This window comes from Mangifera indica, chromosome 20 (genome assembly GCF_011075055.1).
Source record: "Mangifera indica cultivar Alphonso chromosome 20, CATAS_Mindica_2.1, whole genome shotgun sequence".
Classification (NCBI taxonomy): Eukaryota; Viridiplantae; Streptophyta; class Magnoliopsida; order Sapindales; family Anacardiaceae; genus Mangifera; species Mangifera indica.
Genome location: NC_058156.1, coordinates 9,528,141 through 9,633,392, shown reverse-complemented (window position 1 = coordinate 9,633,392; position 105,252 = coordinate 9,528,141). Strand labels below are relative to the sequence as shown.

General features: G+C 30.2%; 11 protein-coding genes across 24 annotated transcripts; 4 read left to right on the top strand and 7 right to left on the bottom strand.

Moving 5' to 3' along the window:
- The first annotated feature begins 2,560 nt into the window (after window positions 1-2,560).
- Window positions 2,561-4,547, top strand: LOC123204118. Its single transcript, XM_044620677.1, has 2 exons — window positions 2,561-2,818; window positions 3,184-4,547. Exon 2 carries the CDS (start codon window positions 3,226-3,228, stop codon window positions 4,168-4,170), a length of 945 nt encoding a protein of 314 aa, XP_044476612.1. The 5' UTR covers window positions 2,561-2,818; window positions 3,184-3,225; the 3' UTR covers window positions 4,171-4,547.
- Window positions 4,548-15,066: 10,519 nt separating this feature from the next.
- LOC123203910 (dof zinc finger protein DOF5.4-like) lies at window positions 15,067-16,456 on the top strand. Its single transcript, XM_044620393.1, has one exon. It carries the CDS (start codon window positions 15,306-15,308, stop codon window positions 16,221-16,223), a length of 918 nt encoding a protein of 305 aa, XP_044476328.1. The 5' UTR covers window positions 15,067-15,305; the 3' UTR covers window positions 16,224-16,456.
- A 2,847-nt stretch (window positions 16,457-19,303) lies between these two features.
- Window positions 19,304-22,068, bottom strand: LOC123204728. Of its 2 annotated transcripts, none has more exons than XM_044621532.1 (4): window positions 21,923-22,068; window positions 20,870-21,550; window positions 19,612-19,946; window positions 19,304-19,524 (listed from the first exon to the last, which is right to left on the bottom strand). In XM_044621532.1, the coding sequence occupies exons 2-4, from the start codon at window positions 21,428-21,430 to the stop codon at window positions 19,416-19,418; spliced, it is 1,005 nt and encodes a 334-aa protein (XP_044477467.1). In that variant the 5' UTR covers window positions 21,431-21,550; window positions 21,923-22,068; the 3' UTR covers window positions 19,304-19,415. The 2 variants fall into 2 exon arrangements, with proteins under 2 accessions (XP_044477467.1, XP_044477466.1); XM_044621531.1 differs by having other exon boundaries at window positions 20,870-21,440.
- Window positions 22,069-28,683: 6,615 nt separating this feature from the next.
- LOC123203858 (protein MICROTUBULE BINDING PROTEIN 2C-like) lies at window positions 28,684-32,037 on the top strand. Its single transcript, XM_044620315.1, has 5 exons — window positions 28,684-29,034; window positions 29,116-29,199; window positions 30,579-30,932; window positions 31,050-31,271; window positions 31,635-32,037. Exons 1-5 carry the CDS (start codon window positions 28,834-28,836, stop codon window positions 31,842-31,844), a joined length of 1,071 nt encoding a protein of 356 aa, XP_044476250.1. The 5' UTR covers window positions 28,684-28,833; the 3' UTR covers window positions 31,845-32,037.
- A 1,017-nt stretch (window positions 32,038-33,054) lies between these two features.
- On the bottom strand, window positions 33,055-34,448 carry LOC123204312 (protein BREAKING OF ASYMMETRY IN THE STOMATAL LINEAGE-like). The gene is made up of 4 exons (XM_044620921.1): window positions 34,361-34,448; window positions 33,930-34,279; window positions 33,643-33,833; window positions 33,055-33,163 (listed from the first exon to the last, which is right to left on the bottom strand). Exons 1-4 carry the CDS (start codon window positions 34,446-34,448, stop codon window positions 33,055-33,057), a joined length of 738 nt encoding a protein of 245 aa, XP_044476856.1.
- Window positions 34,449-35,314: 866 nt separating this feature from the next.
- On the bottom strand, window positions 35,315-38,853 carry LOC123204311 (dirigent protein 1-like). Its single transcript, XM_044620920.1, has 2 exons — window positions 38,776-38,853; window positions 35,315-35,896 (listed from the first exon to the last, which is right to left on the bottom strand). Exons 1-2 carry the CDS (start codon window positions 38,851-38,853, stop codon window positions 35,315-35,317), a joined length of 660 nt encoding a protein of 219 aa, XP_044476855.1.
- Window positions 38,854-39,353: 500 nt separating this feature from the next.
- LOC123204836 (hexosyltransferase GAUT11-like) lies at window positions 39,354-45,750 on the bottom strand. The gene is made up of 2 exons (XM_044621640.1): window positions 45,176-45,750; window positions 39,354-41,090 (listed from the first exon to the last, which is right to left on the bottom strand). Exons 1-2 carry the CDS (start codon window positions 45,326-45,328, stop codon window positions 39,636-39,638), a joined length of 1,608 nt encoding a protein of 535 aa, XP_044477575.1. The 5' UTR covers window positions 45,329-45,750; the 3' UTR covers window positions 39,354-39,635.
- A 129-nt stretch (window positions 45,751-45,879) lies between these two features.
- LOC123204622 lies at window positions 45,880-50,301 on the top strand. Of its 11 annotated transcripts, XR_006499586.1 has the most exons (5): window positions 45,880-46,223; window positions 46,481-46,546; window positions 47,641-47,806; window positions 49,074-49,446; window positions 49,709-50,301. XR_006499586.1 is itself a non-coding variant. In XM_044621383.1 (4 exons), the coding sequence occupies exons 1-4, from the start codon at window positions 46,133-46,135 to the stop codon at window positions 49,144-49,146; spliced, it is 396 nt and encodes a 131-aa protein (XP_044477318.1). In that variant the 5' UTR covers window positions 45,880-46,132; the 3' UTR covers window positions 49,147-50,301. The 11 variants fall into 11 exon arrangements, 5 of the variants coding, with proteins under 5 accessions (XP_044477318.1, XP_044477320.1, XP_044477319.1 ...); XM_044621383.1 differs by having other exon boundaries at window positions 49,074-50,301; XR_006499591.1 differs by having other exon boundaries at window positions 46,481-46,512; window positions 47,656-47,806; window positions 49,074-50,301.
- Window positions 50,302-50,635: 334 nt separating this feature from the next.
- LOC123204209 lies at window positions 50,636-52,806 on the bottom strand. Its single transcript, XM_044620802.1, has 3 exons — window positions 52,173-52,806; window positions 51,821-51,906; window positions 50,636-51,121 (listed from the first exon to the last, which is right to left on the bottom strand). Exons 1-3 carry the CDS (start codon window positions 52,540-52,542, stop codon window positions 50,837-50,839), a joined length of 741 nt encoding a protein of 246 aa, XP_044476737.1. The 5' UTR covers window positions 52,543-52,806; the 3' UTR covers window positions 50,636-50,836.
- Window positions 52,807-55,054: 2,248 nt separating this feature from the next.
- Window positions 55,055-66,318, bottom strand: LOC123204547 (truncated transcription factor CAULIFLOWER A-like). Of its 2 annotated transcripts, none has more exons than XM_044621270.1 (8): window positions 65,939-66,318; window positions 56,797-56,872; window positions 56,486-56,553; window positions 56,301-56,400; window positions 55,997-56,038; window positions 55,890-55,931; window positions 55,695-55,804; window positions 55,055-55,364 (listed from the first exon to the last, which is right to left on the bottom strand). In XM_044621270.1, exons 1-8 carry the CDS (start codon window positions 66,121-66,123, stop codon window positions 55,262-55,264), a joined length of 726 nt encoding a protein of 241 aa, XP_044477205.1. In that variant the 5' UTR covers window positions 66,124-66,318; the 3' UTR covers window positions 55,055-55,261. The 2 variants fall into 2 exon arrangements, with proteins under 2 accessions (XP_044477205.1, XP_044477206.1); XM_044621271.1 differs by having other exon boundaries at window positions 55,695-55,798; window positions 65,939-66,316.
- A 7,248-nt stretch (window positions 66,319-73,566) lies between these two features.
- Window positions 73,567-78,844, bottom strand: LOC123204606 (agamous-like MADS-box protein MADS2). 2 transcript variants are annotated; one of them, XM_044621363.1, is made up of 8 exons: window positions 78,497-78,844; window positions 76,025-76,103; window positions 75,776-75,837; window positions 75,139-75,238; window positions 74,595-74,636; window positions 74,447-74,488; window positions 74,002-74,144; window positions 73,567-73,923 (listed from the first exon to the last, which is right to left on the bottom strand). In XM_044621363.1, exons 1-8 carry the CDS (start codon window positions 78,679-78,681, stop codon window positions 73,815-73,817), a joined length of 762 nt encoding a protein of 253 aa, XP_044477298.1. In that variant the 5' UTR covers window positions 78,682-78,844; the 3' UTR covers window positions 73,567-73,814. The 2 variants fall into 2 exon arrangements, with proteins under 2 accessions (XP_044477298.1, XP_044477297.1); XM_044621362.1 differs by having other exon boundaries at window positions 75,776-75,840; window positions 78,497-78,842.
- Between the last annotated feature and the right edge of the window lie 26,408 nt (window positions 78,845-105,252).

The window sequence follows — 105,252 nt, the reverse complement described above, 5'->3', positions numbered from 1 at the left end:
TAAGGGGAAAATGCAGTTTTTGAAAACTTGGGTTAGGGGGAAATTGTTAGTTTTTAGGGTTTATGGGGGAAAATAAAATCAAATTTAAGTTTATTTTTAATATTTTAGATAAAATGATGATTTTTCCCTTGAAATCATTAAGTTTAATAGTCTACGAGTGGATAAATGAGATTTTCAAAGTTAATTAGAAAAAACTTGAAAAATCAGCATACTTTGGGCGGGAAATAGTCCTTTGGCCAAAAATTTATATTAAAGGCGCGTCAGCCCATAAAAGCAATCAATCAATCAATTTAGAGTCTACAAAGACACGATTCAAAGGTCTTGAACTGTATCATTGGGTCTTTTATGTTTGTGCACTGACTTGACTTGTAAACTCCATTAATTAATGACTTAAACACGATATGATATGATTCGCAGATGTGAAGGATTATATCAAATTTGATTCTATAAAACTTATTGTCGTGCTATTTGTGTTTGCTATTCTAATTAAAATGGGCATTTTTAAAGGGTAATAAAATTATGTACATAATTTTATACATAAACAATGATATATTTTTATATAATTAAGTGTTATTTTATATTTAATTTTTAATTATCTAATTAAATAATGATATATTATTATTTTACATAAAATTGTATACATAATACGACTAATACAAAAATAATCCCTAACCATATAGATTTCTAAATTAAAAAAGAAAATTGCTCTTGCGCTCGACATTTCAACAAAACTCTAATTTAGAAAAAAAAAACTCCATGGCAACAAAACCCTAATTTAATTACTCCTCCTATGTGTGATGTATACCTATTATTAAAAATAAAATTATGTATATAAATAATATATACAATTTTATACATAAATAATGATATATTATTATACGATTGAGTGATTTTAAATCAGTAATAAAATAACTCACAATTACATATCATTATTATTAATGTATGGTAAATTCTTAACTATATTCTATGTTGCACACACCTATAATTCTCGCATATAACCATAATTTCGAATCCTACATTAATAAAAATACGAGAGAGATATTAGATTTGTGTATGCATATCTCAAAGGTAAATGATGTTAAGATGAAACTAGTTAAATAATATATGAGTGCTTTAAATTATTAATATATTTTTAGTTTATAAAATTTAAAAATAAAATTATAAAATACTATTTATTTAAAATAAATAATATCTTTACAGTAAACCAACCTATTAAACTATGACTATCACATACAACTCCAAGGTTGAGATTATTTTCGCAACCCCCCTAAAAAGCAATTACTTTAATTAATAATTCATATTTTAATATAGGGATTAGGGATAGGATAAGCCACGAATTGAGATTACATTATAAAGGCCAAAAGACTTATTCTAACGCAAGGTATGGTGAAATCTCAAACTCTCACTCTCAATTTTTCTCAAAATTAAGTTAGGGTTACGCTTAAAATCATCATTTAATAATCGTATTTAAAGTTTATATTATTTTACCCCCTTAATTTAAAAAACTAACAATTTTCTCTAAAATTAAGTTTTGAAAAGTGACATTTTCCCCCCACCCTTCGTTGACAAATTTTTGGCCAACGATGGTCGATCTCTCTTCTTCCTAGTGTTGTCTCTCCCTTCGGTGCTCAATATTAGATTGATAATGTTTGGATTCGATAGAATCCATATGAAATTCAGACAAAGAGTCGAAACTCTTCGTTTGAATTTCGTCAAATTCAAACATTGTTGGTCTGATATTGAGCATCAGAATGAGAGACGACACTGGGTGAAAGAGAGATCGGCCATCGTTGGTTGGAAATTCACTGCGAAATTAGAGTCCAGATTTGAACCAATATTCTTTATGCTCGATTCAAATACGCTTAAAATTAGCTCAAATATAATTTTTAGAGTTAGATACTCTTGAGTTTGAGTTTAAGCTTTTGAGAGGTGTTTGATCTATCAAATTCGTGAGTATGAAAAAATCTAATATGAATAAATTAAAATAGTGTTGTTTAAATCAATATATATCAATATTATATCGTTTTAGTTATTTTTACTCTATTAAAGTAAAAAACAGAGTTCGAAGCTTAGCTCGACTCAACATTATAACGTAGCACTAACTGAACTCAAATAATTTTAAAAGGAATTCAATAAATTTGAGCCCAATTTAACTTGAATTTAACCTTACTTCTAAACTCAAGAACAACCACTTTAATTTTATTTATATATATGTAATTTTAAAATGTTTATAAAAATAAATATTTAATTATTTAAAGAGGGAGGGAATTTGACTATAGAAGAATCTTATCCAAAAAGTTCAAATTAAGAATTTTGCGCTCACTGTCTCCAAGAAAGCAAGTGGCTGCCACACTCTTTTTCTGCCCACCAAACCAAACAACTTTTATAATTCTCTACACTCATCCCTATTCATCTAATCACACGTGTCCATCTGTGCCGTACCGAAGCGCCACGTAGTCACTTCGAATAATCATTATCTTTATCTGAAGGGCGTTTTAGTAATTCCACTTTCTCTTCTCATTATAATCTAAAGCTTTAGCTTTTGCTTTTGCTTGAGCTTGCACTTGAACTTCCACACAGTCTCTCAGTCAGACAAACAGCAAAGCTTTTCTGTAGCTCTAAATCTTTTTCTATTTTCTTGTTTTTGTTTTTTGTTGTTTTTCATTGACACTCTGTTTGACTATAAAAGGAAAGCAAGCAAAACATGGCCTCCTGTCTATCTTTTGGTTGTTTAAAAGAGCCCACTTTGGCAATCAGCTACATTCTAGTTTGAGAAACATGCACAACTTCAAACTTTGCTCTGCTACTGTCTCACAAGGTTATTTTCTTCACTTTCTTTTTTCACTCTTTATTTAATAAATGGCTCGTGCGATTTTTTTGTTCGTTTTTTTACTGAACTTTTAGTAATTTGGTTTATTTTATGTGGGAATTGTTGTGGTTTCCATTGTTGATTTTTTGGACTGGTACTGAGATTTAATTAGCAGGTTTTTAAGGTTCTTTTCTGTAGGATTTTTGCTCTTGCTTTTTTGTTTATAGTTTTTTTTTTAATTTTTGTTTTTGAGGGGTTTAATCTTGGGAAAACTGATTGTTTGTGGGAGTATGTTCACTTGTTTTTTTTTTTTTAATATTGAAGTTAATTTCCATGTTCAATACAAGGTTTAATTTATGGGTTTGTGTTTCTAGGGTTTGGTTCCGTTTTGATTTATAAGCGAGTGGTCGTGTAAAATGTTGGTTCTAAGGATGAATTCAAAAAGACAAAGGCGCCCAAATGTTAGGTTAGGGGAAATTGGAGATGTTTCTGCAGCTTTTGCATGTGGATTTTCGCAAGGATCAAATGAGAATTTGGGGCAGAAGAGATGGAAAAATGATTTTGTGAACCCAACTGGGATTGACCCTAATTCCATTTTCGATTTTTCGAACCAAAAATCTCCTGAGTTCACATTTATGGACTTTGGCGTATCTCATGGGATTACAGCTGATTTCCAACAGAACATTGAGAATAATAACCCGAATTCTTCAAAATTAGCTCTTGAACGTGTTTTGGATAAAACTGATATAACAAAGTCTGTGGTGGATTTTGGCACTGTTACCCGGAAGAGCAGGATCATGAGGCGGAGGAGTCAGAACACAAAAGGAAAAAATAATGCTTTTGGTGGTGCTTGGAATTCTAAAATTATCGCCGAGTTTAGTAGTGAAGATGGGAAAGGGGGTGAAGAGGAGTATGTTGGATTCACATCAAATACCTGTGATGATTATTACCCTGAGAATGGTATCAAAGACTTTTCAGATTGTGAAACACCAGCTACTAGCAAAGAGGACTCTGAATTTGACATGAATGAAACAACTCACAATGCATGGCAACCAGGCAATTCTGTTGACTTTGGGAGAGAGGATACCTTTTATAAAGGGAATGGTGCATTCATTAAAAATGGTGTTGAATGGAATGGAATGAGATATGGAAGTAATAATGTATGTACTGTTCGGAGATGGTTAGAGGAGCTTGGATTTGGTAAATATGCAGGTGTATTTGAAATACATGGGGTGGATAAAGAAATCTTGCCATTTCTTACTCTTGAAGATCTCAAAGAGATTGGTGTTTTTGCTGTTGGGCCTAGAAGGAAGTTGTATAATGCAATACAGCAACTTAGAGGAGAAGTTGTTTCTACTTAATAACTTCCTCAACCTAGGCACTATGGGTAACTTTTTGTTGTTTGTTCTCACTAGCTCTTTTGTGCAGGAAAAAAGTCACCATGTATGTAACTTTTTGAACCCCTAACATATTTTCATCTTTCTTTGTTTGCTAGTTTGGTTAACTAGATAAGATTAATGCTTTAATGCTTCATCACTTTCGTTTCTGTAACATATTCCTTCTGCGCATTTTGTCCCTCACCTTCATCAGCCTGTGTAAGTTAGGTCATAGCACTACCAACTGGACAAATAATTTTTGTTGGAACTTGTTTCTATGAAACTTGTGTGTGAAGTGTAAGGTATTGGTGACATTTAGTTTGTCCTTTCAAAGTGTATATGATTTTATTACCTTTTCTCAATTGATATGTCATTAAACATCTGTTACTTTTGTGATTTTAGCATGGGGCAGTTTCTTGTAACAATCTGATGATATTATTTGTCAAGTTGTGAAGGCAACTACATCAACAAGATTTTGCTCTTCTTTCTCTGTTGCCGTGACGGGCAATGCATCTGGTGTATACATTATCATGTTACTTTGGTTCACACCTGTTTGTATGTTCAAGATTTAACTCTTTTTCTCTATGCACATTCTTTTTTTATGCCTAATTAACACTGAGACATATCCCTTCCCTTAGAATTTAGTGGAGGGACAGTGCTGAAACGTATTGGTCTACAAGGTGTTGTCTTCACATTTCCTTGTTTGATAAACAATGGTAATTCTGAGAGTGGCACATGTATTAATTATTGAAGGTAGACAACGCCTATTTGCTTAAGAAATTTATAGTATCTTGTGAAGCCTATTTTCAGATCTTATCAGATGGTATATAGTTTAGTATATCTTTTATTAGTGGCAGTCCATTAGTACCTTTTTCCAAAATGCTAAGATTGATAGTTATAGCATAATCTAGCACCATAGTTAGAAACTTCAGTATTTCTTGTTTAACATCTCTCTTTCTGTCTAGTTTTCATTTGAAGTATTCTATTATAGTCATGGCAGTTCTTGACAATCCTGAAACAAATGTTAAATCATTACCTAAACTTGTATGCTTAAGGAAGAAAGTCAAAGTCTCTGAGAAGGTAAGTAAATCTCATGTTTTAGGTCTGTGAAAGCAAATGCACCACTTAAAAGGGTTAGTGAGGCATTTATGGCTTTCAAGTAGGGTTGGATTCGAACCGAATTGAGCTCGAGCTTGGCAAGCTCCCCTCAAAGTTGGTCACACTTGGTTCAATATTGTAGTCGAGCAAAAAATGATTAAAACGATGTTTTTTCTGTTAAAACGATGTTGTTTTGAGGGTATTGGGTGAAATAACATTGTTTTTGTATAAAATTTTTTAAATTTGATGAGATTGGCGAGCTGAATATTCCTAAAATTTGAATTTGAAAATATTAAACTCTCATACTCAAGTTTAGGGTTTAGAGTTTGTTTGAGTCAAGCTCGTTTCAGGTTTGTTCAAACAAGTTTTATTTGAATTCAACTCTTCTTTCAAGAAACTGCTCTTATATTCAAGTGAAGTTACAATTCATATTATCTCGTCTGTGGCGATGCTCTGTTTTCTGACTCTAAGGGTTCTCATTAACCTCTTTATTAGTATCTAATTCCATTGTTCTCTGGATCTCAATTGGAGGAATGACAAGCTTCTGGGAATCCTCTGTTTGTAAATACAAAATAAGTATGAACTATCTGACAAATTTGAATTGGGACTGAATAAGTTGCTTAAATCATAAGAAGAATCTGAGTGCTTATAATGAAGCATGTGATTCATCAAAGATTAATATTGTTTCTCTTACTAGTCTATTTGTTGACATTAATTGATGGGTTTATTATATGAAGTGTTTTAGTGGGTTGCTTGTCTGTTTGGAACCCTTGTAATATTATGATATAAATCTTCGAGGAATCACTCTTTAAAAATTAACTGTTAAAATTAGAGAGTCCAAAATTATATAAATTTCACATTAAAAGTTTCTATTTTTCAATATGAGATCTAAAACCTATACCTTGTATTTGATGTCTTAACATTTTGTTACGCTTCATACTTTCATGTTTATCTAGGCTAATTGTGTTTTAGTTTTGTGCTAGTCTTCGGCTAACACTATAATATCAGCGTCACCATTTGTGCTACACAATTGTAATTGAAAGATATGATGATATTTTTAATACCAAATGATACGAATCTTAGAAAATTACACCTTAAAAACTAATTGTTGAAATTAAAGTCTAAAACTATATAAACTTTATATTAGAAATTTATTTTATTGTGGGATATAATCTTATGTTTTGTACTTTAGATCCTGGCGTATTTCCACTACTATTATGAGTGCAGATGCAGAAGTAATGAAATGAAATGATGATGGCATGCATGCTTGTGTTGTACCTACAACTTTCCACTCCCAACAAACTCATGCATTATTTTAAGATTGTATAGTACATCTATACCATCAACTTTGTTAATTATTTTCAAATACTACTAAAACATTTTATCATTCCATAATTAAGCTTACTTAGCTGAGGCTAACACATGATTTTGTTAATAATTATATAGAAATAAATCACTTCCACATGTATATAAATCATACCACAATTAAGCTTTTGAATGATGTTAATCATAGAAAGAAAGATTCTAGCTTCAACTTCAGTATTTTCTGGTGGGTCCTTGAAAGAAAGGGTAATAAATAATCATCAGTTAGTGATTGAACTTTCATTAATCAAGATTAGAACATTTTTGTCTTCATCATTTTCACATATAGTGGTCAAACCTATATATATATATATATAAAATTGAAGACATGAGATGGTTTTGTTTGAATGGGTTGGACCCTAATGTGGAAGACCTTTTGATAATTTGGATTTTGAAAATTGAAAATGGGTTGGGTGGACTTATTAGCTTAGACTGCCTGTAATTAAATTATGATTTTGATGGGTAAAATTTGTTTCCATTTGTCAACATTTCACCAAAATGATTTTAAATGAGCTTCCACCTAAATCAACGGCTTCCATTTTAGATTAATTTGGGCAGAATATTAATATTTATTAAGAAATAAACAAAATTTCAAAATTGCTATTTTAAAATAAGTTAACACCTAGGAAGCAATGGAAGAAAATGGGCGAAGAGAAGAGGCCAAAGAAAGAAAGAGAGAAAGAAAGATACATCTTGACATGATGGGTGGGGTGGCGTTGGTGGGACTAAACCGAGAGGGTGTTAAGATCTATCAATTGGTGGGCCTTGTTGGTGGCGTCGGTTTCTGTGTTTTTGTGAATTGATTCGATATTATATAAATAATAAAATTATATATATAATTTTATAAATAAATAATAATATATTATATAGTTTTATTATTAATTTTTAATTATTTAATCACATGATAACACGTTATTATTTATGCACATGATACTACTTTTATATAAATATATATTTATTTTTTTAATTTTAATTATTTTTTCATGAGATGGTCTATAGGTCAAGCCTTAAGGTCTTTGACATGACTTGCAAAGCCCATGACTTCGACACAACTTGCAATTTTACAGATTGTGCTCCCACGAACTGTGCCAAAATTGAGGAGCCAATTCGACCTCTTTGATATGTCTAACTAAGTCCAAAGTTGGTAGCTTTACGAAAACGACATCCATTAAAAACCTACAATCAACAACACACCACCACATAATTTACTAACGAGTGATTTACGTGTATTTATAATAAAATATTAATTTAGGTGTAAATAATGATATATTATCATATAAATGAATCTTATTTTATAATTAATTTTAAATCTTTTAATCATATAACAATATATTATTATCAATACTTATTATAATAAGTGTATATTGTTTTATTATTTATCAATCTTATGTATAGTGATACATGCCTCGTATCAATATCTCGTCATTTTATTGAGAAAATAAAAGTGTTTTATAATAGGACATAAAAACATATTATAAATTCTAGGGGGGTCAAACGGTATTTTTCCTTTAAAATTTGATAAAATGATAAATTTTCACCTTTTTAAGTTTCAAAATATTTATTTTTAGTCATCATCTAATTACATTAATAAGTTACGTAAGTCTTTTAACTATTGAAGTGATAAAAATCCAAAAATATCCTTCAATGATTAATAAAAAGTCTAAAACAACCCTCTTTCTTTCCCTCTCTTTATTACTTATCTAGTTTAACCACTCACCAAAACTTTATGATCTTTGTGATAAGATTTCCCGACTTTCCTAGTTTCCATAACCATTTAAAAAACTTATGCCAATCCTTTCCACAAGAAACCTCGACAACCCAAAGCGATATTCATTTTTTGCCATACCAACATTACAAATTTCTATCCCTAAGGGATAGTTTGAGTGAAAAAAAAAAAGAAGGTTTTAAATAAAAGAGAATATGAATTCAAGTTTCTCTTGACGATATATTAAAATCAAATTCTTGATTTATTTGGTTATTACAAAATTGTTTTCAGTAAAAACAAGTTGTTAGGTTCCATTTTGCCTTAACTCTAACCAACTTTCAAAGAGCATTTCAACCAGTTTGGGGACTCTTGTTTAGTTCCACAATAATGGGAGAAAGAAATTGAAAAGGTAGAAGAGATTGATACAGGGCAAACATAAATGAGATTATGATATCGTTCAGTAGGACAATTAAAAGTTAATATAGTTTAACAAACGAAAGGATAAATGGACTCGTAAAATTATTAGGAAAACTAATATTAATAAAAGAGTAAGTTGAACTAAGAAACTAACTTTAAATTAATGACTCAATAACAATAGAAAAATTAAATTCTCTACAACTAGAAAATATACTTTCTTGTGCCACTTAGCACGCCACATCACTTAGTTGAATGAAGTTTGGTTTAAATCATGTAAACAAATTATGTGTAATCGTGTGACTCAGTGTTTTGAATCGTGCCACTTAGCACGCTACATCACTCAGTTGAATGAAGTTTGGTTTAAATCATAGAACAAACGATTATTTCCCGCCCAACCTCTATTGAATTCTCAAAGTTCCCCCCATTAATTATGAAAATATCGTTTACCCACCTATGAGCAGTTAAAAATAACGGTAGTAAGGGTAAAATCGTCATTTTATATTTAATATTAAAAATAAACTTAAATATGATTTCATTTCCCCCCTCCAAAATTTAAAAACTAACTTTTCTCTCCTAAGCCAAGTTTGAAAAGATCGCATTTCCCCCCTAGGGTTTAGTTTTCAAACCCCTTCACTTTCTCCGGTGCCATCGCTGACCGTCTCTCCCTCCCGACGATTTCTCTTTCACAGATGGCCCCCCTCAACTACACCCCAACCCATCCGACACCGAGAAACGACGTCTTGGAAGAGAAATCATCTTCCCAGATGAAGACGACTCGTCTTCCCAGAGGATGACGAGTCGTCTTCGTCTGGGAAGAGGACGTCTGGGAAGATGATTCCTCTTCCCAGACGTCGTCTCTCGATGTCGGATGGATTGTGGTAGAGTTGAGGGGGGCCGTCGGTGGAAGAGAAACCGTTGGGAGAGAGAGACGGTCAACGATAGCGCCAAAGAAAGTGAAGGGGTTTGGAAACTAAACCCTGAGGGGAAATACGATTTTTTCAAACTTAGTTTAGGGAAAAAATGTTAGTTTTTAAACTTTTAGAGGGAAAAATGAGATTAAATTTTCATGGGTTAGAGTTCCATTAAATTTAACCTGTCATGGGTGGGTAAACGGTATTTCCATAGTTAATGAGGGGGAACTTTGAGAATTCAGCATAGGTTGAGTGGGAAATAGTCGTTTGGCCTAAATCATATAAACAAATTATGTGACTGAGTGTTTTGAATTAATAATAAAGAAATATTCAATTATATAATGACACATCATCTATATACTTATGAAAATATGTGTATATAGCATTGTTCTTTATATACTCTAAAAATTATTTTTTAAACTAAGGAATTTCAAGTGCTTGTTAAATTACTATACTACCCTTGAAGTTTAATTAACAAATCTGATTAATAAATGTAAAAACAAAATTTTAAACTTTTTCTTTAATGTACGAAAAATTTATCGTTCTTTTGAAACTAAACCAATCATATTAAATAATTAAAACTCTGGATCTAATAATCCGTTTTATAATTATTATATTAAATAAGTTAAAATTTTAATATTCATATATCATTGACAGATTTCAAACTTATATTCTTATGTTTAGACATCCTTTATCATTATCACTCAAGATATCTTTTGTGGGCAGATTTTTCAACTTAGGCGGTAAGAAAGTGAAGTGTCATCAAAGCTGGGGTGGGAAGTTGGGGCTACGGGTGGAACCGTGGGGGTGAGCAGACGAAACAGAAGTGAAAGGGAGATGATATGGACAGATACCAGAAGAATAAAATGCAGTACAGCAAGTCCCCCACAGTCCCATGTGCATGTGGACATGTCGCCATCAGCAGGTAAATCATATCATCAAGCTTTCAAATTTTCACAGTTCAAGTGGTGTGTGATTGTCGTGATCCACTCCCAGTCAACAAAATATGCCTGCTCCACTCTCTTACCAGCCCCACTTCTACAATTATTACTCTGCTTTGCTGCTAAATGAACTGAAAATTGTTTCTGGCTAGTCGGGGCGCAAATTGGGTCGGGTCAGGTCAGACTGATTGTAACACAGTTTATCGAGTCTATAGGTCGAGCTTGGCTTAAGAGTCGCACAATAATTGTCTTATGAATCAGGTTGACACGATAAAAGAATACGAACTATAACTCAACTTTATATACATATGTATAGGTTTAACGTTATAGTAACGAATCAGATCAGTTAACTTTTTAAAAATTATATTTTTTTTAAAGTATCAATAGTAATGAATTATATTGTGCTAGGCCTATTGCCTAGGCCCACTGCTCGGCCTGTTGTAGTAGCGTATCGAGCTCTTTCATGTTGGACTTTTACGACCTAATTGAATTGATATCTCTACACGCTAGTATGAGCAGTAAAATATATATAATTTTTAAGTAATAAAGATTTGAGTTTCAAACTTGGTAATGTTATATCAAAATTAGACTTTTGATTTACATAATATAACGATTATGAAGTCAATCATTAAATTTAAAATTTTATCCATTTAAACTAATTGATTTAACTCTGAAATAATAATTCAATTTAGGTAGAATTCGTATTTATTTTTAAAAACTGAAAATTAATTATTGTATTTTCAACTCCTATCCCGTGAGAGTGAGATAAAGTACTTAAATCGTATATCGTATTATATATCATAATTTTAATTTTTATATCATATATTATATTTTAAGATATACATTTTAAAAAATAAAATAATAAAAAATTTAAATTAATATATTATTATTCTAAAAATTGTCATAAATATTAATAAAAATTTAAAATTATATATATTTATCTTATTATTATTTTAAAAAATTATTGATTTATACTAATAATAATTATTTTTTATTTATTTTATATTATAATTATATCTTACATTACAGCTTTGCCTGTCCTGGGTACATTGTCGTTCCATCTCTGATCTTATTATTCGTACTGTCCCACATCCTTCCCTAACTTCAACTTCAAGCTACTTATATACCCCCACCCCTATTGCACGGCTCTATTTTTGTGACAAGTATGGGCTCCACCTGACCTTTACTTCTGCTGATCAACGGCCAGTTTTGCACTGCACGTGTGCAGTATGCAGATATTTTCCGAATATTATACATATTTGGAAACACAAATTAAAAAAAAAAAAACGCACACCTCATAAATTTAAGTAAAATAAATAATAGATAAATATATAAATAAAATTTTAATATAAATTAATTAATTTTATATAAAATAAAATTTAATTTTTATATTTATAAATATAATATAAATTTCTGATAATATATATAAATTTTTAAATATATAATTAAATATATAAACAATATATTATTGTATAATTTTATATTAGATGTAATTATGAATATTTAGTAAATATTTGTGATTCTTTAATGGAATTTCAAATAGTTGTTTACAAAAGTAAATATAGAAGGTTTGAAATGTAAAGTTCCGAATCATTATAAATTCTAAGCACACTCTTACTTTATTTCTCTTTAATTTTTACATATGTTTGTTGTGATTGATGCCATTATTTGTTAATCATAATTTATGGATTAAAATTTGATAAAACAGCTTCAGTAGGGCTAAATTTAAGTTAAACCAAACTCGAGTTTGACTTAGTTTGCATGAAACCAACCCTAGGCTTGTCGAGCTCACTTCAAAGGCGTTTGAGTTCTAGCTTGAATCAAGTTTTTAGCTTAACTTGTTATTAAAATGATGTTATTTAAATGTATATTGATTAAAATGATATCGTTTTGTATAAAAAATTATAAACTCACGAGCTTAATGAGCTTAGCACTATAAAATTCGAGTTTGAAAATATTGAACTTTCAAACTTAAACTCACTTACGTTGAGTTTGTTTCCACTGTTTTTTTATAATCACTGTTTTTTTATTATAAATTTTTTTTTACTGTAATATAAAAGTTATCGTCTTTGATTATCTTTAAAAATTAATAATTATAAAAAAAAAAAAAACATTTGATAGACTAATCTAGAAAGCATATGGGACAACACATAAAAACAACCCACAAAGGTATAACCTAAGAGGCTATAAATTGTGTTTCAAACTTTAGTTTTACAACAGATTTTAACACAATATATCCCGTGACATAATGAAACATGTCAAATTAGACACAATGAAACATGTCAAATTAGACACGACTCATCAATCATTACATCTAAATATATTTTTTCTAAGAAATTTATAATTTAAAATTACTTAATTATATAATACAATATTATTATTATTTTTATATAAAATTATATATATTATTTATTTATATGATATTAATAATAATTATTAATGAAGTTTGCTCATGAAAACATAAAATAATTAAAACAATAATGAGATGTTGATTTGTGCCACCAACTTCTCTTGGTCACATCATTTGAAAAATTGAGTGATGCTCCTTTCATCCAAATCCAACCATTTCTCACTGCTTTTAATGCTGTATATAAAATATCATTTTCCAGAGTGGAATATATTTATTTTTAGGAAATCAATTAAAATATCTTATTTTTAATGTTTTTAAATAGATATAGTAGTGGATCATTTCAGACTGGTTTCAATATGACCTACCGTGTTTATAAGTTATATCGGATACAATGCTTACATAGTTGTAAACTTCTATATTAGACTAACACGTAAAAATATATAGACTTACAACACGACTTGTATTACATCAAATCATATTGTATTATATCAAACTTTTAACAAGCCTACTTTTAGGTTTTTGATGGACCGATTGTTAATTGTATATATATTTTATTTTTTTAATTATTTTTTGTTATACCTTTTGAAATTTTCATACTAATTTTTTAGTTTTGCTCATAAGAAAAATAACAAATAATTAATAAATTTTGATCCTCTATATTCACTTTTGGTTTTTTCATAAAATTAATAATAAATTTATTTATTTTTTTGCACTTTTTCATAACATTAATAAATACTTTTAGATTTTACATATAAGTTACTTGGATTTTTTATATAATAAATAAATTTTAAAAATAATTAATAAGTTTTTAAAACAATTGTGTACAGTGTCATACTAAGCTAGGCTGGCCTACCGAATGATTTGCTATGGCTCATGTTAGACCCCACAGGCTCGACTCGATTCTCTTGACTTATCTATATCTAAATAATTTTAACTAGATTTTTTATAAATTATATGAAAATAACAACTACTCTAATTTAATATCCGTTCTACTTTTTAATTTTTAAAATCTTAATCTCTCAAATTAATTTATTATTTAATTAAATAATTAAAAATTATAATTATATATATTGCTAATTTTATTTATTTTATAATTAAATGGATTAAAATCGCATTAAATTACTATTTTAATTAAATATTTATATTTAATATAATTCAAAATGAAAATTATATTTGGCCAAATGACTATTTCCCACCTAAACTATATTGAATTCTCAAAATTTTTCCTATTAATTATGGAAATACCGTTTACCCACCCATGAGTAATTAAAATTAACGGTGGTAAATGTAAAATCATCTCCCAAGGCTTCTCTGATGCTAATTGAACGTCCAAATGAGAGGAAAGAGATCGCCGGAAGGAGAGAATGCTTTGAGAGGGAGAGGCAATAGAGTTGGATATGTCGTCGAAGATTTCAAAACGAAACCCTAGGGTGAAACTGTTATTTTTTAAAACTTAGGCTAGGAAAAACTTTTAGTTTTTAAAGTTTAAGGGGGTAAAAATAGATAAAATTTTCAGGTGTTAGGGTTCTGTTAAATTTAACTGACCATGGGTGCGTAAACTGTATTTTTATAGTTAAGAGGGAAAACTTTTAGATTTCAACATAGTTTGGGTGGCACATAGAACTTTGGCCATTATATTTATGTGTATTTATTTAAATAAGAAAAAAGAACAACAAAAAATCAGGATTTTGGTAACAGTGAGGATCTGATTTATTTGAAATTAAGAGTTCTGAATAGCGTCAGATACATGGTACAGTAACCTGCACTGTTAAAAAATCATTTTTGACAGATCACCAATTACATCACACCACGTGGCCATTCGTCAACCAGTTGTACTGACACCGAGATAGCACAGCAGATAAACCGGGGTGGCCGACAAGTAGACTGCCTGATTTTGTGGACATCATCTCTCTCCTCTTCTCGTCCGTCCACGTGCCCTACATCCAGCCCTTCTGATTTCTCTACGCTCCTCTTTTATCCAACCACACCAGCTCAATTACAATTCAACCCCACATTCATCCCCACTATAACCCATCCTAGTAGGGGTGTTTTTGTATTTTTAACTTCCGAGGATTTGAGGAGTAAATAATGTAAACTTTGTGGGTACATTGGTGATTGGATGTTACTAGGAGATATGTAGAGGATATTTGTCAGAATTTCAGATCATCTTTCATCTTCAGTTCTGTTCTTAGTTCTTCACTAAGAATAAAAGTATATTTGATTCTGCATAAACTAATGGGAAGAAGGAATTTTCTGTAATCTTCAGGGCAATCGTTAAAAAGGTTTTTGAATTTTGCACCAAATAGTGAGCTTGAGCCGCAGTTTGATAGTACGGAATGCAAGAAATCCATTCAATCGGAGCGAGGCTGTACGGTAGCGGCGGAGACAGGCGGCTACGCCCTCACAACCACCAGAACCACCAGGCACTCAAGTGTCCTCGCTGCGACTCATTCAATACCAAATTCTGTTACTACAACAACTACAATCTCTCTCAGCCTCGCCACTTCTGCAAGAGCTGCCGACGCTACTGGACCAAAGGCGGCGTCCTCCGTAACGTGCCGGTTGGCGGTGGCTGTCGCAAGACCAAACGTAACTCCAAGCCTAAAACCTCTTCAGACTCCTCTGCACAACAAACACAAACACAAACACAAATTCAAGCACCAGCATCAGAACAAGAGCGCGTTAAAAGCAATTCTCATAACTCCAGTAGCGAAAGCTCCAGCCTTACTGTGACGACGAATAACACAAATGTTGAAGCGGTGTCCGTACATTCTTCCAGTTCAGCGTCGAACGTCTTGAGTATGAATAATGATAATAATAACAACAACGGCGGTGGTTTAGACGGTGCAACGACGACGGCTACTTTGCTGGAACAAGGTACGGATTGCGGTGGGATATTTTCAGAGATTGGGAGCTTAACGAGCCTGATAACGTCATCGAGCGAAACGCTGTCGTTTGGGTTCAGCAACTTAATGAATTCTCAACAAGGTTTAGAGAGTCATCATCATCAGTGGCAGCAGCAACAGGAACATCAGCCGAAGATGGTGAGCGGTCAAGATCATCAGACTGGGTTCCTCGATCAGACGGTGCAGGTTGAGTTATCAGCACTGCATGATAAATTGGGGAACGGGGGATTTGGATCGTTGGATTGGCAGGGAAGTGGTGATCTAAGCTTGTTAGATCTTCCTAACGCCGTTGATCATGCACCTTACTGGACTCAAGGCACTCCCCAGTGGACTGATTATCTCCCGTAAATTTCTCACCATTTTAACTTAAAAAAAACTTTTTTAATTAGAAAAACTCTCATAAATATCAAACAAATTAAATTAGAGAGTTCTGAAAATTGGAAATTATGTAAATTTTCTGTTCTGGTTGATTTTCTGTTAGTTTTTTTTTCTAATTTTTTTTTTTGGGTTTTTTCTTCTAATGTATCTGGAATTAAATTAATCAGTAAGAAAATATAGAGCGATTATAGTGTTTTGATTTATTTTATTGATTAATTGTGTGATTTGCATTGGCTAATCCTGTGATTAGTGCATAACATGACTCTGAAAATGCGCCACGTTGTCGTTTCGCAACTTTAAAGGCGATAATTATTACACGTTGGGATGTAACTGTACGGAGAAGTAGTGTTGGGAGTGTACCAGTCGGCAAGGGAGAGGCGGGTGGTGGGACCCCACGTGGTGGCGACAGACAAGTGACAAGTCGCATGCGTGATTATGATTCCACGTGGCGGTGATAATGGGCGGGTTTTCCTTAATGGTAGTAGGGCCACTGTGGGTTTACCTTATAGGCGGGCAGGTGACTGAGAGGATGGTTAGAAGAATCGAGGCGGAACATTTTTTAGTTTGAATTTAATTTGAATAAAAAAATAATTTAAATTGAGTTTATCAAACTAAAATTAATAACAGGTTAAATTTCATTTGAATAGAAATGGTTTGGTTTAAATATGTCAAGTTTATAATTTGAATCATGCTTTGGATTTTTGATTTGGATTTATGATTTGATTTAATGGTTTATTGATAGATTGATAATATCTTAGGTATAATAGATAAAATGATATTGTTTTAATAATTATTTAATATAATTTAAATCGAGTCATGAATCAAAATTAAATCAAATTGAATCATATATTTAGATGAGTTGAATTTTCTCTTGTTTAAGTTTAATTTGTCTTCAAAATAATTTGAATTTCTTGATTGGCTTGATTCAAGTTTGAGTTAGTTTGATTCGAAGTTGGTTAAATTTGAATTGGATTAAATTAGCTTTCGAGCTAAAGTTAGGTGGATTCAGATATGACCTAGTTTGTCCAGCGTGAAAGAAATTTAACAGTTGAAGAGGGTGACAGTGAGAGTGATAAAGAGATGTGTAAGTGTAGGGAAATGAAATCGGAAAATGGCGAGGAAAAGAAGACGAACAAGAAGAAGGATGACAGGGAAAATTGAAGGGCCTAGATTAGGTGGGTCGGTGGCTATTTTTGAAACAGGTGAATGTGGGGGCGAAGGGCCAACGGCAGGCATGTGCAGAGATGTGGTCTGCCTGGGTGATGCCATTGGTGCGTATGTGTATGTTTTCATTCATGATCCCCACCATGTTTTATTGGCTTCTTTTGGCATCAGCAACAGATAAATTGCAACTAACTTTCCCATAACTCCCTATTGTTTTCGGCATCGGAATGGCTTTTCCCCATGCCACTCCCCATTGTCCTTTTCACTTAAATTTTGGGGTTACTGCTGGATTCTGATTTCGGAGTCTTTATTTTCTTCACCCTACCGTTGGTTTGACGTTTGAAGTGGCAAGTGGTCCTTCTGGGCTGTTTTCCGTTGGTGGAGGACTGAAAGACTTGACTTTGAGTCAGATCTCTGCTGGGTCAACCTCGATTTGTGTATAAATTTCAGTCAGAAGACTTTTGGGTTTAAAAAAATAAAAAATTGAAATGAACCCAAATGCTGTTTTCACCTAAACATTTCAGCGATTTTGGAAAACAGATGAGTACTGTCCTGGTGGCTCTCAAATTCTAGGATGCTCACATGGGGGCAAAAAGTATATTAGGGTATTGATTAGAGATGATAATTTGATTTATAAAATTGGGTACTTAGTTTGTCTCTCCCCAATAAAAATAAAAGAGGGATGAAATTTTTCTTACTAGTGTAAGAAATTTTCTTTATAAAAATGAAAAGAGGGAGGGAAAAATTTTTTTTCTTGTGAAAAGAGGACGAGATTCCTCTTTTTAGGGATAAGATGTAAACGAAAAAAAGTTTTTCTTACGAAGACCAAAATAGAGATTAATATTTTCAACCCTTACCTAGTCCATTGCCATTCCTAGTATTGATTGGCTATCTAAGAAAAAATATTTTATTGAAGTTGCAGGGGCAGATAGATGGCGAAGTTTCAAAGATTAGAGAAGATGGGGTAGGCTCATTTGAAATTGTTGGTTAATTGGCAGGATCTGATCTAATAATTCAATGATCCATCCCCTATAATGTTCTACTTTTAAGAAAGAAATGAACCCATTTGGAAGATAAAACCGATGGGATTTGCTTACAAAAGCATTAAACATAACCAAAGACTTTGATGATATGTGACACATGAAGAGTCTAATTTAACATTTTTATTGCCTAAATAGACAATATAAGGATTAATTAGAATTAACTGGCACTGGACCAGTGTGTTATAGAATTGCCTTGACACTGCAGGCATCGATTGAGACTAGAGATTAGTGCCTCAAAAGTTAGGCACATGGTGGTGGTCCTCGGCTTGGCCTTGGCTATTGGGCATCATGATGGCCTTTGTTGTTCCACCAAAAACTTTATATCACACCTCAAGTGGTAATTTGACTGACAAAAGTTGTGAAATCTTCATACAAAAACTCAGAAAAGGCATGGTTTGAGAATGTTATTATTAAGATAAGATGAAAATTTCAAATTACTCAATTAAATGGTTGTAAGATCAAATATTAAATCTGAGTTATACTTGTCCGGTCGACTTTGGGGGGGGGGGGTGTTCCTTGTCGTAAAAAAAAACATTTGAGATCTAAGTGGAGCCATAAAAATAAGTCATGTTGATGCTATGGATGAGCAAAATTTGATGAATGGTTTGGCTTGAAATGTTTCCCAATCCCAAAATGATTGATAAAGATTTCCAGGGACAAATTGGTTTTCAGTACCCGAAATGGTATATTTTATTGGGCAAATTTTGTACCATTAAGCAGAAATAAAGCCCCGCCCTGCCCAGTCCCACAGCTTTGCTTTTTATCATGGCGGCGGTGGCCATTGGAGAGAAAGGGTGGTGGGACTTGGTCTTCTATGGAACGATGGACCAAGCCTAGTGGTTCTTTTAAGGAAACAATTTCGCAAGCATGCTTTATTGTTGGGCAAGTCAAAAGATTAATTATAAAATATTGTCAAAGGGATTTAGCCTTTTTGTTAGGGGCAACACCTTTGCATTTAGAATTTACAACACATAATAAAAGTCTTCCACCTTCCTTGTTTTCTCAATTGTCTTCTTTCAGCTTTCACCATTCTTACCGGGCTGCCATTCCATTCTGAGGGTAATCTGTTCAAAGCCAAAACTGAAGAGGTAAGAAACCTAAGACATCGGCTTATTGAGAGAACGGTGAAGAATTTGTAAACATGAACTTACATGGGAAACACAAAAGAATTTGCACTTGCATTGCTTCTATTTGACTGACTAGATATGCTTCCCGAATGTAGTGTTTTTCCAGATAAAGCAGTTGGGCATGCAGGAGGACCAGATGGAAAGGCTTTGGATTCTGCAGCTAGATCATGTTGTTGAAAAGAATCTTGATTTGAACTTGTTTCTGAGATGCCCTCTTGAGCCTTCAATGATTGCAACGCAGCAATCAAATGCTGATAAAATGCCCATTGTTGAGAGCCGCTGGTGGTTTTTGCAGGTGAATCAGAAGACTCACTTTCAGAAGAGTCGTTGCTTGCCAAGTCTGCATCCATACTAGCAACCTACACAATTTGAAGAGATCAAAATGTTAAACAGTCACATAGGAATACTAGTGATCTTAAAATCATGGCAATGTGATGGCAAAACATAATTAAATAAAGATATGCGGTCACAAGTACTACCATAATTTTTTTGTTGCCATTTGCCATGATTCTCTCAGTTATTTGACTTCCTTCTTTAACGAATTGACTTAGTTTTTTATCCTAGTATTACCATGAATGTGCGAATATACGTGAATTAATGCTCTTATACCAATTGACAGAACTCCAGGAACTAAAATGGATTTTGAGATGAACTATTTTTGTGTATTCTATCGGTAATAATAAAATGGTAGAATTTCAAACGTTGTGTCTTAACAAAATATTGGTAAAATGCCCCCAAGGTGTAGCTTGAATGACTAAGTGTGAAATATCTAAATAGTCTGAAGAGGGTTTAAGTTTAAGATCTACAAGCGTTATATCAAAATCAAATTCTTAAATTATTCAGTCAGTGATTGTAAGACTGAATTTAGGGTTTTACCTATTCAGTATAGTTAGTTCAATCTTTAAGAGATGGTTCGATTTGAATGGAGTTTCTTATTATCAAATATATGAAAAACTAGATAACCTTTCCCCTATACACAACACAATGTAGATAGATAACTTCCTAATTTAACAAAGAACTCTTATTAGCTTTAGCTTCCATTCTAATGGATAATCCCTTGGCTTATCTGCATAGTCTTTTCACTTTCTTACCTTCAACACCTGACCTTCTATAGTAGACTGCGATAATCTGGGGCCTAAAAAAGTTTCAAATTTTCACAACATCATGGCTTCCAGGTAAATTCATGTTACCAGCAAGAAGATAAATTTGATTAACTATGAAGAAACATTGATAAAGATAAAGCCACATCAGCAAATAGTTAGTAAGGGGCATCTTTTCTTACCTTCTTAATCAGCTGCAATTCATGTACAATCTTCTCTGCAGAACAATCAAGGAATCTTACATCCCTTGCATCTGTATTTTCTTCATCTTCCATCTTTAAGTTCTTGGATTCACATCTATCGAAAACATCCTCATTTGAGCCATTTTTGATTTTATGTTTTGACTCAATTGACAAGGATGCTTTCATCTCTAGAGTTCCCTTGGTTGATTCAGTCTTATTGCCCACATCAGAATCAAGCATTTTCTGGTCCATCTCATAATTTTCCACCAAGCCCTTATTGTGCTTCCGGAAAAATGTTCCAAGCTCTATTGTGCCTGCGTCCTCTACTATCCTTTTCTTATTTCTTTCTTTACTTCCTTCTGTTCTACTTGGACTTGCAGCCCTCAGCGCTGTCTGCAATTCATCCCGATCCCTCAAAGCCAAGAATTTGTTAACTTGAGGTACATTCTTGACAACTCCATCGTTGTTCTGTCTCTCAATTTCCGAAATTCTCAATGCTTTTATCTCCTGATAGTTCTCACTGAATTTGAAAGCCTTGCAATCTGACTTATTGTTCACCATTGAACATTCCCTGCATATATTTCAGAAATATCAACTGCTCAATCTGATTGTTACTGGATTTTTTATGTCAAAGTCCTGTAGTTTTTCTCTCAACCATCTCATCATCTTGGCAAACAATTTCTGTTTAAACAGAAAATATAATGGTAAACCCAAATTTTCCGGACGACTGTGACAATACAAGCTGAGATTTCATTAAGAAATTAAATCAAACAAATATGAGACAATGTTTGATCTAACAAAATTATTCTCTGTTCTGATGAACTGATCTTTCAATTGTCAATTCATAAGAAAAAAATTCTACCAAAAACAGTTTACTTTCCAAGAAGTTCTGCAAACCTTTCCAGATCAAACCTCCTATGCTTGAAATCAAATAAAAACACAGATGAACCAAAGAAAAATTTGACAAAAAATTGTAAAACCTGATATTAATCCAAACAATTTAGCTGAAATAAGTATGAATAAAACCTGGGTAGAATGACAAAATCAATTTACCTCTAGACTACAAAACTCATAGAGACAATAAACAGATGCATGAAAATGTTGAGGTGTTGAAAGTGAAAAGTGAAAACTAAGAAATTATAGGAAGGGATTGTCAAGAAGAGGATTTAGACATTAAAATTGGGTACCATAAATGGATAGATAGTACTTGATATCTTACCATTAACATATGAAACTGATGCTCAATTACCATCTATGTAGCACGGAAACAGAAACATGGAAATAAAAACATTTAAAAATATTTTCTAAAAAATATAAGAATCAGAAATGTGGAAAAATATATAAATATTAAAAATATAGGTTTTTTTTTTTTTTTTATAAATACCAAATTTTTAAAAAAATACAATGACATGCATTTCTTTAAAAAAAAAATATCACAATTTTTTAACAACAATAAAGTGTACACTCAACCAATTTGATTTATCAATCAATAATCAAATAAATAGTATATATCAAATCTGATTAAACCCCAATTTTTAGAGTTCATTAATAATTAGAGAAGTCAAAAATAGAGAAGAAACAAACTTCAAATACGGAAGAGGAAAGACAAAATTAAAGTTAGAGTTCAAAATTAAAAAAAGAGTGATATATAAAATTACTTTTAAATCGTTTTTCTTTTCCCAAAATGTACTTTAAGTTTTTTTTTTTTTTATATTTTTGAAATGTTTCGTATAAGTTTCAGGGTGTTTCATAAATATAAACGTTTTCGAAACAAAGAAATGCACTATAGGGTCAGTTTTATCAACACAAAATCCTTCTCCTCCATCACATTTAAAGTCTTTCCGCCAATTATGTTTTTGCTTGCAACTAAACAATTCTGCCGGCAAATTTTCATTCTAATTTAGAAACTGTTATAAATATAATGAAATAAATGGTAAAGTGATTAAATTGCCAAAAGAAAATTATGATTTTATTAAGGCAAAACCACGGTAAAATGGAAGAAAGAATCAAGAAGAGCAAGAAGAAAGCAAAGAAGTGAATGAATTTCATGAGGAGAGGAGGGGGTATTTATAGAAAATTTGCCGCCTCTCCAGCCAATAAAAATGGTTTCTTCCATGGTAAGTTTCTAAGGCATTTAATGCCTTCGCTTCTCTTTTGGCCAAAGTAAAAAATATGGGGTGGAAAAATCCACCATGCATAATACTCCCCCTTGGATTTTCATCACTTACAGATAATTATATTAACCTTATTAAGGAAAAACCCAGTGAGATAAAAAACCAAAGCAAAGGAACATAATTATTAAATGTCTTGTAAGTTAGCGTTGGACGTGTTTAAACTGTCTCATTAAAAACCTTACTAGGAAAACCCAGTGGGACAAAACCTAGTAAAGGAAAAAAAGAGTACAGGGCACCTTTTGTCCAATATTGGATAAACTTCCAAATTTTGCCTGATGAATGCTCTCCCTGATGAACGGTCCCCCTCTTTGTAGTAGGATTAACTTGGTTGCTTGTTGAGCCACCGCATACCGATGTTATACACTAACTTCTCAAATGTTGATGTCGGTAATGTCTTAGTGAACAAATCTGTAAGATTCTCACTGGATCTGATTTGCTTGACATCAATCTTTTTACTTTGCTGGAGCTCATGAGTGTAAAAGAACTTCAGTGAGATATGTTTGGTTATGTCTCCTTTGATGTACCCACCTCTAATTTGGGCTATACATGTTGTATTGTCTTCATATAATATGGAAGGAGTGTCTGTTGTAGAAGGAAGACTGCATGCATTCTGAATATGATGGATGACAGATCGTAACCATATACATTCTCTGCTGGCTTCATGGAGAGCTAAAATTTCTGAATGATTTGAAGAAGTTGTAACCAAAATCTGCTTGGTGGAGCGCTATGATATAACTGTGTCATTATAAGTGAAAATATATCCCGTCTGAGAACGGGCCTTATGGGGGTCAGAAAGATAATCAACATCTGCATATCCAACCAAACTAGGATTTTTAGGTGATTTGACAGAATCGAATAATCTCAAATTTCTAGTTCCATATAGGTAACGAAGTATATGTTTGATTCCGTTCCAGTGGCGACGGGTTGGTGCAGAGCTAAATCGGGCTAATAAATTAACTGTGAAGGATATATCCAGTCTCGTGCATTGGGCCAAATATAATAAGGCTCCGATAACATTAAGATACGGTACTTCAGGACCAAGTATCTTTTCATCTTCTTCTTTAAGATGAAATGAGTCTTTTTTTGGATCAAGAGACCGAACAACCATTGGGGTGCTCAAAGGATAAGCCTTATCCATATTAAAGCGTTTTAATAATTTTTCAATATACGTTGATTGATGGATAAGTATTCCATTTGAATTGTGCTCGATCTGTAGGCCGAGACAATATTTTTGTTTTCCCTAAATCCTTCATTTCAAATTCTTTTTTCAGATATTCAGTAGTTTTTGAGAGCACTTCAGGAGTTCCAATTAAATTCATGTCATTAACATAAACTGCTATAATAGTAAATCCCGATTCTGACATTTTGATAAATACACATACGCATATAGGGTCATTCACGTAGCCTTCTTTTTTCAAATATTTACTGAGGCGATTGTACCACATACGTCCGGATTGTTTTAATCCATATAATGATCGTTGTAATTTAATTGAGTACAAGCCTCTTGAATTGACCCCTTTTGCTTCATATAATTTGTATCCTTCAGGGAGTTTCATATAAATTTTAACGTCTAAATTTCTATACAAATAAGCAGTAACTACGTTCATTAGACGCATATTCAGTCCTTCAGAGACTGTTAAACTGATTAAATATCTGAATGTGATTATATCCATCACAGGTGCATATGTTTCATCAAAGTCTATACCAGGCCTTTGGGAAAAGCCTTGGGCTACAAGCCTGACTTTATATCTAGCAATTTCATTTTTCTCATTTCTTTTTCTCACTCACAAATACCCATTTATATCCAACGGATTGAACGTCTTGAGGTGTTGGAACTATAAGCCCAAACACTTGACGTTTTGCTAAAAAAGTTAATTCTGCTTGAATTGTTTCTTCCCATTTAGGCTAATCATGTCTTTGTTTGCACTCAGCCACAGTACGTGGTTCAAAATCATCATCATTCAGAATTTCAATAGCTACTGCAAATGAGAATATATCATCAACTATAATTGTTTCACGATTCTACATTTCTTGTGTATGAACATAATTTAAAGATATTTCAATATTCTCATTTTCCTGTTCTTCAGGATTTTGTACCACTTCAGGGGCTTGAGTCTCTTCAGGGACTATAACCTCTTCTAGAGGAATATTTGTTTGATTATTTGCCTTTCTTTTTTGAGGAACAGTGTCCTTTGATCCAACAGGTCTACCACGCTTCTGGCTCGAATAGATTGTTCAGTAGTCACATTGATTCTTGCTGGTGCATTAGTAGCTGGAACATGTGATCTAGTCACTTTTGCCATATCTACAAAAGCATCAGACATTTGGTTGGCAATAATTTGTAATCACACTATCCTTTGCACTTCAGTTTCACTTTGGGATGTGCGAGGATCTAAATAAGAGATGGTAGGTACATACTAAGTAAGTTCATACCTAACTTCAGGAGGCATTTTCTTTTCCCCTAAAAATGGGAAAGTTGTCTCATCAAAGTGACAATCTGTAAATCGTGCAATAAAAAGATCACCTGTTAATGATTTCAGGTACCTGATAATGGATGGTGAATTATATCCAATATATATTCCCAAACGACGTTGGGGTCCCATTTTTGTGCATTGACGGGATGCAATAGGGACATATACAGTACAACCAAATATTCTCAAATGAGATTCATTAGATTGGTTACCAAAGACCAATTGTAGGGGAGAATATTGATGATAAGAAGAAGGTCGCAAGCGAATTAACATTGCAACATGTAATATAGCATGTCCCTACATAGAAGTAGGTAATTGACTTTTCAGTAATAAAGTTCGTGCAATTATCTCGAGTCGTTTGATAAAAGACTCAGCTAATCCATTCTGTGTATGGACATACGAAACTGGATGTTCAACCTCAATCCCCATAGACATGCAATAATCATCAAATGTTTTGGATATAAATTCACTAGCATTATCTAGCCGTATTGACTTTATCGAATAATCTGTGAAATGTGCTTTTAATTTGATAATTTGTGCTAACAGTTTAACAAATACAACATTTCAAGTAGGCAATAAACAAACATGAGACCATCGTGCATATGCATCAATTAAGACCATAAAATAACGAAATGGCCCACTTGGTGGATGAATAGGTCCACATATATTCCCTTGAATTCTTTGCAGGAATGATGGAGATTCACCTCTAATTTTGGAGGGGGATGCTCTTATTACTAATTTACCTTGAGAACAAACGGTGCAGAATTGTACATTGGACAATAAAATTGTATGATTCTGTAATGTATGTCCATGTGAATTTTCAATAATCCTACACATCATTATAGATCCTGGGTGGCCTAAATGATCATGCCAAAGCGTAAATGCTTTTGGATTAACGAACTTCTGGTTCGATACTGCGTAGGTTTCAATTGCCTTTATGATTGTATAATATAATTCAGATGATAAAACAGACAATTTTTCTAGTATAAACCTTCTTCCGGACGCATTACTAGTTATACAGATGAATTTTGTACCATTTTCACTCATAGTTTCAAGATGATAACCATTTTTTCTTATATCTTTAAAACTTAGTAGATTTTTTCTGGATCTACTCGAATATAATGCATCATTGATGCTTAATTTGGTCCCATTGTTTAACATAATGATGGCTCTTCCGGAGTCTTCAATCAAATTGATTGATCCTGATATGATATTTACTTTAGCTTCAATTAATGCTAAAGTTAAGAAAAATTTCTTTTCCTTGAGAATGGTGTATGTTGTTGCACTATCCACCAAACACATGTCTCCCACATCAGCTTTTGAAGTCAACGCTTCAATTTTGGAGTCCATTTCCTTTCATTTAAAAATTACGTTAGTTATAACGTATACAAAATATTGAAAGGAAGAAAACATGATATTGAAAGATAAAATAATATTTATGACTCCAAAATAAATATATATGATGGACTTATAACAATCTTGGGCATCTTTGTCACTATACTAATGAATTTATTATTATATCCATATTTCGACTTGCAATCCTACAGGGATATGACGCCGAAGAATAATAGTCTTGTATTTGTCCTTCAGGGACATTTTATTAGTTAGCTCATAAATTCTTTATGTGAAGATTCATGTAAAAAGCCCATTTAATATTATCCATCCAATTTTAAGAACTTCAGGTTCAATTATTGTCATATTTACAAAACTTCTGGTTTTGTAGACAACATATGTGAGTTAATCTTTGAAACTTCAGGTTTAAATATTATCTCATATTTAAAATAGCTGATTTTTGTAGGAGAAATATTGAGACTAATTTTGGAAGCTTCAGGTTCATATATTATCCTATATTTACAAAACTTCTGGTTTTGTAATTAGTATTTATAATAGTATTTTGATTATATTTTGGACTTCAAGTCCATATTTTTCACACTATATGCAAACTTCAGGTTGCAAAGGTGATATTATTATTTTAAAATAAAGACTTTGATGAAACTTGAGACTTCTGGTCTATATATATGTATTCTCATGATTTTACAAACTTCAAGTTGTAAATCGTAAAACTTGGGACTTCTGGCTCATATATATATTTTCACGATTTTACAAGCTTCGGGTTGTAAATCGGATATAAATATCATAATAAAAATTCAGATAAATAAATATTGAAATAACTAAAGATGCGAATAAATAAATATTCAAATAAATTGAATACAATAAAAATAAATATTTAAATAATATCATGACTTCTGGTCCATATTCTTGATTTTTGTAAACTTTAGGTTACAAATGATATTTATGACTTCAGGTCTAAATTTATGATTTCGTAAACTTTGGGTTACGAATAATATTCAGGATTTCAGATCCAGATTCATGATATTCAGGACTGCAGGTCCAGATTCATAATTTTGTAAACTTCAAGTTACAAATAGGATTCAAAACTTCGGGTCTAGATTTATGATATTTCAGACTTCAGGTCTAAATTCATAATTTTGTAAACTTCGGGTTATAAATAATATTTAGAATTTCGGGTCCAGATTTATGATATTCCAGACTTTAGGTCTAGATTCATGGGTTTCAGGACTTCAGGTCCAGATTTATAATTTTACAAACTTTGAGTTGCAACTATTAAAAAGAAAAATTAAATAGAGACATAACAAAAATTAAAAGATAATTGAGATATCACAACTGGGATATCCGTGTTTAAAATATTTAAGCAGCATAACGACATAATAGAAAGATATAATATACCTGAGCTGATCGTATTGATAACATGTTATAAATATAATGAAATAAATGGTAAAGTGATTAAATTGTCAAAAGAAAATTATGATTTTATTAAGGCAAGGCAATGGTAAAATGGAAGAAAGAATCAAGAAGAAGCAAGAATAAAGCAAAGAAGTGAATGAATTTCATGAGGAGAGGAGGGGGTATTTATAGAAAATTTGCGACCCCTCCAACCAAAAAAAATGGTTTCTTCCAAGGTAAGTTTCTAAGGCATTTAATGCCCTCTCTTCTCTTTTGGCCAAAGTAAAAAATATGGGGTGGAAAATTCCACCATGCATAACAGAAACTAATTTATTGCATTTTTTTTTACCAAATTTTAAAAGAAAAGGCATAGGGGTATTTTAGTAAATCTACTTCTATTCCGATAGCCGCTGAAGATCCCACGTCCAAAAAGAGAAAAAACAGTAAATTATTCAAAACAAAGTCTCTCTTGACAGAGAAGAATAGGCCTGGCTCCCCACTCCAATTTCACTCAAAATTTCAATTTATTTTCTAATTATTAAGCTAAATTTCTCAAAATCACAAGTTAAAGAGAATGTTCGAGCCACAGCACTTTCTAGATTTGCAGGATAATTCGACGTCGTTTGGGGACCCAAAATCCTGGCTCATCGGAGACGACAACTCTTCCCCATCTCAGCATCGAACTCAGCCCTCTCTCGGAACAGCTAACAGTAACGTGGATCGCGTCCTTTTCAAGGACCTCGTCGAGATTGTGCCTCTCGTCCAGTCCCTCATCGTAAGTAATTATTGTAAAAATGAAATTTTGTTTGGATTTTTTCTAGTAAAAATGAAAATTTGTTTGGATATTTTTTTTTAGGATCGGAAAGCGAACAGTTCATTTACTCGCCGTGGTTCTGTGTATTACACCAAGACGCCCTCAAGAGAATCCTTATCCAAAAAAGTAGGATTTTTTATATTAATTTTTAATTTAATAATATATATTTTTATCTATATTTGGGTTAATTATGTTAACCAGAGTTGTTGAGGCAATTGGTGTGTTCTCTGAGAGGACGCCAAGTAGTGCATTAGGCACCAAAATATTTGGGGGTTTTAATTAATTTACTGGTTTTTTATGGAGTGTTAAGCGAAATTAAGTGATAATTTTTGGGTATTTTAACGGCCTGAGAAATGCTTCTTGTATAAATGGATTTTTTTTTTGCTATCGGTGAGGTTTTTTTCTAATGTGTCAATGCACTTAAAGTTGTATCAAACTTCTGTCTTTGAGTCTTCTTTATTATATGCCTCGTCAGTAAATTTTAAAGTAGTCCTAATAAGTAAACAATGGCAGAAGAACTGGAAATGTTATAATTTCAATGTTTGATTACATATTATTAAGTTAGAGTGGTTGATTTATTATTTTCTTTTTCTAGCTACAAACATTATGATGCACATCAAAATAGTGGGTTAAATTATTTGTCATTCTGTATAGTCTTATCTCGAGTATCATGATTTGGAAGTGGGATCGCCAGGATATAATCGATGGTTGAATTGTGTTTTACTGGCTGGATGTTTATGATTTTCGGTGATTTGTTTAGCTGTATTTTCTTAAATAATAAAAATTACTGAAGGAGATAGTAGTTAGGAAATTTCTACGAGTTAGACTTTTGTAGCTCATTCAGCTGTGTCTTACTATTTTATAGGAGTGGTTTGTCAGTGCTAGAATCAGCTGGTTGAGTAAATTTCTTGTATCTTGTTGGTCCATGTGGTATACGGAAAAATTTCATCTAAATTGTTTGAATACTGAACTAGAGTTTGGCTTTTCTTGCATATATTTCCATTATCGTTATTCATGTGGCTATTAATTCTTTGCTAAACCACTACAATTCTTGGTGGCAGTTTGAGTACATTGGTTCAAGATTATCGTTACTGCAAGTATAAGTGATGTCCATGGCATCCTAACTGCCGCTGTTAGCTATAATTAGGGGCAGGCATAATCATTTTACTCTGTTTTGGATTATATTTGTCACAGATGAAAAGGATATACAAGTAAAGGTTATTTGTATTTCTGTAGAATTTAGGTACCATGCACAATTTGTTTATAACATTCTGGAGTGTATATATCAAATTTCCATTACCATTGTACTGCTGCTTCCTTTTTCAAGTTTTCATTTTGATAAATTCTTCATTTTTCAGTTTGCATTTATATTTGACTGTGTAACTATGCATCTTGTTTCTAAGAGAGCTTTGTCTCTTTCAAATCATGGTCAGATAGAGCATCATTATTTGCTACCATTGTATTGTCAAATTCACACTGATTGTTCTCTTCTTATCCATGTTAAGGTAGATCCAAAAGGTAGGAATGTGGCTCAGTCCCTTCCCCCAAAGAAGAAGAAGGACCATGGAGATAAAGAGCTAGGTAAGAATGCTAACAGTAACCAAGATGCCGATAGTTTTTCAATATTTTCTTCCAGGGCTTTGGGATCTGAAAAAGAAAATAAAGAGTTGGTTGCATTGAGAGAAGAAGTAGAGGATCTGCGGAGAAAGTTATTGGAGAAGGATGAACTACTGAAATCAGCAGAGAGTTCGATAAGTGAGATGAATGCTGTACATGTGAAACTTGATGAACTGAAACTTCAGGTTGCAGAGAAGGACTCTTTAGTTAAGTCGACACAGTTACAACTTTCTGATGCTAAGGTACCTAGAGTGCCAACTGCTTTATTGATGTATAATTAATTTCTCAATGCTTAGTTGTTGCAAAATGCATATTTGTTAACAATCTAAAGCTATCATATAAATACCTTTTTTTCACAGATAAAGCTTGCAGATAAGCAAGCCATGCTGGAGAGGATACAATGGGAAGCAATGATGGCAAATAAGAAAGTGGAGAAGCTCCAGGAAGAACTAGATTCCATGCAAGGAGAGATCACATCGATTATGCAGTTATTCAAAGGCATTATTAAGAAAGATTCTACTATTGATGCTGATGATGATTATGATGTTGCACCATATTATCGTGATCGTCTTTCTGATACTGTAAGTTCTTCTGTTTTGATTTTTTTCTCCCACTTTTCTGGTGTTCATTGCACACTGAATGGTACTGAACTGCTCTCTTATGAAACAAACATTCCTGAGAGAGGGATGTTGACTAAATTGCATGTGTATTCTGCATCTTATATTTATGCTACTAATTTTTGAAGCATTGGATGTCTTGGATAAGTGTCAAGTGGGTTAGGTGAGGTGACGAAGTATAAAATCACTTTTTAACTTTGTAAAATATCCATATATAAATGTAGCCAATTAGTTGTTGAGAAGTAATTCAGATCTCTATTGATTTATAAATTTCGTGCTTTGGGTTTCTCCTATTAGACATTGTAATGTTGATGTTTCATTGTTCAGGATGATGTAGATGACACGGAGACACAGAAAATTGAAGAAGCTAGGGAGGCGTACATCGCTGCTGTTGCCGCTGCAAAGAATAAACAAGATGAAGAATCTATTGCAGCTGCAGCCAGCGCAAGATTGTATCTTCAATCAATTGTCTTCAAATCCAACAACTTCTCCATCTTTAGGACTTCAGAAGCTCCTTCGAAAGCCTTTGCATGCTAGCTCATTCACGATCTGGTATCAAATGTTTGTAAAGGTCACACTTACCTTCCTTCAACTTTTATGGCTTCTCTAGTCGGAACTGTGACTTGTTAGTAATGTAAGGTTCATTCATGTTGTTAATAGCTTCTGATGAGAACACATGTATGGAATTTTTTTGTCAATATGGGCAGTTTGAAAAATGTTGATAATAACATATTGAGGGTGGGTTTGGTTCGAGGCAAAGAAAGATTATTTTGATAATTTATTTTTTATTATTGATATTTATTTTGTTTGATTTATTAAGTAATAAAAGATTCAATAATCTTCTATCACTAATGATAACATAACTGGTAATATAAGAGGTAATTTGATTAACATATTCATCATAGGTATTAAAAGATTATCAGGTAATCTTTATTGTGTTACTATTTTATACTTTTAATTTTTTAAGGAAAAAAATTATTACAAAGATAGATTGCGTAGAATATTATTGAGTATAAAATATTATTATATTTAATAAAATTTAGTAATTATAAATAATTATTGTGTTTGGTTGAATGTAATACAAAATATTACTATATATATATTATATTTTTAAATGTCTTAGGTATAATTATTTTAAAATATTTTTTATATAACTTTTTATAGTAATAAGTAAAGATAAAAAAATAACAAAATCAAAGATTATCTTGCTAATTTTTAAACTTAAAATAAAGTAATAAGATCACATCTTATATTATTAATCATATCATCATCATCAGTAATAGAAGATTATTAAAATATTTTATTACTTATCAATTATACATTAAGAATAATAATATTATAATATTTTTTTATAATATCCAATCAAATATGATAATTTTGTATATTTAATAATTTTTTCTAATTTTTATTAAACACAACAAAAAATGTAAAAGTATTCTATCTTTATAATAATATTTTATTTTTGATAATAAAATATTATTAAAATTAAATGCACCCTAAATGAAAAAACAAATTGTATTAACTCTTTGAATGATGGAGTAAACTTAAGGAAGTATTGAGATAAATATGAAACATGTGCCAATTTAATCACCAATTTGGCAAGGAAGTTTAATTTCTTCTAGCTAATAATATATCATAATTTAAAAGTAGCCATTAAATCACAGGTATAATATAAATAAATGAATGATATGCGTTGTCTCCTTTTAGGCATATAAAACTGAGAAGAGAAAAGATGAACATGTATAATTCAGAATCTACAACACTGAAACTTCATAGAAACTGTCTTGTGTTTCCTCAAATGTAGCCCTTCTGATCTTGGCATCTGTGCTGGACTCCCTATCCACTCCCACCCTAATCTGCATTATGATATTAATTTTAATTTTCTCCGATTATTTGGAATATCAAAACTTGCCATTTGCATAGAGATGGCAACTGATAAGCAAGGGCTAAATAACTTAATCTCAGAAAATAGGAATGACAAAGAATTTTCGTCTCTTCCCTGTGAGAAAATTTTCCTTTCCCTTTCCTACCATCCCCGCAAAGAAAATTCCCTACAATTTTCTTTTCTCTTTTTGTCCCCGTTAAAAAATATAATGAAATATTTATTAAATATTATAGTATTTTCATCATAATTCAAAATTATTATGAGTAATTTAATATATAAAAATTTAGAAAATATGTTAGAAATAAGATGAAACAAGAAAGAAACTATCCATATCTCTGATGATGAGGATTTGTATCTATCTATATTGGGAATCTCCTTTCCATTTGAAAGAGGGGACCTTGGATTGCCATCTCTATATGTGCATAAACAAATTAGTTAATATAAACTTACACAGGAAAGGCAAAAGAGCCCGAGCTGTTGTCCGATTGATTAGAGTCAGTTGATCCAACTGAGACCATTCCCTGATTCTCCATCTCCTCCTCATTCTGGTCCTCTGCATCTACATATATAATCTCTTCCTTGTCAACCTCAGTGACTGGGATTTTGATAACTTCCTCACTCATTGGGTCTTCTTCAAATTTCTGTTCCACAAAGAAATCAGTATTGTTTCTACGTCTTAACGAAAATCAACAACTGGGTTGCCATTTTCTCAGAGAATAATGAAACTTTTTGCTGACCTTTTGATTTGGAGGCAATGAACTTCTTCTACTTTCACATGGCGTTTCCGATTTGCAGTAATCCTTTACAACGTCAAATGCTCCATCTTCTCTAAAGCAGAAGACGATATAGTCTTCATCGGTGAAATGAGACCAACTCGAGTCATTAGAACTGCTGGTAATTTCTGTTGAAACAAGATTTTCATTGTTCCTCGCCGCCATTGATGTACTGAGGTTTATTCTTGTACTGCATACATTATCACTGTTATTTTTACTTGATCGCTTTCTACAAAACAACTTTTTACCAATCCTTTTGGCTTTTCTCTTGTCATCTTTCGATGATGACGATCGATATGTCACCGTTTCATCGTCTGCCAAAAAAAAAAAAACTCTGATCATATTATAATTTTTATATGCAGACGAAAGAAGCTAAAATCTCTTTGATTATTTACCTAAAGGGAATCTGCAAGCAGTGAAACATGAAGCCCAGTCCTTCACTCGCCATCTCATGAGTCTTGTGAGTGACCATTGAATCCACATCTTTGAAGTCTTCTTGTTGTTTTGATCTTTCTGGGTTTTCTGTGACAGATTGAGAGAGAGTGAAAGAAGAGTTAATGAATGAGATGAAGGAGAAGAGAGGGAATAAAGCGTTTGAATTTGAAAAGGTGAAAGAATGAATTAGAGAAGTTACTGTTCGTCAACCCATGATGATTAGTAAGACAGTTATGATTCTAAACATGGTAAAAAGAAGAGAAATTTGTGGGAGATTTAGTCTCCTTCAACCACACATCACTATGCATAAAGATGGCAACTGGGAGACAGGTATGGAATACTTTAATCTTCCTTTCAGTCTCTGCAAAGGAAAACTTTTCCGTCTTTGATATGAGAATGACGGAAATCCCCGTCCCCTCATGTGAAAAAATATCCCATCCTGTCCCTAATACGGGAATTGAGGGCCATCCTCATTCCCTCCCCGCAGAACAAATTTCTCTCCTCTTTCCCTTTCATCCATGCAAAAAAATTTTCCGCACTTTATTTTTTTTATCTCTGATATAAAAATAATAAAATATTTATAATCTATTAAGATATAATTGTAATAATTTAAATTTTTTTTAAATAATTTAACATAGAAAAATTTAAGAAATTTATATGATGAACGATGAACCGAGAGAAGAGAGAACAAGTTAAAGATATATATATATATATATATATGTATGCATTCTTGTCCCTGGCAATAAAAATTTTAGTCTTTTATGAGAAAATCTTCTTTCAATTCTAGAAAAAATGGACCGAATATCTAATTTTGCTAATCGAATCCCCCGAGAAAAAAAAAACTGAATTATAAATCATATGTCTTATTACTCCCATGAATAAATTGTTAAATCATAAAATAATATAAAACTAGTTTAGTTGAGTATGAATGTGACATTATATCCGACAATGGCCTCAATATTATTCATAGAGAAGGTTCTGGCTAAGCAATATCCTCGAGCAAGCCGGAAGATTCCAGTACCGCCGACTATCGGCATTTCTCTTTCTTCCTGCATCACCGGATCCCGGCCGACGACACTGAAAGAGCTGCCGTTAAAATGTCCACTAATGAACACATAAGTCAGAGTCATCAGAAGACTAAGCTCATTATGATGAGACGCCATCGCATAGATCCCTTGGGCACGTCCCAGAACCGTCGAGTTCCGGTCGGGTGAGACTGTAAGCGGTTTGTCGATGACAAAAAAGGATCCAAAATTAGCTGCAACTTGATAGGAGTTTGTGAAGTTGGATCTGCCTGCAACCCGGGCAGCTGTCAGGTTTGGTCCGCCGACAATGTCGTGCATGTGGGATTCTATGTGGGCGACATTGAATTTGTGGGCTGCTGTTGTGTAAAAACGCGTAAGAAGTAAAATGAGAAGCAGAAATTTGCTTGTGGAAGCCACTGATGAAAAACAATGAGCTCTCTGTGACGATGAGATTTTAGGGAAGAGATTTCTCTATATAAGAAAAAGAAAATTTGCTGCATGTTTAACACGCCAAAGAGTTTGAAATTCTGTATTGAATGATTGGAGATTTGGAGTGGTTGAAAAATTTGGCCAATAATTTCTCTTAAGCCAAAAATGGTGGGCATGCACGTAACGTAGGAGAAGGGACAAGACCTGGAGGTAAGTTCAGAAGGAATAAGTAAAAATTTATTGCCCAAAACCACCCAATTTTTAATGAAATGCAATTCGAAGGTTCAGAAAGTCATATTCTCGCTAAACTCTTTAGCAACATCAATAATATGTCCCATGAAAATTGGCAAGTGAGGTTTGTGTATATATTTTGGAAAAAAAATAAAGTTATTGATTGAATATCTAAATTTGTTTTAGATTCTTCTAATGAGTTTACATTTTATTAGGATCCACTAACAGGATTGGATAAATCTTTTTGATAAAAAATATTGAAGCTTTAAATATAAATTAACATTTATATTTCTTGTTTGCTTTTAGGTCTTTGATCCCGATTTTGTATAAAAAAAAAGTCATATTTTCATCCGTCATCTATTTTTGTTAATGAATTTTGTTAAGTTAATGGCCAAAAGACTATTTTCCACCCAAGGTTTATTAAAATGACAAATTCCAATCATTTTCAAAAAGTCATATTCTCACTTGTCATCCACTTTCGTTAATAAATTCCAATAACTGAAAGGTAATCTTTCTTTTTATTTTCTTTTATTTTGCTTTATTTTTTCTATTTTCCATTTTCAAAAGTTTGGTGAAGATTTGTAATTTTTGAAATGTTTAGGGTGTTAATAAAATTTTTAAAGGGTTTTGAAATTTTGAAAAAAGTTTAGAGGTGTTTTTTGAATATATTTTAAAATTTCAATGTGCCCCTTGAGAGTTTCAAAAATGATAAGTACGCCTCTAAAGAAATGACCTGAATGCAATATTTTAAAGATAATTACAGTTTTGATAGTTTTAAAAAATTTAAGTGATAAAATTTGTAAATAGTAAGTATATATTGATAATTTGATATTCATAATTTGATATTCATAATTAATGTCAACTTTGTAATTTTATTAAAAGGTTAAAATAGTTATTTATAATTAAATCAAACAAAAACACTGATAGATTTAAATGATAAGTAAAAATTTGATTTTTTGAAATAATTTGATATTAAGTGTTAATGATTATTTTATAGTTTCAATAAAAGGATAAATAATTTTATATATATATATATATATATATATATATATATATATATATATATATATATATATATATATATATATATATATATATATATATATATGTAAGAAGACCAAATAAATGCATTAGCAAAAATTGATACGGGTGAGAATTTGACTTTTTGAAACTTAAAAGTGAGGATCTACCATTTTATCAAACCTTGGGTGGGAACTAGTCGTTTTGCCAAATTTAATTGGTTTGTTAATGTCTTATAAATATGAAATTCAAATATCAGAATTTAATTTAGGTAATATAATTATAAGTTTGAAATTCTTCCTAATCGAGGGTATTTAAGGTAATATTTGAATTAAATGAGTGGTTTGAGAAATCAATATTTTCTGACCCAAGATTTGCTAAAAACACCAGTTTCACTTTTAAATTTTAAAAAAGTTAAATTTTCACTCATTAGTCATTTCTGTTAGTAAATTCCGTTAGTGGAAACATAGAAAAATCACATTGCATAGATTTTTCAATTTTCATTATTTTCTTTTTTTTTTTTAATTTTTTAGAGTTATACCGATCTGAGTGGTTATGAAATTTTATTGATGTTGGGTAAAAAGTGACCCATCAGGTCGTTATACCAAATATTAGATAAATCAAAAGTTTAATATTAAAATATTATTAAAGAATATTTAAACTCATATCTTCTTATGTATGAAACCGATCTATGACTGTTTTTTTCTATTTGACAAGATTTCTCCTTAGCCTAGTTTTGCTCCTATGATTTGCCCAACAATAAAACTATATACACATACTTTTGACACATAATTTGAATATACAGATAATGTGTTTTTATCTAATTGGATTATTTTAAATTAAAGATAAAATAATTTTTAATCAAATAATAATATATTATCTGTATATCTAAATTATGTATTAAAAGCGTATACATATATCATTGCACTTTGCCCAAATATTGTTATGTTCTCTTGGGTACAACTTCACCCTGAAAATAAGCTTTCACTGAAGGAGGATTACTCTCCTAGGCTCACTCTTCCAAGATATTTAATGCATTGAAGAAATGAGAAATTTCCTTTAAATCTAATCTGTGGGATGCTGCTAAACTGTCCATGAAATTATAAATCGCCAACTTATTTATCTGTTTGTTTCAGGCAGGCTCTTATATGCTGTCAGTTTTAAGTTTTAGTTCACAGCTCTCATTTCTCATCATTGGATAACAATTACCTGTTAAGTATTAGGAAATAGTAAATGCGATTGGTTTTTTAGGAGAGAAAGATGAGAGAACTCAGTAATAGAGAGAGCAAGGGGTGAATGTTGAATCACTTCAAGGGCATTATTTAAAGGGGAAATATTCCTATGTGTGCCACAAACCCATGAAAGAAAGAAGCAATTAGGGGTGGATACGAACGGGACTGTGCCCAAACACCCTCTTACTCAAGTTTGGTTCAGATTCATTGAGTCAAAGTTAAAGGTGATTTGAATTTAATTCGAATTTATAGCTCATTTTGATTCGAATTGATGATTTTGTTTAAATAACATCATTTTATTAATAAGTTATAAACTCAAACTATAAATTTAAGCCAAACCAGATCATGAATCAGTTCAAATTGAACTCAAATCAAACTGAACTGAATCATTCGAACTTAACTCAAGACACTCTTAATTTTGATTCGATAAACTCAAACTGAACTCAAGCCAAGGAACATTTGAGCTTGCCCTAGTTCATATCCACCCCAACTTGCAGGACCCTTTTGAAAGCACATTTCGGGGTACTGCAAAGCAGAGTTTGGAAGGTCCTGAAGCCTGTACTTATCTGGAAATATGAATACATAAAGAGGGATAATTTGTACTATGCAAAAGTGAAACCACTGCAGAAGTAGAAAATAAAGCTTTCTTTTAGCAAGGTGAGGTTGGAGATTTTAAGAATCATCAAACAGTTGAAGATGATTGAACAACTTAATTGAATTACTAAGAAAACATTGGTTGATTCTGGTTAAATATTCTACACTGCCAAATAAGGCTTTTACCATCTAACTTATGAAAACCACTCAAATTCTCAGAGTTTCCATACAAACAAACTTTAAGTAAATGTTCTCCACCTGAGGAAATTCTTTATAAGAAGGAAGACTTCAAATGAATCAATTTTAAATATTATCTCACATCGACACAAATAATGACCAGGTAATCTGGATGCTGTTTAGGTTACAAAAGCAAGAAGAAGAAGAAGAAGAAGAAGAAAAGATATTTCAGGTCAACTACATTATAATCTGAAAGAGCAGAGAATTTATTTCAAGAATTGCTAAAGAACAAATAATTCTACAGCTAGCAAAAGGAAAAAAGAAAAAAACCCATCAGCCAAAAATGAATCCCCCAGAACTCTTCGCCTACTACATTTGTTTTCTTTCACTAGTATGGTTAAAAAAAGAATGAAAAAGCTACTAAGTCAAAAATTTCTACATCTGACTCTACATCGATGCGATCACTGGTTGAGGGTGTAAAACATTGAAGATCACATAGATTACTGATGATCAAGAACTAGCATAATTTAACTTGTGACACAATCATCAACATATGGGTGGCTTTGATTTATATACTTTTCCCAAAGAGGCTTATACCTGCTAATGGCCAATTTCAGCCATGGCTTCATGTTCCCATTGAAGTGAATAACAGCTGCACTCTCAATAAGACGATTGTCGATGTTCATATCATAACCCAATCCTAAAACATGCCATCTCCTATCAAGTGGTTCTGTGAGTCCATAAAAGGCTAGAAGAGCAGGAGGAAGAGTTCCCAGCTTCCACAGTGTCCGATCAACATTCTGCTCCTGCCAGTAATGATACCGTGCAGTCACATTTGCTTTCCTCCAGGCAATCAGATCAAAAATGTTCATACCAAAAGCCCATCCACATGCATGAGGGTCAAACTTTGAGCCAATTATTGGATTTGAGAAATTGAGATACTTGTAATAACGATGATATCCCTCAAGACAAGTTTCTACTGCACCATTCACATTTCCATGTAAATCCAATGAGAAGAGTGGTGTCAGATCCTTCTGAACAACAACATCATCATCGAGAAAAACTATTTTTTCAAGCTGAGGATAGATTTCGGGAATGTAAAAGCGAAGGTGATTTAGCAAAGAAATGTGCTTTGGATTCTGCAATTTTGGCTCAACCATTGTCTCTTGGTACTCACCAAAATAATAGGCCCGTGATTCATTATCAAAGAGTTGTTTCACAATGGGAGCATATGAAGTGTTCAACCATGAGAATTCTTCTACATTTTGCACTTCTATAGTTGATCCTTTGAAGTCATTACTGAGGAGCCAAGCCTGCATAGCTCCATAGGAGACTCCATTGGTGACAATGTGGAACACTATCTGTGTCGGATGATCAGCATTGATGACAGTAGAATTGATAACTACAGATGTAGCCAGCACATTATCTGAAAAAATACAAAAATGATAGAGATTATTGTCCACAAGTCGCACAGAGTTCCTACTCTCAACAGCAAGATCTTGGAGGGGCATGCTTTTATGCCAATCAACTGTGAGCTTGACTTTTAGGCAGTGGAGGCTCTTCGGTACTGATTCAGCCACCAATTGCCCAAACAATGTACTCTGAACTGTTATTGCATTTGCCCGCTCTTCAAGGGCTTGAATATAAGATCTCATTGTCATTATTGTAGTTGCAATGTCATAATGGACATCTTGCGCTTTAAAGATGAGGGCTGATAAGCTAGTAAGTATTGGCTCTGCTTCGTCTAGTGTGATAGGCTCTCCTCTCATGGCAGCTTTGGAAAGCAAAAGCTGGGAACTTCTTATCTTCTTGCTGAGCTCCCAAGCAAGGTGAAGGTTATTGTGCTCTTTGGCGATGATAACATAGGCCTTGGCAAGTGTTATTTGATCTGCTAATTGCCGAGGAAATGAGGTAGCAATCAATATTTCTTCGGTAAAATTTAAACCCTCAAGGGCAACCTTCTCTGTTCTTGAACTTTTTTCCTGGCAAAGATACAAAGGGAAGAGTAAGCACTCAAACAATTAATCCAGAAACCAGTGAGCAACAACATATAAATAATGCAAAACAATTAATTAATATTCAACCACTCTCTGGAATTATTTTCAAAGAATAATTTACTGAAAAGGATGATGTTGCAAGACGAGCAAAGAGGTCTATTAGGATTAGATAATAATTATAATAATAATAATATAATTAACTAAGAAAATATTTGATTATAATAAAATATTTGAGATTAAGAAAAGATATATGAGATTAGGATAGTATATTTGATTAAGATAATATTTGAATTTGAAAGATTGGATATTGGTTGAATAAATAGAGGCGATTGGATTGCAGAGGGGAGGAGAAGATTATTTTTGAGTATTTTGGGCAGCCGATAGGGAGGCCGGCCATTGGAAGGAGCTATCGGCATTGTTTTCTTTTAATATTAATAAAATTTGTGCTAGGTCCCCATTAAAGTCCAAAATGGCAGAAAATATAATTGACTGCAAGAATAACAACTGAAAAATTGACTTAGATGATTTAACAACAATTTTATTTTCTAGTTAACCATTTCACTCTTCTAAATAATATTTAAATTAAAAAAAGAATAAACCTGTGTGCAGAAGGATTCATTAGTGTCCCTCTAACACAACCAGAAGCCTAAAAATAAGCATCACAACAATCACAAAATTCCAAAAAATGTTGAGTTTGGTTAAAGGAATTAAGATTTCTTATTGGGATAGCACCAAGAATATAAAACCTAGATTATCTAGACAAATTGTTAAGATTGGTGGTAACTGGATTTAGGAAGTGATGAAAATCAGCATCAGTAGAAGTTATGCTGTGTTCAGACTGATACCCACTAGGAGGTGCACACGGCTGCCCTGATAGTGAAAGCTACAGAAATTCAGATAGACAGTGAGAGGTCACCAAGAAGTGGCATGATGATTCTATGGTAGTGGCACAAGTAAGAGTGATGCAGGTACCTAAATGGCTGCAGTGGTCAAAGTGGTAATGGATTAAATGAACCTTCTTTTCGTATGGTTTTTCTCTTATGCATCCTTAACATTAAAAATTGCCACAAAAACTGGAAATGACAGTCCGATATCAATTTAAACACGGATTAATACCAATTAAAAATGAGTGAAACAGAAACATAATTCTCTACCCCGAATTCCCAAAACGTTTAAAAAAATAAATATTAAAATTTAAAACCTTCTTAAATGGCTTGATGTTTGTGTCTTTTTCAACCTAAGCAATGGTTTGGAGGCCAATTAATAAGGAACACCAATCACTACCTTAGAGATGACAGCGTGTAAGGTCTGGGATAGGTATGTTGAGTCCAAGACCTTATCCCCAACCCAAATACATTAAAAAAATATAAGTCAACCTGTCATAATTTATCTTATTTATCCAAACCTGTCTCATTGGGTATTGTACTAGAAAATTCACAAGTTTACGGGCCAGATGAATTTTTTTATTTATATTATATAAGAAAAACAATATTTCTTTGGCAGGCCTAGCTCTTGGAAGAGTTTCCCTTGATTTAACCCAAACCCTCCAAAAAGAATAAAAGACCTAGTCCCACCCAAACTTGTGACAAGTCTTTGTCCCAGAGCAGTCCCTTCAGAGTCTAGGTTGTCCAAATTGCCATCCCTAACTACCTTAACATCTTAGCCAACTGCATGACCAAGTTAAGACGATATCACAACTTCATGAAGGGAGAATACGAAAAAGATAATATCATAACTACATTTCCTTATGATGAAACCAGGTGATGAAAACATTCATAAATCAGCTGTTATAAGTAGACACTCTTGAAAATTCTTCATCCTTTCTTCATAGAATGATAAAAGACAAATTAAGAAATTTTGAGATTTAAATAGAATGAATGTTTTGAAAAAGCAATATGGATCACATCATCTACAGCTTCCTAGGTGCTGAATAAGATTCAAGAATTCACAACTTTACAGCACTAAGACATTTAGAATATTCTTAAGGTTGTCACAAGGGTAAGTGCTCAAATTAAAGCAGGGAAGGGCAAAAAAGATGTGATATTTGAAGGAAAAACAGTGCATTTGGCCCAAACTTAGGGAAACATCTCTACCATCCATAATTTGTTTAATAATGTGTTTTAGAGTAAAAGAAAGCAACATAAGACAATAAAACATCTCATCCTAAGTTAAATATGCTTGATTTATGGCATATAACAAAACTGGGAAATGTTAACATTCAAAAAATTAGAGCAATGCCATGTGCACACACTTTTGAGTACACAATTGGGTACATAAATGATATGTTATCATGTGATTGGATGTTATTTCATCCTTAATTTAAAATCACATTTTTTACTCAAAATAGTTTTTTTGAAAAAATCATCACAAGTAATACTACCAAATATTTGCATAAGCAGGATGCCAAATCCTATGTACTTCATGAGCCTAAGATTTGAGATTAACATCATTCTGTGATTTGAGTTTACGGTCAAATGATACAGCTAAATCCTAAATGGTTGATTTATTTCTTCGAAAAACACATTAGCATGGTATGAAGAGAAAATATGTTGACTCTGAAAGATTCCACTCCTTCAGAAGGAAACTCTCACTTTTCAGAAAATTGTTTTTTAAAATCTGAGCAATGCATGTAAGAAAATTTTGAAATATTTCTTAACAGATGTTATGAAGGCCACAATAAGAAATGACATTTAAAATATCAAGAATTCAGTAGGTATTAAAAAGAACAGTAAGAGAAAAAAAGAGATCGAAACAACACAATCCTAACAATAAACGCAATTCTTTTTAGATTTTAAGAGAAGGTGGAGTATACTTTTTGATAATGAAAATTTAATCACCAAATACAGGAAAAAGAGCCCATTTATGAATCTGGTAAGAGACTGATTAAACCTAAGCTAAAGTTAACATGATTCCCTAATTCGGATGCTATTCATACATCCATCCTTTTTTTAACTCAAAACGAAAGGAAATCTCACATCCCCCTTTCATGCTTTGCTACAAATTATAACCAAAATGTAACATCTTTTGTATCTCAATGATATTACCCCTTCAAATTCTCAATGCATCCCTTCTGTGAAGGTTTAGAAACAAGAGTACAATAAATGACATCATCAACAAGCACAGTTATTAAAGAAGAATATGTTCACCATTGAACTAGTGAGCAGCAAGAAAATAGAATAATTCATTCGTCTCAAGGATTGCAAGAAACACTTGCTGTCAGTTGAGTTACTATCTCTAATATCTAAAACCTTTCAACAACACTGCTGAAGCGCTTATCATAGCTCAAACAGTCAAGAATTTCAATTATAAATATCTAACCTATAAAGATTATTATAATACAGAAATTCCAATTTCCAAAAATTAATATAGGTGAACTGATAATAGGTTTTTCATCAAATCTTGTTAGAAAGGAAAAAGAAATTTTGAGAATAAAAAATCGAAAGCTCATCGATAAATAGTATTAGATTGATACCCAAACACTCTTACACATAAAATTATCTTTATTTTGGAGACCTGCAACAAAATCAATATAGTAGTGGTCAAAGGATTTTAATGATAGAGTACAAAATCACAGGTATCACTGGAAGCTTTCTTAGGGAAACACAAATTGACAGAGACATCCAGTCTTCTGATACAAAGACAACAAAATGGATAATGAAATGTAACCAATTTAGACATGCATATGTCTGGAAAAAAATACTAGCAAGTCAACAAACTAAAAATTCAGGACGCACCTCAACTCAGAAATGGGAACTCTATCATGTTTACATATGAATACTGATAAAATTTCATGATCGGGAGACATTAAATCAACACACACAAGGATACATATGAAATTCAAAACCACTGAAACTCAATCATTATTCATTTCTCATATCATCATTAATATAGCATCAAAACTCCAAAACCAATTCACACACAAATTAACTTCCCAAGCTGTAAGATCAAACGGGCAACTCCAAAATCTACCCAACATATAGAAACTAAACAACTTGATATCATGAAACGAGAACAGAACATAAGATCAGAATTATACAAAAACAAAACAAGAGTTCTCAAACCATAATTACCTGCACTATCTTGTCAACCCGATCTTCATGATGATTATGGTGAAGAACAAACAAAACCAATCCCACAAACAAAAACAAGCAAAGAAGAACCCAGATCCAAACAGAAAGCCTCCTTCGAACCGGGCGCCGATAGTCGGCAGCCCGCCTCCGCATCTTTCACTGATCCTCTCCACAATTCAACAGGAAATCAAGAATCGAAACCGACCCATGTAACAGATTTGGTCACAAAATAAAGGGGCATAAACAAAGAACAATGTTTCAGCATCAGAATCCAGAACAAGAAAAAGTTGAGTCACCCTTTGGGGTTTATATAATAAAAAACACATAAAAAGAGTTTGGAGAAAGAAAAACGAGTGCAGTGAGATTTTGATTTGACAGGAAGAGTGAAAAAGATTTATAACCAAAGGAGACTTTGTTTCCTTTCTTCGTTGGTTTCTGAAATCGATGAGCTGAGTTATGCTCATATATGATTGTGAAAATGTCTGTCAGTTTGTTCGAGCCTTGAGGGGAGGGAAAGAACACAGCCGCCTCAACACATGTGAAGTCTTCTAACTTAAATCTAAATCATTTGCCCTCTCTCTCTTCGTTTCAAATGTTTTATTTTTAATTTAAAATTATTTATATTTACGTAATAATATATATTTATTTATTTAAATTATATATAAATATATATACATATAAAATTATTATTTATTTTTTCCCTGTTATTGTTTGGAGGCTTGGAATATACGACGAACTTTCGTCGAAGTTTCGCATATATGTTAGACTTCGATTTCCAACTCAAAAATCGACTTGATTACTCAAAACCCATTCAATTCTATCTAATCAACTCAGAACATGCACCGAATTCCATGGATCTCGAACAAATTCACAACATTTTCCCGATTTTTATTTTGAATTATGATTGGAAACTTTAGAAAACATGTTTAATGGTGGCAATAAAGGGAAACATCAGCGATGAAGTGCAATGACGGAGGGAATACAATTGAGAAGGCAAATGAACTGGATAGGAAACTCGCGCGGTTGGTTGGGAGGGTGAATTTGTTAGGTTTGTTGTTGGATTTTTTGCCAGAAAGTTGACCTAAAACTGGGTTGAAATTTAAAAAATGGTGAATTGGATTAAAAGTTTGATGTACATGTGTAGTTATTATTATCATTTTTGCAATTATGTTGGTTATAATAGTTTAGTCCTTGAATTCTTGGTTACTTTGGTATACCCTAACCAGGGAAGAACATTCAATTTTGCATATTTGTTAGTAAATTAATATAATTACCAATTTTGTATCTTTATATTCGAATGTTCAGGAAAGATCCTCAGCCTGGCCAAGAATCTTCAAGTATCTGTCGATTCGCTCTCTCTGTCGAATACTTGTTAGCTTCACCTCTCATTATTTTGTCTTTATGTTATTGCATTATATTCTCTCAATTATCTTCTTTAGTTATTTTTAGCCTGTTTATTTGATTAGATTTTATATCTGAAGGATGTTTGATTTTTTTTAATTGCCCAGATGAAAGGAAAAATTGATTCATCGGTTCTTCTTTTGTTTTTGACATTGATATATGATAGAATATGCTTAGCTGAGCTTAATGCCGTAATATTTAGCCTTTTTTCTTTTGGGTATTTTGTGGTTTCTGAATGCGAAGAGAATTATTATCATAGGTTTTTTGTTCTGTTTGGTATGCTTGAAAAGGATTAAATATACGAAATACGCCAGCAATGTGTATCGTGTCCGATATCTTAACAGGCTATGTTGAGACCATATGCATGTGGCAAAGACTAGGGGTTAGTTGAGAGGTCAGGGTCAGTGGTTTGTGTTTATTACACATGAGAAATTCTTCATGCCTGCCAACCTTGTGAAAAAGCCATGAATTTCTTACTTCCCTAATGTTATAAGGTTTGACAGGAGCTCAAGTTTGTTAAGCAGATTTCAGGGATATATCAAGTTCCCTATAAGATTTCTCTATCATGGATTTGACATCCCTAAAAGGCTACTTGCTAGCTTTGCTTTTATCCTTTTTGCAATTCTGCATCATCAAGTCTACGTTGGAATTTGGCTGATAAGTGATTTATGCATAAGCAAATATTTCATTAGGTTGAATGAGTTCTTCAATTTCTAGATATTGTAGTTTTAATGATGTGTAATATAAATTAATTTTAGTACTGTGATGTAAAGCCTTCCATTATGACTATAATTTTTAGTGATGCACTATCTAATTCACAATGATATGAGTTTTCAAGCTAGATATGGATGTGCTTTGTCAGGGCAAAACTCTTGCTAAAATTATAACAGTAGAATTTATAAAGGTTATTTGAACTTTGGTTGGCTCACTTGCTTGCACTGAATTAAGAATCTTATTTCATCTTTTGTTTCTGCTTTTGGCCATGGTCATTTGATGCTTGAGTTTCTTTTAGTTTTGATCTTTATGAAATTTGCATCATATTGCTTGTTTTTGTATTGTAACAGTTGTTACAACTGCAGGAGACAAAGAGTTTCAAATGGAAGCAGCTAAACCCCCTGAGAGATTTTCTGCAGATTTTGTTATGGGAGGGGTGGCTGCAATAATGGCAGAGAGTTTGTTACTTTCTGGAGAAGTAACCAGGGCAATGTCATATGATACTTCCCTACGCAGGTATATGATTTCTCCTTTTATATCTTCCTTTATTTGATCCTATTTTTCTTAAGGGAGTTTGTTATCTCCATTGTATTCTCAACATTTGATTTGAAATATTGTCCCCTTTTCACTTGAGATGGGTGATGAGAAACTAGGTGATTAAATTTCTTACTGGATGGTCTTTGTTTCTTGAGCAGCATGTGTTTCTTGTCTTCATAGAAAAACCTCTGGATGTTCTGTCCTTCTTATGAGAATATGTAGTTGGGTCCAAATTTTAAATGCATGTTGTTAACGGAACAATGATTTTGTTAGAAGCTCAACATAGGAGCCTGATCTTGGTCCCTAATTCTTTTTTCTCTTAAGCATTTTCCATTCTCTTTAATTTTATTGTTCTCATAAATGTCTATAAAGTGGCATTGTGTATGAAAAGTCATATCTAGTCAATATTAGATTGTTTGGACTGAAGGTATTCATTTAAGATGATGTAATTTGATTCAGTGTTCAAAACTATATTTTCCTTATGACATCCATTGATTATTTCACCCATAAGTTGATGGAACATTATTAAACCTTTGCTTGTTGCAACTGTGTGGTGTTTTCAGCATCAGTAAAGTAGGTCATTGATTTTCCTCAAATAAATTCAGATATCAGATATACATCAGTTTTATCTATATTTGTATGCGATAATTTGTGTCAGAATGTAACTTTTTTTGTGTTACTGTTCAAAGGGCTTTTGTTTACTGATGCTATTTCACTTTATCCTGTTTTCAGAAGACCTGCTAAATCAAATTAAACAGGTTATAAACTAGCAAAAAAATGTCTATCTGTTATATGTGAAATTTCTGTGTTGCGTTTATTGGTTGCCTTTTATATGCTCCCCTGTATTTGCACCAGTAATTATTGTTTTCGACTTTATGAACTTTCCTTAACTTTGGTATCAACAGAAAAAACCGGTGATGTTGTGTTAATTTCCTCCAACCTGTCTATTATGCGATGCTTGGTAGATTGGTTATTTAATTTTCAATTTGGAGTGAAGCACTTTAAACATTCTGAAACCGATTCTCTTAAGATCAATCACATGACTCTTGTTAAATATGATCAGCTAAATTTTGGTCAAAGTGAACAAATGAGGAGATCTGGAAATATGGATTGCATGAGTTAATATCTTCTGCACCTTCTTATTAGAACTTTGATTTTCAGTTCAGTATTGGTTGATTGCATCTCTTTTATACATATTTGGTTCTTCCAAAATTTTGTCACTGAACAGATACCTGTTTGTCAATAGGCTTTCAATTTTGCACTCAAAGGTTAATTTAAAAACAGTTTTTACTGCTCAAAAGAGAAGGATGGTTACATAAAGCGGTTTACTGGAAACTTGGCTTCAGGGAGTGCTGCTGGAGCCACAACTTCTATGTTCTTATACCATTTGGATTATGCACATACTTGATTAGGCACTGATGCAAGGGAGTGCCCTATTAACGGACAATGACAGTTTAAAGGGCTACTGGATGTGTACCATAAAGCCTTGTCTACTGATGGCATAGCAGGCTTGTATCCAGGTTTTGGGGTTTCAGTCATTGGAATTTCCTTGTACCAAGGCATGTACTTTTGGGCTGTATGGCACACTGAAGCCTATCGTTTTGGTGGGGCCATTTGAGGTATCTCTCAATTCCTTTATTTGGAGCTTGAAACTGTGAGAGTGTGCATAGACTCCACCTTAGTATTTTAAGTCAAGCACTTTGATAATTGGCCAGATGATTTTGAACTTCCAGTTTGAGAACTCATTACAAGTTCTCATAGTCGTTTTGTTGGAAAAACAATCTTATTTAAAGTTAATTTTGCATCCTGGTAAATCTTTGCTGGCATACTCTTCCAGAACCCATACTACGAATTTCCAGCAAATATTTCCCTTGTTTGCAGGGTAATTTCTTTGTTACTTTTCTGTTGGGTTGGAGCATCACCAGCGTCTCAGGAGTCTGTGCCTATCCCTTTGATACTCTGCGATGGAGAATGATGCTTACTTCTGGATAACCGATGAAGTATCACAATATACCATGCATGCATAACATGAGATCATTCAAATTGAGGGTTTCAGGGTGCTGTTCCGAGGGGTTACTGCAAATGTGCTTCTTGGTGTGGCAGGGCTGGAGTGCTTGCAGGGTATGATCAACTTCATCGAATTGCATATACGTGGGGATATATCTTTGAGCCATATCAAAAGGCATTAAAGTGAATCCTGAACGTGGAAGCTGTAAACTAGTGTAGTTCATAATTGGTCATATCTAAAAGGGGGCTGAAAGTTTATGAAAGGTTTTAGAGCCATAGATAAAATGAGGGTAAAACAGGTTTGGAGCGGAGTGAGGAAGAAAATGTTCATTGATTGATATTGCTTCCTCCTAGAGTTGCCTTGACCAAAGGTTTTTTCAAGCACATTGCTTGTACAGTTGAAAGAATTGATTGATCTATTTGTAAAACAATTCATAAAATTATTGATTTTAATAAGGAAAATAATTTAAAATACTCAATTACATGATGACATATCATCCGTATATTAAAAAGTGTATGCACATCGTATTGTTCAAATTGCACTTGGATTCAATGCGTCTTTAGGTGAGTTCTTTTATAGAGAAAATAATAATAAAAGAGCAATGTTATATGTATACATTTTTTAGTATACAAGTGAATACAGGGATGATGTGTCATCATTTAATTAGTTGTTATTTAATCTTTAATTCAAATTCACTAAATTATATTATGACACTTCATTTATATACCTATTTGTGTATTAAAAAATATGTACACAGGTTTATTATTAAAAAACCTAGTTAATCTCTTTAATCACACAACTTAAATGCAGGATTATCTGTATTCAAAATAGAGAAATAGAATATGTAAAAGCTGAACATGACTTCTACAAGAGCCTTGTTGCAACATTGGGATAAAAAACCCTAAATTTATGGTCATTTTTCCATCTAAGTAATCCACAAATTGCACCTTTGATGCATAGAAGAACAGCCAAAGAAATGAATAAACTTGTAAGACATAAAACTAAGCCAAAAGCCAAAACTTTTTGTGACGTTTAGTGGTAATCAAGTAGCCTCCAAGCTTGTTGCTCTTCCTTCTCACAGCAATTGTCATGCATGAAGAATTTTGGATACAGTAATCCACAATTTCTCCCTTGGCGCTCTCGCTTGCCCATCTCTTCATCAATCTCCACACCATCCATTCCTTTCTTTGCCCAAGAACCAGCAACGAAACCTTCTGTTTCTTTGCTTCTTCCACAATTATTGGACCCTTTTCTTTCCCTTCCAGCATTATCAACTCAACTGCCACCTGCTCAAAATCACGTTTGGGTTAGACTGATGTGTCGAGTTTCGATCTTTTCTAATTATCTATGAGGGTTCATGCTAGAGACGGTAACGGGGCAAATATAAGTTGAATATTTTAATCTCTATCTCTATCCCTATCATTTCCCTGACATGAGGATGACAAGGAATCTTTGTCCTCTCACTTTAGAGAAAATTTCTCTCCTCTTCTCTTCTCTTCTCTATTCCCACGGAGAAAATTTTTCATACTTTCTCATTCTCATCCCCATTAGAAAAACAATAAAATATTTATTGAATGTTAAAATACATTTATAATAATTTAAAATTTTAAAGATAATTCAATATATTAGGTTTAGAAAATATTTAGGGGAAGGAATGAATCGGAGAAGAGGGAACTAAAGATTTATTTATTCTTATTTCCGTCATGTCCCTAATTATTGAGATTTTAATCATTTTCACCCTTATTCTCATTTTTATTAGGAAATCCCCCCCTCTAATAGGAATGAGTGGATGAAGATCTGGTTTCACTTGTTGAATCCCCATCTCTGATTCACGGAAGCTTCAATGAGAATTGTACATTGAAACTCTCGACTTTTGTTCAATTATTGTGGTTGCACCTATCCCATAGTTGACTTTGTTTCAACATGTTCTATGGAAAGAAACAACAGAAGAAGGCCCACGTTTCCTGCAAATGAAATTGACTTACCCCAGGCCTCTTGGTTTGGCAAGTATTTTTCATGGAATTAAGTTTTCCATAAGCTCTTATGTTAATCCTTCCATGAGATCCTTTACCTGCAGCAAGATGAAAAATTAATCATAAATCTTCCTTACAACCAAACTTTGAGCAATACTTTGCGTATCTATTATAAATATACAAATAAATATATATTTACGTGTGTTATCATTTGATTAAGTTTTGTTTTATCCTTAATTTAAAATCTTTCAATCACATGATGATACGCATCAAATATGAACTTATTTGTGTATTCAAAGTAAATAACATAGTTTTATTGCTGAACTTTTAGAGAAGAAAACTGTTGAAAATGAAACAAGCTGACCTTGCTTAATATAGAGAAGAAGAATGGTGTCATGGTTTTGAACAGTATGAGAAAGTGCCCATTCAAGAGCTCCTTTAGCATCGAGACTTGAATCAACCACCACCATGACCTTATTTCCAGTCCCTCCATTTTCTTCTTCATAGCTTCCACCATAGTCAATCTCTTCCCCGTCGCCCAAGAACTCAACTTTCTGATCGGTTTTGATCGAATTCGAAGCTCTTTTGCGTTGAAGCGAAGGTGAACAAACACGAACACGAACACGACCCACTGACCTACTGAGGGACAATTTGGGTGATCTGCTATGCGAACGACCCATCTTCTTTCTCTCAAAATTTGCTACAAACTCAACTCTGTATATACACACACACATACATACACATACATGCAGTCAGGTTAAAATCTGTGGGGACTCCTGTTGAAAGCCTCCCTTAAATTTGTTTGTCTTATTCTTACCAAAGTCATCCTGTTTGAAACTTTGAAGGCGAATTAATTAATGTTTTCACACGTTTGGCAGAAGCAAATTCTGAATAAAGTTGGTGCGCAGAATCCTGGGAACCATGATATTCTAATTACGTATCCTTTTTTGTATTAAAAATTTAGTTTTATATATAAAAAATTATATTATATTATAGGACTTTTAATAAAACATTAATAAAATAATAAAAAATTTTAATTAACTCATTATCATTTTATCATTATTTTTTCTGAAAAATAATCAATTTGTATACATTATCATACAATATATCTATTATATCATATTAATTCGATATACCTTATAATACGTATCGTGTATTATAGAATATTGATATCTATGCTAGAAACTATAATTTTTATGATTAGTTTGCTAATTATATCATTTTAAATTAATAAATCATGCTTAAGCATCTTGCTTGTTAGTCAAATAACTCCAAGGCAGAACATCTAGGGTGCGGTTCAAACTCATATAAAATTAATTTCTTCCAATCAAAGTGTAAAAGAAGATTAAGGAGATAAGGGCGGTTCAGTTTGTGAAGCATGAAGTTGAAGTTGAAGTTGACGTTGAAAACAGGCGTGACGGTGGCATATACCGTGCTTTATGAATAGAGAAACATAAAAAGGCCTTATTCCCACCCAAAGAATAGTGAAATTTCAAAGTTATACCTTTTAATTTTTAAAAATTTAAATATTAATTTATATGATAATTTTTGTTAAAAATTTTAGTTAGGATCAGGAGTAAAATTGTTATTTATTAAAAAAAATTTTAAAAATTAAAGTTTTATCAAATTTTTTTCTCTCAGGCTTAAAAACTCGTAATTTTCTTTTATTCAAAGTTTGAAAATTGATAATTTTCTCTTTTTATCTTTGACAAGGATCTGTTGTCTCTAGTGGGCGATTGTCCTCTCTCTCACCTTATCTCTTCCTCTTGGCCTCTCTCTCACCTTATCTCTTCCTCTTGGCCTCTCTCTGACCACTGATAAGCAAAAATTGTCTGAAAAACTAGACGATTTATGTCTGAAAATCTAGACGATTTTTGGACATCATCGTCAAGACAACTTTCATTTGGAAGATTTTCAGACGACTTTTGTTTAAATTTTCAGGTGATTTTTATTGATCAGTGGTCAAAGAGAGGCCAAGAGAGAGAGATAAGACAAGAGGGAGGACAACCGACAGCTAGAGATGACAAATCCTCATTGGAGAAAAAAAGAAAAAACTTTAGAAAAAAATTGTCGTAGAAATGTGAAATTTTCAAATTGAAGGAAAAAAAGTAATAAAAATTTAGTTTTTTAAATTTTCTTTTAAATGATGGTTGACTTTTAATTTTTATTAAAAAAATTTAAAAAAATTATCCCATAAATAAGTATTCAAATTTTTAAAATTAAAAAATATAAATTTAAGATTTCACTCTACCTTATATGTGAATAAGTATTTAGGCCAAATAAGAATATAAGTCCAACTGGCGCTGGTCCATTTATTATGTAGTTTGATTTCTTTGACTTCGTGCCAGCCATGGTTCCCACTTCCTACTTTATATTGTCCATTCTCAGTGAAAATTTTGTAAGTGAATAATTTTAAAACAAAAATTCAAGAGTAAATTTGGGGTAGATTCAAACTAAGTTTATGAGTATAATTAGAATAAACTCTATTTAAGCAAATTTGAATTTGATTTTAAGCTCAAATATAAAAGTTAAACATTTTGAAACTCGAGTTTAAATTCACGTTTTAGAATTATTCATCTCGTTAAGTTTGTGAATTTGAAAATTTTAAATATAAATAAAATAAAATGATATTATATTATCTAATATACATAAGAACAATATCATTTCAATCATTTTTTACGCAACTAATACACCAAACTCGAACTCGAGTACAACTTCCTTCAAACCCTGAGCTCAAACAACTTTGCTTTTAAATCCAACCCTAGTGTAAAATAATATTTAAAAAGAATAAAAAGTTTTAAGAAATTAAGTGATATAAATTATATAAATTTATCAATATAAATTAAAATAATAACATCTAAGTATATGATTTAAAGTTTAAAAAAAAAAGAAAAAAGCCATGGCCTCGTGTAATCACAGACTGCCTAATCACTTTATATTATGTAAGATTGGAAATTTGTTTTTCCGGGTAGTGGTTTTATAGGAAATTAGATAGCAAGATAAAGCTGGGTAGTTTTGAGATGATGGGTTGTGTTTTTTTAATCACAAAACGCCGTCGTCTCAATATGAAAGGTTTAGAGATTTTCATAACAAATTGGCAGTAAGACAAATTTTGAGAATGATATAAAATAAAATATTCCAGAGAAAATGTTAGTACTATTATTTTGTTCTAGAAATTTTTGTAGAGCCTTTGAAAAAGCTGAAAGAAGGGTAACTCCATGCAAAGAGGACCCCAAAAAATAGATATACTGACAAAATTATTACATTAACAGAGGTTAATATACTGTTATTAGGTTCTGCATTTGATTCTGTCCTGAATTTATTAAATATTACTGCATGTAGGGACACAGAAAGACCCCTTTGATGCCCAAATTTCTTCAACCCTTTTTACATCACCATTACTTATAGATGCTAAAGACAATACCTTTTCTTTGCTGATTATTTCTTCATTCATTAGGGTGGAGGAAGCATCCATGGGGGCAATACTGCATTCACTCGATATGGTGGAGTCTCATTTTCTTCTCCTCCATTGACCCCTCCTACTTGGTATGTGCCACTACATTCCCATTAAGGCAATTGTTTTCAATAAAACTATAAGGCATACTTTTGAGTATGTAGTATATACAAGTGATGCGTCATTATGTGATTAATTGATTTTAAATTAATGATAAAATAATGAATAGTATTATATATACAACTTTATGTAGAAACACTGACGTGTCATTATGTGATTTGATGGTTGAATATTAAAGTTAAAAATAACACTCAATCACATAGTGATATATCATTTGTTTACCTCATTGTATACTTAAAAGTGTGCATTCATACATCTCACGGGTTCAAGTTAAGAGATATTCTACTTGTGTTTTGTGAGAGTTGTGCTAACCTGTGGTTAAATGGCTGAATTAGGAGGTCAGAGGGTGAGTTGAGGCCTTCATTTTGCTGACTAAATTGTGCCTGTTCGACTAAGTTCTTCTCCTTCTCCTTCTCCTTCACCTGGTTTTGGTTCAAGTAAGTGTGAAGTGCACATGTTTACAACTTGGAAATGGCTCAGATTAATGAACGTTTTGAAATGGATTACCTTCTTTGTGAGTAAGTTGTTTTGCTCCTGGAGTAACTTGTCCTGCAAAAGAAAATATCAGTTAAGTAATCTATGATACGTTGTTCTCCTAGGAAGATAGCTCTTACCTTTTTCTGAAGATCCGAGATGGATTCAAACATGAGTTGATTCTGTATGAAAATGAAATCAAATTTTGATTAGAACTTCTTTTACAGGGGATATAAATATAACAATATTATGTACATCCAATTTTAGATATCAATTGATTATTAAGATGATATCTCATCATAAGATTAAATGTTATTTTATCTTTAATTAAAAATAACCAATCACGTAATGTTATCTAATTTGGGTACCCAATTGGGTATTCATAAAAACTCAGTTTTAAATATTGTATAAAATTCTTGAAAGGTCTTTTCATACTGATATTACCTTTCTGGAGCGTATGTGCTTAAGAGCAGAATCAAGCTGGTGCTCCAAACTTTGAAGCTCTTTGAGACTTAGAGAGTCCAGCTCTTGTCCCATGAAGTGGCTGCAAAAATCAAGAAATATATACTTTCTTGCTGTTTCTTTGGTTACTTATTTTATTAGAAACTTGCATGCGTTCATGTCCATACCTTTGATTTCTTTGTAAAATCTCCACCCTAGCTTTCAACTTTGCATATTCAAGAGTCCAGCTTCCCGGCTGCAAAACTCACAGGGTTCATGAAATAATAAAGTTAAGATACTAAGATACATGCTAAGAAAAAACCCACCAACAAAAAAAAAATGTATTTCAGATTGAGATAACTAAAGGAATTATTGGTTTGTTGTGCTAGTCGGAAGCTTTTGAATATGCATAAATGGAAACCTCAAGCAACAATAAGAAAGCATACTTAACAAATTCATGAATCTAAGATTAGCTTGGCTAAGTTAATAGATGGCTTACATTGTTTACATCATTCGTTTGAAGCTGCCTCTCAGAGTAGGAATACCTCTCATACCTTTCAAGGATCCTTTCCATGCTGATACACCAAAGAAACTATGGTTATCAGTGTAAGTACAGACTTCAGAATTAATATGAGCAACTTATAATTAATCACGCATGCATTAATTCAGGAGTACCTATATATAACACTTTAGAGTTCATACCATATTTGATCAGATTGGTAATAATTTTGAGGGTGCTACAGAAGTACATTTCCCTAATGACTGTTAAAATGTGATGCAAATACATCCAGCAAGGCACGTGGAAGAGTTAAATGCAAATTAATTTGCGGCCGAAGAAGACTAAGCACAAACTGATTTCTCCACCAATTAGCAACATGACCGACTCTGGGAAATTGATTTACTAATTCAGTTGCACCGCCCTTGCATTAGTATAAATAGGCTAGATTGCTTTCATTGTAAATTATCCCATCAATAAAAATTTCTCTTATATATTTGAGAGGAATTGAGAAGTAATCTAGCTCCCGTACTCTATTTGAGTTAATATAAATTTTTACTTTTATACTCTCGAGTTTAAAATTTTATTTCATTGTATTTTTCTAATAATAGTATCAGAGTTTGGTCTAAAACAATAAGTAATTTTTGTGTGATTATATGTATGTTTAAGAGTTATGTCAAAGGAGATTGGTTTTTAAGGAGTTCTAACTGGTATGAGTCATTTATCTATCCTTATCCCAGTGTCAATATTCATCGGTGACATATATGATTATTAGTGCATCAAGATAAGAACGTTTTTTCAATCCTAGAATTTATGAAATTTAGTCAAATTTGGGTTCAGTCTTCCAAAAGAGATATCCAACTTTTTGAAAGCTAAACAAAAGACATTGGAGGACAACCAAATGAAAGATTCAAGGGTTCTATTCATTTTGCAACAAATGCTACCAGATGATATATTCCTCGTAATCAACGGAGCTTTAAGTGCCAAAAAAACTTGGGATATCTTGTAGGAAGAATTTCATAGAAGTAAAAATGTACACTCTTCAAAATTACAAACTCTTAGAAGAGATTTTAAAAATATTACAATGAATGAGTCTAAGAGTGTGAATGTTTACTGTTCAAGATTTAACAAAATTAGTGAATCAGTTTAGAGTCTATGGAGAAAATATTTTTGATAGAAAAATTGTTGAGAAAATTTTGATTAGTGTCATTGAAAAATAAATGATTCTATAGTGACTATGATTAAAGAGTAAACAAGTTATATCTAAATTGTCAGTTATAAAATTGATAGGTTCTTTAGAGGCTTATAAAAAAAAGAATAAGTCATAGAAATGAGGGTTCGTTAGAGAGTGTTTTTCAATCCAAGTTTAGTATACACTCTCAAAAGTCAAAACCTAAGTAGAAGAAAATAAATGAAAATTCTTCAAGAGGGGAGAGTTTTAGAAACACGGATAATAGAAAATATCTATTTTGTGGAATTTGTAAAAGAACAAGTCATTTGGAGAAAGATTATTGGTTTTGTGAGAAGCCAAAGTGTCTAAATTGCAAAAAATTTGGGCATAAAGAAAAAGATTGCCACTTCAAAGTAAAGCATCAAGCTAATTACTCTGACAGGTAGGGAAGTGGGTGGAGTACTTTTATATGTTGGTCCATCAATATCCGATGTAAAGAAAGATAAGTGGCTCATTGACAGTGCACATAATTGGAGATGAAAGCATTTTCTATGATATTGATATATCAGTCAAATCACAAGTCAGACTAGACAGTAGAGCATTGTTGGAAGCAAAAGGGAAAGGAATGATTGCAGTAGAAACAAAGAAAGGCACGAGATTCATCCAAAATGTCATACTAGTTCCTAGTTTAAAGCACAATCTACTCAGGATGGGCCAAATGGTCCAAAATGGCTACAACCTCCACTTTGAAGGTGACATATGCATTATCTATGACAAAAATAATAAAAATCAGGAGATTGCAATAGTAAAGATGGAGCAACAAAACTTTCCTATGTAATGAAGATATGAACGTGAAGTAACTATGAAGACACAACATGATGACTCGTGGCTGTGGCATCGAAGGTTCAGTCATTTCCACTTTCATGGATTGAAGATTCTCCATTAGAAAAACATGATGATGAATTCACTTAATATTCAAGAAAAAGATGGTGTATGTAAAGTTTGTCTACTTGGAAAGCAACGATGTCAACTGTTTCCATTAGGGAGGGCATGGAGATCAAACAACTTATCGGAGTTAGTATATACAAATATATGTGATCCAATGAGAACTCTTGTCCACAGTGGAAACAAGTATTTCATTATGTTCATTGATGATCATTTAAAAATGACTTGGGTCTATTTTATTCGTAAAAAATTAAAAGTTTTTTAAGTATTCAAAAAATTCAAAAACTATATTGAGAAACAAAGTGGTCACTACATAAAGACACTGAGGAATGATCATGGCAAAGTATATATCTCCAAAAATTTTCTCTTCTATATTTGTGAGTGCTTTGAGGAGTGATCAAGCTCCCATGCTCCATTTGAGTTAAAAGAAATTTCTATTTCTATAGACTCTCTAGTTTAAAGTTTTATTCTATTTATTTTTCCTAACAATGTCAAATGAGCTTAATCTTTCTGCCATTGGCTTGGTTTTGTTTTTTTCATGTCAATGAAGATTTGCAAGTGAAGAGATAATTATTGGCTGGCTGCTACAAAATTAAATAAGTCTTTTGAGCATTAGCACCATGATGTGCTTTTCTTAGTATCAAAAAGCTACAATTATTTTTGGAACAAATGATTTTCACTCTAAACCCAGTTTCATTGAGTCAATCTTCTTTAGGACTAACTTGCTTCAGAAAATAAAAAAGCAATCAGATTTAAAACGAAGAAGCTTCTGTTTCTCTAGAAAGAATCAACAATATGTTTAAAGTTTTTTCAGGTCTCCCACATACTGGAGCCTTGATCAGTTGTACTGTTTTTAAGTTCTAAACCAAGAAAAGTGCTAGTAAATTCTGGAGCTCTACAGTGACAAATCAAATTGAAACTCTAGTTCTGCTCAATAAGTTAGTGCTACACTCAAAAACCCATATCCCTGGATTCTGCCCTTCCTTCAAAACAAAAGAGATCGGATTTTATTTCATTGTGTCATTATAGGATCGAAATGATTATATGCAACAAATATTGATATTCCTATTTACGAGCATTAAACAAGTATCTGTGTAACAAAATATATACATGAATGAATCTTCTCTACAAAGAACATTCTTACATTCAACCAATCTTGAAGTGCATGATATATATGAACTCACCTTACATTCAACCAATCATAAAATGTACACACATATATATATATATGACATATATGTGCACTTACCTTTTGGATAGTGAAAATGTATTGGTAGCACATTCATTTTTTCATTAGATAAAAAGAACCAAATAGAACACGGCATATAGCAAAGGAAAAGCATCAAAGGAGAATCATCTTTTGCACCAGCATGCACACATCACGATTCAAAACTGGGCACCTAAATTCATAGTAAATTATGAGAGTTTATTATAGAATGTGACTGTTATTCATTATTTGTCAAACCCAGATAACATCAAAAAGAGGTCAAAATAAGTTAAGAGTGCATTAGGCTTGGCTGAATTGAAGTATATATGGACTTAATTTGTTTTCATCTAAGTTTATATTTTCCATCTGGGTGCATTACATTCTCAAATTTGCAACCCTTTTTCAACTGTTTTCTCTTCAATAAACCACGCCGTTTCTTGCTTAATAAAATCATACAAATCATCTAATACATACTAAGCAATGACCATTGAAGCCTATATACATTAAAACAACACTAAAAGTTCGCTATGCTTTGATGATTGAATCTATTGCTTAAAGCTTTATAAACACTTGTTTTTCTGCAATAAAAAATTGTTTTTTTTGAATTGACCTACCTACCAATGACAAGAAAAAAAATGAAATAATGAAAAAGAGGACCAGTTAGATTTGTACCCTTTGTAGGAATATTTCAAGTAAAATACTAACAAAACATTTTTTATTCGTTTCTTTTATTATAATTATTTTACACTACTTTTTAGGATTATAACCAGAAAACTGGTTTCATAACATGTTTAACCCATTTTAATCAAAAGAATTTTCATAAATATGCTGCATCCAAATACGCAAAAGATCTTATAAATTATTGTTTGTAATACAAAAAACATTCAATTTTTTCATTAAAATGCTCTAAAACAATGATTTTATTTGTTACGCCCATAACTATAATATTCTATGATCATAATGATCTTCTCTCTTTCGGTTGAAATTTTATTTAAAATAGATTATATTATATGACTGGATGAATGTACAAATTATTAGATGCAGAGATAGGTATAGCTACAGGAAAAAAAAATATTTTGTTAAAAAAATAAAATATTAAAATACAGAGTTTAAACCGAACTTATGAACCATTAAACTTAATGTATACTCTAATGATTCAGAAAGATTAGTTAATGATAATAAATTTGAAGTTAATTCAATACTTCTGAACCATTGGATTACACCATATCCATAAACCAAAATCTTCTAGACAAGGCCGCAGGACTATTTCTCATCCAAGCTTAAATGAGTTCTCAGAGTCACACTCGCGGGGGGTTTGAAAAGCCCAAAGTCTCATTCATCATTTTAAAATTTTAGTTATGATTAGAAATAAAATTGTTATTTAACAAAAAAAAATTTTAAAAACAAAGTTTTATTACATTTACCCCTCTCAGTTTGAAAATCTCACAATTCTCCTACAAAATTTGAAAAATTAATATTTTTCCCATAGGGTTTGCAAATCGTCATCAAAGACGGCAAACTTCATCATCTCTGGCCGCGTTGGCTCTCCCTTCTGGCTTATCTTTCCTTGCTAATCAAATCCCAACCATTGGCGAAACTGATTTTCTCTAACGAAGATGAAATCATCTTTATCAAAGTGTTTCGTCCTCGTTTTAGACGAAGCGACTGTCAGAGGTCTCAAATGTCCATCTCATCTTCATCTAAGACCTCAGACCATCATCTTCGTCTTGAACAAAGACAGAAGAAATCGATTTCATCAGTGCATACGATTTAATCGATAGGGACAAATAAACTGGGAGAGACAATCAATGCGGTCGGAAACGACCATCTCTGACAACGGTTTGCAAACCTTAGGAAAAAATATTGATTTTTCAAACTTTGGATAAGAGAAATTTTGAGATTTTTAAATTGAGGAGGATAAATGTAATAAAACTTTCGTTTTAAATTTTTTTTTATTAAATAAAGGTATTTCTTTTAACCTTAACTGAGATTTTAGACAAATGGATGAGATTTAAGGCTTTTTAAACTTACAGGTCTGATTTTGAAAACGCATCTAAACTTGGGTGGAAATAGTCCTTTGGCCTTTAGACAAATTTAAGTTCCAATGGCATGATCTTTTTATTAAGTATGCTTCCTAGCTAGTCTTAAATGGTAATAGCTTCATAGAAAATTATGATATACAACTTTTAATTAACACAAAAAAAAAGAAAATGGGTATAAAGAGTATAAAATTTTATTGTAAGTAATCTACCAGGAATAGATTCTGAAAAACTATGTTATACAATGATATCAGAGATTATGTAATTAATTAATTAATACAGGCAACACTTTGCTGTATGGACACGTGACACTAAATCAACAAATTATAAATTACCATATATAAGATCTATATATATTCTGGCTCCTAGCTAAAGGACTATAAAGAGTTGCACTTTCTCTATATGCGTTGAAGTGACAAGAAATTTGTGGATATAAAAGAAGATTAGACATGAATCTGCAGTGACGAATTTGTCGGTGCAGTGCAGGGACGTAACTGACAAATCTTGAACATCTTAACCTTTGACCAGGCTTTTGAAGTAGTTGAAACTTAAAAGCAAATAGTACAAAAGAGAAAAAGAACAGTACTGAAAATGCACACACATCTAAACTAAAGCAAAACAGTACTCAAACTACTGAACTGTGAATACGAAGAAGATAGGCTGGAAGAGCATTAAAAATTATTTTTATTATTTTAGTTTATTTATAAATAATAATTTTGTACAAATAATATAAAAATAATTTAATTAATATTTTTATTTTAATTATTAAAATAATCTTAATTTTATTATAATTATATTTTTATTTATTATTTTAAAAAATAATCTCATTTTTAATAAATATAACAAATAATATAAAAATATTTTAAAATAATTATATTTAAAGAAACTTAAATAAAATAATATACTGATATTTTTTTATTATGTCTAACTAAACACAATAATTATTTATATCTATCTTATTCTACTAAATTTTATCAAATATAATAATAATTTATATAAAATAATTTATTTTTAAAATAATCTTTTAATTTTAATAATACAATATTTCCTAAACTAAACCATCCTGGATGGTAGATCAAAATCAAGTGTGTGTGTTTTTCTGTATATTAGTTAAACAGAAAAAGCTCAGTGAGAGATGATAGGAGAAGAAGAATCAGAAGCACACATTTGGTTGGAGAAAGATGTGTAGAACTGTAGATAGTGGTATGAGTTATTATACCTAGACCGCCTATCACTTCAGTTAACTTTTTGAAATATCTTCTGCAGTAATAATAATTTATTTATATAAATAAATAAATAAATGTATACTATTTCTATTGATTTTTATATTATTTCTTTAGGATAACCATAATAAAAATAAAAAATAAATAAAATTAATTATATGTATAATTCAATTCAAATTATAAAATTAAATTGATTCATTTAAAAATTATGATTTAGTTTATAAAATAGTTTAGTTTAGGTTAAAAAATTTTTATCTTTTTTTTTTTCATTTTAGGTTATAATTTATGTGATTTTCAAACCAAACCAAACCCAAACCGTATCTTTTTAAAATATATATATATATATATATATAAAAGTATATTTGATAAAAGTTTTTAATAAAGAATTAGATGTACAACTTGTTTTCTTCATATTTTCTTTATATGTATATTGTATATATTTCATATTTATTTTATATGTTCATATTATGTTCTAGAAAACTACAATTCAATTAATTTTGTTAAATTATATATATTTAGAAGTGTATAAATTCAATAGGTTCAAACCGTAATCTAAACTAGACCAAATCATATTTTTTCAGATTGGTTTAGTTTAGTCTAAAACCTAAAATAGTCTTGTTTGGTTTAGAAAATTATCAAACCGTTTTTTTAGTTTATTTTGAAAAAACTTTCAAGTCGCACCAAACCAAACCTTGTACACCCCTAGATGAAATAATAAAGTCTTTTTTATCTTGAATATTTTGACTGGAATCATGAATACCCTTTTCCCATTAAAAACTCAATATACCTATGTTTTAATATAAATATTTTAAGAGCAATAATATGCGTACCGATTTTAGATATATAAATATGTACACACTTACATATGTCATCATATGATTAGATGTTATTTTATTTTTAATTCAAAATCACTCAATCACGTGATGAAACATATAAATGTGTAGACATTTATATATATACCCAAAGTGAATACACATAATTTTATTGATATTTTAAGTTCAATCTTGAGAAAAACAAAGCAAGCAATATGTATGATTTTCAAAATTAATAATAAAATAGAAAGTAACATATTTATAAAAACAGTAAAATAATACACGAGAAATAAAGGATACATAATGTTGAGTAGAGAAAGCATAAGCATATGCAAACTAGTGTTATGAAAAATGAGTAGAAGAAATTTAAAACAAAAAAAAAAAAACTATATGCAAAATAAGATGATAATATTTTTATCTTTAGACTCAAGGTTGAAACTTGAAAGAGACTATAGAATGCTATAGAACTTATAAATGAAGTAATCAAATACAATCACAAGCATTTATCAAAGTACTATTTTCATATAAATGTGTGTAATTTATACCATAACTTGTGTGCAAAAAAAAAAAAAAAAAACCCATGAATTTTAACCCTAGAAAATTAAATAATTATTAATTTCTAAAATGAGTTTTTAATATGATAGTGGGTTATGAATTAATTTTTTAATTTTATCTATTTGACTTGAAAACAATGACAATAAAGCATTAAATTTATCAAATTCCTGAAAATTAATGAGAAAAGGTGTATTTTTTTTAAGGCTTGTACTCCTAATAAGTTGACAAATCGATTTGAAATTACTTGTAAAGAAACTAAAATATTATGGATTAATAGGGAATTAAACAATGAGAACAAAATAAATGTGTTTTTGTTGATGTTTCACAATTTGGAGGAGTAGGAGGAGTGTACTGGGGAGTGGTAGTAAAGGGTCTGTGGGGAGCAAAAAGAGGGCATGGACGTATAAAAAATACAATATTTAATACTTGTAGTAGTCTTGTACGATGCAATATTGCAAACTATTAATTTCTCAGGATATGTAGAGTAAGAAAGTCAAGAAATTTAAAGGCTTAATATTTCAATTAATGGGTTCTGGCTAGAAAAAGAAATGACCTAAATCTATTGATTAATAGAGTCCAACCAGAAAATATCTTAAGGCCCCCAATTAGAGAAGGCTTCAGCCAGCCATCCCTAAAAATGACACTTTTCTAGACTGGTGTGCCTATGCTTAATTTTCTACACTAAATTTTTTTATTACTGGTTGTAAGAAAAGTAAAAATTATATCCCAACTTGGACGAGGGTGAAGTGTTCTTATCACAATTCATTTTTATCTATATTTATAAAACTTCAAGTGGGAATTTAATTAATGATAGAAAAACCAAAACAAAATTTTACTCGGCAAATCTGAGCTCCTACTCAAGTTTGGGCTTTTCAGTGAGATAATAAATAATTCAGACTAACATTTTATTTAATTATAACAAATATAATTAAATTCAAATTTATTTACACAATCACGCTACGGCTACGCTGATTCTTCCCCCTTGGGCCGTGCATGAAAGAAGACAAACAAACAATAGTGAAAATCCTAAAAAAATCAAACGCCGAAATCGTTCATTTTCTTGCCAGCCAAACATGAACTAAAGTTTCTAAGTGCTCAGTGTTAAATGAATTTGATAATAGAGAAAGAAACGTGAATGAAAAAACAAGAAAAAATTGAAAGAAATCAAACAAATGAAAATGATTAGATCGTACCAGGAATCAGTGGAGTATTCGAAGAGTTTTCCCTTGGTGGAGAAGACGATCAACGCGACTTCAGCATCGCAAAGCACGGAGATCTCATGAGCCTTCTTCAACAACCCCGACCTCCGCTTCGAAAACGTGACTTGTCTATTGATCTTGTTCTCTATTCTCTTGAGCTGAACCCTACCCCTCCCCATAACCACGACGAAACAAATAAGATTCAGCTGAAACGAGAAATAAATGGTAAAAGAGGCAAAGAATATGAAGTGTATCTTTGTCTCTGTGTTATCTTCTACCAATCTTTGCTTAATGAAGCAAAAGATACAATTGCTTTTGAAGGCGTTGGCTTATACACAGAAGGAGAAAGACGAAAGGGAGAAAATTTTATATATAGAGAAAGAAAGCGTGCTATATATATAGAAAAAGCTCGGAATTTCATTGGGAAACGAATCTGGGTTTGATGTTGGAAAATGGCGGTTTTGCAAAACCAGACTGGTTTCGTCGAATGCGCTGTCGATTGTTCATTGCCTGCTCCATTTTAGACCACATAGGCTACCTAGAATTTCCGTACATTTTTTAAAATTTTTTTGATTTTCCATTAAGGACAACAGCTTTCTATTTTCTCCCCCAACTCCACCTCCACCTACTTCTACAGTCTCTATATGGAACAACAGCCCCGGCATAGTGACATTCATTTTAACCCCAATATTTTAGTTTATTCATTTTCAGTCCAATTTAATGTTTTAGCGATGCTCTACTCCCGGTTAATAATGTTACTTATAAAATACGTTTTGATAATATTTAATTATTAAAAATAAAAAATTATTATATTAAAAATTATTAAATATAAATTATTATTATTATATTTGATAAAAATTAATAGATATAAGTGAGTATAAATAATTAGTGTTTGATTAAGTGTAATAAAAAATATTAAGATATTATTTTATTTAAATATTATTAATATAATTATTCAAAAATATTATATATATATTTTTATTATATTAATTAAAAATAAAAATATTTTAATATTAAAAAATTAACCAAAAAATATAATTATGATAAAATTAATATTATTTTAATAATTTTTTAATATCTCAAATCTAAGTAGACAAAAAAATAAATGAGATAAACATTAAGAGTTGAACTTGATTGTTACCATATCTTAGCGATGGGCCTTCTCTGGCATGGTGAGGTTTAATAATTTTTTCAAATTAAATTAAAAAACAATTTTAAAAAATTTAAATTAAATTAAATTATTTTATCTTTTGAATAAAATAAAATAAAATTAAAAAATACAATTTAAATTATAGCATATAAAATGAATATATATATTTATAATAAACATATAAAAATGACAAAATATATATAAAAAACAAGTAATATACCTAATTATCTATCGAAATTTTTTGTCAAATATGATTTTTTATATATAAATAAATATTATTTATAGTTTAGCTCGTTTTAAAAATCCTTCAAACTACAACTTAAATCATAATTTTTTTTATTAACTAAATTAAACTATAATTTTTAAATGATTTGAATCAAATTATGTAAAGTTTTATATTAATAAAAGAATAATATTATATATAATTTATATATAATTTAAATATATAAATTATATATTATCATATAATTATATATTAATTTATCTTTAATTTAAAATTATATAATTATATAATAAAATATTATTTATATACTTAAATTACAATTAAAAAATATGGATATGTGCTTTTATTTTTAATCGAATCCCATAACATTTTACCCTTATCTCTTTCCTCTTTTCATCTGCCACGTGTCATTAGTAGGCACGTTGGCATTTGGTTGGGCCAATCAGATCTACTTTATTTAGAGTTTACTTCGTAAGTAGCACTAGATTTGGTGAGTTGCATTTATTTTAAGACTATTGAGGAACAGGTAAATGTAGATGAAGTACTGGGACGAAAGACATTAAAATTGTCAATTAATGATAATAATTAAGCTATGATAAATAGTTTAAACCAACACATAAATCAATTGAACTTTTTCAGAACAGGAATGGGACTAACTTTTTCAGACAATTTAATTCATGCTTATTATAAAAATATTTGTATTAAATATTTTAATAAAATAATAAATTTTATTTATTTATTTTTAACACGAAAATTAGATATATCGATAATATATCATTATACTATTAAATAATTTTAAATTAAAAATAAAGTATTATTTAATCATATTATATATATACACTTAAATTATATATTAAAAATGTATATATATAATATTACTTTTTAATAAAATAATAAATTATACACAAAAAATAGTTTTAAGAAACGTTAGTATTTAAGTATCAAATTAAATATACAAATAATATGATTTTAAATTAATAATAAAATAACACTCAATCATATAACAATATATCACTTAAATATTTAGTTAAATACTTAAAACTGAATTATGTATAAGCTATCATAGTTATCAGTATTTTATGATATATGATACGTATCTTATGATATGATATGATACAAATATAAAACGATATATATTATGAGATCTATAGAATTAATATGATATAATACATATTATCGATATGCATTGATATACTTTTTAAAAAAAACGGTGATGTAATAAAAGTGTATATAAAAAAATTTAAATTTTTACAGATATTTATAATATTTTCTAAATTAATGATATGTTAATTAGAGTTTTTTTATTTTTTTGTTAATATTTTATTTTTTAAAAATTATATTATATATTATGATATCATATAAAAAATTAAAATTTTAATATATAATATGATACATAGTGCAACTATCACATGTAAAAGATTTGATGTCATTGGTCTACAGGGCTTGCACTGTAATGGCAAGCAAGTGTTAGGCAAACACTGTTAATTAGCACGCCACTCTTAATTAGCATAAATAATATTTTTTTACTTAAAATCAAACTCTAATAAAAAAACTAATAACATAAGAGTAAAATGGTAATATTTTTTATTAATTGAAAAAACAAAAAAAAAATTTCCATCAGACCCAAAAGATTTTAAACATGATAATTTAAGTTTTAAAAAAGTTTAAAAACTCACAAATTAATTTTTGAAATTTTTTCAAACTCTCATATATTTTGAAACTACTGCATGATTTCAATAGTTGTAATATGATATTTACATCTATAATTTGTTGCATTATGTTTAATTCTTTATGGTATGTAACTGTCATTTTTTAAATTATGGGAGATAGATTAATATTTTAAAAATTTTCAGAAGACCCAAACTTTTTTTGAATTTCCAATAACCCTTGAAAATTTTTAAAAAGACTCATAATATTTTAAAAATTACAGTTTACCTTTTGATATATAATTTTACGATAAAAACACAATTTGGATGAGGGTGAGGGTGAAAGAAAATGAAAATAAAAAACTTCTTATATAATTTAAATATTTAAAATATTATTTTTTATTTTTAATTAAAATTATACTACAATTTTAAAAAATAAAATCAAAACGGATAAAATAATAAGTTTACTCCTTAATAATATTATTTTATTAAAAAAGTTTAATTTTGAGTGAGAAAATATTATTTATGTCAACAGTGGAAAAGTGTTTTAAAATTAAACATTTAACAAACGCGACAAAAACTTAAACTCACGACTTTTAATATTTCAGTAATTTTATAACGATGAAAACGTATTTTAAGACTAAACCTTTTATAAGTATGACAGATATTTAAATTCAGGATTATTTTTTAAAAAATTTAATATTTTATTAATTTTATTAATTATTAATTTATTTATTTTTTGAGAAATGTTACTTTTATCTAGTTAATATGTTAATAGCGGCAAAATTGTAAGTAAGTAAGATTAGAGCCTTTTTACATTAAATGAAGATGGCAATTATGATGTAAAGTCCTGCCAAATTTTATATGAAAAACAAATCACGAAGAAAGTAATAAAGGTGTATTGATGGTGGAAGTAAAAGCATTCGGAGTAAGTCCTAGAAGAAAATGACAAGAACAGAGGAAAAGGAAAGCTCGTGGAAAATGAATGGAAAAGTGTTTCACCATTTTGGTGAAAAACGGGTCAAAAATATCATGACCTTAGTTGGATCTGGGTCTGGGTCTGGGTCTGGGTCAGGCTCCAGTACAAATTTCAATTGAGGTTTAGCACGTGGGGGTGGCCCAATAGGTTTCTGCTGCTATTTATCGTCGACACTTGTCTTTTCTATTTCACCGGCAGACTTGCCATTGAATGGTTAATCTGAAAGCGAATGCTCCCTTTGTCTTCACCTGCCTCAATATCCGTTCCAAGGAATTTTTTCCCTTTTTTCACGTGGGATATTTACGCCTTTGTCCTTTAATATTTGACTTAGGAAACAAAACTATTTGTATATTCTTTTAAATATATAAATAAATATAATATATTATTATATAATTAAATAATTTTTAATTAAAAATAAAATAATATTTAATTATAAAATTAGATACAAACTAGGTTGAGTCTAAATACATCAAGTTTGATTAAAATAAAAAATGATTTGATTTAAGTTCAATTTGAGTTTGTCGAACCAAAATTAAGTTCGGTTAGAATAAAAAATAATTTAGCTTTGTTAAGTTCAAGTTAGTTCAATTTGAATTAATTACTCAAATTAATGATTTAAATTTGTAGTTTAATTTAGCTCTAATTCATGGTTCGAATTTATGACTCAAATTCGTAACTCATGTTCATGATTTATTAACAAAATGATATCGTTTTACTCAAATAATATTCAAAATTATTGATTCGAGTAATGAATTCAAGTCAAACCACCAATTTGAATTGATTCAAACCACAAATTTGAACTATTAATTCGAGATATGAATTCCACTTGAACTTGAGTTTAACATCTCCTAACTTGAGTTCGATTTGGTTTAAAAAATAAGTTAAATCTTTCAGTTTAAATTCAAATCAAACTGAATCAAGCTAACTTGACTTTTGAGACTGAACCAGTTCGAATCATATCCAAACCTACTCAATCATAAGGTGAATTTGTCAAATTCTCAAGAATTGTTAGACGTCATGTTCATTTCCTTAATACAATATTAGGGAATTGAGCAAACAGACACTAAGATTAATTATCTTACAAGATTAAGTTGTCTATATCCTCCAATACTATTAACATAAAATGTAACAAACTAAACCTTACGAATGAAAGCTTATTTTTTGGTGTATGTGTCCCATCAAGTCAAATTAATATTGTTAGTTATATAATTCAGATTTTATATTTAATAATTAATTATATAAAATTATTTTTAATATTTATTTAAATAATTTACTAATTTAATTTGATCACTAATCAACAGATTCAACTCTAGCATTGGGTTGACATGAGGACAAAGAGCAACATTATACTAATATATACACACTTATATGTATTATTATATTATTAAATATTATTTTATTTTAAATTTAAAAATATCTAATTATAAACCTAAAATATATATATATATATATATATATATATATATATATATATATATATATATATATATATATATATATATATGTATAATTTTATTGCATAAAACAAATTTATATTATAAGCTTGTATTATATTTGTGTATATTCCAAGTATAACCTTGTATAGTGAATCTGAGTTGAGTTTGCCCACTATGTACCATTGTTATCGGGGTCTCATTTATGATTTAACTGGTCAAAAGAAAAAGCAAACATCCCTATTTATGTGATGTCAAGTTGCTTAGATCTATTTATCACTGTTTTTAAAATCTAATATGATCATTTAATTTAACTAATTAAATTATAAATTAATACATAATTTAGGCTGATTTTATAATCTGATTTAATTTATATATAAATATCGATTTATTTAAAGTTCGATCAAATTCAATAAATCCGTTGAATCAAAAAAATTACTTAAAACTAATAATTTGTGATTAGTTTTTTTCTTTTTCTATGTAATGAAATATCAATTATTTAATTAACATATTTGAAATTATATTTTATATGTTTCACATATTTTATATTTACAAATATGATAAATATTTGATACTATTTTAGAAATATATAATAATTTGATAATACGTTAAATTGATTGATTGTCTGGTTAGATCGGTTAAAATGTGAACCAGTAAAATGACCAGTTCAATCATTGGTTTAATTTTAAAAACACTAGTAGTTATATTAATTGTTTAATTTTTTTTTAGTAATGAGGAATTTCATCTGAATTGGATCATTATTTATAAATCGAATCAATTACACTGAGCAGATAAATCTTGGGTCCAATGACCAACCCATAACTACTGAATCAAGTTAGATAAAAGTATTATTTTGATAAATTATTAAGAAAACTTGGATCTAAACTTTCTACCTTAAAGTTAGATTGCTTTACCACCAAGATTTTTTTTTTTTTTTATAATTTGATTTTTATGACAATTTTAAATAAGAAATTGGTGAGACTTTTTGGTTGTGAAAAATGGTCCAAGATAAGATGAACAGAAAAAAGTGCAGAAATGGGGTCATTTTGATAATGATGATGAGAATAGTCCCATTTTATAAGCTTTAAGTTACACTTCGCCTATACCCTTTTCTACTTAGAGAATAAAAAAAAATATATATAATTGAATATGATTCTGTTTTGTGTTCTTTAAGTCTTTACAAAAGGATGAAAGGAAGAGCTTTCAGTCTCAAACTTGCCTTCTTTATATTTTTTCCCTATTAAAATTTTGAATTGAATTTTATTTCCTAAGCAAGTGGATATTATGTTGATTACATTTAAGTCCCCATCAAATGGAAAATAAAAATGAGCAATGCTATATGTATATAATTTGGGTATACAGATGATGTGTCATTATGTGATTAGATGTTATTTTATTTGTAATTTAAAATTATCTAATTATATAATAATATATTATTTATATATCTAAATTAAATATAAAAAATATATACATATAATTTTATTGAATAAAAATTACTTTGTAAGTTATTGTCGGTGCTTTTAGTACCCACAAACATTTCTTGCTTGTAGGTTTGGGCCCATTATTTTTAAGCCCATCAACTTCTTTAGGGTCCATTCAGGCCCACTAAAATCCCTTCTATATCAAGGTTAAATTCATATACACAAAAATCTATTCAGAAACATGAATCGATTTCATGTTTTACTTCTCTTTACAAGTTCAAAGTCTAACTTTGATTTTGTCTCCTCTCCAGTGTGTTAAAACTCATCTCTTTTTTATTTTTCTCCAACTATCGACAAATATACAAAAAATTGGTTTATCAGATTTGATATATACTATTTATTTAATTATTAGTTGATAGATCAATTTGACTGAGTGCGGTAAAACTTTTTGTATTTTACTATTTTTTAAAGAAATATCAATTATTGTATTTTTGTAAAATTGGATATTTAAAAAAACCCTTATAATTTTCATATTTATATGTTTTCCTATATTTTCGTTTCTCATGTTTTTGAGAAAATACGTTTCAATGATCTCGTTTTTGCATTTTTCGTTTTTGTTTTTATGCTACATACATAGCTCACAATTATCAAAAATATTAAATTGTAAAGGTATAAAACATATTTAAAAATTCCTACATTCTTGAAGAATGAGTTGTTGCTTTGATCCCTCCCTAGATACCAGAATCAACATCAAAGTAAACAATAAAAAATGAAAATACCCAGCACACCCAGCAAAATTATTGAAAGGTTTAGAGGCTTTACATGAAGTACAAAGCATACATATATATAAAATAAAATAAAATAAAATAAAAGCATCATCATTTGTTCCACTACACAAATTACAAATAATACTCAAAGTTTGCACATACATATATATATATAAATAATTAATTACATGCTGCATGAAGAAGATGACCAAAATCACCATAGAGGCCAAGCAAGCAAAAAGACTCCATTATCAAAGCATCCATCCTGGAATGTATCCATTGACAGTCTGAGTTTGCCCTGCAACGCTGACACTCACCACCTCCGCCGCACCAGAAGAGGCCACCGCCATTGGATTGTATCTGCAACAAGTTAAAGAGCAGCTTGAGTTTAGAATTTTCAGTGTCTTTTTGTGGGTCAGTGAAAGTTCTTTGAGATACCCCATGTTAATGGTGGAGTTGGCTCCCAGGGGCTGGAAAAACCCTTCTGACTGAGCGGGGAGACGAGTGTTGTATGCCATGTTTTGTACTCCAGCTTGATCCCATGCCAGTCGAAAAGGAACTTGAGCACTGGTTTCCTCAAACTGATATAAAGAAAATGACAAAATATATATAAAAACAAATGGTATACATAATTTGCTTATTGAAATTTTTTTTAAATGGTTTTATATATATGTAATTAAAAAAAATATGATTTACGATTTGATTCGGTTTGTAAGCCATCCAAATTGCAAACCAAACCGTAAATTGTTTTTTTAATCGATCAACAAAAATCGATTAGTTTTATAAACCAAATCAAACTTTAATTTTTAAACTGTTTAATTTAGTTTTACGGTTTAAATCGAATTATACACAACCCTAATTTATGAGAAGGAGAAAATCATACCTTCTTTCTGAGAGCCTTGTTAGTTTCAACAAGCATTTGTTCCTGAATCAATTACAAGTTAAAATATATATTTAAAAAAAAAAAAGGCATTTAGCAATAGCATCATGAATTTTAAAGAACTATTCACATGTTTATGACTTGAACTTACCCTCTTTTGAAGTTCGGAAAGCTGATCAACCATAAATTGGGTCTGTAAATCATTGAAAGAGGAAAATAATACTGAGAGAATTTCTCCAAAATAAATTTCCATGAAGCATTTTTTCAATAGCCCCAGGAAAACCAGTTTACATGAGATCAAATTGAAAAAAAAAAAAAAAGAAATATGTTCTGAGAATCATCAGAATCATCTTTTGAGACAATAAAAGATGAGCTGAGAGACAACACAGCAGAGAAAAAGGGTGAATGAAGCTGATAATGGAAATGAAGAGAAAGACAGAGAATCTAAAAGTTGGTATCATTTTTTTATGAATAATGGGGACATGAGAATCAGACTTCAAAGATTCTTGAAGATGTGCTCAGTATGTATAAATATAGCAAGTAAAATTCCAAATAGGTTTAGGGTTTACTAAACTTTCGTATTACAAATGTGACTTCCTTAGTTTGGTGACCATGATGCCTAAACTTTCTTTTTTTCAAACCATTTTGAAACATAAATTTAGACTAACTTCATATTACATTTTTCATATGCTTACCTTTGTAGTTCTGATATGCTTCAAGGATGTCTCTAGCTGATTCTCAAGTTGGTCAAGCTCTTTTGTGCTCAATGGACCCAGATCTTCTCCCAGAAGGTTTCTAAACCATTTCAAAATATATTAATCACCATAATTTTTCTATGAGTAGTACTATGTATACAAACAATGAGTATAAACTTAAGTATAAATGATAATATTTTATCATGTGATTAAGTGTTTCTTCTGTAATAAGGAATCCCACCTGAGATTGGGTATCTTTTTTAGTAAAAAGGAACCCCATTTGACTCAAGTTGCTTTTTCAAGGTCGAACCAACTACACCGAATAGGTAAAACCCTAAGTTGAATGCCAGCTCAACATCTATTGAACTAGGTAAATTAAAAATTTAATTTTGAAATATCGTTAGAGATGATTTAAACCCATGCCTTCTATACATGAAAACCCTTCTATTGTCACTCAAGTTAACTTTGGGAGTATAATCACCCAATCACATGGTGATATGCCATCATTTGTACTAAAGTTTATACTCATTGTTTGTGCGTATAATTTGATTGTTTCTCTATTCTTATCAACAAAGGAATCAGGTTTTGATTGTCTAAAATTAAAATGATTCAAAGAAAAGCAATTGTAGAAAATAACCTTTGAGATCGCTGCAGGACCTCAACTGTTGTTTTCAGCTTCAAATACTCCTGGTAAGTTCCCTGCTGCATCAACATAATAACAATTATATATTTGTTTTTTCATGGATGAAACTGTGGTTTTTTTTTTTTTCCTGTATAACCAGAGATCCGTTTGCATTTGTTGGATGAATAAACCTAAGATATAGTGATCGGACTCACAACTATTATATCAAGTAAGTCACAGTTTTACATGTGTGCTTTCATTTACCTGTGACTCATTGCTTGCACGGTTAGTATCCAGTGCACCATAGCTACACCTTTGGTATCGCTCAAGAGTTTTCATCATGCTGATTAAGATTCAGAAAGAAACAAATAAAGAAAACATAGAAATAGTTCAATAATATGAAAATCAGATCACGGAAATTAAAGATTTAAACAGAAACTATTAAAACATCAAACTTATAAATAGAAACAAACCCTTAAAGCTATGAATACCATAAAGTACTGCAATGAGTATTTTTTTTTTTTTTAACTATATATAAGCAGAAGAAACATGACCGGGTCTCGAAATAAGAAACCTTAGAAAACAACCTATGCTCATCTTTGTTGAAAAGGCAAAGATACAAATCTCTATACAAAAAGCTACAAGTCAACAAGAAAGTAAACTCTGATTGAACCGTGAGACATTTTCCTAGGTTACAACCAATCCAATTCAACAAAAACAAAAAATTACCCCGGTTAGAAGGTTTTTCAAAGTTCTTACAATAATAGAATTTAAGAGTCGGCATACAAAATTTCTCTATACAACAATAAGACAAAACCCCGGCTCAAAAAATAACAGGTTTTTGCTAATGCTATCCTTGCCCTTGATCAATACAAAGTCTCTAGTCTTGGTATGTTATCCTTGCCCATTGGACAGAATGAGTTTAGGTTGTTTCTAGAACCTCGTTTGTAGGGTCGTTATTTTTTTTTGTTTAATATAATTTTACTTAAAAAAAAAAATTGTCTATAAATGTAACAACATTGTACAAAAGTTGATTAATAATAAGAGGAACGTCAGTTTCCATAAGCATATAATCAAGGCCCTAATATTTACAGAAATGAAGTTTTAATCATCAATAAATAAAGGAAAACATATAATCAAGGCATCTCAAAAAATTAAAGCTAAATATGTTAATTTCAGTCTTCATCGATTCAGTTTTCACTTGAAAACAAAGCACCAAAACTATTTTATACCATTTCAAAACTATTTTTCTGAAAGAAAAAAATATCCATAAGTGAACTCAAACACTGCATTTCCATTTTTTTTTCCTTCTTTTTCCCATTATCAAAGCAAACTCACAATCAGATTCAAAACACTTCAGTAAATCTTTTTTTTTTTTTAAATTATTTTTTCTTTTATTAATATTGTGTTGACGTGTGTGAGAGTCATATATAAACAATATTAGACAAAAAAGAACACCATAAAACACAAAAATAAAACAAATAGGAAAGCTTGCTTCAGGTTTAGACCCATGTAAATGGGATTTTTCTACCCTTTTTCACTCCAAAAACCTTCATATTTATAAACCTAATAATTATTAACACAAAGAACAAAAGAAAAGAGTATAACCTAAAATACAAAATAAATAAATAAAATAAAATAAAAGAGAAAATGAATGGAAACAGAAATGTTAAAGATCATGGTGTTTTTCCAGTAGAAAGAAATATAAAATTAAATAAATTCCTAGAAAAAAATATTATTCTAAATTGATCAGACTTCAGTATATATCAGACTTTATGTTTCTCAAACCGTTATTGTAACTTGATAATACAGAGAGATGAAATTATTTTGTGAAGAAAAACCAGTAAAAAGAAGGAACCTCGAACTAAAAAAAACTTGCTTTGATGGGATTTACAGATCTGCAGCTTTAGATGAAGAAAATCATAATTTTTTTTTTCTCTCTCTTTCCTTGTTTTAGTTGCACCACAAAGTGCAGCTAACTAAACTCTGTAAAACATCACATCCATGGCAGCGAATCACAACAGTAATTAAATCAGTATTAGACTTAGACCTGAAACTGATAATAATGAGGGTCAAGAAGTTAGCACCAGTTGCCGCGATCTAACAACTTCACAAAAAGTTAAATTATTTTTTATTAAGAAAGTAATCCACAAAGATTGAACCTCCATGAAAAAAACCAGTGATCAAGCTTTGAAGTTTTGTTGATTTTAGATGAAAAAATATGTATAATTTGCATAAACAGCTACCCATCTCACCCTTTAGTACTTATTGCCCAAAAATTAGGTAGAAAAGTGAGAAATATCTAAAAATAAAACAATTTTTTTGGTAAATATTCTTTGCTTATGAAAAAAAAAACCTAGATTAATACTATAAGAATCCAAGACAAGAAAAAGGGATAGGAGATCTTAACAAGAACCTCCACAAATGAAAAAAAGGGTTTATTTCTCTTGAAAAATGAGAAATAATCAAACCAGAGAAAGGTGGAGCAAATAAGATTACCCTAAACCAAAGTTTTCAAGAAAATTGAAAGAGATCGAGGGGAAAAATGACATGTCTTTGCTTATGAAAACCACAAAACCTCATCAAACACGTAACAATAAATCTCTTCTAAAGTGTAGATCTTGATCAAACATTCATAACTAAGAGAGAGGTCAGCTTGAATGGCCATTGAAACACATAAAGTTACACAGAGAGAAAGATTGAAAATTTTAGAGGAAAATTAGAAAAAGATAATACCTAGAACTGCTACAAAATTCATATAGTTTCCCCCGGTTGGAGAAAATGATGAGAGCAACTTCAGCATCACAAAGAACAGAGAGTTCATAAGCTTTTTTAAGCAACCCATTTCTTCTCTTAGCAAATGTAACCTGCCTATTAATTTTGTTCTCTATCCTCTTCAGTTCAACTCTTCCTCTTCCCATATTTTTTTTATTTTTGTTTCTCTGATTTCCCTTTCTTTAAGCTGTTTCTGGTCTTGGTTAACAAGCAAGAAACTTTAATGAAAAAGTGTGTTTATAGGGCATTAAGAGAGAAAATATAAGAGAGAACAGGAAACCCGGGAAATGGTTGAAGAGAGTGACGTTTTTATTATGCTTTGCTTTTTACCTTTATACTTGTTAGATACTGTTTCTTTCTGTATGTATCTCAGTCAGAATTTTTTATTTTTTCTGTAACTGCTTAAAAACCGTAGAAATCCCAGGTTCTTCATTGTTTCCTGCTGGTTTTTGCGCCATCTCTATTCAATTTAACCATTAAACAATTGAAATTTCTGTTTACAGAAATGCTATTTTAAGCCATTTTATTTTTATTTTGTTTATGATTTTACCATATGATGTCTTTGCGACGTAGCAATGCCCTGTGGATGTCAACATGTAATACAAAAGCTTGCCATAGTAATGTCTACTGACCACTGGATGCCAATACTACTCTCATAATTGATCACCAACTTTTCTCAGCTTGCAATATTTAAATCATAATTTATTTTTTATTTAATCATTATTCTTCAATGCAAATGTCACTATTTTTTGAAATAGGGACCAAACTTTACAAACTTTATAATATGCAATAAATGCGGAGATCCTGGATTTTTTTAGTATAATGATTGTGAAGTCGATTATATATTATATATGAAGTTTTATTTATTTAGTGAAATTAATTTAATTTTGAATGGACGATTCAACTCAATTAATATTTATTTGTTAAAAAAAAAAAAACACATATAGAATTACCTTTGTTGACACATGAAAAATATTTTGAATTTTAACATATTTTTATTGGAGAATACATACACACACACACACACACACACACACACACACACACACACATATATATATATATATTATGATATTTTCCATAAAATATTATTTTAATCCGAAGAAGGAATGACAAAAGTAATATCAAAAGACGTCATGACATGAGGGGTTGGCTTGAGTAGATGAGCTGTGGAATCCCCAAGTTTACATGTTTACAAAAATATGCAAGGTTTCCGATAATGAAAAAAACTATATAGAATCATCCTCCAATACACGTTCTAAAATTTTTAACATGTAGATCAAAGATGTGTATCTAATCAATATCTTAAAGGTATGCATGGTCTGGTTTAATATAATTTAATAACTTTTTTAAATTAAACTAAAAATGCAGTTTGAAAAATTCAAACCAAACCAAACAATTTTAAGTTTTAAACATGATATAAAATAAATATGTAAAATAAATATAAAATACATATACAATAAATATATAAAGAAAAATGAGTATATATATATTTAAAAAAAACGAGTTAGAGTTTGGTTCAGATTAAAAACTATCCAAATTGCAAATTAATTTTTTTTAAATTTATCAACTCAAATTAAACTAGTTTATAAACAAAATCATAATTTTTAAACTATTTAATTCAATTTTACAATTGAAATTGAACTATCCACACCCCTAAACTGCATTATGATTGTAGGGTTTATGGTTCACCACATATTTACCATTTTTTCGCTTGTAAAAAAATCTTAAAACAACCCCATAATTAATACATACATACATACTTGTGTGTGTGTGTGTGTGTGTGTGTGTGTGTATAAGGACAGTCAGTTTCTCATTTATCATGTTAAAAATGATATACATCTCAAATGTAGATAATTATTTTTCATAAGTCAACAAAATTTCTAAGTTCCATTTAATTATCTTGTTAAATAAATAAGTATACATTGTTTATTTTAAAAATTCAATTATTTATAATATAATGAATTTTGTTTCATATTGAATGCAGCATGTGGACCTTTCCTTATTAAATAACATTAAGTACAAATGAACTACAGCATTCTGCAATTAATTTTATTGCACTTCTAATTTACTCTTTATACACAATTGTGAATTGGTCAAATTCATGAATTTTAATATATCATTAGAGAGGTATTTTTTTTTTAGTATTGATTGAATGGATAAACCCAAAGTACTAACCCAGGATAGGTGATCGAACCTACAAGAGGATAATATCTATTGTTATAAGTTTTTTTTTTTATTTTAGCGACTAATTATTTATATTTTCATTAAAACCAAATAAATTTATGAGTTTAACAAGGGGAGAACGATTGTTAAAAGTTTATTTCTCGTCATTAAAAAGTTTTGACGAAGGAAAAATCTTATCGTTATAACTTCTTTTATTAAAGTATTAACGACCAAAACAGAAGAAATTAGAACAAATTTACCCCTTGTTAAGGCCTTTTTTTTTTCAATAATAGAGACTCTAACTTATGTTTTTTTTTCCTAAAATTTCTAATACTCTATCAATTTTATTAACCCTTTGGGTATTATTGTAGGCGTTTTATTATTACTTTTTACTAATGTATTAAGATTAATTCATGAGTAATATTTGGTTGGCTTAATACAACACTTACTTCAAATCTATAAAGTCTAATTTACACAAAGTGATGAAATTTCTTTACCTTTTATAGGAATTTATCCAAGCATATCATGCCAGGTTATTTTATATGAAAATCTTTGTATGCAAACTTATGTATATAACCGACATTGGGTTAGCTCTAGAAGGAGAAAAAAATTAATAGTAAGCATAAAGGCATAATATTATAAGATGAATGGTTTCACCTTTTGTGTTTGTTTATTTATTTAATTATCTGCTAAACAAAATAAGAAAAAATAATAATAAAGATATAGACATCTGGGAAAAAATTGAGGAATTTCAATGGATCAGTTTTGTTTGGTCTAGTTTATATAATGATAAAAGGGTTTCTTTTTACTATTTTTTTCTAATTTTTTTTTGCCATTCTTGACTGTATATAATGAAGGCCAACACTTTAAGGAGCATTAAATTAAGGTTTATATTTTACTGAATTTGAGTGTTTTCATTCATAAATAAAAAAAAAAAAAAAAAGATAAAAATAAGGGTCTCAATTAAGATTGACAAAATGGTAAAACTTCTAAGATAAAGGTCTAGGTTTGAACTTCTGTTATATTTGTGAAACCTTGATTTATCTAATGCAATGGTTGTGGGTCCAGTTACTATACTTTAGATTTACTCGTTTAACCAATATGAGCAAAGTCCCGGTTAAAAAAAAAAAATTGACAAAATATTCATTACCACTGCTTATTGTTTTTAATTAGGAGGATTGATTTTATTATTAGAATTTTAATCAAAACATGATCTCATATGCCCATAAAAGTCCTAATTAAACATTAAAAAAAGGAGCAATGCTATATATACATATTTTCTATACATAATTTACGTATATAAATGATGTGTCATCATATGATTAATGTTATTTTATCTTTAACTAAAAATTATCTAATTATATAATGACACATCATATATGTATCTAAATTATATATCAAAAGTATATACGCATAGTTTTATTGTAAAAGAAAAAACTATTCTTTCTCAAATCAAGCATCTAATGATCATATGATCGGATAAATAATCTCATTCCAATGTGATATATGTGTGTACAAAAAAGAAAAAAGAAAAAAAAAATATGGCAGTGGTAGTTCATTTAATTAATTACCAAATTAATTGATCGAAGTGAGACTCAAAACAAATAATTAATAAGTGGGATCGGTTTAATTACTATATTCTCATAGTCATTAACATCCAAATTAAGATATATTATGATGCATTATGCCTATTAAAATACTCTAACTATTTGGTCTATATATACTATTATAGCTAATATTTTATCTATTATACAAATATAGTCAAGAGACAAAAATAATACTCATTCTACTTTCATCTCTAACCTTATGTAAACCCTAACTGTGCTTTCTTTTTCATCCACAATTTCATGTATAATTCAGTTAAAAATCAACAAATCCAACAACATTTTTATTTTAATCCAAGTAAATAAACATTTTATTACATCATTTTTTTTTTCAAGAATTGAGTCAAACATTTGAAGAATTTTTGGGTTGGACATAATCTGCTTCTAGTATAAATAACTCTAATTTCAATATTCTTTTATCAATTTTTCGCCGTCATTGTGAATTTTAGTTAAAAGTATAATATCATATTTAGTTTATTAAAGTTTTCCTTAAAATATATATGAAAAGTAAAGAAACTGTGAGTAAGAATGATGGTAGAAACGATCATGCCTACCCTATATTTTTCTTTTCTACCTTTTTTTGAGTCAATTTTTCAAACTTTTATTGTTAATCTAACTTATAAATATGATTTTTAATCTTATTTATATAATTGGAATTAGATTTTGTGTAAAATATAGAGAAATCTTGGATAGGATTAAGTTAGGATTGAATGTTGATCATACTATTTATAAGGTAAGGTCCCACCTTGTTATTTCCTTAATTCTTTTTTTTTTTTAAAGTGAATTTTAGTTATAAGGATGGTTTTAACCTTTTATTAACTTCATTTCTACATTTATATGAGACATTGAAGTGATTTTGACTTATAATTTGAGTAAAAGTAGAAGAAATCATAAGAGTAATCTGGATAAGGTAGACAAGGTAGGCCTAATCACACTTAGAGGGCTAAAATGCAAGTTTTTCAACCATTGGGGCCATTAAATTTATGAAAATATAGGGGTTATAAATTTGTTTATATATATATATATAGAGAGAGAGACACACACACACACACACATATTTTACTTTTAACATGTGGTATTTAGTAGATTATATTACTGTATTCACTGTTGAATATCATTGTATATTCATGTATCATGAAAAATGTTGTTATAACCCATTTTGTTTTGTTAAAATGATTGAAGTAGTATCTATAGTTGGGAACGAAGAACAATGGATATTCGTAAATAACAACATGACGAGATACATTAGTGGGAATTAATTAGAGAATGTTTATAATTAAACAAGAAACCATATATAGAGGATTGGTTTGAGGCTTTAAGCTTTTGTTTGGGAATCAATCTATGATAGAAGCTTATCCATGTTGCAATAAATGGTGAAAACACAATCAATAGATTACCTTATGAGATTTGTGATGATCAAGACATTCAATGCCTCATAATGTTAGCTAAAAAAATGAAACAAGTAACATCTCTTCATGTGACGGTAAATCGTAAGGAAAGAAGGACAAAATTTTTAGAAGAGCTAGTGTATCAAGGAATGACACACTGATAGACTTTCCACTTTTGTAAAAGATGATCACTATTGTTTGCCAGCTAATACGAAATTGACACAATTGCATGTGATATGGAAGAAGATGAAAGCTGTAATGTAAATGTAGAAAATGAAAAGTTAACAAGAAAACCCATCAGCGTGTAATTAAACATCAAGGGGATCTCTACAAAAGGTAGATGACGGTGGTCAACATCCTCATTCTTCTTTTGTATAACCCATCTCATTGAATTAAACATCAAATTCCATAACACAACACCTCAAGGGTAACTAAAAAAAGTCACATCATCCGCTAACATTAGAAGGCGAGGCGATCTGACACTACCTTCCTATTATCTTCTCCAATAAGCCATGATGAAAAAAAAAAAAAAAAGAATTGTGAACTTGACAACATCCTCGTTAATGTTCCCTCAAGCTTTACCTAGAAAATTGAATGAAGATTCTCATAACTAACTGAATTGTATCTAGAGAAATATTTCAACTTCAATTGGTTTTTCCTTGACATTAATATTCTAAAAAAAAATTGTAAACAAACATAATAAATGTTAAAACAATCGATTAAATTAGTTAATACTAATCTTATAATCATAGTTATCAGTATTTTACAATACACAATACGTATTTTACGATATAATATATATATAAAATGATACAAATTATTGATACAAAGCGATTCACCTTTTAGAGAAAATGATAATATAGTAGAGATGCAAATAAAAAATTTGAAATTTTTAAATATATTAATGATATTTTCTAAAATAATAATGTGTTAACTAAATTTTTTTTATTATTTTATTAATATTTTATTTTTCAAAAGTCGTGGCATATTATATAATATGATATGATACTGAATACATAATATAAAAAATTAAGTTTTTGATATATGATTCAATTATTATGCTTATAACTCATTTTGTAGATGAATCTAAATGGACGAAAATTTGAAGATTTGAAACAAGAGAATCTGGGTAGATGAGACATACACTTTTGAACGAGTCAACATGGGTTAAATACCTGATAATTTCAACAAATCTCCTTTTTTAGCAGGCTATTTTAATGAATTTCTTTTAATTTATATTACTACTCCATTTCAACAAATCAATGTCATGACATTTCGATCATGATCACATCACTGACAATGCATACAATCTACCTCGTCTTCCCTTCACCACAATATGTAACCTAATCTTTAACTCAAATAATGGACCAATCAGTCTCATTACAAATAAAATTTTATATAAATTTCCACAATTATTAATAAGTTTATATATATATATATATATATATATATATATATATATATATATATATATATATATATATATAAAATCATGGAACCTCGTCTGATTTTGTCAGACAGATAAATCCTAGATACAGTGGTTCTGATTAAACTTACAATTACTGTATTGGATAAGTCAATAATAATTTATTGTGATACATCGTCGGTCAACATCAAACTATTCAAAGTTGATATATTTACCCCTAGATGAATAGGTGAAGGCTCAACATTTTAGTATCCAATTACAATATGAAATTTTGAACTTGGATTTTTTTTCTTTTTTTGAATTTATTTACATTGTAATAGAGTTAATATGAAATCTCATAATGGAGAGAGTAGTAGATAAAACCTCGGATTCAGTTATCCATTCAACAATCAAGCAAGCGATTATTTTTGTTAAAATATGAATAACTTGTATTTCTGGTATATTAATGAATTTATATCTCTCATAATCTTATATTAAAAAATACAAATCAATATAATTAATATACAATAATATAAAAAGGGGAAAAATATATTTAGAATATCTGTTAATATAGGAAGTTATATATTTATGATATATTCTAATATAGGAAATAATGTATTTGAAATATATTCAAATATATTCTAACATCCACATAGGTAAAGACATGAGTGATTTAATAAATTCATCTTTTCACTTTATACATAGGTGAAGGTGTGAATGGGTCTAATAAACCTATCTTTCCACTTTTTACACAGGTGAAGGTATGAGTGGGTTTGATAAACTCCTGTTTCCAGTTTCTACATATGTAAAGGCGTGTGCATGCCAAAATAAACTTATCTTTCCACTTTCTACATATGTGAAGGCGAAAACATGAGCAAGTCAACTAAAGTATCGATATAATGCTCGATTGTGATACTATAATAAAATATACATAAATTTGTAAATCTGATATATTAAACTATATGAATAATACATGAATTTATACCTATCATAAATCTTACATATAGAAAAATACAAATTAATATAATCAATATACAATAATGTAAAAAGAGAAAACATATATTTAAAATATCTATTAATCTAGAAAATTATATATTTATGATATATTCTGACATAAAAAATAATATATTTAAAATATATCAAAATATATTACAACACTCTTAATATGCCATGGAGGATTATAATCAAACTCGCCATCTTAGAATCCAACCCTTTTACCATTCAAGTCATCCTTTGTCGGCAAGTTTTTTTTCTTTCTTTCACGAAGAAGATTAACAAAGAAGGATGGAGAAATATAGGACTTTCAACGTGAAGGAAACGTGTGTCAAGGTAAAATGAACAAAAAGAAAAAAGAAAAAAAGAGAAAGCATGTGCATATCCTTGAAGAGATGTGATGTGAAGAAACAAGAGACGCAGAGATTTATGTAGAAGTGACAGTAATAAGTGACGTATCAGATTGTAAAACAAGTGGAGTGGGCCAGAAGAAAAGCTTTTCAGTTTTCAGTCTGGTGTAAAACCACCCAGCTGCCGATTTAGACTGGAAGTTTTAGCAGTGGCGTTTGCCGCCGTACGCATGAATGAGTTCCACTCCTCCATCTCCATGCGCCAAAACCCTCAATGCTTTGGCAGAGGAAACGTGTCCAACTTGGAACAATTTATAAACCCTAGGTTATATCACCAGGTCCACCTGGGTTTTCGACACCTGTCCTCGGATCAACATATTGCCTTCTGAGGAATCAAGTGAATACATAACAGTCCTCAAATAATTTGTCCGTAATATTTATGATTATTGTTTTGACTCAACATGAACAGATTTTTGAGAAAAATATTGAAGTAGCTGCTGAGTACTTAACTTTTTCCTTATATATTTATCATTCTTATTATATCATAATTATATGAAAAAGAAAAAAGATTAGAGTATGAATATATTAATGAAGTATTTAATTTAAATAATATTTTTATTTAAAATAAAAATTAGTGCAAAGATTTATTATTTAAAAAATTATTAAATTTAAATTATTATAATATTTGATGAAAATAAAGATAAATAATTATTATATTTGTTTAAATGTAATAAAATAATATTTTTCTCAAATATAATTATTCTAAAATATTTTTATGTTACTATTATATTAATTGAAAATAAAAATATTTTTATCTTAAAAAATTCATAAGTAAATATATAATTGTAATAAAATTAAAATTACTTTGATAATATTTTAATATCTAAAATGTAAGTAGTAATCAAATTATCCCATGTTATATCAATATTAATAACAGAATATTACCATAATTTTTATACTCTTACAAACCAGACATGAGTAATAAAAGATAAATTATTAAAGTAATCTTTAAATACCTGAACCAGACTCCTCTTTGATTAGTGGAAAATGGATATGCTTAGCAAATCAAATGGTTTTATTCTTAGTGAGGTATAAAATCGATCCAATTTTAAAGATGTGATTATGCATGGATATATAAATAAGAGTAATATTATGTGTATAATTTTATATATAAATAATAACGTGTTATCACATGATTGAATAATTTAAAATTAAAAATAAAATAACACATAATTATATAATAATATATTATTATGTGTGTATAAAAATTGTACACATAATTCTTTTGTATAAATAAAGACAAGAAACATGGCAGATGGCATCTCTATAAATAGGAGAATCTGAAAGAGTTGGATAAATAAAGAAAATTAGTGGTGTCTTTCTCATCATAAAGAGAGAAATTGTGCACTGAAAATGAAGGAAATAATAACTATAAAGTTAATGATTGATTTATCTCAAGTCCATATCACAAATTGAATTAATTTTTTTCTCTGGTTAGAAATAAATAAATATGGAGTACGGTTATACACACAAATAATATATATAATATTTTATATAAATAATAATATATTATTATATAATTAAATATTTTTAAATTAAAAATAAAATAATATTTAATTATATAATTTAAAAATAAAATAATATTTAATTATATAATAATATATTATTATATATTATTATATAATAATATATTATTATTTATATATAAAATTATATGTATTATTTATACACATAATTTTATTGATATACATGATAGTAGTAGGTTATCAATTACAAATTGGCTTCTTCAAGAAACTGTTGCGTTAGATGTTGTAAGGAAGTGTGTCGTTTTGTAAATTTGAGAGTATATTCTTAAGTATATTGATAAACATGATTGTGATAATTTTAAAACCAGATTTGACATAACTCCACTGAAAGAGATATGATTGAATTAATTAACTGTTTAAAAATAATATTAAAATTTCTTTTATAATTGATAATTTTTTACTGGGAAAAAGACTATTTTTCACTCAAATTTTAGCCATATCTTAAAGTTATAATCATGAGAGATAAAAAACATAAACCCTTACTTATAACTAGATTGTTCTCCAAATTTTCAGTTAGAGACAGAGGTAAAATTGTTATTTTACCTATAAACTTTAAACTTCAAAATTTGTATCATTTCCCCCTCTAGGTTTAAAAAGTAACATTTTAACTCATCCTTAAAGTTTGAAAAGTTTAGATTTCACCCCTAGGGTTTGCTTCCTTCTCCGACCACCACTAACGGTCGACTCTTTCCACCGATCTCCTTTCTTCAGCTACAAAGGATGACGAAAGACAAACCTTTGTCACTCAAATCTAGACAACGAAGTGTCATCCAGATCTGAAAGAACAGACAAAGGACGACTCCTTCATCGTCGCATTTAGATGACACAACAAGCGACAAAACGTCGTCCTTCATCATCTAGGTCGTGCGACGAGGAGATCTCTCCTCGTCGTCGCACCACTACTATCCACCAGGAGAAGGAGAAGACTAGAGATGATATTGGAAAATGAAGTTGAAGAGTGGGGATGAAACTACTATTTTTGAAAGTTATGGGGGGTGGTTGCATTTTGAAAAATATGAAAACCCTAAGTTTGGGAGTGAAAATATTACTTTTCAAAATTTTAAAACTTTAGGTAAAGGTGAAATATTAGTTTCTAAAACCTGAGGGGTTGAAAAGTAATAAACTTTATAACTCTTAATATAAACAGTAAAATAACTATTTTACCCCTCATTTTAACAGAAAAAATTAACAGAAGTTTAGCTATGAGTGAAAGTTTGAGTTTTTCATCTCCCATGAATGTGACTTTGAGATTGAACTAAAATTTGAGTGGAAAATAGTCTTTTTCCCTTTTATATATATAATTTAAGTTATTTTAATAAAAAATAAATTTAGTTTAATAATATATATTTTTAAAATTTAGAGATAAGGATTTATGTTCAAATTTTAATAATTTTTTTTTCTAATAACCGAGTCAAATTTAGGTTTTTTTCAATTAAATTATTCAAACCACCTGTTTCAGTATGGTCCATTTTGGTTTCTAAAACCATGTTAACAACCAACACAAAAATCCTTAGATCTAAATTTAAAAAAAAAAAAAAACCCTCTTGTTGAAATGATCAAAGAAAATGTTGAAGATCTTATAAAAAAATTGATCAATTTTAGCAAGGTCCCTAAAGCTATCAAGAGAGAGAGAGAGAGAAACTGAAATAATTACACATTTCTTTTGAATTTATAAAAAAACCATTATTTAATTTGGCAAGATCTTACAAAAAAAATTGATCAATTTTAGCAAGGTCCCTAAAGCTATCAAGAGAGAGAGAAAGAAAGAAACTGAAATAATTACACATATTTCTTTTGAATTTATAAAAAAACCATTATTTAATTTGGCAATGCAAACGAGGCTCAACCAGAATTGTCAATCATTTGTTAAAGAAACATAAAACTAAGAATTTCAGCTATGATACCTTCGATAAATAAACTACACCATATTAGCAACAAAAATATATATACAACTTTATATACGAATAATAATGTATCACAATATAACTAGATATTAATTTATCTTTAACTTTAAACTATCTAATAATATAATGATAAGTTGTTGTTTATTTATAAAGTTGTGCATATAACACTGCTCTTATCTAACATTAACAAAAATTGTAACTCCTCTGTTAATTCCTCGTTGCCTGACTTATACTTTGAATTGAAACCGTTAACTCTCAAAGGTACAACATTGTACAACTACATCTTCATGCTTAATGTTATCCCTCTCAAATCATATTGTTTGAAAAATAATACCTTCCCCATCAAAAACCTTCTTGCTACTTATCTTATATGGTCAAAAATAGCACAAAAAGGGAAAATTCTAGATACACCACTAACTTTAGACAATTGTTGATTCATCCACTAACTTTGCACGACTAAAATCCACCAAACAACCACATTAAAAGAAAACACACAACTATTTCTTTATCAACAAATTTCTCACATAGTTATAACGCCATAGTAGAATCTTCTCTAACATATGCCAACCACACAACAACTCATTAGACAACAACATCACAAACACATACATCATTCCATCATCATATTTCAAAAAAAGCTACAACGTATCAATATAAACCTTTCTACCATATGTTAGCAATACTATACTCCATAGTATATCACAAAATCAGGGTGACTAACATTTCACTTTTATTCTTGTTGTTACTTCATCGGTTGTATTTATGACATCAATCACTTGAGCCAGACTAGTCATATTCAATTTAAGTCTTAGTTTTGCAAACTTATTCATTGATAAAAGTTTGGTGAACAAATCAGCATCATGATGCTCAGAAGGCACATATTAAACTGAGATTGTTTTTGCAATTACTTACTCTCTAACCAAGTGAATATAAATTTTAATATGTTTGGTACAATTGTAAAAAACCTGAATTAGAAGCCAAAAGATTGACACTTTGATTGGCACATCACATCAAATTAGCATCATGATGCTCGGAAGACACAAACTAAATTGAGTTTGTTTTTGCAATTACTTGTTCTTTAATAAAGTGAACATCAATCTCAATATGTTTAGTACAATTGTGAAAAAATGAATTAGAAGTCAAAAGATTGACACTCTAATAGTCACATCAAATCACTGTTGAATTTACATAAGAGACTACAATTTTGGTTGCAGCTGTAGTACTCCGATATAAAGTAGGATCAATAAATAACTCACTATCCCCTACAAACAATTTAACCTCTACTAACACTGGCGTGGCGCATGAACAAGCTTAATTCCTTCTAGTTTTGACAAGTAAATCTGAAGCATATTTTGCTTGAGATAAATGAAGACCTCCTCTAGTTCTATGTGACTCAAAACCCATAAAAAATAGTTCAATCCCTTAATTGTTGCGGGGAAAACAACTCATTCAGCTCTGAAATTAATGATGAATACAATTTGAATATATTCTTGTCAATAATATGTCATCTACATCTATCAAAATGTAAACCTACAACCTATTCTTGTGAAAGAAAAATATACTAGAGTTTGATACAAAATTCATAAATCCCTTTTCTATTAAGGTATGACACTCAACCAAAATCTTTGATAATTTTTTAAAGAAACACAAAACTAAGAATTTTAGCCGTCGGCTCTTTTTCAATAAACAAACAACACCGTTTTATTTTACATTAACAAACCCCCCGTAAATTATTTGTTAACTCCTTGTTGTTTGACTTGTACTCTGAATAAACACCATTAACTCTCAATGGTAAAACATTGCACAACTACATCTTTATTCTTAACATTATTACGCAATGTTGATGCTTAGGGATTCGACTTCCTTTGTTGCAGAGATGCACAAGAAACAGAATAGATTTTGTGCTGGGAGTACAAGTAAGCTTTTTTAAAGAGTCGAAAAGGGGTTGACATAATTAAAAATAAAAGAAGAAGAAATTAAATAAGGGTTTTTTATTAGTCTGAAAATAAACCAGATTCATGGTTTATCATTTTTTTTTTTTGGCTGCAAGTGTAATATTTTTAAACTTTGAAAGGATGATTATTAATTTTAAAATATAAAAACTCTAGATAATAAAATAAAAAAATAACATTTTAAAATTAAGTTGGGGGCAAATGATCAGTTTTTTAAATTATAATGAAAATTTTTTTTAATGAATTTATATACTATAATTTTATCTTTAATTGTGACAATAAAATTTGATAAATAAATTATTATTTAAATTTTAAAATTTAATATAAACTTTGGGTGGGAAAAAGACTTTTGACATTTTTATACCATTCTAATAAATGGAGAAACCTTTTGGAAAACCCTGCACTATTACATGAAACTGTCCTTTCAGGCAAATAATAGAGGGACCCAATTTTGCAATGGTATTTGTAATAAATATAATTTACTGCACCCTCGTCCTTTATAGCTTACGACTGGAAAAATAAATTCAATCAATCCCTCTGGTTTACAAAATTTGTGGTCAGAAGACAAACTGCTATGGATCGTTTGCTCATTTGCCCACAATACATTATGAAACAAATAATAATAAAAGGTAAAATGTGAAGAGAAATATTTTATGTATTTATTTTAGTTATATAAATAGATATATATTTATATATATTGTTATTAATTTAGAATTATTCAATTATATATTATTTGTGTATTTAAAATATATGTATATAATTTTATTTAAATTAGAATATGAATCACTGATCCATGCTGGACACCACAACTGTTTAACATAAATTTTTATATATAAACAGATGAGTAATACTTTATGAACATATTTTTGAGAACATTTAATTTGTACCTTTAGTTTTTCTTATATGCCAGGTTATTATGAAATTAATTAACATGTATAGTTATCGATGTTTTATAATACACAATACGTGTTTTATAATATGATATAATATAAGTAAAAAAAATATATATTTTATGATATATCAAATTATATAATATAATAGACATATTATATATTATAATATGTATCATACGATATAATATATATTATCGATATGTATTGATATATTATTTTAAAGAAAATAATGATGTAACAAAGTATATATAAAAATTTTTTAATTTTAAAAATATTTATAATTTTTTTTAAATAATAATATATCAATTATAATTTTTTATTATTTTATTTTAAAAATATATTCTATAAATATGGTATATAATATAAAATATAAAAAATTTAGATTTTTAAAACCTCACTAAATAGGTAGCTATTTTATATATATATATATATATAGAGAGAGAGAGAGAGAGAGAGAGAGAGAGAGAGAGAGAGAGAGAGAGAGAGAAAATATAAATGAAAATATTTAATATCTCATATATGTCAAGAGTGAAAGACATTTGGAAAAGACACTTCAGAGCTGGGGTCATGAATTATAGCTAATGAAATCGACAGGATATTTGGAAGTGAGATGAAAGGCATATAATAGAATCTCCAATATGACAAATTCGTGTCTTAGTCCTGGCCATGCATGTGAAGCTGTCGACCAACTTGACAATACAAATCATACGATAAATTAAAAAGCCAGATTCCCTTTTAATACATAGATTATAGACCTCAACCATTCCTCTAGGGTTCTTATTCAATAACTTTCAATAAACCACATTCAAATTAGGACTCTACTATGTGGAAGGATTCATTTGAAATTATTTCGGTCCTAATTATAACTTTTTCTAATGGATTGAGATTGAGAAAAAAATTCTGGCAATATAAAGGAATCAATAAAAAAATATTAATTACGTATAAAAAATTAAACAAAACAATCATAAATAAAAACATAAGATTTATGTGAAAAATCTTTGAGTGTAGAGGAATAAATCATGATCCAAATTCTGAATTAAATTAACTATAAAAAAAACATGTATAATCACTCGCAGGTTATTTATAAACTTGAAATCAACAAATACGAAATATCCTAATTATTTCATTAGACAAAACATTATAATACTCTATGATTGTGAATTAATTTAAAAGAAATAACTCTTCGAATGACATTTTCTTTATTTGATTTGGGAAGACAAAAAAAAAAAAACCTAAAAACCCAAAAGTCTCTTTGTAATGTAAAATTGAATTTTACAAGTAATTACAAAATTTTAACGGTGATTAACCAAGTAATTGTAAGAATATATAGGATTCCAACCTCTCTTTCTATATTACATATAGTGTTTATGTCTTTTTCTTTTAATAATAAAAAATCTCATTTTAGCCAAATCGTTACATTGAATCAGAATTAACCACACTAAACAAGATAAACCTCAAATCTAGTAATTGACCCAATAACCACTGAACCAAGTAAGTTAAGATTTTGATTTTAATATATCATCTAAAGGAGACAAGGATTTATATTCTTTTATACACAGAGTTTTCTCTTCTGTTATTTAAACTATCCCTTTGGGGTCATACAGTGTTTATGTTGGGAAAAAAAAAAATCTAACACAAAGCCAAAAACACAATTAAGAGTGGTAGATTCTTTATGCATGGATTAAACTTAATTAAGCCAAAGTCAAAGTGAGATTATCTATTTCAATTAATTTTCCCTAGTGAGGTAAAATAACTTTCTTGAACAAAACACCAAATAAATTGATCCACACCACCATAAGGAATAGCTTGCTATATTGATATATTATAATACATCATTAGTCATCTGTTTAATATCTAAGAAACATAAGTAATTCGTTTTATTAGCCCCAAATATGATGATATAATTAATGCTAAACCACACTAGTAAACAAAATCCACCTTCTGATTATGACCCTTGAAAATCTACCAAAAACCATGAAAGATTTATTATTACTTCATCTTTGACTAAATTTGCAAAGTGATTACACTAAGCAACTCGCTAAACCACTTAGCGTAATTAAGTATTAAGATTAATGAAGAAAAGGTTTATACCTAAAAAGAATGGGGAGTTCATTGTCATTTTTTCAATAAAATCATGTATACCCACCTTTGAATATGCAAATAGATACATATATGATATATCATCATGTGATTGAGTGATTTTAAATTAATAATAAAGTAATATTCAATTACATAATGACACATCATATATATACTTATTTATATACACAAAAGTATATACGTGTAACATTGTTCTTTTTTTTTCCTTCAATTGTTGTATCATTGGTTCAACACGGACTAAAATGAGAAAGTAATTAATTTTTAAGCTATTGCTCTTTACGGTTATTTAACAAAAAAATTATCCTCTTAATTAATTACATACCCATAAATTACTTTAATTAGTATGAAAGTGCTTTGGATTGATATAATATAAGGAAAAGGGGAATTTAATCATATAATTTTTATATTTTTTTTTACGTTTTCACTTGCAATTTTCCCAAATCTACTTTTGATGAGTGTGAATTGTATAGTTAATTTATGGAGGCAGTCCTATTTTCACTATGAATAAGTGGTTAATTAGGTATATTTGAAACTATCCTAAATATCGTGTTAAAAATTAAATGCAACCTAAAATTACTCTCAAGTGGAAATGTAATTGAAACAAAATATATAACAATGTTATCTTACCATGTGTACATATTTTTGAGTTCATCTAGTGTATGTCATCATATAATTATGTATTATTTTATTATTAATTCAAAATCATTTAATCATATGATAACATATTATCTGTATACTCAATTCTATACGCAAAAATGTATATACATAGTTCCATAATAATCGTTTTTTTTTTTTTAAAGAAAAGTGATCTTAGTGATGTGTTTTCAGTATTAAGTCATATAGGTTCATGGTTTTTCTTTGTTCAATCAAACAATAATATATTGAATTTATGTATGTTGTACACATTTATCTTTAGAGTTAAGATAATATGTTGAGTAGAAGTCTAACCTAAAAAAAATCATTGACTATATAGTCAAGAAATATTATGAGTAAATTTAATAAAGTTGTAACTCCCTTAATCTAAAGTTAACCCCACCCCACCCCAACTAGACCACCACATTGGGTTGGAATCAATCGTATCCAGTAGGATAAGTCTCAAGTTTAATAATCGAGCCTATAACCACTTAACTAAGTAAGTTAAGAGTTTAATCTTAATATGTCGTTAGAAAAGACTTTAACTCATACTCCCTTTATGTATGAAACTTCATTTTTTATCACTTAAATTATTCTTATGGGTAAAAAGTGTAAAGTTTAATTAAGTTAATTACTCTCAAAACTCTTGAAATTTGATCTTCTCTTCAAATTTCAAGAATATATCCCGTTCACATGAAGAAATATATCGATGCCTAAAACTAGCTGTAGGGATACCATAAGTGTCATATAAGTTCTTTCATAAAATTGGTAATTTCAAAGAGCTGGAAGGAGAGAGAGAGAGAGAGAGAGAGAATTTGTACTATTTTTTTAACTTTTATGTTCACGACTTATTTTGATGTGCACGGAACAGAATCTCACATTCTGATTAGGGTTATTTGATTGAGAAAAGGCAAAGAAAATTAAAGAAGAACGGAGAGAGGGTGAGAGTTAGAGAGTGTATGTGAACTTGCATTATTTTGTTAAGTGTTTGGCGAATTATGAACTTTTATGTTCACATCATGTTTTGATGTGCATGAAACGGAATCTCATATATTTGATTGAAAAAAGGTAAAGACAATTAAAGAAGAATCGAGAGAGAAAATGATTAAGATATTTTATTGAAATTGGATATATATCCAATAAATATGTTAGGCTCATTTATATATAATTAGATACAATAATTTTGATTCAAATTTAAGGTCTTTATCCTGTCCATACCTTAAAAAGAAAAGGATTTATCGATAAAATTGGAGAGAGGGACAGTTGGAGATGAAAAATATATTTACAACCAGGGATGGGATACATATGTTCTCTCATGTCTTTGTCCTTTTATATTAACATATTTGTTTAAAATACTAAGATATTTTTATAGTTTTTTATTATTTATATTTTTTAAATTTATTTATATTTTTTATTGTACATATTAAAGTGGTTAATATATATTATTTGTCGCATTTGAAATAGTGGGTTGGTTTTGGTTTTAGTTAATTTTATTGTTTAATATATATATATATATTGTGTTTAAATAGTATAGGGAGGTATTTTTTTGGTCGGTAAGAGACAAGAAATTCTTGTTATCCCCATAATAAAGACTGATCGAAGATAATGATTGATATCCTTTGTGGGTATGGGTAATATGTTATTCAACCTTGTCCCTTCTTGTTGTTATCCCTCTATATAATCGAAGAGTTATTATATATTTTTATAGAACTTACACTTTCCATCATAATCTGTTAACATCTCTAGTTAAATCGAATGGTTTTCAGTCTCTATTATCTCTTGTTGCTTATCCAGATCAATAACACACTAATCTACAACAACCAGTTCAGCTAAATACAATGGAAGAAAAAAAAAAACGAGAATTCAATTGAATTTTTCAAGCTGCAAGAACTCATATTACTTCAATGCAAGAAACAACAACTCAACACAACAATAACCTATAACTCATCAAGTAACAATAACAACAACTTCCTAGTGAAATGATTACCCAGTAGTAACTCAACAAATATTTCAAGTAACAACTCATCACTTCAATTGGATTTTTGAGCCTCTGTTATGTTTGTTTATGAAATTTTGATTTATCTGATATTGTGATTATAGGTCCAGTCACTATACATTAGGTTTACCCATTCAATAAATACAGTAGAGTCCCCGATTACAAAAAAAAAAATCTAAAAAATATGTTATACTAATAACACTACAAAAAAAGGGACTTAGAAAAAATGCTTTTAGTCTTATCGTTTCCGCCGTTAATACTTTTAACTAGAAAAACTACAACAATAGATGGGGTCGTCAGTTATAAAAAAATCTATAACAACAAACGCCAACAAAATTTTTACTGCTTTTAAAACTTTTTGACAATAAAAAATAGAATTTTAATAACCAATTTTTCCCTTGATAAAGTCTTTTTTTTTTGTAGTGGGTATTATTGTAATATTTTACGTACTGCTAATGTCAATATCAACGGACTTGTAAGTTTTTTTGTGAAAATTTTGAAAACTCATTGTTTAAAATACAAATTTATTTAGTTTTAAAAAGAATATAAATAATTGATAATTAAAATCATAAAATAGTATTTATAACGATCAAATATTTATCTATTGTTATTTTCCTCTCCCTAATGCTAGTTTTTTAAAATATAATTCATATTATATTTCTTACAAACAAATATATAAAGGATGTGATATATTTTTTATGTGTAAAGACTCATCCTTCGAAGATGGAGAAGCAGAAAACCATATGGAGCTCATTTTGTCTGCTGAATTGTGGTGTTTAGGAGGTGAAAGGTTCCTTTCGGACTTTCAGTGACTTTCCAGAAGCCACTCAGCTCAATGCAGGTTTGCTCATGGCCGTCCTTGAAGGTCAAGACATCTACCAAAAATACTTGCTGATGAAGCAGATTGTGTTTAACTATTTTTATAAAGATTAAATTTATTTGGTATCTTTTTATTCATACACATTATATTAGAGAGATTATGATTTTTGTTTTTAATGAGGAATCCACTCAAACCAGACTATGTTTTCAAGGCTAACCAATCACATTAAGCATGTAAGACTCTCGGTCTAGTGAGTGACCCTAACCACTGAATCGGATAATTCAAAAATCTTATTTTGATAAAACGACAACGAGTCTCAAATTTAAACCCTATTAAGACTTTAACTTAAAATTTCATATTTTAACCAATGAAGCTACCCCTTGGGGAAAAAAGGTTAAGATTGCTGGTCTGTCTTTGTTAAATAACTTTTAATCCCTTTCCTCTAGGGTTTAATTTATTCTAGTTCGTTTGCGAGTGTAATTTTCAGCTCTCCAAATATTACAGGATTTTTTCAGGATTATAATTTAGGCAGTGATGATGATTAAAGAAAGTTGATGGTGACACAACTACGTAAGTTCTCCAAATTGGGGTTTGGATGAGTGGAAAATTAAGCAGCCTGCTGCCATTTCTGTTCATAGTATATAGACAATTGAAATCTCTTCAGGATCCTCCTTGGTTGAAGAATTTCTCTAAGAAAGCAGTAGTCTACGCAAATTTAGGATTCTGTCAAGCCGCATGCCTTCTCTCTCTCTCTCTCTCACTTATTTGTGCATTATTAATTGTTACACAAATTTCAATTGGTTTGTGAAAGGCTTTATTCTCGTAACAAGACAATGCCAAAATTTGTACCCCAATTACCCTTTTTTTTTTTTTTTTTACGTATTAAAATTAAACTTTTAATTTATATGGTATAATGATTGTGAAATTGGTCTATGAATTAAAATTTATACCCATGACCCCTTTTTTTAATGAAATCTCAATGTTACTCACAAATTAGTCTTGGGGATAGTTTGAGTATTAAATGTGGTGGTGTTCAAGCATGAGAGTATAGATTCAAAATCGGTCATTGATAACATATAAAAATCAAACTTTTAACTTACATGATACAGTGGTTATAAGATCATTCACTGAAACCAAGGTTTTACTTAGTATGATCAATTTAACTCTAAACCTTAAATCAAATTCTTAACTTACATGATGTAATGGTTGTAGGGTTAGTCACTAAACACAAAACTTTACTTGGTGTAATCAGTTCAACCTCAAAAGAGTGATTAAGGTAAAACAAGATTTTCTTGTTATGAAAAAAGAATGTTACCCAAATTGCACCTGTACAAACATGTTATTATAATTCTACCTAAATCCAATTATCATCAAGAATCAGGCGATTTGCCGTGTCAAGGAGGAGTTGCCAAACCTATTTTGCCAAACTTGGAGGAAAATTCTGGAAGACTTAATCACCATGGTGCTTTCAGTCTACTTTTACGGTTTCATTTTGATTTTTGTCATTTCAAATACTTGAAAATTTTTCCTCCATTTTTGATAGACTTTGTGTTAAAACAACTAATCCAAGATAAAACGACAAAATACCTGTAGAAGTAATGTTAAAAAATATTATATTTAATAAATTGTTAGTGAGAAAATTTTAATAATAAAGTAAAATCCAATGTTTTTCCAATCCAAAATTTTGACAGAAATATTTTCTTATTCAATTGACCAACACTCTATTTCATTTCTGGGTTGTGGAATGTGGAGCAGAAAAGGCCCCTAATTTCTTTATTAGATCATTAGTTTCATATTATGTTATAAATAGAAACTCTCATTAGTAATTACAGCCCGAAATAAAGGGAAAAAAAAAAACTGCATTCACAACACATTTCATTTTGGCAGTAGAGACCCGTTTTGCTTGGCCGAGCCAGACATGGTGCCAAGCCATGCCAGGCCGGCTCAGCTTGGCTGGTTATGCTGGTGGGTTGGGTCGTGACGAGGCCCACTATAATATGGGCCTTGTGCATTGGGCTGACTCATGAAGAGGGTCCATGGCATGGTCTAAGAGCTCTTGGGCTATGTCGTGTCAGACATTTAATCAGTCATTTCGTGTGTTTTTATGGGTTCACCCACTAAATTATGATATTTTAATAATATTTAATTATTTTTAATTTGTAATAATTTTTTGTGGACTTCACCCTAGGGGCTTAGCATGATCTATTATAGTTACTCCTGGCCACGGTTCATGAACCAACGGTTTCGGTTCGAAACTACCGGTTCATGATTCGAAAAAATAAGAACCCTGAACTAAAACCGTAATAGGACGGTTTGTAACCGGTTTTGAACCGACGATTCCGGTTCATAAACCTGGTTCGGAACCGACGGTTTCGGTTCGAAACTGATATTGAATCGTCAATTCTAATACATGATCTTGATTTTATTTTTAAATTATTAATTACAATAATTGAAAATTAAAAGAAACGTTTGGACTGAATTTTTCAATTAAGCTTCCTACGTATCTTCTTGGGGTTTAGAAGAATCAATAGCCGATAGTACCCTCTTACCTTATCATTCACCTCCGTTATCTTGACTATTATTTCTCGTCATCGAACTATCCGTAGTTAAATCAAGCGATTCTTCATTGAAGTCCACTTTTATATCTTGTTGGCGAAATTCGGCTCTTAAACTATCCACTTTTATATAATAAATAAATTTAATTATATAAATAAATTATATGATTAATTATGAAAGATAATAATAAATAAAATTAATTATAGGAATAAATAAAAAATAATAAATCAAATTAATTATAGGAATAAATTATATAATTAATTATGAATTGTATAATAAAAATTGAAATTGAAATTAATAAAAAATAAAAAAAGAATTTAATTAAATTTGAGAAAATTTGATTGAAAAACTGAGAGAGTATTAAGAATTGAAAGGATGAGAATGAGAGTAAATGAGAGAGTTTGAAGGATTTAGTTTGGGATAGTTGAGAGATTGAATGGATATATATAGGAAAATTTTTTAAAAAAAAATAATTTAAAAAGGGGAGGGGGGGGGGGGGGGGGGATTGTAACGAAATTTAGAACATATGCAGGGGACCTCCCCTGCCAAAGATTTTGGTCCCCTGCATATTTCGCAAGAAACCGTTGGTTCTTTTTTTTTTTTAAATTAAAAAAATCAAAAAAATACCGGTTCAGAAGAATGTAAACCGTCGGTTCATAAACCGGATGTGAACCGACAGTTTCACGGTTTAAAATTATATAAACCGGAACCGAACTGTCAAAATCTGGTTTTAGTTCTAGTTCTTTCGGTTCTGGTTTTATCCAGGCCAATTTTAGTCAGGTTTACGAGCCTAACCGGCCCGTGGTCAGGTCTAATTATAGTAATAAATCGTACCCCCACAAATTGTGCTAAAAAAAGGGGGTTTAGATCATGTCACGAGCTAACCCGACCCTCTTGACATGTCTAAACCAAGCTGTGGCATTAACTATTTATAGGTTGATAACATACCATTTTATGATTTATACACAAACACAAAATGCAGAGCAACCCATTGAAAGAACATAAGGCAGGCAAATGAAATCTTAAATGTGTAGGCAACAGCATTTTGTCAAAAGGAATCTTTGTAATCTTGTGCTCTCCAATGCAAGTAATAGTAGCCTCTTGACATCAACTTTACACTTCTGATTCAAGCATGAATAGGAGTTGCAGATTGATGAAATATGGATTTTGATTTGGGCCATACCAAGTTGTACAAACACTTCTGCATCTCATGGTCGATTCTATGGGAAACCTAGACGTCTCACCATATCAATAGCCTGAGAGTCTAATGTCATGGGCTGACAGGTGCGAGTGCAGCAGGGGGTCATCGCAGCGCAGCCCACAGGCATACAGTAGTGTGAACACGGGTCCAGCCCAACCTGCAGGCGCGCAACAGTGTGAACATGAGTCCAGCCGACGTCGGGACAGAGTCTCCCATTACAAATATATATATATATATATATATATATATATATAGTGCCCCTATTAATTGTGATGGTGCACCGCCCAACTCACATCTTGTTGGGTTTTAGGGGACCCATTTAGCGGCCAACTAACACTAACTGAATGATCGATTTGTGGCTCCTACATAAGGGATGAGAAGTTGAGTTTATGCTCCACTGCTTCTCGGGCTCCTAATTAACATAGCATGTGGGTCTATTCTGATGCCACTTTGGTTCCCAATTATAAAGTTAGTTCACCCAGCGGTTGATTTTCGCTTTTACAATCTAGCTTTGTCCTTGTTAGTGATTAGGTTTTATGAAATAAAAACAGATAAAAAATATGGAAGAAACCAAGAAAAAGAAGAGAAATGCAGCATTTATTTGTTTCGGATTTCATAAAAAAAAAATTACATTCAAAACAAAAGATATTCTCTAATCGATCCACTAATTATCAAAAAAATTACAAGTTTACAATTTCAATCTCATTCTACACAACAAAGACCGTGCACACCATAGACTATATCCACAAATCGATCAACTCACAAAAACATTTATCATAAAAGCAAGTAAGTCAAGAGAGAATTGAGAGATGAAAAACCCTAATAAACTTATTAGGAAACAAGAAAGAATAATTCTATGAAAATCAATTAAACAAATAAAACTCAGGTTCAGTTGGATTCAGTTCAATTGAAATCTTCTCCATCTTGACTTAGCCACTTGCTAAAACATCTTTCACAAAATGAAACCTCACATCAATATGTTTTATTCTTTCATAGAAAGTCTTATTCTTGCAAAGATGAATCACAAAACACTATTGGTACATTTTCTTCCTAACCAAGTTCCTTTGTAATTCCCTTGAGCCATAAAGCTTCTTTTATTGCCTCAATCATTGACACAGGTTTTGCTTCAATTGTAAACAAAGCAACAATATGTTGCAAGCAACTTTTCTAGCTTATTACATTATTACTACTAAATGTAAGAACATAGCTTGTCAATGACCTTCTTTTGTCCAAATCTACAACATAATAAGAATCACAGTAACCCTTCACAAGATAATTGTTAGTTTATCAACATAATAATTAAGCCAAAATCACAGGAGCTTTTCAAATATCTCAGTAGTCATTTAGTTGCATTAATTCCAATGCTCTTTGCAAGATTTACTCATCAACCTTTTAACTAAACTAATAACATTTGTAATATCAAGTCTAGTTTCTATCGTTACTACAATAAACTACCAATCACATTAGAGTAAGGAATTTTCTTCATAAATTAAGTTTCTTCGAAGGATATTTCAGTTAGTACAAATTTCAGTTTAAAATGTGCTCTCATAGGTATATTTACAGATTTCGTATTCATCATATTATATAATTTTACGACCTTTTTAATATAACTAGACTGAAATAATGCAAGAAGACCTTTGTCTCTATTCCTTCTAATGTCAATTCCTAAAATTCTCTTAGTTAGGTCTAGATCTTTCATAACAAATTCAATGTTTAACAAGTTTTCTAGCTTGTGTAGGTCTTTGATATCTTTAAAAACAATTAACATATCATTTACATACATGAGTAAATACACATAACTACCTTTATCAAATTTTTGAAAATAAACACAATGGTCAAAGCTACATCTAAACAACCCTAAGGACAAGACATAATTATCAGATCTTTTATACCATTTTATAGGGGATCGTTTTAACCTAGGAAGCGATTTTGCAATAGAAATGTTTTATTCTTAAAATCGCTTTTTATAAACCCTTCAGATTGTTTTATAAAGATTTGTTCTTCTAGATTATCATGTAAAAAGGTAGTGGCGACATATAATTGTTCTAATTTTGAATCAAGTATCATAAAAGCAAACAACATCAATCTTATTGAAGAATGTTTAATTACAGGAAATGAACTTCATGATAATCAATGTCATCTACTTGTGAGAATCTCTTTATAACTAATCTAGCATTGAATCCATAATTTTTCAATGCTAGGTTGTAGGTTTTTTCTTAAAAACCCATTCACATTCTAGTACCTTTTAGTTTTCAAGTTTGTTAATTAGGGACCAAGTTTGATTTTTCTTCCACCATGGCTTACAACCATCCTTGTATATATTTTACTAATAAAATTATATATATAAATAATGCATATAACTTTATGTATAAACAATGACATGTCACGATGTGATTGATTGTTACTTTATCTCTAATTTAAAATTACTTAATCGTATAATGATATATCAGTGTTTATACATAAAATTGTGTATATTATTTATGCATATAACATTACTTATATTTTCAATTTCTAAAATTAACTTGTTCGTCTAATTCAACAATATCACCAATTTACCAATCATATATACTTTTATTTAAAATAGTCTTATTCATTCTCTCGATAATTTTATTTTGTTAAGGTGTACCAACACAAATTCGATATTGTTTACGGAAATCAGAAGACAGATAATTACAAAATTTCAAACCATTGTTAGCTCTTAAAAGCTTTTTCTTTCTTATTTATTTGACAGAGTTTTTCCCTGTAAATTGGGAAGTGATATGAATGAGAAGTAATGAGTGAGGGAGGTGGTCCATTTATGTTATGTGTAGAGCCAAATTTTGTGCTAAATTACATGGGGAAAAGCCGAAGAGGGCACCATAAAACTGGGACAAAGCCAGCAGGCGATGTTGACTGAGGACATGGATGGACATTGATGTACGGACATGTGGTGCTTTTCAGAGAGATCCAAAATCATTGGGGCTCTATTTATGTGACACTTTTAACACATTCAATATTGCTTGGTTGCCTCAAAATTAAGTGCAGTGGATGAAGACCTTTCTTGCAGACCTCAAGATTCTTCTTAAGTAATTTTCCTGAAGATTCAACAAATAATAATAAATACACAAAAGTACAGTCTATTTCTTTGTAGTACAGAAGAAGATATTCATAAGCCTAGGCATAAATTTCAT

What these genes read in the sequence shown, in the direction of transcription:
- LOC123204547 (XM_044621270.1), bottom strand. Translation starts at nt 66,123, where the DNA reads ATGGGGAGGGGTAGGGTTCAGCTCAAGAGAATAGAGAACAAGATCAAT. An exon ending in ATTTTACAAAGAAATCAAAG is followed by an intron (nt 56,401 to 56,485) that starts GTATGGACATGA and finishes TGATTTTTGCAG; the next exon opens with CCACTTCATGGGACAAGAGC. An exon ending in ATTCAGCCATTTAACCACAG is followed by an intron (nt 55,365 to 55,694) that starts GTTAGCACAACT and finishes ATGGGAATGTAG; the next exon opens with TGGCACATACCAAGTAGGAG.
- LOC123204118 (XM_044620677.1), top strand. Translation starts at nt 3,226, where the DNA reads ATGTTGGTTCTAAGGATGAATTCAAAAAGACAAAGGCGCCCAAATGTT.
- LOC123204728 (XM_044621532.1), bottom strand. Translation starts at nt 21,430, where the DNA reads ATGGTGAACAATAAGTCAGATTGCAAGGCTTTCAAATTCAGTGAGAAC. An exon ending in AATTGCAGCTGATTAAGAAG is followed by an intron (nt 19,947 to 20,869) that starts GTAAGAAAAGAT and finishes CAAATTGTGTAG; the next exon opens with GTTGCTAGTATGGATGCAGA. An exon ending in AATTCTTTTGTGTTTCCCAT is followed by an intron (nt 19,525 to 19,611) that starts GTAAGTTCATGT and finishes GGCTTTGAACAG; the next exon opens with ATTACCCTCAGAATGGAATG.
- LOC123204209 (XM_044620802.1), bottom strand. Translation starts at nt 52,542, where the DNA reads ATGTGTGTGTGTATATACAGAGTTGAGTTTGTAGCAAATTTTGAGAGA. An exon ending in TCTTCTCTATATTAAGCAAG is followed by an intron (nt 51,907 to 52,172) that starts GTCAGCTTGTTT and finishes ATCTTGCTGCAG; the next exon opens with GTAAAGGATCTCATGGAAGG. An exon ending in GCCAAACCAAGAGGCCTGGG is followed by an intron (nt 51,122 to 51,820) that starts GTAAGTCAATTT and finishes GATTTTGAGCAG; the next exon opens with GTGGCAGTTGAGTTGATAAT.
- LOC123204836 (XM_044621640.1), bottom strand. Translation starts at nt 45,328, where the DNA reads ATGCGGAGGCGGGCTGCCGACTATCGGCGCCCGGTTCGAAGGAGGCTT. An exon ending in GGGTTGACAAGATAGTGCAG is followed by an intron (nt 41,091 to 45,175) that starts GTAATTATGGTT and finishes TATCTTTGCCAG; the next exon opens with GAAAAAAGTTCAAGAACAGA.
- LOC123204622 (XM_044621383.1), top strand. Translation starts at nt 46,133, where the DNA reads ATGAAGTGCAATGACGGAGGGAATACAATTGAGAAGGCAAATGAACTG. An exon ending in TGGGAGGGTGAATTTGTTAG is followed by an intron (nt 46,224 to 46,480) that starts GTTTGTTGTTGG and finishes TCGAATGTTCAG; the next exon opens with GAAAGATCCTCAGCCTGGCC. An exon ending in TATGATACTTCCCTACGCAG is followed by an intron (nt 47,807 to 49,073) that starts GTATATGATTTC and finishes GTTTGTCAATAG; the next exon opens with GCTTTCAATTTTGCACTCAA.
- LOC123203858 (XM_044620315.1), top strand. Translation starts at nt 28,834, where the DNA reads ATGTTCGAGCCACAGCACTTTCTAGATTTGCAGGATAATTCGACGTCG. An exon ending in GAGAATCCTTATCCAAAAAA is followed by an intron (nt 29,200 to 30,578) that starts GTAGGATTTTTT and finishes ATCCATGTTAAG; the next exon opens with GTAGATCCAAAAGGTAGGAA. An exon ending in GTGATCGTCTTTCTGATACT is followed by an intron (nt 31,272 to 31,634) that starts GTAAGTTCTTCT and finishes TTCATTGTTCAG; the next exon opens with GATGATGTAGATGACACGGA.
- LOC123204312 (XM_044620921.1), bottom strand. Translation starts at nt 34,448, where the DNA reads ATGTGGATTCAATGGTCACTCACAAGACTCATGAGATGGCGAGTGAAG. An exon ending in CATTGCCTCCAAATCAAAAG is followed by an intron (nt 33,834 to 33,929) that starts GTCAGCAAAAAG and finishes TTTGTGGAACAG; the next exon opens with AAATTTGAAGAAGACCCAAT. An exon ending in GGCTCTTTTGCCTTTCCTGT is followed by an intron (nt 33,164 to 33,642) that starts GTAAGTTTATAT and finishes ATCATAATGCAG; the next exon opens with ATTAGGGTGGGAGTGGATAG.
- LOC123204606 (XM_044621362.1), bottom strand. Translation starts at nt 78,681, where the DNA reads ATGGGAAGAGGAAGAGTTGAACTGAAGAGGATAGAGAACAAAATTAAT. An exon ending in GAATTTTGTAGCAGTTCTAG is followed by an intron (nt 76,104 to 78,496) that starts GTATTATCTTTT and finishes AATCTTAATCAG; the next exon opens with CATGATGAAAACTCTTGAGC. An exon ending in GTGCAAGCAATGAGTCACAG is followed by an intron (nt 75,841 to 76,024) that starts GTAAATGAAAGC and finishes ATGTTGATGCAG; the next exon opens with CAGGGAACTTACCAGGAGTA.
- LOC123203910 (XM_044620393.1), top strand. Translation starts at nt 15,306, where the DNA reads ATGCAAGAAATCCATTCAATCGGAGCGAGGCTGTACGGTAGCGGCGGA.
- LOC123204311 (XM_044620920.1), bottom strand. Translation starts at nt 38,853, where the DNA reads ATGTGCTTTCAAAAGGGTCCTGCAAGTTGGGGTGGATATGAACTAGGG. An exon ending in TGTTCCTTGGCTTGAGTTCA is followed by an intron (nt 35,897 to 38,775) that starts GTTTGAGTTTAT and finishes TTTCTTATATAG; the next exon opens with AGAAATCTCTTCCCTAAAAT.